We start from the raw sequence: 144,179 nt of genomic DNA, 5'->3' as shown, positions 1-144,179 counted from the left end.
GGGGAACAAAAGAAACCCCCTTCAGCCTGGTATATGGGTCAGAAGCAATTTTACCAACGGAGCTTTAGGTCTCCACCTGCAGGGTGTCCAACATGGAGATGGAGAAAAATAATGAGAATCTCCGAATAAACCTCGATATCCTGGATGAAAGAAGGGAAATAGCAGTGATCAGAACAGCTTCCTTCCGACAAAAAGTAGAGAACTACTACAATAAAAGGGTACGGAAGTCAACCTTCAAGCCAGGAGATTATGTGCTCAGACTAAATAGTCAGAGCGGAGAGGAAGAAAAAGGAAAACTCGGCCACACATGGGAAGGGCCATACAAGGTAGCCCAGGCCTACAGAAACAGGGCATACGACTTGGTCGACATGGAAGACAATTCAGTCGGAAGACCATGGAACGCAGTAAACCTTTGCCGTTTCTACCACTAAGGACAAAGCTCCAAAAAACATGTACCAACTAATTTGGAACAAGTCTTTTAATAAAAATAAAAAATTTTAAGCAAACAGGGTCGCAACCTTTCGCAAATAATAATTATGAGTACGTACATGTAATTAAAAAATATCTGAATGTTGGAGTAAGATGACGCTCGTTAAATCCAACATAACCATAACACAAATCTATATATATAAGTATAAGAAAAGCTTGGTTAAAACTCAAGCACACAGATATAAGTCTTCAAACAAAGATATAAATCAAAATGTGCAGAGAGTATAACAAGTAGAAGTATTAATGTTTACAAACATTGATCAAGATGAGGAACGGGGTTTCTTTTGGAGCAACTCTTCGACTGAGGCAGAATCACTGGCGGCGATATCTCTCACAAAAGAGAAATCTGCACAGGCAAGGGCATCTTCAGCTGCTAGCACTCTTTCTGTAGACTGATCAGCAAAATCCGGTGCTAGGGAAACTAGCCCATCCTTGGCTAACTGGGTTAGGACTGACGTTCTCTCCTGAGCTCGGTTGGCATTCACCACCTCTGCCAACAACATACCGGCCTCCTCACTCCTGATCAGCTCAGTACAGACATACGGGATCACCTCAGATATAACCCTTTTTGACTTTAAATCTGCAACAGCAGCCCTTTGGTTAGCCCCAGCCAGCTGGCCCTCAAGATCAACGATACGGGCGTCCCTCTCATCTATAGCCTTCTTACTTGATTCACAGTAAGTCCCCATGTGATTGACCTTCGCCTGAGCAGTCTGCAGCTGTTTCACAAGTGTGGCGCATTGATCTCGTTGTTCAGCCAATTGCCTCTTCAGATAAAGTTGCTCATTCTGCAAACGAGCAATAAAAAACTGCTCCCTATGGCAAGAATCACAAATGGAAGAACCCTCCTCATGACCACGCTTTCTCAGGTTCGCCAATCGCCCCTCCATATCTTCTCGTTGTTCAGCCAACAAACAAAGGCGAGCACCTACAACCGTCCCCACCAAAGTACTCATATACACAAGTTGGTTGTGAGAAGCCTGCAAGTTCCCTGCATCCATGCCCATGAGTTCCCGAATCCAATCTTCTGGAACAAAGTGAAGCAAAGCATTCTCCACCACATCAGGCTCAGGAACATCTGTGATACGTAAAAGTATTAGCAATAAACAAACCCCGAAGAAAGGAAGATAATAATAAAGGAATACTTACTGAGAGTCAACTCACCAGGCTGAAGTTCACCTAGCAGCATTGTATCGAAAATAGACTGTGGTTTCGCCCTTTCCTTTGCAGCCTTAGAAGACGACCTTGATGAAACCTTCCTCTTCTTGAAAGGAATAGCGGCAGGAGGGACCTCTCTCTCAACATCCATAATCTCGTGATCAATAGGCTCCACATATGACAAATTCGCAGCAATCACAGAAACCCTAGGGTGACACTCCAACAATGGACCCTTAACAAACTCAGCCAGCGTAAACTCTACAAAAAAAAAAAGAGAGAAGAAGACAAAAGAGACATGATAAGAAAGGTGAATCCGAGATTAAATAAGTAAAGGGGAAAGTAAATAGAAAACTACCGGTGCCTCTAACGTAAATTCTGGAATCAACTCCCTCGGGCCATTGCTTCAGAATACTAGCCCGATGCAGAACAACGTCAGGATAGCGATCCAACTTGACAGGATTCTGCAGAAGACGATGGTACAGAGGTAACTCAAGGGCATGGGGGGAGCGGCCTCCTTAAACTTAGTTGGCTTTTCACCAGCAATAAAAGGTTTATAAGCCTCGGGAATCACGGAACACTCAATAAACAAAAACTCATTTTTCCACCCACGTACATCAGTGCTACCAGAAAGGAATATTTCAACCTTAGGTTTCTTTTGAATTATAACCCAATCACCAGCGTCACATAAATCAAAACAGGCAGAAAACAGATCCACGGTCGGTTCACCATCAAGAACGCGACAAAGGATCTCAAAACCAATAATACGGGCAACGCCGTTGGGATGCATATAAGAAAACGGACAGTTATAGTGGCTAAGGACATCGAGAAAAAAAGGGGACAACGGGAATCTCATGTTTCCCCGGCTCACGTGGGCAACATACAAACCCACATAACCCTGCGGTGGGTCTGCAACAGTCTGACAAGACGACGGTAACTGAACCGTTTTATCACAATCAGACAAATAGGTGATGCAAAACCACCGTAATCCCTCAGGGGTAATAACGGGAAAGATCACTACGCCCCACCTTTGCCATGATGATTCGAAAGAAAAAGCACAAAAGAAGATTCAAGTTACCTGGAGATGGCGAAAGCAATTAGGGCAGAGAGATTGAGGTGATTGGGGAAATGACGGATCGGATTCGCAGGTAAATGAAAGGTATTTTCCCTTGGCTATCCTAATTTTTCATTTTAGACCCACGAGATATTTTGAAGTCTAACAAAACAGCCAGTCAATGCCTTTTTCCTTAGACTGGGGGGCTTGATGATATACCTATACGGAGCTCTAGCTCCGTATCCGAAGCAGAAGTAGAGAACGAAGTTATCTTCGTACAGGTAAACCATAACGGAGCTCCGCCTCCGCTAAACATAATCATCCCGGAGCTCCAAAGGTAATAAATACCGAGCTCCGATGAGATATACAATAAATATCGGATATGGATCTATTCCGTAAAACAACCTATTAAATATATATCGAGGCTCCGATATATTCGGACACAACTTGGTAACAAGATTACCACAAATCTCCTCAAGAAGGAAACAAGATATTTACAAAAGAGGAAGATATCTTCCTTAATTCTCTTATCATCCTCTCCAAGTTATCTACCCTCTATATAAATAGAGGAGGAGCCTCACGGCACAAGGATCATACGGATTCACAAATACAAACTAAAAACCCCAACACACGGTTTATTCGACCTCCGAATAAACGCTAAATAAAACCCTAACTCGAACAAATCGACTTAGCCACAAAAACCATCCGGCGTAAAGCGGTTATCTAGACCCTCTGACCTTAACGGAATCGCCGTTCAACACCCACAACCCAACTCACACCTCCGGTTGAGCCATAGTGCGATTATTTGATCAAACATGTACCTTAACGAAAGTCTTTAGAGCTTCGTGTAACAAAATCCATAATTTATTATAAGTAATAGAAGTGGAAAAAATTGAGGAAAAAAATTGAGAAAAAGATCTATCAAATAATGTCTTAACGTGTTTTGTATCTATATAAGGCAAGAGTTACAGGTTAATTATAAGTTTAATTAGAGAATTGAACTATATACAATTTAAAAAAATAATTCAATAGAATAAATAAATTAAAAGGACTCGTGCCGATCAAGGATTTATTGGCAAATAAGTAAAAATTATTATTTAATTAGTATACATGTATATGAATATTTCTTTATTTATTTAATATATAATTATAACTATTATCTACAAATTTACCAACATTCTTAGATTCATTCATGTACGAAAATCAACTATCAATATAAACTTTTAAAAAGAAATTTACATACATCGGAATTTTTAATTATTAGGTTATAGAATTAAAAATAACTAAAGATGGCACATGTAGCTTAAAGGTTGTGAAACATGTCTTTTTAAGAATACCTTAATCCTGTTTTAGTTTATTAGTAAATGTTTATAGCATATCATTGACTCGTTGTATTGAAGATCATTCTAGCAATATAATAAAACAAGGTTAAAGTCTTTTCCTATAATTACTAACACGTACTCTTCGTTTTATTAAAGGCAATTGTCCTTTTAATTTATGAGTCAAATCTATTAATTCAATTTGATGTTATAGTTATAAATAACTTTAGTTATAATATACAAAATATAATTTAAAGAACCCCTCAAGACTAAGAACAAAGTTGTTGAAAGTTATTTATACGGAGAAAGAGTTGTACTCTACTTCGCAACACTTTAATTGAACACATTTAGAACCTCGAGAAAAATTATAGTGGGCGTTGACATATTTTATTTGTGTAATATTTAATTTTATTTAAATGTATTTTTTTTTATTTAATGCAATAATATTTTACTTAACTTTTGATTTTTAAATAAATAAAAACGATGCGACAATGATTAGGAACTTTTATTTAAATGTCATTGGAAAGTTTTTATTCCCTACAAACACATATTCCATTAACTCATTCGACATGCAACATATTAGGAACTTTTTAAGTCAAGTCATATTGTTGAGTCTTATCTATAATCTATAATCCCTTATAAAGAGAATAGGAATTAAGACATTAAGCATTTTTTTTCTTCCAAAAATATTCTTACTTAAAAATAAAGCTAATCTTTTTCCCCCATTTCTGACTAATCGTAACACACACCCGACCCTTCCAGCACCGCCTTCCATCTCCCCCCTAAGACTACTGCCGGCACCACCGCCTTCCTGTGACAACCCTCATTTTCCGACTAAGACAACGTACTTATGTTTATCTAGGTATCTATCCCTAGAGGTTTGTTAGGGAAATTGACCTTCTAGACATTTAGGCATATTGACAATTGCCCTCTAGTACGGTGAAATGCCTTAGAAATGTCATAAACAATAACTAGAATCATTCGAGATAATCTCAAGCAATAAACTAGTTTTAAATGAACTTCATAAAATACCTTTGAACAAAAATTTTTATTGTTAACCAATTAAGTTATATAAACAATAATGTAAGACTCACAAGTTGAGATAACAATCCAAATTTCCTATAAATTGTCCAACAAATTAAACACCAAACCAAATTTAAGTAAATATGGCCATGAAAATAAAAATTTTCATCTCGAAAATATTTGTAAGTTATATGTACATAAAGTGCTTAAATAATGAGTAAGTATATATATATGCTTAAAAATAAATACAAGTTTACAACTAATAGCTTATGTAACCAACTAAAAATACAAGAATATATCCATACATACATATATACATGACACATACATACACTTATATATTTTTTAACCAAAACAACTAATTACCTACATTTAACTAACATAACACTTACAAAATAAATACCCACTTAACCTATACTTACACTACAAATATATACACTATTTTATACAAAAAAATAAGAAAATCCCTTCAAAACCCCCTTGATGGCCAGCCCTCCCCACTCCCCATATAACACCTCCAATCAAAATTCATCCTCCCTTATACTCCCCATACAATTAACACTTCAACACTTATTCTTCCAACACACACACAAACACATTCTTACACTCAAACAACTACTTTCTCTCCTCTCTTTCTCTCTTCATTTTTGGCAGCCCTCAAGGAAGATAAAGGAAGAAAAATCCATCTAAACACATATTAATAATAAGGGTTATAGGCTAGATTAACAAAGGATTAATTCAAGCATAGTTTAAGGGTTATATTAAGGTTGAAACAAGGGTTGTTGGAGGCATTAAGGGTCACGAAAATCTGCATATTCTCATCATCAAAAAGTGTTCTTCAAGGGTATAATCTTCCCTCCTTTCACTAGATTAAATCTTGCTTATGTTTATGCTTAAAGGTTTTATCAAAAACTCATGTTTTCTTTATGAATCTTCAAGTTTTCTTTTGAATATACACTTGATGAGGGCAAGTTGATAGAATCTTTTCTTTCATGATATTGCATGTCAAGATCTAAAGAAAAGATTCAAGGATTCAACAAGTTTAAGACCCAAAAGTGTTGTTATAGATTAAATAACTTTTAAAGTGATTTTTCCTTTGAAATATGGTCATATTTTTATATATCTTGATGAATATATTTCTGGAGTTTTTCATAAAAATATGTTTTTAAGTTGTTGAATTGAAGTTGGATAAAGATTTGTTGTTAAAATGATGAGATGATTACATGCATGCTTGGATTTGCACTAGTTTAAGTTGTTTTGATTTGAGATTTGAGATGGGTATTTAATTGATGATTTCATATATATAATTTGATGATTAAATACATGTTAATAATCTGGGATTTATGAAGTTAGTATAAGAAATAAGGATTTTATAAGAATTCAAGACCAAACAATGCATAAAAGTCACTAACCGAAATCACAAGAACACAAATATAAATTCATCACCTTCATCACATGATTTGTCCATAAAATATGAAATAAAATCTGGAGAAAACACTAATGAAAGATGAATAGATGAATTAGGATGAACAAAATGTATTGGGTTTGCCAAAATAAGTATTGGGTGAAGCCATAAAGTAAAGGCATGCATTGGGCAAACAAAGTAAGCTGACAGAATCCATCTTCTGTCTTTGAACGGGAAAACTGAGCATGTGAGGGCCTTTTCAAGAAAGACTATCAAAATAAAAGTTGTACACAAATAAGTTAAGATTAACCTCCAACTGGAATTACTCAAAAATACTGAACCAAACAATAGATATGATTTTTCTATTGAAACTGGTCAAAACTGTAATTTTGTATGAATATTTTATAAACTTTAACAATATTTATCTCCTAATACATAAAGTTCCAGGAAGTCATACTTGGTGGAAAGTAATTTCAATGTGTTTTGAACTTAAAATAAAATCATGGGATTTTTCTAACAATCAGAACATCAAGAACTTTTATAAAACTTCTGATGTCGCAAGCAGTGCCCATTCAGGACAGTTCGTGTTTGGATAATTTTTACGGATACCAAACATCATCTAAAAATTCACCAAAAATTCACAAAAATACTAGATACATATAAGTCACTGTGTAAAAATCATGAAGGTCCAAATAATTCGTCTTGACCCCAAAATAGTAGCTAACATTTCTTAAAAATAAAGTATAAAACAGAAAATTTGTAAGTAATCTTATAAATGGCATAATGGGCTATGTAATGAACTAAGAACCATAATGGGCTAACCCGGACCAAATAATGAACCCATAAGGAACAAAAATCAGTAGGACCACTTGGCCCAATAAGCCTTAAAGCCCAATAACCACTATGACCCATTATGCACCTAACCCAAATAAGGTAAAGCCCAATAACTAATGTAAGCCCAAAACATTTAAAAGCCCATGACACCTAAGGCCCAATTGATAATGGCTCATAACACTTAAACGAATTTCATGAGATAAGTGTAATCAAAATAAAACAAAGATAATTAAGTGAGATTGACATAAGTAATTATGTTAACCAAGCTATATATTGATATCACAAATGTTAATTCACGCTAAAATCGATTACACAACAAATGATGAACAAGGATAACATAACTTAATATGATATTTCTACATGATGACCTAAGATGCCAAGTGAAACCACAAATGAAGCCAAGTTACCAAAAATCTAACAACTTATAACTACGCATGTAATTAAAGTAACATTTTACACCATCAATCGCTACAACCAAAACAATGCGAATGTTGGCAATATACTTGGATTCCACAATTGATAGCAATATAATGAAAGTGGCATTTCTAAGTGATTGCTTAAGATAGGAACTTACATGTATTAGTCCTATCGTAGGGATAGTCTTGGCTTTCAAATGTGATTGAGAAACGTGACGGGTGTATGATGGAGCGATTGATGGGAAGTACCCATTTTGGATAAGTGAATATAATATGCGGCATATCAAGGTGAGTCATAGCCCCCTTTCAAACTATTTTATGTATTTAACTTTCGGGGTGAAAAGCATGATAAGTAAAGTTATTTTATATATATATATATATATGAAGTGTTTTTTGAAAGAAAGTTTGATATATGAAATGACTCTTGATAAGTATGATTATGATATGAAGTTATAACGTATGTTCCAAGTGATAATTGTTATATGATGAACTTGAGTTCTGTCAACCCGTTTTCTTTTCGGTACACTACTATTTACTCCTAAGGGAGGCCTGTAGTTAGATAGTTGCGCAACTAGGAGTCGTCCACCCATCCAGAGTGTAACGGTGGAAGGTTGGTTGCCTTCGTGATGACCATCACTTCCAGTCCGACCATTAGGGTGTTCTAGCTACGTAAGTTTAATCGGTCGTCCTCATGACACGACCCCAAGTATAAGTAAGGCACTTGATTGACAGCACTTGATTGACAGCTTGTGCAAAGATAAGAAGTATTATAAAGCTTGGACTTTAAAATGGTAGTAGTAGTGGCTCAAGTATTTATTCATCAAAAAGCTATTTAAGTTTTGCCCTCGTGGTTAAAAGAAATTAAAGTTGAAATGATTGGATATTAAGATTTGAGTATTAAGATTTGAACTTACGTTTTTGAAAAAGAATATTCATAAAGATATTTGAAGGTCCTTCTTGGTGGTTCTTTATTTTTGGTCATAATTGGAAATTGTTTGGACACACGGATTGGGTATCGTCCCTCATATGATATCTTGAAAGACGTTAAAATTGGTGATATTGAAATGATTTTGGTAATCGAATGATTTTGGTATGATATACGATTAATCGATTCATATACTTTTTCTCTCATGATGATTTGACAAATGAGAACCTGGAATTTTACAATAGATTCTCCAAGTCTTGATATGACATTATGGTATTTGGAAACTTGATAACATGATATGAAAATTTTGTCGATCATATGGTTTGGATCAGTTTTTCTAAGTATTAAAACGGTGATGTACCAAGATTTATATAAAAACCTATGCACTCACCAACTACGTTTTCGTAGTTGACACTTTTTCTACATGCTTTTCAGGAAATAAGCTTAAGCATTGAGGATTTATATGCTTCATGAATATTTGCATTGCCCTTTGGAGTCAAAGATCAAACCTTGTGATAGGCAATGGAATCCGCCTTGATCATTGTAGTACACTACTTCAGGTGTTTGTTATTTGTTTCGTGAACTTAATATTCAAGTACGGTGGACGCATTTGTACTTGGAAATTGGTTCACATGCTTGTACAATTGTAAATTCTTTTATCAAATGAAACTATGGTGAATGTTATTTATAATCCTTTGTTTTGGATACTCGACTTTCTGTACATCTCATTGTTCCGCCTTAGTTGGGGTGTTACACTTCCATCTCCAACGCCGCCCTCCATCTCTACCGCCACAATCAACGCCATCAACACCGTTTATCACCGCTGCAATGTGCGGGCACCAAGATAGTTGTCTACTTGTCTTAAACAAACAAACTCTTGGTGACTTATATAAATGCATTATCATAAATCACCTAAATGTCATTAATTGTACAAATTATGAAAGTATAATGTGGAACAAGTCCATATATTAGTCATGCCCACTCAACACAAACATGTCTTGTGTGATAACCGTTACCTGAGCGTTCGTTTGATTATACTATTCCATTTGTAGAAGGTCATTAACTATCAATTTAAGTCTTTAGACGTGTGGCTATATGGATTAGAGTATGAATAAGACAAGACATGTTTATTGAGTACTAGTGCCTTTAACTTTTTAAGACTTGGAGCAAATGATTGAGGAAGACTAGTTGTCTCATAGAAATGCCAAATAAAGTTAAAATGAACCTTCAAAACATTAAGCGAATCAACGGATAGCATTTACCTTTGCCGTATATGGCGTCGTTTTAATTAATTAAACGAATCGACAACAGAAAAACGTATTGATTTTGTTTTGGTCATAGCTTTCAAACCGTAACTCCGTTTTTGACGATTCAAGCGGCCACGTTTTTGTAAAAGAGTCTAGTTTACAGATATGGGTCGAGCTCGATCTGGTTGAGGTCGACTTGGTCGAGTTAGACCTGGTTGAGTTCGACTATGGTTGAATTCAACCATATACATGCCTATATAAACTTGATCTTTCATTCCATCAAATGGTTTACACACATAAGATTTCTCTCTAAGGTTTTCTTTGAAAAACACCCTTTCTTCACAAAAAATTCAGATTTCATAGACAAGAAGAGAAAAGAGTTTGTCTTTCAAATCCTCTCTTAAATCATTCTCTCGATTTCGGTTCCAAACGCTTTCAATCAATCAAGGCTTCGATCTTTTATCAAGAAACAAGTGAATATTATCATTCTCTTCATCAAAAACTTGTGTAAGTCCTGTTTTTAATCTCTCCAATTCGTTTTTATATGTATATATATGTTTACTCTTTCGGTTCTTATAAAAAGCTAAGCGAATCATGTCTTTGATTGTTGATTGTGCAATTTCGGTTACATTTGTGTGTAAGAAATGAATTGAACCTTGATTAAGGATTTGATTTGATACATTATGCACTCATGTAATTTGGATTTTGTGCAACTACAAGAACTGAAGATATCATTTATTTGGCTAAAAGACTCTAAAACTAGTCGATTTCGTATCCAAGATTAAGGTTGTGCAATTGTCGATCACATGATGTATGGAATCGGTCGAACTTCACCCTTTTTGTACTGATTTGTGACACTTTTTTGCAATCAAGACTCATGGGTATGAATTGGCTAGCCTTAGATCTCGTTATTTTAACAAAATCGCGTCAAAATCGTTCGTTTTTGCTTAAATCGCGTATGAATCCGACCCCGGCCAGGCCTATCTCGACCTAGGCTGATCTAACTCGACCTAGGCAGGTCAAGCTCGACCTCTACCTGGTCTAGCTCGACCTCTGGTGGTCTAGGTTGACCCTCTGTTGACTTTTTTCGCTTAAACGGCTCGTAAGGTTCCTAGTTTGACCCGAAATGACTTGTTTTAACTCTCGGACCTTTAAGACTTGGAATAAACTCATTTTGACCTCTGTCCAGATTGAACTAGACCTTCCATGGTCGAGTTCAACCACTTCCCTACTCATATTGTCGATTTCATTAGCCTATCGTGTCCATACGTGCTTATTCGGTTCTTAAATTTGACTAGTTTTCTCAAAAGGTGTAGTTTTGGTCCAATTGGCTAACACATGAATAAAATATTTTAAAATAACATATTTGGGCTTTAGTTGGTCGAGTTCAACCATTAGGTTGAGCTCAACCTCAACTCGTTTCGGTTTCGTAAGTTTTTCGGTTAAAATCTCCGATTTTGTCTAGTTTTCAGTAAATTCGAGTAAAACTTATTTTGAACTATAAAATGATTTCAAATGAGGTTGTATTGATATAATAATGTGTTTGAACTTAATAAAGGACTTTGTTGTCAAATCCAGACTCTTGTTCGGTTTATTCGAATTTTGTCAAACGTCGTTTTAGAAGTTAAATAAAGACATGTGCACTTAAAGGCATTTCTAATAGGCTAAGACTTAAGACCAAAGACTTTCATTATGACTTGTCATGTATTATTGGTAGGTGTTGATTGTCGTGGACTTTGATTGTGCTTGTCGTGCTCGTCCGTTATACTTTCATAACACTTTTCAAGTGAGTTTCGTAGCCCCTCTTTTTACAAGTTTTGGGGTGGAAAGTATACTTATTTTTCAAACAGTTTTGTCGATTCATGTTTATGTTCAATACGGAGCCTGTGCGTATAGAGTTACTTGTGTCATTTGATGTGCTTGATTTTGTTTATATGTGTTGTGTTTATTGTTGTGATTTATGGTTTGGACATGCTTATTGTATGAGTTTGAGACTTGGACATGAGATTTGAGACTTGGACTAAGGCAGGTACCGTAAGGCCGGACTTTGAGACATTGAGACTTTGAGACATTGAGTCTTCGAGACATTGAGTCTTTGAGACATTGAGACTTTGAGACATGAGACATGAGGCATGAGACTTGAGACTTTGGACATATTATGGCGTAACTCTGCTCATTATGTATTGAACTAATACTTGTTTAGACTTTAATGAATCGACAAAAGACTTATTTCTTTGACTAAGACTTTTTGACTAAAACCTACGAACTCATCAACCTTTGTGTTGACACGTTTTAGTATACTTTTCAGGTACTCAGGCTAATCAGGGGTAAAGACTGCTATGCTAGGCTTGGACTTCGGAGATTAGTGTTCCTCTATTTATTTTCAGACTTTAAGGCTACATGCCTTGGAATATTTCTTTTTGGACTTGGTTGTAATAAGCTATTTTAGCACTGTTATGACTTTGAACTCATGTATTTGGGAATATATTTATTATATTCTATTTTATTTAGCAGTATCTATGTAATTCCATGTCGTGTTGTATTTTTCATGACACCTCATGTTTCCGCCAACGGTGGGGTGTTACATCTTGTGACCAACAACCGTGATTAAATCAGACGGATCCAATTATTTAATCCGACCAAACTTGAAAGAATAGAAGTCCTTGTATTCCACTCCTCCTATCAGAGAGTCTCAGAGACCATGGTTGGAGACTTGGATCCCTTCGCCATCATCAACATCATCAAGTGAGTTTAATTATTTCTGATATTAGTTTAATTCAATTTTTGACTTAGGGTGGAAGGAGTACAAAAAAGTTACCCAATTCTTACTCTAATCAAAACTCTCCAACTCACAACTATCCAATTTTACCCAATTCTTACTCAAATCATTGGCAATACATACCCAATTCTGACCCAATTTCATTTTCTTTTTCATTTAACTTTAATACATATAAACTAAAAACCATATAGAACTAATTTCATTAAACTAAAAACCACAATACATAATATGGAAAATGATTAAATACGACTAAAAAACACTTAAATAGAACTAAAACACTTAAATAAAACTAAAATACTTAAATAAAACTTAAACTAAGCCTTGGAATAATCCGAGTCAACAGCGCTATCACCATCATTACGGTGAATGTAGCGGTAGCGCTCAGGAGACTCGATGGCCACGCCTAGTAGAGGAGAAACGTACTCCTCCCCCGGGTCAGAGTAGTAAGGTACATCCTGACCACCACCCACATTGGCTTGCGAGAATACCCCGTGATCTAGCGTCTGGGTCAATGTTGAAGAATCGGCGTTTAACTGAAAAATAACTTGATTCAGCCAGTCGATCTTCTGTCGAAGATATACAAGATGCTCATTCTCCGCGATGTTACATGCATAACCCGGGGCAGTAAGTCGGTTGATTGCGGCTTCGTAAGCCTCTTTGTTCTCAGAAACGCCCTGAATGACGTTATTCACATCTGAGAGGCGTTTGGAGTCGTGATTTAGGTGAGTTTGGATAGCCATTTTACAATCACAAAGGTCCATTGTAGTGATTTTGGTTGAAAGGAAGTTGTGGAGTAAATGGAAATTGGGTGAAAATGAAAGTTGTGGTGTAAAAATTGGAAGACGAATAGGGTTTTTATGGGTGAAAAGGTAGAAAAGTTGATTAAAAATTTTTTTTTTTTTTAAATTAGATCTAGCCATTGGGGGGGGGGGGGGACCCACTAGCTTCCAACGTTCAAAACTTCTTACCCAAACTCGGTTTCAATACTCGAATTACTACCGGATCGGGCCTTAACCGACGCTTACCCGAACACCCTCCATGGTGTAGCCGATCAGGTTTGGGCTACCCGATGAGTACCCGACTCCCACTCCCTCCTACCTAATCTTCATTTCTATATTTTATTTTATTTTGTAGGTGACTATTATTTATTAGTTTTACAATCAATAGTTAATGCAAATATTAACCCAACTGTTTTTAACTTAGATGGAAGGAGAGTCGAGATATGATTTTTTTAACAAAAACAAAACTAAAAAAAGGAAAATGATAAATCCTCCTAAACAATCTTCCTAAAAATTCTCCTAATATATCAACTTGTTAACACATGGAATCCACTAATTCTCTTTCCTAATCTCACCCCCTAATTTTATGCATGTCACAATCTAATTAATTAGGATAATTTTTAAGCTAACAATTTAGGAGGATTGATTATTACCAATAAAAAAGTAATGTTATTTGAGGTACAGTAGTATTTTCAAGAATAGAATACTCAACTCAACCATCTTTTTATAATGTCGAATTTTCTATGCATAGAAAATACCCTTCTAATATTTTATCGTTATTTAATACGAGTAAAGCTTTAACTAAATGTCAATCAAAGAAGCTCAAACAAACTCAAACCCAAACTCCGTACCAGTTTCCGTGTTGGCTTTAAGTCACACCTCAACAATTTTCTTCATTATACGGAGTATATGCTATTAAGTGTAATGTCCAAAAACTTTACTTGAATTTAATTTGATTCAACATATGAAGATGATCAGTTTGAGTTAAAAGGTAGCACGTACTTTAACATTTTATGTTGTACTGATCTCAATTAGCTAGTGTCATTAGTTAGAATGCCTCAATTTAGCAACACTCTGAACAATGTTTGTTTCAACCTTAATAAGCTGATTGTGGGTAATGTGTGTAATTCTTCTTGGCACATACACTTGGTGGTTGGTGCTAAATCTTTAGTCCATAGTTCTCTTGCTCATATATCATTTATTGACTACTTTACCATGTGAGCTGTCAACCTAGTTAACATTTTGTCCCTAATAATGAAAATGGTTGCCCAAAGACAGGTGCTCATGGTGTGAAATTAATCCTTGAAGAAGTGTCAATTGGGTCTGTAAAATTTCTCAATGTAATGCATGGATCACAACCAATAGAATATTATCGATCAAGATTTCTTTGATATGTTCTTTGAGTCTGTAAAATTTATCAATGCAAAAAAAGTAACATCTGTGGAATCATATTTTACATATCTATTGATCAAAATTACTACAGTACAAGTTAAGGTAGTTTCATCTAAGCTTACTAGAAAGCCTAACACAACCCGGGTGCCCAGCCAAACCCAATCAAAGGTTGGTAAATGGAGTAGGTGTGTTGTGAGGCTCAATATGTGTGAATGGTGCATGTTATCATTCTACTATGCAACAAGAAGCCCACCAAGCCAGTTGCTCGAGCCTTGGAGCGCAATCACAAATTTATTATATGGTTGATGGTTCCATGGTAAGGTTGATTTGATGATTAAAAGTTTTTAGTTATATGACTTAACTTTCCCTAATCACTTTTTGTAAAACCTCTTGGTTAACCGACATATTCAAATCTGTGTAACAGGTAATTCGTCGTACCACAAAGATTACTAATTACTACTAAATACTAGTAAGTTTTACTATGGAGAATGAAAGAGGAAAATAATTATGTATTCCACATGGAGTTGAATTCTACTTTTTATATTTGTAATGTCATATTATTAAAGAAGGGTAGACTATTGGGAGGGGACAGGGTTGGAGAGTCCCGAGATACATCATATACATTCGTGTGAGATAGGAGTAGAAGTAAAATAGTATACCGTAATACAAGAGTACGAGTAAAATAGTTTACTATTAAAAAAATTTATACAAATGTATTGAATAAAATAGTAAAAATTTTGTATGCAACAGATAACATAATCTGTTTTTATATATAACACTCCAATGAAAGGTATGTTCTGGTTGAAAAACCGGACCACATTGATATCAAGACATTATTATTAAATTCACGACATTATAGTTAAACCAACTAAGGTCTCGTTTTTGGGTAAGTGTGAATGAAATCTTCACTTTTTTTTTTTTTTTAAAAATAAGGTCTCGTTTTTTTTCTTACTTAATAAATTTAATAACTAAAAACTTAATATTTGTTTTTTGACTTAATAAAGAAAATACCCGTCAATCATCTATTTTTTTTAGTTTATAGACATTATTTAATGAGTTAATTACACTTTTTGTCCTTAAAGTTAGCACTATTTTCACTTAAACTTTAAAAATTACAATTTTGACCCTAAAGTTGGTCAATTTTTTCAATAATCGTCATTTGGCCTTACGGCGTTAAAAAATAGTCGTTAACGTACGCAAGTGCTAGACACCTGAGGGCAGGTAATGTCATTTCACCTTACACCGAGGGACGAAAAGTGAAAAAATAGCTACTTGAGGGACGAAAAGTGAAAAATAGCTACTTGAGGGACGTAAAGTAAAAAATAGCTAATTGAGAGACGAAAAATAAAAATTATACAAATAAATTTATTCTTCCATTCTTTCTTTTCTGATCATCTTTACGATCGTCTTTTCCAATAGAATTTTCCGACTAGACATTTATTTCCCCTTTATCCCCAAGCCTCTCCAATCACCACCACCTAATAACCACCAACAACAGTCGCCGCTACCAGCCACCGCCGTCTGTAACCAACACCAGCCACCACCTTCTATAACCACCACGAGCCACTGCCACCCACCACCACCTCCGGCCACCCCCGCCTATAATTACCAACACCCACCGCCACTACAATCAACAACCACCACCGTCTACAATCACCACCAGCCACCACTGCCTACAATTACCACCAAACACCGCCATCTACAATCACCTCCAACCACCGCCGTCTACATTCACCACCAACTAACCGTCGCCGACTAGAATCACCACCAACCACCGCCGCCACCTAGAATCACCACCATCCACCGTCCCCCTTTCAATTAAAGTCAAATTTTAGGAAAAAAAAAAGATGACTGACATGTTTGAACTATAACTTGTTTTATTGTTGTGTTTTGAATGTCATGAATTTGAGTAAATGATTTTGTTTGTGGTTTAGATTTGGATTCAAAGTCGAGTTTTTATTAGGTATCATTAAAAAATAAATGTCTAGTCGGAAAATTACATCGATAAAAATGATCGGAGAAGATGATCGGAAAAGAAACTATGGAAGAATAAATTTATTTGTATGATTTTCATTTTTCGTCCCTCAAGTAGCTATTTTTTCACTTTTAGTCCCTTAAGTAGTTATTTTTTCACTTTTCGTCCCTCGGTGTAAGGTGAAATGACATTAGTGCCCTCACGTGTCTAGCACGTGCGTACGTTAACCGCCATTTTTTAACACCGTAAGGCCAAAGGACGATTATTGAAAAAATTAGCCAACTTTAGGGTCAAAACGTAATTTTTAAAGTTTAGAAATCAAAAGTGAAAAACGTGCCAACTTCAGGGACGAAAAGTGTAATTTACTCTTATTTATATATTGAGTTAATTAAGAGTTAATTAATATTTTTATAACTTAATGACTAAAAAAACCTTAAACCTAAAAGTTGATTTAGAATGTTTAACATTTAAATGTTTAACGCCTTCAGTTAAAATCCCTTTATGAATTTGAGTCCGGGTAAAAAGTTAGCTGGTTTGAGACATGTTTCCTTCCCATTATTCAGTTAATTGGGTACGCCCAAATTAAATAAATTTTTTCCAAGAAAAATATATCATATTCGATCGTGGTTATATCTCGTCACTTTATTCATTTATTAGGGATTGTGATGTGATCTTCACTTTTAACCTCTGTACTTTCAAATAATATCTAATTCCAAATTTTGCAGATATATTATTTTGAATGAATTATAAATTCCGTCTCAACAAAAACAATGGAAGTAGCCTCTTCTAATGGCGTCGCCACCACCACAAATATTTGCAGTCACTGGTAATCTTACTTCTTAGGGTTTATTATATTTTGTGTATGTAATTTTTTAGGGTTTATTGCCGTTTGTTGGTTTCAGGCCATCGAACATTTTTTTTGGTGCATTTCGGTCATTCATGAAAGTCTAAGTAGTTATGAAATTTGGTTGCCTGATCATGTCTATAAAAGGAATGTTTACAAGTTTTTTAAACAAATGAAACCAAATTGATACAGGGGTGGCCCGAAATGTTATGTTGAATTTCAGTGGCTTTCAGTGGTCTAGGCATGCATTATCCTCACTGAAATTTAAACAAATAGTAATGCTCATGCTTAACGGTGAGGAGACAGTGTTTGTGATCTTCAAAATGACAGATGTACTCTTTACAGAAGGTATCACCATGCCTTAATTTGTTTACCTTCCAACTTTTACTGTAAACGGTAGGTAGTAGCCTGCATTCCTTTTTAGAGAGTTATGGCGAACTATGGCTCTAGAGGTTGATATAGAGGATCGCAACGGATCTGCTCATCTAGACATTCACAAACAAATAGGTACAGTTACCTTTAGCTGAACACCATACATTTGATTAGTAAACTGCGTCTTTCAAAACCTCAAGCATACCTCATTAGGGCCTCTCCGTTAAACCTCATATTGTCCTATGCTGATTGAACCACGTGAGCCACCAAGTAACATGGGAAACTAAGTCAAAATGGGAAAACTAGCCTACATGTTGTATTACGGTACTTGGTTGGTTGTTGATAGGCTTTCAAATCAGTCAAGCCAACAGAAACCAATTATGTCTCTAACATGGTTTTGATTTGTAATAGACCATGATTGAAGTTGTAAAGTTCAGATTAGTGAACCACAGTTACATATGTGCTTCTCAATAGGTGTTTGACAAGATGAATCCATATGATTCTATGTCAAAAAAAAAAACAACCCTCAACACCTATTGATCAACATGCTTGCAATTGCAATGAATGGTCCAAATGCAACTCATCAACTTAAGAAAAAGCTTCTTGACACATTTCCGGCTATCTAGGCAAGCAAAGTTCATCATAGGTCGACCCACCTATCTCCTCTTGATTTCTGATATCCCCGGGATTCATTGGTTGAAATGTACAGTGTCTTCCACAGAAGTTAATCCCTTTTAATGTTCTTCTAGACTACAACCTATTCACTCTGATTATTTAATCTCTTTCTTTCTTTCTTATATATTATCTATTGGTCCCTTTCCTGCTAATAACTATACATCCTATTCACTACTTTGATTCTTAGATACCTCTATCTTTCTCTCCCGTCTCTCATATAACATCTAGCGGTCCTTTTCCCGCTAATAAGTATACATCAGAATGTTGCACGAGTTATTTCCAATCATGATATGTTAAAATTCTCTTTTCTTATAAGAAAAGTTGGGGTGTCACATTTGTGCCTCACGTTTTTGCTGCACTAATCTAATGCATAGGTTTGCTCTTGCTGGCTGAAAGTAAGTTCGAGCCTTTAGCTATATACCATTAACATGTCCTTATCAACCTTACTTGGCCTTATGTTGTAAATACAAAGTCTAATCATTAACCTGATGGGTCTCAGTGTGACCTTATCGGTAATATGAAAGCTGCCTATTGATGGTCTATCTTATCCACCCCCTTTTTAACTTTGTGATTTTTTCACTATCTCGTTCGTTTGTACCCACTTTATCTTGGAACAGAATTATCCTAAAAGAGTAAACTATCTTTTTTTGCTTGCTGTCTGTTCTTGAAATTATTAAGGATTTTGAGGAGGCTTTGTCGTCCGGCTCCTCATAAATGATGTTAGGATGGGCCGGCCCATCCTCGGAATCCTAAAAAAAAAAGAGGGAACAGAATCACTTTCTTTTAGGTTTAAGATTGGCGTTGGTTGCTTCTTATAACTGGGATTTGAGGTTATTTTGTTGCTAGATGAATCCTTAAATTGCATTTCTGTTGATTAGGTATCCACTAGGGGTTTGTTAAATGCAGAAGGATCTGTGATAGTTTACTTGCTACTTTCATAACCAACTGAACTTCATTTTCCCCTCTGAATTGCTTGTAATTGTTAAGAAAACATTGTTTTGCTTACTCATCTTATTGTTACTTGGTATAACTATATTTTAATTCGAGTATTGTTTCGTTAACGTTTTGAATTTTGTTGCTGTCTTATCTAATCTTGCGGTATAGCTGTCCTTGTTTAATAATTTTTTTGCTATTTTTCTGTATAAGAGCTTTTTGTTTATTACATAAAGTTATGTATGTTCTGGATAACCATAGTAAAGTGCTGAAAAGCTTCAATGTCATCTGCAGTGACAGAGAAATTCCGTCTTTAAACATCGATCTGCATTATGCTCACTGTTCCCGCAATTTAGAAAAATGTAAAACCTGTGATGATATGATACCCAAAAAGCACGCGGAAGAACATTACTTGAGCACCCATGCTTCGGTATGTCCAGCCTCTAAAAGCATCGTCAATTAGTTAACTATATTAGTATATTCGTATGTGTACTGAAGTGTTTCTGTAGTCAATCAAAATTAAACATATTAATAGCTGCTATATTTGATGGTGTAATTGTTGTTGGGACAGGTATCTTGTTCATTGTGCGGTGAGACAATGGAGCTTCGGGACCTAGCTGTACACGAAGGTGAAAAATGTCCTTTAAGAACCGTTACTTGTGATTATTGTGAATTTCCTTTGCCTGCAATCGACCTGCTTGAGCATCAGGTAATTCCCAAAAGTCCCTTTGCATACCAACCCAACCGTTCTGCATGTATCTAAAATATGCTGTATACTGTTATTAAAATATCAGGAAGTTTGTGGAAATAGGACTGAAGTTTGTCAACTCTGCAACCGATATATCAGACTACGTGATAGAATTGCACATGAAGTTGCGTGTGATGTTCCAGAAAATACTGCAGAAACCTCCAGGTTTAAAATCCTCAACAAAAATAGAAAATCTTTATGGCAGAGTTCTATTTGTTTATTTTCTACATCTCTGGGAAATCTATGTTTGTTGGTTTCAATTTTGCTTTCATGTTTATGAAGGGCAAGGGAAGCTAATAGAGAGCGTGATGCTAGAAGGCCGGCACCACAAGACTTTCCTACAAGAAAACTTGTATTCACCATAGCTATAACTGGCATTGCCGTTGTTTTAGGGTCCCTTATTTTTCAGAGAAAATCACATAACAGTGAGCTGCGTTAACCAAGAGGCGTACAACCTATGCATGAGCATACTTTAAAATTGTTTTGCACTGTTTTGTAGGGTAACATAATGGAATATTCTAAGTTTTGTTATGTAATGCATCCCGTAGAAAGATTTGAATATGAAATCCTTTTTGTTAAAGGTGTGCACGAAGCATGTACAAGTATTAACCCAGTAATCTATACATTGTATGACTAGATTGAGTTTGGCGATTATGGAAATTTTTCATGCTTACATATCATGCTCAAATCTATGTACATCTGATATGGTTTTGCTTCTTATATATTTTTGCTGCCTTTTGAGTCTACTAGCAATGTCACCAAGATGCAAATCGAACAAATTTTTTGTTACAATACTTGATAAGAAAGGTGTCCGGGTGTCAGGATTTGTTGGTAATGTTACTCCATGTGCCTAAACTAGGTCGCACGTTTTGAATCATGGTAACGCCGCTATATTTATAAGCATACAAGTTATGGTTGTATTCATAGATGTTAGCTTTGATGATTTGGCAGAGCAGCTTTTAAGTACGTCAGTTTATGGTTAAAGTCAACCTTTGTTGTGTTTGGTTAACGGTTGATGATTGCAAGTCAAGTCATAATCGACTAAGTTAGTTTTTATTTACTTGTTACACTTGATATTGATCGAACAAGTTATTTCTTAGAAATCTGGTTCATGAAGAAAACCATTTTACAAATTCATCTTGCATAATTTGATGTTTGTAGTGAATGGGTTAGCTTGATTAAAACAAGTACTAGCTTATCCACCTATGAGCTGAACTAGTTCTATCAAAGCACATTCACAGTGCCTTCTAAATAACAGGTTATTTAGCACAAATAACCTATTAAGCCATAGTTTTTTGGATACTCAATTATGTGTATTTCATTTAGAGGATGTTTGGGAGTTTGCAAAAAAAAAAAAAAAAAGAAAAAAAAGAAATAATAATAATAATAATATTGACCCGGCTTAAAAACATATGTGGGTTTTCCTCTTAAGATAAGTGCATTTCGGCGTTCTAAATATTTAATAAACTATACACACGAAATATACCCAAACCCCCTCTTAGGTAACGCTATAACTAAACGGAAAGTCAAACAACCTCTAAACCCCACATACATTCCATTTCCTCAAATTACATTAAACTTTACAAATTTCAACATAAATAACAAAATGGCCATAGAAAAAACACATATGTCAACATAACAACACACAAAAATACAAAAAGTTCATAAAATTCACCTAAAAAAGGAAGGGTGCATTTAGTTGGAAAAACACCCCTTGTTTTCCATTTTTGTTTTTAAAAAAAATATAGAAAACAAAAAACGCGTTCAAATCATATTTTTTTAAAAATATTTTCCATGAAAACAGAAAACACTGTTTTCCATTTTTTTATGAGAAATTAGAAAACACTTTTTTATTGTTTTCTATTTTTCATTTTTCATTTTCTAAATTTTGAAAACCTCAAAGTGTTTTCCATTTTTTAGTTTTGAACGCGTTTTCAAAATTTCCACTTGTTTTTTAGAAATGAAAAACTCAAATTATTTTCTATAAAATTAAAAATGGAAAACTAGAAAACATTTTTCACAACTAACATGCCCTAGTTAATTGGGGCTAAACCAAAAATAAAACATTATTAATCTTAATCAACAGTTGAAATCTCTTCCATTCCCATCCTAAAACACGACCTTAATCCAAAGATTCCAAACTTGTCTACGGTCTACTCATGATCTGCACATCAATAAAATAAATAAACGAACATTGTAACTTATTTATTCATGTTGTACAGTTACTTTTATAACCTAAATAATTATCTAATACAAGTTTTGTAAAAAAAATTTATTAATAAAAAAACTTTATTAAATCATACTTTTTTTTCTCCCCATTCAAACTAATTAATAGGTCGCCTCAAAGTGTATTATATAAATATAATATAATGTAGGGTAACACTCTGGTGAGAACACTCTTAAAATAAGAACGGTGAGAACACTTTAAAAACATCATTTTGATGCATTAAAAGTCCATAAAACTAACATAGTGCAGAACTAGTTATCTTTATTTAAGTGTTTAACAACACATTCATCCGTCAAAATCGAAATAATCATGTTTTTTGTTTTGTGCATCCATCTTAGATGCATAATCATCAAAATGATGCATCCAACAAAAAACGTGATTTTTTCGATTTTAATGAATCAATGTGTTGTTAAACACTTAAATAATGATAATTAGTTATGCACTATGTCAGTTTTATAGACTTTTAATGCATCAAAATGATGTTCTTAAGGTGTTCTCACCGTTCTTATTCTAAAACTGATCTTATTTGATTGCTCCCCATATAATATATATATAGAGAGAGAGAGAGAGAGAAGTTATTGCAAGAACTAAAAAAATGTCAAGAACTACGAGAACTAATCATAACCATTAGATTAATTAAATCAAAGGCTAAAAAACATCCATGGTAATTTTGTAAATAAAATCACCTAATTTAACACATGAGACAATTAAGAGGGAAGGAATACTAAAAAAGAGATACTTATTCAAACTTTAAAAAAAAATTTGACGGCAACCACCTCTCAAAAATCATGGACTTATATCAATTAAAATTTATTTCCTTTTTTTTTCATTCACTTTAACAGTATTATGGTTTATTGACTCGTATGTATAGTTGATTATAAGTATACGTTTTATATTATAGTGATTACAAGTATATATTTATGGTGTGCATATGTGGACACATATGTAGTTCGGTGTACACGTGTTTTCATCTGTGTGCAAATGTGTTCGTATATTTCATATGTGATAACGGGATATGGACACATGTGTCGTTTGGTATACACATATTTCTATCAATCATATCAGTTGTGTTATTTACACAAATATGCTTTCTAAATTGTTATTTACATATTCTAACACTTTTCCAAACACATATTGTCATATTGATATAAAAAAAATACGTTTCACACTATAAAAATGTATAGAAAATTGTCTTTCACTTCATGGGTATGGTGGAGACAATTAATATTACAATCCATTTCTAAATGTAATTTGATTAATAAACAAAAATTGAAAAATGTTTTAAAGGAAAAAAAATGTTTTTTACGTATAAGTGACAATTAATGCCCCAAATTCATCTCAAATTTATGTAACTCCTAATTTGGTTGTAACTGACGAGAAATTCAAGGAGCATTTTCATTTTAATTGTTGATTTAAACTAACTTTATAAATTTACAATACTATCCTTAAATATTAAATTTCTCATAGTTCTCGACAAATTTTTGGTTCTCATTTTATCTTTTTACTATATATATATATACACTAGGTTTTTGACCCGCGCGATGCGCGATATTTTAAAAATTGATGTATTAGTTTAGTTGTCTTACAAATTTAGTTAATGAAAAAATATATATAAATAACATAAAATTTGATGATCCATACGTATGAAAATGGTAAAAATGAAGTATGTATCCGTGTGTTACGTCAGTTGATTATTATAAAATATTGTTGAAACAAACAGTAATAAAAAAAATTAGATATAGCTATTGATGATTAGTAAAATGTGTTTTATTATTTTTAAATCACTTCATTTATAATATTATCTTTACATTTCATATTGATGTTCTACATATTGTCAAGTATAAACTCTATGTATTATAAATTTTGAATGTTTCTTCTGTAATTTGTTTTATGTGAAGACATAATACCATTTTTTTTATCTGTTGCAGAATTCAAACTACACATGTCTGCGTAGGTCCTTAAAACCATCCTCTAACAATCCACACATACAAATGAAAGTGAAAAAGTCTAAGACCATATTAATGAATCACCAATCTATTGGCTAAAAAAATATATTATTCTAGTTTTTGTAAATCAAAGAAAGAAGATATAAAATACTTTTTACATAGACTAAAAAAAATAATATTATTTTTTTACATAAAAAATATTATTTTTTTCATACATACATTTAAGATTTGATTCGATAAATATGAGAATAATTTTATTTTTATTTTTTTGGTAATTATATTGTAAAAAGTTATGACAATGACACATAGGATAAAACCTATGTGGCAATTTTTAAGGATAGTTAAATTGATGTGAATGCCTTTAAAATATCAGGATAACTATCGTTTTATAAGATGTATAGATATAAGTGAAAAGTTATTTTGAGAACCTTTTTTTGCGAGAACTTTTGAGAACTTTTCAAATCAAGCCCAATCAATGATTGTTCTTTATATGAAAATTGTTTTTTTGATTGTTTTCTGAATAACTTATGTGTAATTTTGAAGTTTATAATTATGTGGAACATGGATTATCATTCGTTATACAATTATGTGGAGACTTGGATTCCTGATCACATCTGCACGAATATTGCTATGATCACATCATAGCAATATTCGTGCAGATGTGATCAGGAATCTAAATCTCCACATAATTGTATAACGGATGATAATCCATGCCTCCACACAATTATAAACTTCAATATTATACATAACTTATTCAAAAAACAATCAAAAAACAATTTTCATGTAAAGAATAATCATCGGTTGGGCTTGATTCGAAAAGTTCTCAAAAGTTCTCGCAAAAAAAAGGGTTCTCAAAATAACTTTACCCTATATATATATATATATATACTATATTATAAAGCAGATTCCTTCCAGATTTTCAACATTGAATTGAAATTTTCAATATTGATTTTAAGTACATCCCCAAAATACCCCTCTCATCTATTCTATATTTATCTAAAATAACCATAATACCCTTTATCTCTCCTCAAATCTCAACCAATCATCTTTTTTTTCTCTCCTCCATATATCATTTATTACTCCAATTCATTCAAAATCTTATATCTCAAAAATCATACGTCGATAAATTATAAAAATTGTATGGGTGTTCTTAAAATTTCATGCTCTTTCATTAGAGATGTCATTCAATATACTTTTGACAAATTTTTAAATCCGAGGGCGGAGGGCGTAGGCATTTAACTATCACACTCTTTGACCTAGCTATCACCCCCACCATCTCACCGCCGCAATGCGCGGGTACTTACTCTTGTATATATATATATATATATATATATGGAAAGTAATTTGTAAAAAAAAGATAAATACAACCGGTTAAAAAAAGTCCACATCAACATCAACCGATCACAATCCCACAAAAGTCATTTTAACCGGTTTTGATCCCTCTAATAGAACTTTTTTTAGTTGGAACCTTCAAAAAACAAAAGTGTCAAAGTTGGAGCACTTTGCAAACAATTAGTCATTGGTCCGACGTGGCCGAAATCGGATTTTCCAAACTCGGTTTTACCCCCTATTTATGTTGTACATTTGTCCCCGGTCATGTCTACAGCTGTAAGTGAACCGAATAATTTTTGAACCATTCGACAGAAAGTTCGTTTGTGTTCGTTCTAAGTAAACGAACGAACACGAACACAACTTCCGTTCGTTCTGAACGTTCGAAAACATGTTCGTGAACATCCGTGTTTTTATATTGAGCATTCATTCGTTTATGTTTGTGAACATTGTATCTGCTATATATACTAATATTAATATTAACATTAGTATCTAACGAGATATGTCACCCGGGCGTTGCCCCGGGAGATATGACGTTTGTGGATGTCTTTCTTTTTAAGAAAAATTATCTAAATTTATTAAGAAAATGGTATTGGGAGAAATGACGAAATATGATACATAAACGACGCTCTTATAAGAATGACAAAATGTGTTGCGATCATAATACAAATAATAATAGAAAAAAAATGACTTTGATATATTAATTTCTTTCTACCATTTTCTAATCAAAATATTACATGTTCCCTTAAAAAGTTTGTGTGGAAATAAAAAAGTTTTAATGGATGCCTACAATTTAAAATAAAATCCTTAGTACAAAATGTAAGAGATCAAAGTTTTTGGTGTAAATGTATTTTTAAAAAATAAAATTAAAAAAAATTTACAAAGATAATAAATGTATAATGAGGAAAAAAATGTTAAGCATGTAAAAAATGTAAGTTAAAAGTAATAAGTAGAAAATAATGGACATTTGGGGCCTACAAAAAACATAAAAGAAAAAGTTACTATTTTTTGCACAAATCCTAATACTCCTGGGCGTTGGCCCGGGAGACATTACGTATGTGGATGTTTTAAAAAAAAAATTACTTAAATTTATTAAGATAATTGTATCAGGAGAAATAACGAAATAAGTCTATAAATAAATATATTAATACCGAGACGACGCTCTTAAAAAAATGGCAAAATGTGTTACGAACATAATACAAACAATAATAGAAAAATATGACATTTTTTACATATATATCCAAAGTTTTGAATTAACTTGACTACTTATATGTCAGCACAAAGCCCAAAATTAAATATAAATAAGTAGCCGAAAAGTTTGAATATGGAATAGCAAAGCCCATTAACGATAACTATATTAATACCGATAACGACATTCTTAGAATATTGGTATAATATTAAAAACAATAATAGAAAAAATGACAATAAAAATATATTTAATATTATACGATAAGTTTATGTTTTACAAATAATTATAGGTTCATAAGCCGGAAGTTAAAAGACACAATTTTTTTATGGAGAACATGTAGTATTCATCTGGTGATTAAAAAAACAAATGGTAAAAATAAATGAAGGTGGCATGCCCATGTGAAAAAGGGAAAATTAAAACTTTTGTGTGAAAGTGAAACCTGTACAGTTTAAAATGAAATCCTTACTATAAAATTGTAATAGATTAAATCTTTTTCGTATAAAATGATTTTAAAAGAAAATAAAAATAAAAAACGTTAAAAAAAGTTAAATAAATTTATAGTGAAAAGAAGTTAACCATTTTTTTAAAAAGGGTAAAAATTACTTTTGTGTGAAAATGAAACTCATACAGTTTAAATGAAATCCTTAGTGTAAAATTGTAAGAGATCAAAGCTTTTGGTGTAATATAATTTTCAAAGAAATAAAATAAAATAAAAAGGTTTGAAAAAGTTACATAAATTTGTGGTGATAAAATTTTAACCGTTTTAATAGAAAAAGGTAAAAAATAATAGTATAAAAAGTAATTAATATATGGACCCCATCAAAATAAAATAATAAAAAAACAAAGTTACTATTTTTTTGCACGGATTACGAGATTTTGTTTTTAATATATATATATATATATATATAATAACTTATACACTTAAGAAGAAAATTAAATATAAATTATAAAGATAAAACTTATATTATATCAAGTCGTAAGATATTTTCACTTTCTAAAGTAGAAAAGTTTCGTAAAATTTTTAGTTGATCAATAATTTGTAACCTTGAATATGAAGTCTAATATTTCTAGTTATATGTTTGTTCATTAATGTTTGTTTGTGTTCGTTCGTTTGTGTTCGTGAACATTCGTTCATAAACACAAATGAACGAACATGAACAAGCTATTATGTTCGTGAACTGTTCGTTAAGCTAAACGAACGAACATGAATAAGCTCTCGTTCGTGTTCGTTCGATTCATTTTTAGCCCTAGTCTTTAGAAAAAATTTGAATATCTATCATATACCGTTGTTAAATATATATATTGCTAGAAACAGTTTTCATTTTTCTTTTATGATAAAGAGGTAACATTTTTACCCAATTTTAATGACGTGAAACTTTTAAAAAAATGGTTCTTTTAATAGACAAAAACTAAATAGGTTCTCTTATTATAAAGTTTAAATAAAAAGGTTAATTTTTATGGATTTTTCCACAAAAGACTTTTATATTTTACTACTAAGACTAATCATTTAAATTCTCTTTAAACCAGCTATAAATAAAAATTTGGTTAGTTAACTTCTTGAGGAACTAACCACTTACATATCAACCTAATGATAGATGCGTTGTATCTTTACAAGCAAAATAAGCAACATGAATAGAAGCAACGTATAAAGACTTTATATTATATTATCATTTAATGATTTAACAAACACCATAAATTACATCAATCCGACTCGAACATCACATACATATATCCGAAGTAGTTCATAAATACATATAAAGAAGAAAATACAAACATATTCACAAAATTCGTATGCACTTTTTCTAGACATATATATTCCAAATAATCATGCATATAGACATATAGTTTAAATTTTTAATTTTAATGTTAGTTAAAAAAAAACAATTTATCCGAAACCTAATTAACCACTGAAAGTATTAATTTTCCAGGCGACCACTTATTTTTATAGCAATTGATCTACACTAGATATGACTCCATACATCTCACCACCCCATCTTGGATTGAGTCTTGTTATTGTTAGTTTGTTACATAAATTTTAACTTTTCTATCTATAAACTTTATACATCTTATTAATTTATCAAAAATTTGACTGGTCTATCTTAATTTATTTTATATAAATAAAAATAAGATTAAATATAATATTAATACAAACAATTCTAATTTACTTAACTCTAAAATATCACCTGATGGTGAAAAACATTGAAATTTACGGATCTATTTATTTTTATAACAGCGAGTTAGTAGTTAGTAGTTAACAGTTAACATTTGAGACACCACAATGACATCCAATTAAGCAGTATGTGGAGATCGAACCACAAATTTAAGAAATGGAGTTCGAACTCTGATGGATCTCTCCAAGATCAAACCAATAACCATCAACCCATAGGTAATGTGCGGATCTATATATATGCATGTCTAAAGTCATTACGAATAAAAAAAAGCTGTAAGAATTTCGTTAACATCCTTTATTACACTGCTAAAATCTATGTATAGAACATTAGAACATATATAGCTAGATAAGGCTATTGATTAAAAGAACATGTACATAGACAATGCACCAAATACCAAATCATGTCGTGGCTTTCAAGTTCATTATATTTAACCCGGCCATTAAGTAAAGACAGCATAACTCATATTCAATTTTTGGATATACTAATATATAAACTATAGCATGCTTATTCTCCAATTAAAGAAATCCCAAAACATGTATATAAGGAAAGAAGCATGTATCTATCTTCAATGTGGCTTACTTCACATAATTTCTGATTTCATTTTTCTATTTATCTTCCATCTATTTATAAATCAAGGTAACATTTGCATACAATTTTATGATATGTCACCTAAACATCACTTAAGGAGTTATATCATTGATTCATTTCGATCATTGTACGAATATGATAGGGAGTATAACTATTTTGGTATTGCTCATAAGCGATACTTGATATTAGTGATACAGTAACTCATATGTAGAAGACTTCTTATATGTATTGTCCTAGGTGATCATCAAAGGGACTTGGAACAATGTCGCCTATAGGTGTACGATTGCAAATTGAAGACCGTCATGTAAGTTTTTGTTGCTCATTTCTCAATATATATATATATATATATATATATATATATTTGAGCACAATTTTTAGTGAACTAGTCAATGTTTTTTCGTCTAGTGTATATAATAATTATATATGATACTATCATCTTAGAATAAAATATATGAAGATATATATTTTGTGTTATCATATAGTATATTAGACAAGTATATATAATGTTGATTAATTAGTTATTGATTATGTACACTAAACATATATTAGCTTAAACATAGTTCAAAATAAAATCGTTTAGAATTAACCAATCATATTGTTTGAATATAGGTGGTGATTGATAATGGCATAGTGCAAGTAACATTATCAAACCCCGAGGGTATTGTCACGGGTGTACGATACAATGGACTCGATAATGTGCTTGAGGTTCTTAACAACGAAAGCGATCGAGGGTATATTTGCATAATCAAACAACCTATATATTTTATGTTTCATGAAATTGTATCTAGCACTTAATAAGAGATAATTTCATCTTCATATAATTACTCATCTTCTTGTACAAATGTAGGTATTGGGATGTTGTTTGGAGTGCTTTGGATGGCTCGGGAAAAACAGGAATTTTTGAAGTGTATGTTTTCGACCTTCATGTACTTATATAATTTCATTGCAAATTTAAAGACAATATGTTGGAGTTATAATTCGTAAATATTGACATGTAGAGGTTCTTTTGTGATCATTAGAAGTCTTGAGAATTGGGTATTCAATCTTGGACTATAGATTGTCTATTTGTCTGATCCGCGTGATGTGACATCCGGATTTTGTGGGATTTTTCTTGAAACTGGGCTCTGTACCATTGGGTTGGGCTAACTATGTGATGGCCTTTCGTCGTTAAGTCCACCTTTGTATTTTGGGCTATAACATTTATTGACAAAATATGAAAATAAAAATGATTACGGCACGTGACTATACATATGCTCAATATAACGAAACATCTTCTGCATTTACATTTTGTTTTAACGGTTCGTATTGGTCATTTGATTTAAAAATGTGTTTACTTATGTTAAAGGGATAAACCCCCATTTTTGTCTTATTGACAAGCATCCAACAAGAAGAGTATAAAAATAGTTACTTAATAGTTAACACATATAAATTTTTCAAATGATATAAAAATAAAATCACAAAGTGATAAAACATTTGTTAATTAAATCGTAAATGTTAACAGGATCAAAGCAACAAATTTCACGGTAGTTGTGGAAAGTGAGGAACTAGTTGAGGTTTCGTTTTCTAGGCCATGGGATCCTTCCCTTAAAGGGAAGTTTGTTCCTTTAAACATAGACAAAAGGTTAGTTTGTTTTTCCTTTTTAAACATATATATTTATTTAAGAAAAACCAACTGGGTTGGATCAGTGGTTGGAGCTTATGCCTCTGAAAACAGAGGTCATGGGTTCGATCCTCATGCCCAGCAAGGCTGGAGGTCCTATTCTACCTATGGTAGAACCTGGAAGCAGCCTCTCTACCTTTGGTAAGAGTAAGGCTGTCTACATATCAACCTCCCCCATACACCGTCGAAGACGGTATTGGGACCCAAAACCCGTAAAAGACGGTATTGAGAGTTACTTTTTTTATATATTTATTTAAGCTTAGCCAAAAAATAAATTGTTTATTAAAAATTTCTTCTAAGTTCTAACATATATATTTCCAACCTTATGGTCGTAACTTACTATATTAGGTTCATTTTGCTTCGTGGTTGCTCCGGTTTCTACACTTACGCAATTTACGAACACTTGGGTTCACAAGAATGGCAAGCGTTTAGCCTTGCTGAAACGCGGGTCGCGTTCAAGCTTAGGAAAGACAAGTAAGCATTAGCTTAATACCAATACACTCTGAGCGACGATGTCGTTATATGTAGCATATGTCATTTCGTCTCATCTTTCTCGTCGCTACAGCCTCGTCTCCTAATGTAATGTGTGACGACATTTTGCGACGATGTCTTTTGGGGCCGGACACTTATTTAAAAAAAATGGAAACGAAGATACAAAAGTCGCTAAATAATATTTTCCGCTAGCTTCTAAATAATAAAGAATATATATATCTTTCAATTACTCTTTAGTGACTCTTCGCTATTTCATTTTTAATAAAATATTCAATTAAATAAATAATAGAATGCTACAGCTAGCGTAGACAATGTTGACGAATATAGTATGTGATCACATTACTACTGTATACTTTCGTTTCAAATCAATGTATCACAAATAAACTAAAGTTTAAACGTATTGGGACATTCCAATTAATGTATTGGTAAACAAATCTGAAAAATGTCGAAGAAATGGGATTTTTTGACAGAAATTGGTAGAAAGGAAGTCAAGAAAACGTTTTATAAAACCGGTATGTCCGGGATTCCTAAACCCGGATACCAACCCATAGCATGTTCTACATATATCTTTCATTTAAACCTCAATTTGTTTTTTTTTAAGGCATAAAAGGTAACTGACTCACATTTTGGTTTTGGTGCGTCCATCTCATGTTCGACTTTTAGTTATGTCTTATGAGGTTTGCTTTCCCAATCTTAGTGGGTATAACATAACTAAAGCCCCTTCACCAAATTTACATTTAACATGATTCAAAATATCACCTATAGAAAACACTTAGGTCGCATTTGGTTCACAAAATGTTTTCTGAAAGAATGAAATTTTATGGAATGAAATTTAATGGAATCGAATTTAATTCCGTTAGTGTGTTTGGTAAGCAAACTTTTTTTAAGGAATCATAAACCATATATTAGGAAATGACAAAAGTAACCCTCTAATTAAAAAATGTAAAATGCATATGCCTAACCCTCTTAGCTTTTGCTTTTATGACATTTCCTGTTTTCCAAAAGGAAATGAAGTCGCTAATGAAAAACTCACTGACTATTGGGTTAAGACCTAATGGCTTCATAAAAACCTAAATTGTTTAAAAAAGTTTTACAATACATCAAACATGGAGTATGATACTTATCAAATACATTAATTGCAGTTAACTTTGCTGAGTAATCTAGGAAATAGCTAGTTCATATCGCTGTATTGTTAAAAAGTTTTTGTTATATTTAAACATAGTTGTTTGAATAACTTATCGACTAATTATAACTTTTGATTTCTTTAATTTGACTTTTGTTTTCAATCTTGACTTTAAATTACATTTTTTTGTATTACATCACAAATTTACATTTTTTAAACCACTAATTCTAATATAATAAATATAAAATATTACTAAAATACATCCAATATAATAATAGTTAACATATATTCAATAAAAATAATAGCTAATATATATCTTAATAGTACATTCTATCATACAAATATAAAATTTAATGTAAGTATATTAAATTTTTTAAAAGTAATTGTATTATTATATATTTTTTTTGAAATTCTTTTCAGTAATTATCATGACACATATAAAAAAACAAAACATGTAAAAATATAATCTTTATTGGAAACACATATAACAATGTCATTTATATTTTAATTGAAATATTTATGATACATTTATCTAAAACTAAGATATTATTTCTAATAGTGTAAAATAAAATGTAATACACCATGTGTGATAGTGCCATATTATGATTTTCATATTTAAATATTGTTAAGTATGTCATAATTTACAACTTTGATAAACATATTTTTTAAAAAAATATTTTAATATAAAACTAAAAGTTATGATATATACATATCCATTTTTTATTACTTAAAATAGTAAATTAAATTTTAATCATAATACATTAACATCTAATATTGATAACGTAATAAGCTCCGTGTATTAGGCACATCCCTAAAATCTAGTAAGAATCTATAATCCACATATTCTCACTTTAATTTGGCGAGGGTCGACTTTTGACGACGTCTCAATGTCGTCACTAAAAGAGCACTTAATTGACAAATTATACTTGCCTTTTGACTTTGGTAGTCAAATTTCCATTTCTCAACAACCTTAGGCGTCACCAAAAGTCTTTTTTTTTTTGTAGTGTAATACGTTATTGATGTTTAGAGAAGGATACTCATATGATGCACATCTTGTGTATTAAACTTGCATATATAGGTTTCACTATATGGCGGTGTCCGATGATAGGAAAAGATACATGCCACTACCGGATGACCGGCAATCTGGAAGAGGCCAACCACTTGCGTATCCAGAAGCAGTTTTGTTGGTCAATCCAGTCGAATCAGAGTTCAAAGGAGAGGTAATATATAGATATAGAGAGTAGTCGATACTCCACAAGAATTCTAAAAATAATTGTATAGAAATATTGTCCTTAACTCTTCATCTTGTTACAATATGTATAGGTGGATGACAAATATCAGTATACTTGCGAGAATAGGAATCTAATGGTACATGGTTGGATTTCAAATGATCCTTCGATAGGCTTTTGGCAAATTACACCTAGCGACGAGTTTCGAACAGGTGGGCCACTCAAACAGAATCTTTGTTCTCATGTCGGGCCAACTTGTCTAGCTGTAAGTTATTTGATGTCATTATAACCATTATATTACTGTAACATCTACTATATAAATAAACAAAAATTAGGATTACATAAGATTTTTGAAATATTATGTACTCCTACTGGCCTACACATCCTTTTAACTTAATTATAACATCATTATACTTCGCTAATTTAAAATTTAAAATCCTTCATTTTTTAAATATATATATATATATAATTAATATAGACTTTTATTAAATACTCACATTATTATGTAAAATTTAAATCACTTTAATTTATTTTTTTTATAATAGGTTGAAAATTATGGTGTCTTTTATGATAAGTTTTACTTTTTTGTTTTTATCACCCATATGTGTTTCAACGTGTTTACACAAAGTTTTGTTTCCGTTTAGTTTCGTTATTTACATAATAACTTACCACAAATTTTCAATTTATTTAACGTTGTTATTATACAATTATAACATGACAACATATTTTAAAGCTATTCGGATATAATTCGATTTATTTATAAAATATTTATAAGTTAACCCGAGTTGATTAACTCGTTTTAATGAAAATAAGACAACTTGTTTTTTTTAGAACGGAAAAATAAGACAACTTGTGTATGCATATGTGATATGTGTGATCTTGATCTATCTTGTTCTTAAGGGTCAATGAAATGAAATAACAACCTATTATTTCTAAATGATGGAGAGCTATAAACCTTACCAAATTTACGGTACTAAGCACGTCATTACACATCAGCATTTTATAAACAAACTATATTTTTTATAAGTTTACATCTTTACTCATATAAACTTCTATTAACTTTGAAAAATGATTAATGTACCTAACATATAAGCCTAAAAGTATATCTAATAAAGAAAGATTGACAAATGTCAAGTTCAATGGTAAAGATTATGAAAAATAAAATGTGAAATTCAAGTGTCAAAATGTGAATGTATTATATATATTTTTAGGCATATTTAGTAGGTGCATTTATCATTATCCACATTAACTTTATAGTTAGGCCTTATTTACTCTTTAATAAACTGTATTTACTTAATGTTAAATAAAATAAAATAAAGTGTATTTACTTATAAAGTTATTTACTTTCATGCAAATAAATTACAGTATATAAAATGGGCCAAAGTACATGTAGGCACTAGGCACCCAATCACATTATCTTTCACAAGTCCTTATCCATGGACTTTGTGGTGTAATGGAGTTATCCATAAAGTTGGAGATATGTCATATCCGTATCAAACTATCAACGCTAATTATGCTCACGTGCCAATTGGCATGTGATGTTGCATGTGACTTGAAATTAAAAAATTTAAAATATTTTTAAGAGACTTTAAAAATATTTTTTCGAAAACATGGACATCAATACATTGTCTAGTCAATTGCCAAGTACTGTAAGTTGGTATGTTAGCAAAATTGTGATTTCAATTTTCAACCGCCCAAATAGTTTTGAAAGTCAAACAACGTGTCAATGAAAACAATAAGGCCAATATCGGTTGGGTTTTTATGAAACAAAAAAGTAAGTCGCTATTTTATGAAATGTATCCTATTTTTTATTTATGCGACTAGGTTTTTGTTGGTGCTCATTACGCGGGGGACGATTTAGTTCCAAAATTTGGTCAAGGAGAACCATGGAAGAAGGTGTTTGGACCGGTTTTTATCTATTTGAACTCTGTGATGGATGGACAAGACCCTCTTACGCTATGGGACGATGCAAAAGTACAGGTATGAGGTGACAAAAAATTAACATACTTATAAATGTACCACATTATAATGATAATATATATATATATACACTTGTATGATCAAATTATAAGCATGCTAATTTTTTTGTATTTTACGTTTGAATGGGAATAAGACCATGGTTGAAGCGAGTGGTTGGCCGTACAGTTTTCCATCGTCAGAGGATTTCCCAAAATCAAATCAGCGAGGCAAGGTTTATGGAAAATTACTAGTTCGTGATAGGTAAACCATATACCAAATTCAAAGATGGCATGTATTTTCGCAAAATATTTTTGTCTCATATTTTTCATTTCAGATTTATTCAAAGTAAGGATATGCCAACTAATGGTGCTTATGTCGGCTTAGCTCTACCGGGAGAACCTGGATCGTGGCAAAGAGAATGCAAAGTGATTCTTTAATTTATCACACCCCATTTTTTCTTATAAAGAAGTTATAGTTTGATAATTGTCAAAGATAGAATTTGGTCAATCAATGTGACCGCACAAGACAAACTATATCTCTTTAATTACCATAATCAATGAAAGAACTACTCATATGTGTCAATCACCAGTCTAAGGGGGTGTTTGGTATGATGGAATGGAAGTGGTTGAAGTGAGCTATTCAATGATTTTAATAATGAGGATGTTAGGTTCGAGCCCCACATGGAACAAAAACAATATCATTTTACATGCTGAAAAGTAGCTTTAATTTTCTATATATGTACTCACCTATGACGAGTTACCTCCTAGGGTGTTGGATTATGATCTGGTGGTACCACCGATGCCACGATGATACTCTATTAGTTCGTTAGTGATCCAATTTAATTTGTCGTACAAAAAAATAAAGATATTGAACAAGTTTTAATTTTTGTTTGGTCGTGTAGGATTACCAGTTTTGGACAAAAACGAATGAGGATGGAGTGTTTTCTATTAATAACATCAGAACCGGAAGCTACAATTTATATGCTTGGGTCCCTGGATTCCTTGGTGACTATCGAAATGATGTTGTTATATCCATCACCCCAGGTAGAGTATAAATATACAATATTGTTATGAATATTGAGATCTTTTGAGATTAAGAGTTCGATTGCCCAATAAAAGAACACATCTTCTTTCAAAGGGCAAATTTACACAAATAATTTACTTTCATATGCAATATAATTAACAGGTTGCAGCATAAATGTTGGCACTCTCATTTTCGAGCCTCCACGAAATGGTCCTACACTATGGGAGATAGGGATCCCAGATCGTTCAGCTGCAGAATTTTACGTTCCAGATCCTAATCCATTATACGTGAACAAGCTTTTTCTCAATCAACCTCACAAGTTAGTATTTGTAGAACAGTGTGATTATTTGCATATGATGCATACCTTTGAAAGGCTTAGTTTCATTAAACCACTTTTTTAGTTAGGTGATTAATTTGTCTTCAGATAAATTATTAACTCTATAGACATGAAACAATTTTACGATTATTTAGGTGATTTTTCTTAATTTTTAGCTAGAATTGTTCATTATGTATTAGGAATTGTGAAAATTTTAATTCATATCCTAAAGCTACCTTTGATTTTGTTGGTTTTAATTTCTCAGTAAATATAGGCAATATGGCTTATGGGAAAGGTATGGGGAGATATACCCCCAAGGAGACTTGGTATACACAGTCGGAGAAAGTGAATATTGCAAAGACTGGTTTTATGCTCAAGTTCCACGGTAAAAAACTAAAAATTGTGTTTGATTCATTTACTAGTTATTTTTTATTAATTTTTTTTTTAATGAAAAATGAGATATACGTGACTAATTTTATAGGCTTGCACTATATATGTTTAAAAGTATAACTAATAGACAACAACAACAAAAACAATACCCAATCCCTGAGCGGGGTATGGGAGAGGTGCGCTGTAGAGAGACTGCTTCCATAAGGACCTCCGGCCAATCAACTAAGAGAGTACTCTCACTACTTTTACCACTTACTTTATAATCACAATGCAAAACTTGTACTTCTTGCGTTAGAAATTAATGTACAGTTTCGGAGAAAAAAACATATAAATTGATAATGATATAAATATCAAGCTGGGCCTTACACAAATACGTGTATGGGCCTCACCTGGATCCATCATTTAACTGTTTTCCAAACTCAATACATATTTGGGCCAGTAGTTTGAGGCCACATGACTAGAGAACAAATCAACAGATTCAAGTATTCAACCCTCCATAATTTATCTTGAGAACAAATCAACAGATTCAAGTATTCAACCCTCCATAATTTATCTTGAGAACAAATCAACAGATTCAAGTATTCAACCCTCCATAATGTATCGCTGAGCGTCGGTTACACACTACTATAAATCTATAATCATTAAACTTTCTCTCTATAGATCGGATAATTATTTGAGCTCATGGATGGGTTAGAAATGGTAACTAATACGTAGTTTTAAGATATATGTGAATACTAACAAAACATTCTTCATGATCATTAGGAAAAAAGAAGACAACTCGTACGAGGGAACAACTTGGCAGATTAAGTTCAAGCTAGAAAATGTCCAAAAGGCTGCAATATATAAGTTACGAATAGCATTGGCTGGTGCATCTCTCGCCGAACTACAGGTACATCCAAACCTCAATAGCATACATAATTTCAACTACGGGTTTTTGTCACCAATTTTTCATATTATAGTTCTCGATAAAAACCTACTAATGTTAAGCTTTTATTTGTAGGTTCGTATAAACGATCCAAATAAACCTCGTCCACTGTTTACAACAGGACTAATAGGACGCGATAATGCCGTTCCAAGACATGGGATTCATGGTCTATATTGGTTGTACAATATAGACGTTTTGGGTTCTTTACTCGTTGAAGGGGAGAACACATTTTATTTCACACAACCACGATCTCAAAGTCCATTTCAAGCTATTATGTACGATTATATACGGTTGGAAGGTCCTAATATGGAGACCGTGCTCTAAACCAACGGCGGACTTACATGTGCTTTTAGGAGATCATTGGTCCACCCTAAATAAATAAATAACAAAAGAGAGATTTTCCTAGATAAAAAATGGTAAAGAGCGCATGAGGAAATTTTATGAACCCTTTGGAATAATTGGTTGAATCCTTTGAGTTTCAGATTAATAATAAAAATAAAAAAAAATCATAAGTAAAATAAACCCAAAATAAACTTATCCCCTCTTCAATGTATCTGTTGTTTTTCTTTTTCTTTGATATGTGTTGCTTTTTTCTAAAATTTGATGCCTTTTATACAGTTGTTTTTTTTCTTTAATATTGTAATACTGAAAATCATTGGTAGGTGTTGATGGTGTAATGGATTAATTTGTATACCTATATCAATTTATGGGAAAAATACATAAAAAGGTAAATTATTTATATAAAATTCCTAAAAAGAGAAACCTATTTAGTTTTAGTCTATTTAAAGGATCCAATTTTCATAAATTTTCTACTAAAGGAAACATCGTTAGTTTTTGACATCAAACCTCCATTAAGTGCCACATCACTCTTCTTTTTGAACCCCCCGAACTTCTGAACCCCTTCATGTTCCTCTCTTGCTGGAAAATGCAACAACCACGCCGGAAAAACTTTGACCTCCGATTACTCCCTCGTTCTTACGAATCAGGACTTGAAATCGGTTGCAACATGTTCAGAAATGAATTCCGAACAAAACCTGACCAAAAGTAAGTTCAATCTCCTTCGCCGGAAAACTAGACAACTCACCGGATAATTTCAAATCGTGATTACTCTTTCGTCTTTTCGAATCAAAACACGAAACCTGTTGCAATCTACTCTAAATTCAATCTTGAACAAATCCTAACAAATTTTACATTCCAAAAACGCTGCCAGAAATTTCGACAGCTCCCCGAAAAAACGAAAAACACACTAATACTCGATTTCGAGGTCTGAAAATCAAAATAATGCTTTCTGGTCACAAAATCACAACGAATTCAGATTCAATTTATCGATTTATGCACTTAATCCCTCGAAAACAAAGGTGATAGAGTGGAATAAGATGGAGATAGTGATGTAGTGCTGCCTGCCGGCAATTTTCCGGCGATTCCTCGGCAACGGCCGGTGGTGGTGTGGCACTTAACAGAGGTCCGGTGTCAAAAATTAACGATGTTCCCTTTATTAGGAAATTTTTGAAAACTAGATTATTTAAATAGACGAAAACTAAATAACCCTTTTTAGGAATTTTAGGTAAATAGGTTACCTTTTTATGTATTTTTCTCTAAATCTATTTGTATTAGATATTACATTACAATAAGCACTACCAATCGAATTTGTTTGCACGTGTGACCCAACTGTTCGACCCAACACATTTTAAATTTTAGGGGAGGGGTTCTTTAAAGTTATCACAGCCAAGTTGGGAAGATCTTGACCTTTGGATAAAAATCAAGGATCAAGATTTAAAACTTATCTTTAAATGTTGTATCCTTGATTTTCATCCAAGAGTCAAGATTATTTCAACTTGACTAGTCAAGTTAGGATAACTTTAGGACTTTCTCTAAATTTTATATATTAAGCTTTGGTCATCAACTCAAAGTATCAAGGATCCTCTTGAAAATCTTGGGAAAAATCAATAAAAAGTAATCTTTTTATACAAATATTTTTATTAAAGGAAACCTATTTAATTTTTGTCTATTTAAAGGATCCATTTTCTAAAAAATTCACAATAAAAAAACGTCGTTAGATTTTAACGCCAATATTTTGTTAAGTGCCATGTCAACAAGGGTCAAGATGTTTTTGCCACGCCTTTGAATATAACTGAGAATAGATATATATATATATGTTTTTATACACAAAATAAAAACTATCAAATTGTGAAATTTTCAGTCAACATTTCCTTTTATACATAAAAGTACATATATATGTATTTGAAAAAACACAAAAACACATCCAAAATTACATTTTATACGCATAACCCCCCGTATATGTATTTTCAATCAAAGTCAAAGGTCACGTAAGCAATTTTGATGATGTGGCATTTGTGACATGACACTTAACGGGGGACTGATGTTAAAAACTGACGACGTTCCCTTTATTGCGAATTTTTTGGAGATGAGATTTTTTTAAATAGACGAAAATCAAATAGGTAGATTCTCTTTTATAAGAAACTAGATTATTGTCCCGCGTAATACGCGAGTAAATATAATGTTATACTTAAATATATGAACAATACAATTTTCTTAAGTAATTATTAACAAATTTACATGTCCAATTTTACTTTATTAACATATGTTCTTTCGACCTTGATAATTTCACAAACACTTATTGTGTTGCTCACTTAAGTCTTATTGATTCAACAAATTATTCAATGTCAAAAGTTATTAATTATCTATGCCTTCATAGATAGTTCGATGTCATTCCGATATCCATGTCATATCATCAAAAATATCATACATGACACACTTTAGACTGTGACAAGACATACAACTATTAAAATCGAGTTGCGAGATTGCCAACATCAAACCAATGATCATTCCAAAATCTTGTCTTATTTTCATTCTCAATTGTTCTTTAATAACATGTTAAGGGGCTAGCATTAGAGTGCGCCTCGAATAATGAGAAACATATATTTGCCCATATATTATTACCATTTGTTTTACACGGGAACACAGACTCAGAACCACGTTACACATGGATGATTTTAACTCTAAAGACATCCAGATTTTGAACCACATGTCATATCCATTTGTACATCAATTCTAAATTAAGAGCATCCAAACCACCAACCTGAGCCACTCACTTTTTTACCTGACAATCGCCTTCCCGTCGATCCATTACATTTCATTTTCTGACTGACCCCCCCCCCCCCTCCCCTCCCCCTTCCCCTTCCACCTTAAAAATAAAATAAGTTGTGATCTTTATCAACCGAAATAGAGAAATATAATACATCCTAAATACTTTAAGGAATTTTTTTTCTTGAATTGTCGAGTTAGAATCTACCATAGGCAAAGCATTAGTATTGATTTAAATTTTATCTATAACAACTTTTCAAAATTTATAAAATATAATCATGGATGGAGCTCCCACTCCAATTTTGGTACAATGTAAATTTTAAGGGGTATATTTGTAATTTTGTTCCTAAAAAATATTAACAAATAAAGAATATATACAAACGTTGTTTTTATTGTCGTAAACCTCTTCTTTGTAAGTACATCCTAGTGTTGGAAACATTAGTTTTGAAATAAACCCCTCTGTTGGTAGTGTAAAAATCTATTATTCTTGATTTCTTATATTGGAATTATTGGATATAAAATATAGATTTATGATAAAAAAAAAAATTAAAGTAAATTCATGTCAGAATTGAAAACAAAAATAAACTTGAGGAAATTGATAATTATGATTGGGTGATAAGTTATTAAAACAATTATGTTTTAATATATTATAATATCAATGTGAATAAAATAATGATAATAATAATAATAATTTGAGTCTCCTAAGATAAGTAATCATATATCATGCATAAACAATCTTAATTAATTTAATTTAAAATAATTAACAATAGTTTCCTTTGATTTGTAAAGTTGTTGTGTGTCCTCTACGTCTTTTATTATATAGATTTATTATTATTTAAGGTTTATGATTTAAAGGGGGTATTTTGTCTAATTATATAAAGTGAAAGTATTAATATCGTCATTTAATAAAGATGAAATAATTAAATTTGATCTAATGGTTATAAATTAAAGATGGAATCCATCAAAAGGTTTTTGTTTGTTTAGGAATGAATTTAGCATCTTGTTATATATATATTGGTAGATTTATGTAAAAAAAATTATTATTTTTTTTGGATTTTGATATATCATTGGTCAACAATATATTCTATGAAGATTATAACCTACCATATAAATTTTTGCCTGTAGTATTTAAATTATTGGTTTGACCAAGATTTGGAAAACTCAATCTATACTCCATATATAAATAAACTATCTCACTCCAAATTAAATATTCTACCTTTAAATTTCCTATTTTACTCTTTTAATTTACACTACCATCAAACACTTTAATCCTGAAATATCAAAAATGCCCTTAAGAAAACCTTACACCCGATTTGTCTCTTTCCCTTCCCCTAAAGCTGGTCACATATTATACAAAAAACACATCCATACATCCCTAGAACAAAACACACACATACATTCCCTCGGAACCGCCTTTCTCTAAACCACATGTAGCCACCGCCCCCCAAAACTGTCGTCGCCTGCGCCGTCTAAAACACACATAGCCATAGGTACGGTGATCCGGTAATTACGCAGGTACCGCTAATTAACTAACGTTTTTTTCCTATGTTCCGCCGCATCGCGCGGGTAGAAAGCTAGTTTGCTAATAAGTAATACGGAGTATATGATTAGTCAAGTTGATAATGTTCTTGCTTTATTAACGATAATAACTTAGAAGATAAATTTAAACGGTAGACGGCCATTATGCGATATTAAATTCTAAATATACGACAAACAAATACAATTTTATTATGAATATAAGTATGGTATGAATATCTATATCTATTGGAGATCTTATAATTATATTAGCAGATTGCTTTCTTGGAAAATACTCCAATACTGTATGTATATAAACAGTTGTTTATGAGATTAATAATTCATAGTTCTCTTTTGTCGTTTTATAACACGTTATCAGCACGCTCTAAAACCGCAAAAGAATAATTATTCGGCCGACCAAAGTTGTCCAAAATTTTCATCCAGTAAGGCATTGTTTTGATGAAATATCATTAAAAGTTGTCTTTATTTCTCATTCGACTTTTATGTTTTAACACCAGTTTGTTAAATTTTTGTGTCTAAATCTTCGGTGGTCAACAAAAATTTATCGCGTGACTTCTATTATTATATAATATTTGCTATACAATCTTTGTTTCAACTAAATTGATATGTTTTTTCAAAATCTTTTGATTTTTACCATTGAAATTTTCAAAGTTCAAGGACAACTTTATTTTTAATTGATTAAGATAATCACTATCCATCTCCGAAAAGTGCGATTATCTAACTCGGTCATGTTATTATCACGGGTGTTAACCAGCTAATTAAATATATACTTTTAGATCTGGCGCCGTAAAATTTTCGGTTTTCGAAGTTAATTGTATCGGTGGTAAAAGTTGTACTTTTACTTATAGGAAAATGTTAAGTACAGCCATAAGGGCTGTATTTAACGTGCATAAAAAAACTTGTACCTTCTATATTAAAAGCTCGTCCCCTGATTTTCATGGCAAATGTACAAACAATTTATACACCTTAAACACAGTCTTAAGGGTTGTATTTAGCAAACCCCTTACTTATATTATTATATATCTATATATATCAAGACATACAAAAGATGAGACTATGGAGTATTGATCGGCTATAGATCTTGACTCTTGAACTAGATCCATTATGGTTAATTTGTATCGGCCGAGGTAATTTCTTAACGCAAACATATGGTTACTTGTTGATAGATTATTCATGTACGTACAGTTATTTTATGTAAATTGGTTACAAGTTTGAAATTTTTGGATTTATATTCACCTACATGCATGGATCACCTTTATATATTTAACTAATTTATAACTTATATTGTTATTAAAAGTTTTGTTTCGATATACTTACGAGTAACTTTCAAAACCCATAAAATTTAATAGTCTATAGAAAGACTTTACACTCACAATCTTGGAAAGTTGTTACTATACTTATGTGTTAGACTTTACTATATGAGTAATGCTTATATTCGTAAATCGTAATTGAACCTAAGCACATGCATAACCCTTGTATAATTAGCTATTTAGTTATTAATAAAACTAACCTGTTCCGATTGCATAAATAGATGCATTCTGTTGATTGAACTTTTGCTAGATTTTAAATGAGTTAACTTTTATCACATTATATTGAGATTATTTTTTTAAGACAGGGTAATAATAATTACTCTTACATGCTATACCTAAATAGTTTTATAGTTAAAATTGTTTATATACATTAAAGAATCAATGTGATAATTTAATTAATGTTGTTTTTGAGATGGCTTGATTCTTATAAAATATAATAAAATAAAAAAAATCATATACAAAAGAATTTGGATGTGTCATAAAAGGCATGGTATAAATATATAGAAACTATATATTCTCCTCAATCTTTGAATTTGTTAAACCTACCTTTAGCAGTCGGTAATAAGTTCAATAACCATATTGTCAAGTTTTTGCATTTTTTTGATTAAACTTGAAAGTATGAAAAACAAATTTAAAGAATGAAAGAAAATAATGTTTTCATTCCTTTTTATGCCTACACTTTGCGTTCAATATATATTATGAACATGTATATATTAATTACTTAGATATATAAAATTGGTGATTAATTAATGTAGTTGGATAATCAAATTGATATTTGTGGCTAAATATTTTTAAATTGGTCATGATGATATGAAATAAACTTATGATTTTTATTTGATTAGATACGTCATAATCTTTGTGAAATATACGATTGATTTTTTTAAACTGTACTAAGTTGTTTATGATTATAAGCTTTATAGAAAGTTTGTATTCAAAGGGAACCAAAGTTTGGTAAGCAGCGGTCGTATATATGTTTTTTTCCTGTAAGTTTTCATTTTAGTACTTGTTAATTGTATAAGAAATGGAGTTTGAGATAGTCTAATGTGTTTCCCATTTGAATAAATCTGATGAAACTTAGACAATAATTTGAAAGGCTGGGTAAGATAAAAGAATATATGACAGATATATATATTTGGAATTTTATTTATATAAGTAATTTTTTTATAAAGAAATATTGGATGGATTAAATAAGATGCTTTATATGCATTTGACTATATGATATCGCAAAGATTATTTTTTTTCATATGATCTATGAATTTTATGTTTGTGATATTTTATTAATGGAATGCACATTAGTAAAAGTGCCGATTAAATTTGTTTCAATGTGTATTTGATATTTGCATGGAAAATATGCATTCTAATTTTTGATTGATCTATAGCGGATATTATTTATATGTATCATGGCAAGATGTTGATCGGATTAATTTATCAATGAAATATATGTAAGATGAGTTATATGCATTTGGTTGAGATATTGCGAAGTTGTTTTATACCGACTCGTTTGGATAAAAATGTTTTGAGATTTGATAATGCATGTGGCTTGTATTAAAGCATATGTGAGTCTAAACAAAAGTTTATAGACATTGATTGGTTGATTAATTGGCATGACCGGTTGGACCATCTCGAGTCAATGATGATGCGAAATATGTAAAAGAACATTCTTCAAAATAATTATTTAAATTGAGGTCATTTGCTTTATAAGAAAGTATATGCCAAGAAAGATAAGGATTAAATCCTTTTAATTTAATGGAACATATGCAAAGGAGATGTAAGTAAGCCTATACATTGTCCATATTGACCATTTAGTGTTTTTAAATCAATGCATCGTCTAAATGGGTCATCAAAGTCGCAACATGTTGTTTGCGTAATTAATTGCTCATCTTGTGAGATTGGGACCATGTTCCATATTGTATTGGCAATAATGATTAATTTGGTAATGATTATTTAGAGCAAAATGAATATGATTTGGGGCCATGTTATTTAACATGTAATAATATGAACTCGCATCATGTCAATAGTGTTCCTTCCCCATGGAATTGGTTTATGGTCAGAATCCACATATATCTCTTAAGAGTTTTGAATGTGCAATACATGATTAAGTTGTTCCACCACAATGCACAAATATGAGACTTTAAAGAATGTTGGAAATAATGTTGGGAAAATAGGGGTGCCTTGGAAGTGTGTAGGCTTATGCTTTGATTCAGTTCGAAACTGTCTGATTACACTAGACATTAGTATGGTTGTTTTGGGTATGAGTTGGAACATGAAAGAGGTGTACGTATTCAATAAAGCCATCATTAAAAGATTTGTTTATGGCTAAAGTTTCTCATTGACATGATTTAATTTTTTCAATATTAGGGGGGAAGTTCCCAACATTAGGGAAGATGGAAAGCAGCTGAAAAGAGTAAAAATGAATTATCAAAGATCCTCACACCAATGAATATAAGCTTAAAGTTTGTGAGATAATTCATTCAGAATATTTAGTAATTGCCAGCAATGTTAACTGACCAGAAAGTTGCTTATGCTCCGTTTGATAATGAGTCTACGCACATTTGAAAGTGGTAGAGAAAAAAAAAGTCGATTCCAAATAAAAAGCCTTGAATGAAAAGGAGCATAAAATTATGATGGTCAAAGACGAGGTACAAAGACCCCAAAAGAGATTGATGATGAGAAACTAGACATGGAGGTGTGTGAGAGACTTCGGGTACCTAAAAATAATGATATCTCAATGATATGTGACATGTCTAGAGACTTATGGAATCGAAAATAAAAACGACGTCGAGATTGATTGAATATGATAGCGCTAAGAGTTTGAATAATTTGAGAATCTTGAAAGCATGCATGCACATAAATTGATATGATATGGATAATTGGCCAAAGATGAAAAGACGCTAGTAGTTTGAGACATGAAGTCCAAGCACTTGAAATTGAAGAAATTATATGGTGGAAGCAACTAATTTAAAACTTAAAAGTCTGGCAAAATGAGAAAGTTTTGATTCGTGTCTAAAGAATATGAAAAGAGCTAATTTGATATTGAGATTCCATAAGGGAGATAAAATGCACGAAGCATGTCTCGTGATTAAAAATGATTGAATCACGTGTGAAAATTCTCGAGAATATTGTTAGTCGTTGAAATTATTATGGTTGAAATTTATAAAGAAATCCGGATTTGAATATGATATAAATTTCATTCAACTTTGATGATTTGAATATCGATGGAACTCTGAGGGGGTGTCAAATGGTGATTGAATTAATGAATTGGAGATGAAAGACAGGTTTGTCTTGATTTATGAATCGATGTGCATCATGACAAATAAGAGAGAAAGATGATAAATATACTTGATATTGATAATAAATGACGCTCATGATTATGAGGTCACATTATGCTTAAAATGCCCTTTTCATGACTGTTTAGATAATGATCACATTATAGGTTTATAAGTGTCATTGAAACACTAATTATTCCCGCAGTTCAAACATGGATTATACATTATTTACTTTGAGTTTATTGGCAATGTGTAACTTGTGAAGTACGAGGATGTACTTAAAATTAGATGCATGATGTATATGAAGAGAATAATATTTGAGGATTTCATTTGTACGAGAAGCAATAAAATTTATATTGTAAAGACACTTCATATGTCATGCATTGTAAGCATTTGGTAATAATGAGAATTTTTAAGTGATGTTATCATGAGGGGGAGAAGATATGCATTGCACTCTTTTTCCCTTGAGCAAGGCTTTATCCCATTGGGTTTTCCTGTCAAGGTTTTTAATGAGGTAACATCCCCAAGCGTATCGAAAGAATTATGTACTATTTTCCCTTCATTAGATTTTTGTCCCATTGGGTTTTTTCTAGTAAGGTTTTAACGAGGCATAATGTCTTTATTTGATGGACATCCATTGGGGAGTATTATGAATAAGTATGGTATGAATGTCCATATCTATTGGAGATCTTATAATTATATTAGCAGATTGTTTTCTTAGAGAATACTCCAATATTGTATGTATATAAACAGTTGTTCATGAGATTAATAATACACAATTCTCCTTTGTCTCTATTTTCTTCTCTTATTTACCGTTTTATAACAAATCTAGATTACTCGCAGGGCCTGCTTTTCACTGCGAATTTTTTTTATATGGTCTCATCCAAAGCCCGAGAAAAATAAAAATATACATACACACTAAAAGAATAGATCAAACAACAATCTCTTGTCCAAAACGTGAACCGTCACCGCACAAAGTACCAAATATATTGAAGGGTTATATTGTGCGCATATATTTTGTCATCTAGTTGAAAGTACATCTCTGTTCATGAGATGTTGTGTTCAAGTTTTGATATGGACATAAAAAGTTTCTCTATGAGAGTTTGGTTGGAGTATATTTAGGTTCAAATATCAGGGGTCAGAGTTTATCTATATTAATCGTCATTTATTCGGACAGATTAGTATGAGTTTTTCTCCTATCGAGTATTTGAAATAGGCAATTCTACTTTGAGAGAGTTTTTTAGCACAAACCCGGTTAAAAAAACATATACAAAACCTCCCGCTGTCGAATCGCGACATAAAATTTAAATCTAAATTTCCATATATATTAAATAAAAGAATGAAAAAATCAAATAGCCAAGCTATGGAGTATATTATGAATAAAAAAACTGTTAAAAATAGTTGGTACTGACAAGTTGTTATATGTTTTTAATTTATTGTTAGTTTAGTTTATTATTAACTAGTACGTTATTTGCTCAGTGCATCAGTGGTTATGGCGATGACGATGTGGTGGTGAGGACGATTGTTGTAAAAACAACTACTGTAAATGGTTATTAAAAATATTTTAAAAGATTAAAGATTAATTATATAATTTAATTATTAAGGATAGATGATCCATAATTAGGGATGACAAAATTATCCGTACCCGATGAGGAACCCGATACCTACACCTGATTTGACCGGGGAATCCCCAAGTTGACCGGGGATAGGGACGAGTATGGATTTGTAAATCTAATCCCCGATGGGGATGGGAACAGGGATGGAAAACTGTAAATCCCCGATCCCCATACCCGGACCTGAAAATACTATATATATCTATTAAAATCACTTTAAGTTTTTATCTAATATTCTATAATCAAAATTAAGTTTAGAGCTTTTATTTATTACCTTTTATGTATTATACTTTTTTAATCATTTACATAACATATATATTAGTTTATACATAAAAAATTGTTGAAAATATACATTTTTCTACATATCTTCTATCAAGATAAATTCATGTTCATTCAAAAAAGGTATCCCCGATACCCGACTGGGATCCCCGATACCCGATGGGAACGGGTATGAGGATGTAATTTAATTCTTCGACGGGGATGAGAACAAGGATGGGGATTACAAGTTAAAATCGGGGACGGAAATAGAGATTAAGATCCCCGATAATCCCCGCTCCATTGTCATCCCTACCCATAAGTTTCAACAAAAAGTTTTTTTTTTTTCATAATAAAATATGGCACTATGGATGAAACTTAAGTCACAATCTCACATGTCACGACATTGATAATCATGCCTACTTCACCCATAGTTGTCCCAAGTGGAATCTAAATCATTAGTTGGACCGCTACCATTTAGGGGTGGTTCGACACATCCCAATTTGGTATTGGAAACATAGTAATCTACCCTCTAAGCCTCTACCAACCAGCTTTATCCCATTTGAAATATGGTTTATAATTAATTGAGTTTTTATGCTATCATATTCTTTCTTACTCTGTTCTATTATCCTTAATTACGATCGTAAAAAAAATATACGTGATACCATAAAGAATCACCAAATACCATAGAATTAAAATCAAAAAAGTTACCAATGATCATAGATCAACTGGTATCGTCACCATGTAACCACATGGCCTACAAGATGAAGACTGGGGTCACATGTTCAAATCTTGCCAAAGACAAGTGGAGAAATATATATGTTGTGCTTCATGTGTGAGAAAATGGTGTTTAATCAGACTATGAGTTTTATACGAAATGCGCTCCGAGTATCAAGATGATACATAAGACTAGAGAGTTCCCAACTATTTACCTTTTAAATAAAAAAAGTTTCAAGATTTATTTATCTCACTGCATGACGCGAGTATATGGTTAGTTTACAAAGAAAACACGCATGAAGAGTTTACAAAAAAAAAAAAAACAAAAACGCAATGAGGAGTGTGAATTTTTTTTTTGGTTTCTGGTCATGTGATGGTCCATAAAAAAAAGGTTGGAAAGAGGGCATTGTTTCATCATCAAAGATTATTTCTAAAAGGGAATTGATATTCGTACCACAATAATTAATAAATTTATCACAAATCTGCTTTACTGACTTGTAAAGTATGTTATTAAAGTTGTACATTGTGGTAAATAAATCAACTTTTGTGATACGAATATCACTTGCTTTTTAAAAATACACACTCTGGTTTTTATTATGTACTTTTAATGTCTATACATAATAATAACCAAAAAGGACTAGAAGACCTAGCTTCAAGATTGATGTTATCTCACCCGGAGGGGTACCTAACTACCTGGCGAGGGTGAAGCGACGTTATGGTTATGAGATGTAAAGTAATTAATATTGAAGGTAATGTTGGTTAAGATATTTTAAAGATTATAAGTTAAGTGAAAATTATATGAACATAAGTAATTTGAAGTATAACTTAATTTATTCATATGCATGTGAGCGAATTTGTTTACATATATCATTCACAATGGGTATAAAGAAATTATCTATACTTCTTATTAAAGAATATACCCCCATGTTGAAAGTTACATGGGAAAATTATCTAAAATGCCTTCTCATGTAACATTTTCATCTATCACCCTGTAAAAAAATTTCACATATACTATTTTCTTAACATTAATAATTAAATTACACTATCAATCATTTACCTTTTAAAATATCTACATTAACCCTTTAAATCACATACATTACTTTTGTATGAAATATCTACACCACTCGACGTCGTCTCCACCACCAACACTCGCTGCCACCACCACACCGTCGCCGCCACCACCACCGCCGCATTGCGCGGATAGAGTGCTAGTAATTATAATGGTATAAATATATAAACAATGGGAAAGGCTTATGTGAGAACTATTCACATATGAATATAGGTAATTTCAAGTATAACTTAATCTATTATATGCATGTGAACGAATTTATTCACATATATCATTCACATGTAAACATCAAGTTATAATTTAAAAAAACTCATAGTTTTTTCAATTCAAATAGTTCTTATACGAACCTTTTCTTTAAAAAATATCCCAAAAAAAAAAAAAAACCAAAAATGGATGTACTTTTATTTACATGACAATAGTATTTGTAACCGATTGATTACGAAATAAAAAAAAATTGGAAAACTATGGTTATCTATCTAATTTTATATCTATCTGGAGACTTGAGAGTATAAAGAAAAAGGGGGCTCTTTAGTTTACTCATAGTTAAACACATGCAAGAAGAGCCTCATGTATTCTCGCTTCCTTTTTCTCTTTGCTTTGAGCTTCTTCTACATTCTTTCAACAGGTTAACTTAATTAAGTTTGTATTTGTTTAATTAATTTATAAAATTCGATCAATGATTAATTATTGTTTTCTTCAATTCCTGCTTTTGGAACTTTTATGAATTGAAAATGTTACTCATAAAATTTTATTTTGGATTTTAATGTAGATACAATATATGTAACAAGAGCTCAAACATCCCCCATGACTGCCATTGGGGTGAACCTAAGTTTTCAAGAGAATCATGTGAGTAATTTGCCCATACTTTTTTTCTTTTTAATTATTATCGTATTTATGTATATATGCGGTCTGAACCAATCAGAAAGTAGTATCATTGACTATATAAGTTGAGTAGTTTACTAAAACTCATGTGTTCTGAGATGAGCTTTATCCGTGTTTTTGTATGATACATATGACAAATGATAAGATATGATTTTTGAGACGACAAATGATGTATGAACCCATTCAATAATTTATTATTATTATTTTTAATTTACATTTGAACGGCAAACCCATTCAATAATGACTTAACGATATAGTTGCTCTTGTAAATTGCAGACAATTTTTTTTAATTAATTTTATTTTTAATTATAAAGGATTCTCTAAAGTTAAATGTCAAAATGGGTCGCACCTTGGTTTGGTTTCATTAACTTAATTTTTTAATTAGCTTTAGCTACCTACTTATTGTTTTGAAATCATAATAGGTAGTGATCCACTAGTCCTCAATGTTTAAAAGTATCTAAAAGTATATCTTGACCTTTAGATGAAAATCAATGGCCAAGATTCAATAATATCTGATATTTAAATCTTGACCATTGATTTTCATTCAAGGAGTCTTCTCAACTTGACTCAAGTTAAAGTATCAACTTGATGGAATCTTCACCCTTAGTTTAAACAAAACAATGCTAATTATCGTAAAGTTTGTTTTTCTAATAACAAATCTACTCTATTCTAAAAAAATCCATTGAACCATGATTTCTTCTCAATGGGTTGATCCGATATTGACAAATTTTTATATCGTATCCTTAATCCCCTGAGACTCGTCACTTTCTAATTATATAGTATAGATTTAATTAAATTTACCATATGTTTTATTAGTTCATATAATGGCCGAGCGTTTGGTACACCAATTTTCAAGTAGTGTACGAGTGTTTAGCCTACGATATAATGAACCCATTTTACCAAATTTTGTAACCCCATTATTTGATTGTTATCGATGAATTCACATTAAAACTATGTACGCACACAGAAAATGTCATCAATCTCTACGCATTTAAGAAAGATTGTAAAAATAGTAAGATTTTGCCATATCTAAAAATGGGAATAACAAAATGTTAGATATTTAAGGCTACATTTCGTGCATAAACAAATTGTATATTTTAAATTAAATGTTCACATTTTCAATTTTATGATAAATATAAAACTATTTTATGTATTTATATACATAGCGCGCATTAGTATTATATATGTTTATAGCAAGCTGTATAAAACTATTTGTCAATTAACGTGTAAAACTATGTCCACTAAAAGCTTCATACTTATAAGTTATCTAAATAATTTTTATAGTATGGTACCCGTACAATGAGACGGTGGAGGAGACTGTTGGTTGTATACATAATTGATAGTGGACTAGTGGTTGATGTTAAGGAATGGATATATTTCAAAAAATATCGAAATAAAAATCAACTTTATAACATAACACTTCATTACATGAACGTACTTCTAGTGATTAAAAAAGTGATGAATCGACGACCTATATTTTTATGTAGTGGAGTAGTGATGGTAAAACTTCGTTGCTTTTGTAATTGTGAAATGGTAGGCGTCACACCTTTATCATGCACGTAAAATATGTCTCATGAAGGGAAGGGATCACATTATCCACACAGTTTGCTCCAACAAAGGTGTCAAATGCTAAAAATAGTTGGTTACAAATTAAGTATTGCACTCTCAAAAGCTAGTATCATAATTAAAAATAATTGCTCCAACAAAAATAAATTTCTACAAGTTGTCATGAACTTCGTTTTCAATAAGCAAGAATACACCTATGTAATGACTATGTCCACTATACAGTTACCATCAATTAAACATCAACTATTAAATATAAATTGCAACATTGTTTATATATTAAGTAGCGTAACACTTACACAATGTAACGTGATAAACGCAATGTAATGTGAGCCTAGTTAAATTTACTCTTAAAAAGAAGATTAAAAGCTTGCCGTAATATTTTAAGAAAAGTTTGTATTAGGTGTTATATATGTTTTATATATAATTAATTTGACATTTCAAATTTTTAAAAGTAAAAATACTATTAAAAATAAAAGTTTATGAATAGAAAATTTCGAATAATGCCAATATTCAAGGCACCTTGAAATGACAAAGGCCAAAAGGTTGTACAAAGATTCACGAGATTGCCTTTTGTGTGATTAAAATTCTTTCAATAGCGACAAAACTGCAAAAGTATACCAGTAAGCTTTTATATGAAAAGGACACGTTTTTAAGTTGCCAAATTATATCCTTACAAATTCTTATACATCTTTACAAGTCTTTCAAATCTGATAATTTTATCTCCAACTATACAAACATCCTTATATATCCTTTTACCTCCACTAAAAACAAAAATATATTAGGTAAGGACATCCTTAAAAAAATCCTTAGTTTTAGACAACCTTCAACGGTAAAGGATATCCAAGGGTACTTAAGGGCACCCCCATCGGAGATAGCCTAAGCTTTTATATGAATATCTAAAAAAAAGTATATTCAAATTCTAAAATTCTACCTAAATCATAGTATATGTAACTGTTACTAGCACAGTATCCGGCACAATATGGCAGGATTGTAGCGGCTAGCTGGCAGGGGCGACTGTTGGGGGCAGAGGCGGCTCGAGTGGTGTAACTGTGTAAGTAATTGATGTAAATGGTTAATAAAGATACTTTTATAGATAAAGGATCGATAGTGTAACTTAATCATTAGTGCTAAGAGGTAGTATAGGTCAAAATATTTTAAGAGGTGTTAAGTGAAAATATTACACAACTTTTCAACACTAAAAAAATAAAGCGTTATTCTTTTTATTAGATAGTATAAAGTTCATTCATACGAAAATACAATAACCATTGAGAGAAAAATAAAGAGTACTATCAATAATGAAAAGCTTTAGTTAAGTTAGAATATTTAAGGATTACTAGTATGGTACTCGTGCAATGCGGCGACGGTGATGCTAACGGCAGTTTAGTGGAGTCGATGACGAGTGGTGATGACATCGACAATTGGTGTCGAGTGGTGTAACCGTCTAAGTTGATGTAATGGTGATAGTTGAAATATTTTAAAAAATAAGGACTTAGAGTGTAAATTAGCAAGATCAAGTTTTAAAGTGTAAATTTAATTCATTAAGGACAAAATTGATAATCTTTAATAACCTTTTCATAGGGGGTGCTTATTAAGGGTAATTTAGTACCTTGCATCTAACCATTTTCTAACACTTTCTAAAATAGGGGGTTGATAATTATTATAAAGGAGTACTAACATTGTACCCGCGCAATGCGGCGGCGGTGACGACGACGGTGGTTTAGTGGTGTTGGTAACGGTTGGTGATCAATGACATCGATAATTGGTGTCGAGTGGTCTAACCGTGTAAGTTAATACAATGGTGATAGTGATATTTTAGAAGATAAGGGTTTAAAGTGTAATTAATTTATTAAGGGTAATTTTAGTAATATCTAATAACCCTTTCCTTAAGGGTTGTTTATTAAGGGCAATCTAGTAATTTTCCATCTAACTATTTTCTAACTCAATCTTAAAATAGGGGGTGAATACATTATAAAGGAGTAGTAGATATATGAACTAAAAGTAAAAGGTATTTCTTAGTTAAACTTATTTAAATTATTAGAAGTCTTCTTTATATGATTTAACTAGATTTTAGACTCGTATCTAACACGATATTATCAATATTAGATCTTCATACATTTAAGTCATAAAAACTTATAATTTTGAAGATATACGTTCTAAGTGTTATATTTTGCAAGTTGTAGTACAATAATTATAGGTTCGTCACTGATATTATTAACTGAGACATATTGATGAAATTGTTTGCCATAATTATTACACAAGGCACATGCTATAATAATTTATCTATTATAGAACTTTTTTAAACTAGTTGTACTCATAATGTAATATTATTATGAAAGATAATTAATAATTAAAATATAAACATACTTGTGATCCTGTACTTGACACTCAAATAAATATATTTGGTCATGATACGAACCCATAACACGCATAAGTTTATTTTCAATCACCTGTCTTATAATAATTAGATAATAATTAGGATTGTTTTCATATTCTTTGATAACAATTAGGATTCTTGATTTAAGTGACAATTGTAACTTTAAACATTAATCGCAAAACTAACAATACAAAAGGAGAAATCATGTATCTTTTTGGTTGAGAGATATAATGAATCTTGAATGGAGTTTATTTTGATTAAGATTTAGTATTCAAGTAACCCTTTCTTGTAAATCGTGCTTTGTTTTGTGATCATCCCATGTTCCTATTGTGTTTAGGATAAGGATGTTGTATCTCGTCATCTGATATTATGTTTGAGATATGTATCTAGAGTTCAAATTGTGTTTATATTAAATCTTAAACTAAATATTAAGTTGATGGCTAAAAATAAATATATATTAAGTATTCAGGGCAGGGCTAAAAGTGTTAATTATTGATGGAAAACAAAAAAGTATAAATTAATGAAACTTTTTTTACAAATTAATATAAATATTAATATAATAATAATATTTAGATAATGATTATTAGGATTTTTAATCTATAGTTAATCTAAATGATGACATAAGTGAGACTCAATTTGATAAAATTGAGCGATTTGATTGGTTAATAAATCATTAGTTCAACTGTCTTATAGTATACTAGTGCTCAGGCTTGTCCAATGGACGAGTAGTCTAAAAATATATTAATTAAAGCTGAAAAATTGGAATTCAAGTATATTAAATAGATACAGAATAAAATTAAGATACCTACAATTTAGTTATTACATACTTTTGACACATAATAAACATCCATAGAAAACAGTTGCTTGAATAAAAAAAAAGATGCACCACTTAGAAGATTTAAAAATTTACACAATAACAATATGATTTGAGCAAACATCAATATGACCAATATCACAACCCAATCAATACGAAAGCTATAGAAGAAATATATGAAAATTAACTGTATATAAATATTGATTTCAGTTTACCCTTTTTTTTCAACTTTAGTAAATTAAAATTTTGCGGTTTGTTATATCTAAATTTACTACAAACACAAACAACAATTTTAGACTAAACAATTTGGAGTTAAGCTTAACAAAAAGAAGAAACAAAAAGAGAAACAAAAAGTGCATAGTATATATTATTTAAAATACATACCAATTCATCAACAAAGACCATCTCGAACATTTTGATTTTCTTCGGGTTGTTCCACTCCGAAACAGTCCATACATATACAACACGGAGTCGTAGATGATGGTTAATATATGTTGGCTTAAGATCTTTTAGATGAGCTAATGTGGTCTTATTTTTTGTTGTTGAAGAAGAAACCATAACGAACCTATAGTGGACAACAAACTATATTAAAAGAGATAATAATAACAATAACATAAGAATTAAACGTTAAATAATAATAATACTAATGATTAAATTTGAACAAAGTATATTAATTAAAAACACTTTTGGTAGTCGATCGTAGACTTTTTTTTTTGCCGTAGTTTTTTTTTTTTTTTTTTTTTTTTTTTTTTGAGAATATGTGAGGGTGGGTTTTTTTCAGGTTGTATATAGATTATAATTTTTGAGAGACTTTTAAAGATAAAAAGAGTTTTTAATTAATAATAAGGTCGACCATTAGTTAAATAAAATATTAAAAAAGTAGAGGATTAATAAGGTGGGAGGATTAGGCTCAAAGAGGGGAATTAAGAGTGCCAAGTGTACCCCAACCTCCTATATTATAGAGTTAATTAATGAAATTGTCCCTGTCGTGGTACCCAGCTTGCAGGTTTCATCCCTAACTTTCAAAAATTAAAGTTTTAGTCCAAAAAACTTTGCTCCGTCAACAGTTTTAGTCCTGGCTATAATCGTCCGTTCAAAACCAAGTCACGTGATTCACACGTGATGGGTAATCTCGTAAATTGGCTTAATAATACCTAGAGTTAATTACAGAAATTTTCCCTGTTGTAGACGGTCACTTGCAACTTTTATCCCTAACTTTCAAAAAATTACTGTTTTGGTCCAAAAGTTTTATTCTCAGTCTATATGAAAAGAAACATTTACACACACACACAAAAAAAATCCTAATTATCCAACTTCTTTTATTTCTATCACATATAAATTCACAAATAATCTTAACTCACACCCTACTCTCTTTTTGAAAACTAGAGATCCAGACTCTCTTGGATTTAAGTGTTTATGGGTTTTAAGTAATTGATATTTTTTTTTACTTAGTTTCATTTTTGTTTTGAGAACTTATAAAAACAGAGGAAGAGCTAAGAATAATAAAGATGGTAAGATTTTTCTAAGATTTTTTTGTTTATGAGTTAATTGTATATAATGAATAGATCTAATATATATAATTATATATTATGTTTGTATACAGATCATGTATTGATATGAAAGTAATGAAATTAGAGTTTCATTAAATTTTGCATTAAATTTGTGTTTGATTTTGGATCTGGGATTCTATCTGTGATATATGTTATCATGGGCGGATCCAATGTGTAAGGGGTGGGGGAGACCGATCCCAACGACTTATAGCACGATAACGGGATATTGATGCATTTTACACTAGATTTTGGCTCAAATCGCAAAAAGAACCCACTCTTACAAAGAATAAAAGAATCATTCGATGAAAAAACAAATTTAGCCCCCACTTGACGAAATGTCTGGATCCGCCACTGTATGTTATGCATTAGAAATACAAATAATTTTGTGTTTAATTTTATTTTGGATTTTGGACCAAAATTGTAATTTTTTGAAAGTTAGGGATGAAAGTTGCAAGTGACTGCCCACAACAGGGACGATTCTTGTAATTAACTCTGGGTATTATTAAGCCAGTTTACGAGATTACCCATCACGTGCGAATCACGTGACCTGATTTTAAACGGACGTTTATGGTCAGGACTAAAACTGTTGACGGAGCAAAGTTTTTTGGACTAAAACTGTAATTTTTGAAAGTTAAGGATGAAACCTGCAAACTGGGTACCACGACATGGACGATTTCTGTAATTAACTCTATATTATATTTTATAGATATTAAGATAAGATTAAGATTTGGTGTCTTAGCCAATAGTCATGCCTTTATATAATTTTTTTTTTAAAATATAAATCAATTGATTATTGTAGGTGGTATTGAGTAATGGCATAGTCCAAATCATTCTATCAAATCCAGAGGGACATCTCACGAGCATACAATATAATGGAATTGACAATCTGCTAGAAGTAAGGAATGACGAAACTGGTCGAGGGTAAACCTATCATTTTCCTTTCATCTAACCGCGTAAAATATTATGTTATTGACGTTGTAACAACGGTAGCATTATGTCGAATGTAGATATTACAAAGAGAAAGATAAGTTTAAAATTAAGTATAACATATGTACCTTAATTACTGAATGGTCCAAATTTAAGGAATTTTATACAAATTATCAAGAGGTCTAAGTGTTTGTTAGAATATGTTGAATGTCCATGTCAACTATATCTAACTTTGACATGGATAGAGTATGAAAGAGGTGAGGTGTATATATCGAGTTTTGACATTATTTGCTTATAGGTATTGGGACCTTGTTTGGAGTCCACCTGGAAGTCCTGGCACGACTGGTACTTCCGAAAGGTACATACTACTTCCGCCCACTTTAATGTCTTGTTTTGAATTTTTGAGTCTTTATTTTCAAATTTGACTTTACACATATATGTTTGTATCATATAAATACTTGATGCCCTTGACGTGACGGAACTGTAGATAGACTAGACTGACTTCTGCTAACTACGTTTTATATAGACTGGAAGCTAGAGAGAGACTTTTAAGCGATATATACTCATACACTCTTATTTGTGTTAAACAACTTGAGAATACTACAACTTACTATTTACATCATGCTCTTAATAACAAGATAATCACTTTAAAATAGGATTGTAGGAACAAGTTGTGAAGTTATAGTAGAAACAGAGGATCAAGTTGAAATCTCATTTTCAAGAACATGGGATTCCTCCCAGGAGGGAAAGCATGCCCCATTGAAGATAGACAAAAGGTGATATCTTATTATTTGTAACTATTGTGAAGCCAATTTGTATAATTTCAATGATAATAGTGAGAAGCTATAACATAATAGGTTTGTTTTGCTTCGTGGTTCTGCGGGCTTCTACTCATATGCAATTTACGAGCATTTGGAGGGATGGCCTGGTTTCAATCTTCCCGAAACCAGAATAGTGTTCAAGCTTCGGAAAGACAAGTAAAGACCTTTCCATAACTTACATTTAATTACTAAATTTGAATGGTAGGACTAATAAATATTGATTGATGATGATGAATTTGTTATTGCTATAGGTTTCACTATATGGCCATGTCTGATGACAGACAAAGGTATATGCCTTTGCCCGATGATCGGTCACCCAAAAGAGGAAAACCATTGTCTTTTCCTGAGGCGGTACATCTTCTTAACCCAGTGGAACCTGAGTTCAAAGGAGAGGTAATCATATATAGGTTAATGTCCTTGGCACAAGCCGGCCCAAAAAATACTAGTGCGTATACTAGTAGTTTGTTTGCCTCACTCATTTTCTTTTCCTCCCTAACGAGTTATGATTTTCTGTTTTTGGTGTATAGGTAGACGATAAATATCAATATTCGTGTGAAACCAAGGATCTAAAGGTCCATGGATGGATATCTACGGAGCCCCTTGTTGGGTTTTGGCAGATAACGCCAAGTAATGAGTTTCGAACTGGTGGACCCCGAAAACAAGAGCTTACTTCACATGTTGGACCCGTAAATCTTGCTGTAAGAATAGCTTACAGTATTGACGCCATCAACAATTTTCTTTACGACAATGTATAACTTTTTAAGATATACTGTAGTTTATGTTTTAACCATCAGTTTTGATAAATGCAGATGTTTGTAAGTGCTCACTATGGGGGAAGCGATTTAGTTATCAAGTTCGAGGAAGGTGAGATGTGGAAGAAAGTTTTTGGTCCGGTTTTCATGTATGTAAATTCGAACTCTACTGGAGAAGATCCTCATATGCTTTGGAAAGATGCCAAGAATCGGGTATATATGTGCAAACACTGCATGTTTCGTGAGGCTGTCATTCTTTGCTTTACTTTTACTATCATCAAAATTGATATTAACTTCGATATAATGATTTCCAGATGTTAAAGGAAGTTGAAAAATGGCCTTACAGTTTTCCAGCTTCAACAGATTTCCAGAAAGCTCATCAAAGGGGTAAAATAAGTGGTAGATTAATGGTATACGATAGGTACGAGATTTCACCTTTCTCACTAAATTTGAAAAGAGCAATACACGTACGGTTTGCATCAAATATATTTTTGATTTCGTTTAGGTTCATAACTGACAAACACACACCAGCAAATGGTGCTTACATTGGACTAGCTCCACCAGGAGACCTCGGATCATGGCAACGTGAAAATAAGGTGAGCTTCAGATGCGACCAACCATTGAATTAGAATCATTTTATACATACATACATTGTCTTCAACAGGGTTATCAATTTTGGACTAATACGAATGATGAAGGAGACTTTTCGATTAAAAATATACTGGCTGGCACATATAATGTGTATGCTTGGGTCCATGGATACATTGGCGACTACAAAAACGTTAGCGCCATCACCATCACACCAGGTCTCTATTCTAAACTGCTTGAGGTACTGAAAACCAATAAGAAAATTAAACGTACATTTATGAATCGACGTTTGATATATTTTGAGCAGGTTGTGACATCAGACTTGGTGATCTTGTTTTCGAGCCCCCAAGAGAGGGTCCAACGTTATGGGAGATTGGCATACCTGATCGATCTGCAGCTGAATTCTACATTCCTGAATCTGACCCAATGTATACAAACCAATTTCTTGACAATGATCTTAACAGGTTAGTATTATTCAAATTGGTCATTACAGTTAAAAGTGATAAAAATAGATCTAAAATACATCATTTAGCAGGTTTAGGCAATACGGATTATGGGAAAGATACCCAAAGTTATATCCTGATAGTGATTTGGTTTTCACGGTTGGTCAAAGTGATTACAAAAAAGATTGGTTCTTTGCACATGTAAACAGGTAATTATTTATGTAAGTCTTCATTCATGAATCTATGACTTGTCTCATACGAACTTATCTTTATTGATTATTATAGGCAGAAATTTGACGTTATGTACGACAAAACAATATGGACTATCAAGTTCAAGCTTCACGAAATGATCAAGAATGGAACTTATACACTGAGATTGGCTCTAGCATCAGCACAATTTTCCGATTTGCAGGTATATATTTAGAACTGGTTAGAAAGATCTGCATTCAGATTTCAACAAAACTTAATATCAGTGTTCTACATTTACTTCAAATTTAAATTAGATGAGAGTTGCATAAATAGACTAAATATACAGTTACAAGTGATAAAAGTGATATTGAGATCGTCACTACATTTTTCATCTTTAGGTTCGAGTTAACAACCAAAATACGGATGTGCCGCTATTTTCAACTGGAGTAATTGGTGGTGACAATGCAGTTTCAAGGCATGGAATACATGGATTGTACTGGTTATATAACATAGCTGTATCGTCAAAGTTTCTAAAGACCGGGCAGAATGCCATTTATTTGACAAGAATCAACGAAGGAATCTTGTTTCCCGGAGGGATAATGTACGACTACATTCGTTTAGAAGGACCCCTTCCTAAATGAGAAAAAGAAGTCCCTGTGATTATATTGAAACTGACCCGAATTTGTGTCTTTTTTCTTTAACAAGTCTATACACTATATCATCGAAGCTCAAAGCCCAAAGTTGCAGCCCGTAACCTACTTATCATGAGCCCGTGAGCACGAGGCCATAAATTGCTTCGTTAACCTCAACCGAAAAATACATTAAGATAACATTTCCACATTTAAAAAACACACATGGCGAGTTAGTTTGAATGTCTTATAATTATCAGTTGGATTTTTTGGTAATCATCGTTAGTTTCTCCATATCTAATGATTTACTACTATTAGAGAAAACCAAAAATAAAACATAAAAGTTAGGTTATATTCTCGTGGCCCAGGCCCGATTGTGTGGGCCAGGCTAGTGTATCATGGTCCCAAGGAAATTACGCAGTTAAGTTATATTTGAAATGCTTTTTTTCTAAGAGAACAAAAATAAAATTAATAATAGTGCGTAACTTTTTGTAAGGGTCATTATCGGAATAAGAATAAAAGAAAAATAGATTTATAAAAATTAAACGGGCAGCATTTCATAATTAGGTCTATATTTAGGTTATTTTAAGTAGGTCTCTTTATCATTTCTTATTCAGGAGCGGCCTTGGGAGAGGCGAACCCGACCTCGTTCTGGGACATTTCATTTTAGGGGCATAAAATTTTTTTAAAAATTATAATGTTAGCTGTCATTTATAAAAACTTTGTTTATATATTTGAATTCGGTAAAAGCAATGAGGTTTATTTTTTTCCCAACTCGTCCTGGGCACTTAAAACCTCACGGCCACCAATACCAATTGGAAATTCCACACTCTAACAAATCTGGAAGGATATGCTACAGGTCTAAACTACCATAATCTTGACAATGTGCTTGAGCCATAACGATGAATCTGATAGAGGGTAACAAATATATACTTCCAATGCTAGTTACAAGTTTCACCGTAAACACTTCCCTTAGTGATAAGTTTCAAAAGTGTTGTTAATACTATTGCTGTGAGTAACATAAAACGGCATATATCCATTTAGTGATCTTTAGTCCCTTCATGTTAATGTGAATCTCGTTACTTAGATTTATCTTTTTTATGAGCATTTTGAATGCTGGCCTGGTTCGATCCTCCAGAAACCAGGATAGCCTTTCAAGTATACACTTAATTGATTATCCACTTGTTCATTTGGGAGTTGATTCAAATACTTATCAAATGAATAGATTAATAATAGACATATGTTATCTTGGTAGCCTTCATTACATGGTATAGAACCGAAGTTCAAAGAACATGTAATTATATGTTACTAATAATTAGCAATGAACAGATTACCGCAGATGGTACTTAAATTGGGGACTAGCTCTAACTGGATATTCTCCGGATCCTGGGAACTAGAAAACAAGCTAAGTTTCAAATATCATCAATGCATTACAAAATAGACACAATCTTTCAACTCAAATACAAAATCATTTACAAAAGATTACACCAAAATTCACAAAAGTCGAAAGCGGATGGTACAAGTACATGACAACTTAACTCTGGTGTGAACAGTAAATTACTTTAGCGTTATAATCACCTCCTAACTCAATATTATTTACACAAAACAAGCATTCCAAGATTACATTAGGTAATACATGATTTAGTCAAGAGACTCAAGAACCCAAGATTTCAGTTGGAGCTCTTTTTTCATCTCTTTGACAGTGAAATACTTTTTCAAGTGGAACAATTTGAGAATATCCCGAGTATTGTTTCCATTTCTACACACGTGGTTAACAATATGATTACTCGTGAGGTCCAAGAGACTTTTGATCTGTAGCTTGCATGCAGCCTAAAAACGGAAACACAAAACAATGACAATGGAATTTTTTTTTTTAATAAACATTAAGAATACAACTTTGTATGTATTTTTTAGGAAAGGTAAAACAAATACTAACAACAAGCGATAGGACATTAATTCAGAGATTTTCCTTTACAACTAGAATGAATAGTACTAAAAATGAGAACAGTTATGGACACAACCAGTAGGCGTGTTCGAAAGATACGAATCCGAGATATCCGAGGGATTTTCAGATGAAGTTTAAAAAAAAAAACAGATAATCTGGTAATCCGGAAATTAAACATACTTATATACATATAAACCTGTGTTGGGCATGGGCTAGGCTTAGGCTGAGGTATGATAAGCTAATATCCATTATATTTTAGTACTAAATATACATTATACTTCCTTGGCGATCAAAATCATCACCAATAAGCACTGTTTTAAGAACCGGACCCCCCGGTGGGACCGTGAACAGACAGGGTGCCTGGTTTTTTAAGAGCGGCCCAGTCTCTTTGATCATAAAATGTTTAAAATCTTTTCAGACAGCAAGAATCGATCTTTGGACCTTGAGCGCATTACCCGCACATCTCACCAGTATTATGTTAGTTTTAGCGACCAAGTGTTATATAACCCTTAACAGTTAAGACAATTGGACCAGACCAGTTGAAATTTCATAAATCCAAAAATTAAAAAAAAATCCATAAATTAGGGCTCAAAATCCATCAGTAAGCAGTTTCTCAATCCAATCCTATCCTAGTCGGGTAGATATATATATATATATATAAGGGTTAACGTGAGAACCAACATATATGGTGAGAACCGTGAGAACCTTTCTCTTTTTTTGTGTGGTTTTTTATTTTTTTCATTTTTATTTTTCATTTTTTGAAACTTTTTTTTGTTTTTTATTTTCATTTAACAAAAACCCATTCCAGAAAAAAATAAAATAAATTTAAAAAAAAAAATCATATGTGTGACGTGTTAAGAAAACGTATGAATACCGTACGGGCGTTGCCCTACATCCGTTCTAAAGGGGTTGTCACCGGACGCATATGAGAATGGTATGGATTTGATGGGCGGCGATCCACGAGATGGTGACGGTTGTTACGGTACGGGCGCAACCCTTAATGCTTTGGGAATGGTATGGATTTGGGAATGGTGGAATGGTTCTCACCATATATGTTGGTTCTCACTTAATCCCTTCACTAAAAACTTACTCGAAGAAATTTGGCAAGATTGGGCAAGGATTTGGAGTGTTTTGAGAGAAATTCCTTATCGAAGGCATTCAAGAGATCCTGCTTATACTCTTCATCATGATCCGACACTTGATATTTGCACGACGCTGACAGAAAATCAAAACTTCTTCAAGGATTGGAGCTTCGATTTGTGTGCGATTTACACGAATCGTACGCTCAAACAGATTAATTATGTGAGTAGATTCCAATCAACATGTATAATGCGCCTTAAAATGCACCAGATCTCCATCCATCAGTTTGTGACGTCCATTCTCTACACCATCGTTAGCAGCTAAAGCGACGTACTCATACTCCCAATTCCTTTCCCCGAAGCCATCTTTTCCCTTTGTCATGATTTTTTGGGGAAAAAAAAAATTAATAAGAAACCCTAATTTTTGGAAGAAAAACAACTTCTTGGGGATTAGGTAAATTGCTACTTATGAAACAAGACTTTCCAAAATACTCTTGCTAATTTGCTACCTGACCCAATCGTTTGGAAGATTTTACAACGGTTAAAACTTTAAAAAATAAATAAATAAATAAATAAAAAATTGTCACTCAAAATGTATTTAAAGAGCAAGTTTGCCACTTATTTTTTTTTACGAGGGAAAATTTGTCGTTCAAAATACATATAAAAAACAAATTGGCTACTCATTTCATTATAAAACTTTATTTGCCACTAAATTAGATACTTTGTTCTTAAATGATATTTATTTGTTAAAATAATCAGACACGTTTCATAATTTTTGACATTTGGTCATCTAAAAATCTATTTTCTATATTAGTTGTTAATGACGATAAAGTTATTAAGAAAATATGTAAGAATTAGTTTTTGGTTTTTTTTTCTTTGCGGGTTCAAGTCTGGAGACGATTTTAAATGCAAACTCGTATACTTGAAACCTGACCTGATCGAACACGACCCATATATATTATGTTATTTAATAATATCACTATTTGAGTATTTTCCAATGGGTATTAGAAGAGTATGAAACTTTAATTGAGCTCAATCGCTACTACTCAAAGAAAATTATATAAATATTTGTAATGCGTAGATTTCAAAAAAAAAAGATAAGCTTTGATCTCCCATCACTCCATAAGAAAATGTTTTAACCGAAAACTAATAATTAAACGGCAACCCATCACGCTCACGTTTGGTGCGAGGATTTTTTATCAAGTCTAGGTTCGGGATCACCTAAAGCCGGATGCACTTGATCTATTGTCATTCTTAATAATAAAACCCTATATTCTTAATCAGCAACACAATCATCAACTTGATAAGAAAAAATGGCAAAATTGCACCTTAGTACCAATTTAAGTGCAAAATTTGCCCTTTACACGCACTTTTAGTGGAAACTAATAAATAAATAAGTGACAAATTTGCCCTTATAAAATAATAAGTGGCAAATTTGCTCTTTACATGAATATTGAGTGGCAAATTTGCCCTTTTAACCTTTTATAGAATCATATTTTTTTTTAATATTTTTTTCTTTCTTTAATGTTTTGGCTTTTACTTTATAATACGAAATACTATCTATTATCTTTTAATAAAATATATCATGATCCCAACATTATAACATTATTAATTTATAAAAATTTTACTGTAAGTAACTTCTTTTACATAAATTTTAAGCAATGGGTCTTAGATTTGAATCATACGTTGCATTTGGCCTTCATGACGGCGTTTAAAGGTATTGTAATGGTGACATATTTATGTATTTGAAAAGCTAGGACGACAGAAAATTTTTAAATGCTAGTGTCTACATCTAGAACATTTTACAAAATACTAAATCCTTGGTTTTTCTTTGTTATAGGAATAGACAAAAGAATAAGAACATTAGTTGTATTCGATTTATCGTAATTCTTGTATGTAAGCGGTAAAGGATTTGTATCATCATTTTGGTGTATACATTTGTGAATACAAATTACCTTTCCAAAAATAAAAAATAAAAATATGATGTTCGATAAATATTAATCTTATATTTTATACATATCTCCTTATCTCCCTATACTACTAAAAGAGATCGGCTCTAGCATTAGCTTAATTTTCCAATTTGCAGGTATATATCTAGAACTAGTTATTATGTTAGTCTAGCAAGATTTGCATTAAGATTGAAACAAAACTTAATATTGGTGTTCTACATATCTATACTTCAAATTTTAATTAGATTAAAGGTGCAGTGGTGGATAAATGTACAAATTGGACAAACGAATAAAAATGGGTGTGCACTCTAACTACTTATTTATCGTAACTACTATTTGATCTTTAGGTTCGAGTTAACAATCAAAATACGGATGTGCCACTATTTCCAACTGAAGTAATTGGTGGAGACAATGCAGTTTCTGTTGGGTTATATAACTATTATCAAATCAAATCAAATTACAAAGCACGCAACGGAAATTAATTAACCAAAGTATAGAATATGTACCTTATAATGGAGAGATTAAAGCGAGAAAAAGGTTTAAATTAACCTCTCTACGATTGCACACACAACATTGGAATGTATGTATGCTAGTATTTGATCACGAACTTACAAACCCGTTGTAACTATCCCTCTTAGTCGAAATCCCATGATCCGAAACCACTAGAAGTCAACTAATGAAACCATATCATAATTAATGTACATATTAATTATACATATATATGGTTCTATGGTGAATTTCGTACGACACAAAACAAATAAAATCCATTTGGTTTGGTTGTGTTCGACCGAAAGAAAAAGAGAGAGAAAAGGAGATTTTTTTTTTGTGTGAATGAATAATAAAACCCTTAGATTTAAGGCTTTATTTATAGAGAGATATTAGGGCATAATGACTTGGTGATCAAGTCAAATTAAGGCCTCTAATTGAGCCTTCAAAACCGCCCCCCATATGGATTTAGAGCCCAACTCTAATTTCCGTATTTCACATTTTAATCCTCCTAATTAATTTAAATACAATTAACCATTTAACTTATTTAAAGTAATCATTTCGTGATCTAATTAATTAATAAATTACATTTAATATATGAATTAATTATAATTACATTCACGTTGAGGTGTGACCCCGTAGGCTTAAATACTTTTCGGACATACGTTTATTTTACGTGATCATATTCCAACAGTTTCAAGCATGGGACACATGGATTGTACTGGATTAAACATAGATATATCGTCAAAGTTTCTAAAGACCGGGTAGAATGCCATTAATTATGTGACAAGAATCAACGAAGGAATCTTGTTTCCCGGAGGAATAATGTACGACTACATTCGTTTAGAAGGACCCCTTTTTCTTCGTGTTCCATTAATAATAGATGCATTTGACATTATTGCATTTTTGGACCGATGTTTAAATCTTTAATCTATACTCAAATATATAATCGTTATGTGTAAACTTGCATACCACAAATCACCATTCAGTGTCCGTTCAAATTAAATGAGTATGGGAACTCCCTTGATTATATTGAAATTGACTCCTAATTTGTGTCTAATAATTTTTCCTAAATCCTAAACGGTCTAGTCTATAATCTATATCATTACATTATCATTATAGCTCATAGCCCAAAGATGCAGCCCATCAACCTACTTATCATGAGCCCATCAATACGTGCCTATAACATGCTTCGTAGCACAACGAAAATAAAACCCTCACAATAACTACAAAAATACTACGAGTCATATTAAACTTCAAGATTGTCTATCATGTGTATTTTTAGCATGCCCGTCAATCTTGGGATTTAAACAAAAAATATTTCATATATCTAGCAACACTCAAAACAAGGTTATAAAGCCCAATTAGTTGATTACTCAATATGATTTCCAAGAGATTTCATTATGTTTTCTTTAAAGTATAAACCTGAACTAGTACAAAAATACTAGGATGTATGTGTGTGTTTAGTTATCTTAGGCATTATTCAGAAAAAAAGAGATATATTTGCGATATATCTAAAATTATAAATTATAAAGGTGATATATAATTTATATTAGCAATATTAAAGGTGGAGATATATTCATGATATATGTTTTGTGTATAAGTATATCGGATTATTTCCTTTTTCAACTCCATCCTTCTTGTCTTTTAAAGATGGTCAACTACCGAGTGACCACCAACTATATTCATAACTTTGATATTAAAGTTTCGTTTATAAACATCATATATATGGTTGAGCTATTATGCATGAAACATTTGAGCGGTAAGTGTCAAGAATGGAAACTGAAGGGCTATAAATGTAAGATTCTTAGACATCAATATTTGAAGTGTTAAACAAATGAAGATAGAGGGGCAAGAAGATTAATTATATATATCTTGTACTAATCCTTTTATTAGGGTAATATAATCCAACAAATTTGCTGTCTTCGCCGTTCACTTCGTTGAGCTGAAAATCACACAAAACATATAAATCCTTAATTTAATTCCGCCCACCCCCCTTTTTTTAATCAAATCATCACTTATTTCTTATCTCTACAACTCTATGTGGGTATCTTGCATTTTATTTTATTTTATGAATAAAGATTCAAGGTTTATGAAATATATGTATATAAGTTGAATCTTTTTTTGCAGTGTAGAAGAGTGCTTATGGCTGAAAATCGAGGATCAATGTTGCCGTCGGAATTACGGAAGCTTATATCCGAAGGGCATATGGGTCCTAAGATAAAACTCGATTCTGATCCTGTAAGTAGTTTTTTTTTTTTTTTTTTTAAGTATTTTTCCTTACCATTTTCTTATGTACGTTGTTTGGGTTTTTTCGTGTGTTGAATTTGGTTTATTGATGTGGTGTAAAAATATGATGCTACATATATTACAAGTGATGGCTGTTTTATACTCTGCATTTTTTTTTTCGATGCTTTAAATATTACAAGTTATTGCTGTTTTGCTCTAGTCCATTTCCTTTTCTTGTTTTTTTTTTTCTTCCTTCTTTTTTTAAATGGCGGACAATTTGTTACACCTAAAAAGTAAGTAACTGCTCAGTGCCGCCTTCCGCGGGTTTTGAGCCCATCTCCAAGTTATAGCTGCTTCCAGTTTCTACCTAAATGGTAGAAAACGCCCTCCAACCTTTGCATGGGATGAGGATCGAACCCATGACCTCTGTTTCCAGAGGCAAAGGTGTTTACCACTGATCCACAATTTGTTACACCTATTCCCCCTAATTGGGTTTTGCTAACTTTACACCCCTTAGGGCAGTAATCATATGCATTAATTACACGCAGAGTTGCCTTTTTACAGCAAGTTTCAGTGTAGTTAATTCATATGATTCTTCTTATCGTTGTCATTAGCAAAACCCTTAACCCTTACTTACATTTGGTACGGTGTAGCAATTCGAATACATCTTGTAACTTGTCTGGTGTCAGGTAAAAAGAGGAAAGTGACCAGTTTTCCTTCCTTTACCCTTGTATAGATAGGTGGCTCATTATGGGGTATCTAATGAAAAGAAGGATGTTGTGTTAGTCAGCATTAGGAATTACTGTTACATTGTTGCAAATGTTTTGAATGTCTTAGAAACATTACTAGTGAAAACTTGGACATAAAGATGTGTATATGACTTCATATCTCCAATGATATATTTAATTTAATGCATCAACTACAGGATAGTTGTAAGCATTGGTAGATGTTATCTGATGTAGGAAAGTAGAGCAGAATGATGTTTATGACATGATGATATTGTTGTATTTCTTCTAATTGGTGAAAAATACTTAAGAAAAAAACATTAATTTCGTTACATGTTTGTACAGCCCCCGAAAGTGAAGGCTTTCATTGACAAGGTGATTGAGTATCCATTGGAAGATTTAGCAATCCCTCTTTCAGAGTTCCACTGGGAGTACAACAAGGTAATAAGATCATACTTCTGCCAATATTTGAGTTATTTACTGCATGTGAAGTGCTAAAATTTTGCATTGTTTTCAGGGTAACTTTTATCATTGGAGGCCTCTGTTCCTTCATTTTAAAACATATTTCAAGACATACTTGTCTAGCAGGAAGGATCTCCTTCTGGAAGATACTCTAGAAGATGATACTCCTTTTCCTAAGCAATCTGTTCTCCAGATCCTCCGCGTGATGCAAGTGATCTTAGAGAATTGCCACAACAAAAGTTCTTTTGATGGTCTAGAGGTAAGATGAAAGTGGTGTCACAATAATATTCCTACATGGTGTCTTTGTATATTAGCCGTAGATATTTTCAACCCATTGAAATCTGAACCAGCCGATTGGGGGATGTCTTTCATCTCATATATGTGAAATATAGTTCCTATAGTTAAAGAAGGGGGCGGCTGGGTTGATAGCTGTCCGAAGTCTATTTTAAAGTGCATTTACTATCTCGTAAAATGCATTTAAAAGGCTCTCTTTTTCATATAGACAACATTGAATTTTACTATGTAAACATCTAGATGTTTATTTTAGTTATGATGCCATCCGTGTCATACATTTTATATAGCAGTTCTGGTAAGTAGCGTGTTTTCAGTTTTGGGGATATTTTAGAAACCAATACATATTGCAATTATAGCAAATTAAAACCACAAAGCTTTGGCTTTTGAAAGGTTGGTAGGCTGCTTGCCTTTGGGTTTTTAGCCCGGTTCAAATTCCACCAGCAACAAGTTTTTGTTTTCTATTTGTAATATGGACTTCACTGCTTGCCTTTTCTTTTCCTACCTTAACCAAGCCCAACAATCCACATTGCCCACTCCTTTTCTTTTATTTGTTAGTTTGGTGTTGCCCAATACCCTTCACTCTATAATAAATAGGCATGTGAGCGCGCGATGTGACGGTACGGTGGTGGTGGAGACGGGTGGTGGCGGCGCCGGCGTGGTGATGGCGGCGATGGCGGAGACGGGTGGGGGTGGCGGCGGCGCTATGGTATTAATGTAAAAGTAATCGTTTAAAAGGGTAGTGTAATTATGTTAATGCTTGAAGGATATATGTCTTAAATAATTTCATTAAGGTTATTATAAGTATATTAGGTAAAGTTATTTAAAATAATGAATGAAATAGTGGAGTTGTGTGAGTTTATAAGTTTTTTTGAGAAATTTGGAGAGAGTAAATCGTTTATAAGGTAAAGGTAGTATAGATGTAGATACAAATATAGATATAGATTATTTATACGTTTGAATACCAACCTCGAACACATGACCTTTGACAACGAGTATTATCGTGTTTACCAAATGGACTAAGTGGAAGCTAGTAGATATAGATTATTTGTAGGAGAGTGATTTTTTGTGTGTATCCTTAGCTAGTAGCTACAGTAATATTTTTATGCTTTTTCGTGGTCTGAGATGTATATTAATTGGCGTCAGGTTCTGCTGACCATATCAAATTAATATTTCGTCATCTTACTATAGTTATCTAACCATATAAATTGTTTGTCCTAAAACGGCTGACATAAAAAATGTTCCCCATTGGCTGTAATTCAACAATCTTCTCATATTATGGTGAACATTTTGTATTTTTCCTTTTTTACTTACTTGTACGGGCTCGGTAATTGTGTTAAACTGTTAATACTAGGTAATCAACCTGGGTTTAACCCAGACATTTTAAATAATATTTTAAATGAAAATAAAATATATATGTAATTTTTGTTATTTAATACATTATAAGTTTATAACTTAATTTAGAAATATTAAACTGACTAATATAATATAATATTTATATATAAATACTTATTGCATTAATAAAACATAATAAGACATTTCCAATCAAAAATAGAAATTTAAAATATTTATATATAAATACTTATTGGAGTAAGACATTTCCAATCAAAAATAAAAATTTAAAATAAGTATTTAATGGGTTATTTATCTTTAAAAATGTTTAATATTAAATATGACATCATAAATAAAATAAAATCTTTTAAAAAGAAATATAGACATGCCACATAATACTTTTTCTAAAAATAACTTTAGAAGACAATTCTTTTCTATTATATATATATATAATATATATAGATATAGATATAGATATAGATATAGATATTACATTAAGTGGAGGTAATGAGCTTAGCTTTAACTAACAAACCCAAATCCTGTGTAGTTGTTAGTTGACTTGTTATCTAACGATTCCACTTTTCACATAAGGATCATATTATTATGGGAAATGGTATATCCAATTAATAAATAATCTAATAAATTTTTTAAATTTAGTGTAAGTTTTCTTTCTTATCCTTTGATTCTACAAAATATCATGATCTCATAATTAGGAAGATTTTTAGGAGGATTGATCGGTGGGATTTATCATTTTCCTTTTTATTATTATTTTGTTAAGATGATCCTAACTTTACCTATAAAATTACTATAACTTTAATGAATCTCAATCGTATTTTATTATGATTATATACTTGTATAGTATATCTCTAGGTAGGGAAATGATATACTCTTTTAATGAATAGCCTAATAATCTTTATAAAACTTTCAAAACATGACAAGTATAATCCACTCAGAAAATGGGGTTGTGGGAGAGCAATACAAGCGTCATGCTACTAGGCGAATTCTCTTTTCTAGTCTTATTTTTTTATTCTATCAAATGTTATGATTGTATAGTTAGGCCAATTTTAAAAAAGAGTTATCATTTTCTATGGTTATGTCAACATATATATATTTTTTTTGGGATGTTCTATATTTTTTTTGAAAGGTATATTTTGACTTAGACATGGTTGGAGACAATTTTAACCAACAATCGTTGGACCTCACGAGATGCTGAGCATACGCTGCAGTCTTTCAACCCCCTCCTTGTGGAAAATTCCTAGATGGAAAACCCAAGGATTGTGTCAGCCGAGGCTCGAACCCACAACCTTGGGAGAAAACCCACCGGGGCCCCACATAGTGGAAAATATAAACGCCCCTGACCACTGGGGTTTAACTATATAATTCCACCAGCTATGACCTAAATCTAAGATTTTGAAATATAATATATGTCAGATCTGAATTAGATTATGCCTAATGTATGTGTAAACAACACAACATTTTAGCTTTTTAAAACATAGAGTAGTCCAGTGGCATTTTGTTATCCATTTTCGGCTATAGTGTATTCGATAAATATTAATTTGGTTAAATAATTTGTCATTTTGTTGTTAACACAAAATACACATGTAAAAAGCGTAACAAAGTGTGTGTTATATTTTTAAATTATATTTTATTTTATATATATATATATGTTAATATTATAATTTTACTTTATAAAAATTTTAGGCCATCTCATTTTAGAAAACTAGACGGATGCCTGTCCTATAAGACGGTGATGACGATAACAGCGGTGGTGTGGTGGCGTTGGCGATGGATTGTGGCACTGACGATAATGTGGTTATTATATAAAAGAAAATGATATATAAGAAAGTAGTAGTGTGTTTATTTTAGGATTTGGAAAGAAAAATACTAAGATATTTCATCATCATGTGTATTTAGGTATATGAGCTAATTATTGAAAGAAATTTTTAAAAAAAGATATTATGGGTATTCTAAAAATAGATGGTTGATAAGGGAGAAAAAAAAGGGGTTGGACCGGGGGGGGGGGGGGGGGGTTGTTAATGTGTTACTCGTATATACTATTAGGGGTGTTGATTGCTCGAGTTATTCGAGTTTTGAAGAATAATTAGTTAACCCATAACCCAAGCCGAATAACATTCGGGTTATTTGGGTTTGGATAATTCAGGTTTGGGTTGTTTGGGTCGGGTTTTGGGTAACCCAAATAAGAAATATGTTGACTTTGAAGCATGTTAAACTTAAAAAAGAAATTTGGTTAATTATATTTCAATATAGTTTTAATTTCAAAAACCTAGAAAATCATATTTCGTTGGATAATATAGAACACAAATATTGTTTTAGTAAACTATTGAAGTAAACTTTAACTAAGTTATTGTTATATGAATTTTTAATACAAAAATTATATATTATAACTATTGTACTCGTAATATAGTAATTTTCGATTTTGGAACGAAAGAAACAATTTATTAATATAGTAATATTTTTGTATAATACTAACAAAAGACAAAACGATATGTTTGATTTTTGTATACCATAATACTTACAATACAAAATAACCGAGCAGAAATCATATTTGATAAGTTATGAATAAAAGCATAAAGATTGAATCACAACTATATAATGCTCCTATAAATATTACATAGATTTTATATGGGTTATTCGGGTTAACACAAATAAAATAAATGTCACTCATAACCCAAACCAATTAAATTTATATGAGTTTGGTTAACCGAATAACGAACCCGAAACTTGAATAACCCAACCTTATATTATTAATATGAACTCTAACTCCACATCTTCTAACATATTTCAAATTACACCACTAGACACTGCTACCGCCACAAATAGTTGGCACCATCAACCCCTGTTGTCAGAGCACCACCACTATATTACACAAGTACTATGCTAATATTATATTATTGGAATAAGTATCTTGTAATGTAACAAACTTTGAATGAATGTCTATAGTAGAAATAACTAAAGTTGTGTGTATTGTATGTAAATAACTCGAAAATAATGTTTATTATATGTAAGAAAATGTATTCAACCAATTAAAATCAGACAAATGACACCTCTATATGGTTGCCACGTATGTTTTCTTACATACAATAAACATTTTTTAAAGTTATTTACATACAATACACAAAACTTTAGTTATTTCCTACTATAGACATTCGTCCAAAGTTTATTACATTACAGGATACTTATCCCTATATTATTTGGCAACTACTTCCCATTCACATATTATCCCTATTAATTTGTTTAATCTTTTTTACAACTTTCTGTACCATTAGACCGGTTGACAATATAAACGCAATTTTTCTGAAGACTTTTGATCCCACATTTAGCAATTACTTTTCACTCACATATTGTTGTTTACCCTTTTTCACTTTAAATAATTGGGTTTTTCTTTGACATTACGTGGTTCTAATTATCGTGATTGTGTTTGTAATTAACGTGGTTTCGTTAGGCTAGTTTACCATTAAAGCTATAATTGCCAGCTAATACAATTAAAGGTTTTTACAAATCAAGCTCAAATGTTTACAATATAGGATGTCTAAAGTTACTCTCTTAACTTGAGTCAAGTTAGAGAAATCGTGGCCTTTGAATTGAAATTAAAGGTCAAGATAATCATAGTCTTTGATTATAATCCAATGGTCATGATTTTTTTAACTTGACCCCTCAAGTTGTTTCCAATCTCCATCCTATAATATATAAAGAGAGAGAATATAAAAAAAGATGTGAGTTTTCAAAAAATTATTTAAGTTATATATATATATATATATATATATATAGAGAGAGAGAGAGAGAGAGAAAGGGTTATATAAGAACCCATAAATAAAAAAGAACTCAAAAACCATTCTGAACCACACATTATTTCTCTCTTTTCAATTAAATAATAAAATTCACCCAAATCATTCAAAATGCTTTATCTCACAAACCGTAAATCGTTAGACGAAACAAAAAGCATGGATAGTTTTAAAAGTCAATGGCGGAACCATAGCGGCTAAGGGCAGAATCCGTTAGGTAGATCACCCCATCACCGGTCACCCCCTATGACCCATCACCCTCTAGGACCTATCACCCCCACCAGCTTTGGTTTATGAATATCCTTAAGGGCGAAGTCCGCTATGAATCATAATTTTTGTTCAACCTACACATGTGTAAGTTATGTGTAAGTACATAAAAGAAAACGAAAATTAAAAAGTCGTCAAAAGTATATCGAATTGGATCTCTAATGAAAAAGGATGAAATTTTAATACTATCCATACTTTTTGTTTCGTCTAACGATTTACGGTTTGTGAGATAAAGTATTTTGAATGATTTGGGTGAATTTTATTATTTAATTGAAGAAAGAGAAAAAGAGAAAGAATGTGTAGTACAGAATGGTTTTTGAATTCTTTATTTTTTCATGATTTCTCAAAATAACTCATATATATATATATACTTTAGATATATACAAATCTTTACATATGTGTAGAATTTTAAAAATTAAGGTTAAAAAAGAAAATTATGATGGTAAATCTGGTGATGCGAACATGAAGATGAATGAACTAAATATTGAAGACTTGGTGGGCCACACGTTTACCATCATTGGCCATCTGCCTGCAACTACAACCACAAAAAAGGTGATACTGAAAAAAAAAGTACAATCATGCCTTGCTGCAATAGGTGACTCACTTCCAAACTTCAAAGTTGAGGCAACTCATACATACATACATTAATTAATTTAATTAATTTACGCACAACATTAATACAATATGTACATACATTACATACAATATTTTCAAAATGGAAGTTTTTAGATGACAGAAATAGAGATGGCATGCAAAGTGGTGTTATACAAGGTGGCTTAGGTGTTTTTTTCTTTGAAAATGTATGAATTGCTTATAAATATCGGGAGATTTAGTATACGTTTTTTTTAACGAGGTCTGCATTAGAGAATCCTTTCGCATAATACAACTACTTCTAAATCTCTTCAAAGGAAATTCACATCACACAGATCTGGTGGAAAAAAACTTACTAAGGCTCATCGTAAGAGTAAATCAAATACATGCAACCACCCCAATATATGCTTGACTCAAACTTAAAACCTCTTGCGATGAAACAACATTTGATGACAGTTGATGGTTTGGGTCTAACAAGTAGAACGGGTGAAGAGATGACTAAAAAATGAGAGAGATATGGGTAGGGGCATGTGATGTCTTGTTTTAATGAAATTCAATTTATAGAAGCAAGTTATTATATGCTATAAAGGAAAGGGAAATGGTATCCATATCATAATAATAAATAGATCTACCAAATATAAATATTACTTTCTTGTATTGTATATTAAAATTTTATGTATTGTGGTAAATTAATAAAAAAAATAATGGTTTCATTATCATTTCGCATACTAAGAATGTGTTCACATAATACACGGAGTTCCTTCCTTCGTAGTAAAATCTGATTATAGTTGAATAAACTCTTTTATGCTAGTGGAATTGGGAAGCATGAGAAGTCTGTAAGATATATTAGATGGAGTATATTGTTGTTATGTTACAAAAATGATATTTTATTGTCATTATCTTTTTAATTATTCAAATTTATATTTTTTTGATCGGAAATATTTACTGTAATATTAACTTTCTGTTTTTATTAACTTAAATTTGTTTTGACTAATTATTATCATTGTTTGTTTACACTTAAAACATTTCTATAACTTTCTATATATATATATATATATATATATCTTTGTGTGTATAATGTATATTTGTGTTAAAGTTTAATTAATGCATTAGTTATATCTATTTATTCATTCTAAACACTTACACGTACATGCATGTTTATTAATTATATCTATCTACGAGCATGGTATCCACGCAATGCGGCGGCGATGGTGTAGAAGACGGTCTAGTGTTGGCGGTGATGGTATTGTTGGTAGTGGTGGCGGTAAGTGGTGTAGGTTGATGTAATTGTGATAGTGAAAAGTTTTAGAAGATAAGGGTTTAAAGTGTTAAGTATTAAAATAAGAGTTTATGGTGTAAATTAATTAATTAAGGGCAAAGTTGGTAATTTATAAAACACTTTCCATAGTGGGTTTTTATTAAAGAGCAATTTGGTAAATTCCCCTGTGACATTTGAGTAACTATTTTTAAAAATGGAATGGGTGATAATTTTTATATAGGAGTATAGATATTTGAAGTAATTTGCTTTGTTTGTTCAGTATTTCAAGCTCTTGCTTGCATCAACAGACCCTGAGGTTCTGATTGCAACCTTGGAGACCCTTTCAGCACTCGTGAAAATAAATCCTTCAAAACTTCATGCAAGCGGGAAACAGGTTGGATGCGGGTCGTCGATAAACGACTGCCTATTGTCATTAGCTAAACTATTGGGAGCCAAGAAAGATGGTCTGAGCTTATACTCATATATCATGATGGACGAAGAACCACAAATTAAGCTCCCCTCTGATATACAAACGGTTCAAAACCTTGCACGTGCTTCCCTGTCTCTCACGCGGGACCGTGCAAACCTTCAAAGCATGAATGTTCTACACACTGTGGAACTTGATCTAACCAAGGTGGATGATTTGTCATGGACGAAGTTACTTATTAAGCAGTCGAATGTTCCTCCTGAGGGTCGTTTTTCGTTGTTGACAAGAGTTAGATATGCTAATGCGTTTTGTTCTTTAAAAAGACGCAGACAGTACAGCAAAGTTTGTCTACTTGCGTTTATGGTTCTTGTTCAAGCAAGTGATTCTCATGATGAACTGGTGTCTTTTTTTGATAGCGAGCCAGAATATACAAACCAGTTAATCAAACTAGTTAAATCTAAAAAGGCAGTACCTGGAAAAATTCGTACGCTTGCAATGCATGCTCTTGGATCTCAACTTGCTGCATACTCATCATCTGATCAGAGGGCACAATTTCTAAGTGGGTCAAGAATCAGTTTTGCCGATGAAAATCACATGATTTTTTTTGAAGTCCTGCAAGAGGAAATCTCGTCTTTAAACAAGGATGATTCCGATCGATCTGTTGCATTTGTTGAAGCCCTTCTTCAGTTTTATTTGCTTTACGTGATATCTGCGTCAATAACTGAGAGGGTTATACAGGGATCAAGGATGATTCCGACCTTGTTATCCTTTCTAAGAAATTCAGATCCTTCACACATGCATCTTGTATGTTTGGCTGTGAAGACACTGCAAAAACTCATGGACTACAGCTATTCAGATGTCACTCTTTTTAATGACTTGAGAGGAGTTGACCTTTTGACCGACAGACTGCTGATAGAAGTCGTTCAGGTGATTGATTCCTCCGATGAAAACCTTAACATTGATTCACAGAAACGTCTCATTAGGGTTCTGTTGAAGGCACTTGGTTCTGCTACTTACGCCCCAGCAAATTCAACCCGACCTCGGGAGGGTCATGATGTTTCTTTACCAGTCACTCTCTCTATGATCATTGCAAATGTGAATGACTTCGGAGGGGATGTGTATTCAGCAGCTGTTACTGTTATGAGTGAAGTCATTCACAAAAATCCCACTTGTTATGCTTCGTTGGATGAATTGGGTCTTCCCAATGCTTTTCTAGAATCAGTAATAGCGGGGGTTCTTCCTTCTTCCAAAGCTCTTACATGTGTTCCTATTGGCATTGCTGCTATTTGTATCAACCCAAAGGGGTTAGAAGCAGTTAATAAAACCTCAGCATTAGGGTTTCTGGTTGATGTTTTAACTGATAAGAAATATGTGATTCCAATAAATGATGGAATTGTGCCATTGGCAGATGCTGTTAAGGAGCTCTTACGTCATGTGTCCTCGTTAATGGGTACTGGTATGGATGTGATTATCCAGATTGTTAATGAAGTTGCTTCAATAGAGGATGATAAGCGTAAAACTGGAAAAGTTAACGAGGGTAATGCTATGGATATGGACACTGAAGGCAAAGAAAATGTAGTCCCGTGCCTATTTGGTTCTACGATACCAGGGCCGGAAGGAATATGTGATGAGCAGTTTATTCAGTTATGCATCTTTCATGTGATAGTGTTACTTCACCGAACAATGGTGAACGCTGAAACACGCAGGTTGTTTGTTGAAAAAGAGGGAATTGAAGCTTTGTTGAAGCTTGTATTAAGACCAAGTATAACTCAATCATCCAAAGGGATGTCTATTGCTTTGCATAGTACCTTAATTTTTGAAAGCTTTACTCAAGATCACTCTGCTCGTTTAGCACGTGCCTTTTGTTCAACTCTTAAGGAATATCTGAAGTCAACTTTGGATAATTTTGGTGTTCGGTCTGGATTGTTTGTGCTGGACGCGAAAGCAACTCAACATTCTGAAGTATTTTCTTCACTTTTCCTTGTCGAGTTCCTTTTGTTTCTTGCTGCTTCAGAAGACAACAGGTCGGTCACAGCATTACTTCAAGAATTCGGAAATGATAGCAAGGGTGTTCTAGAATCTATTGGAAAACTTCATCGGGAAATATTATGGCAGATTGCAATACTTGAAGATTTCAAGTCTGAAAATGAGGACGATAATGATGGCTCTGGTTCCAGTGATGGGTCTCTCTACTCTGAAACTAATACTTCAGAATCAGAGAAGCAAAGATTCGATTCTTTTAGAAAGTGTCTCAATCAGTTATTGAGGAGACAGATGTCGGGATGGAGTTTTGAGTCACAGTTTTTTGATCTGATTACTCATACTTCTGGTCTTCCACATCATCTTGGTGGCAACAGCCACCAATCATTGCCTTCCGGGACTTCTGATGGTTCTAGTAGTGATGGTCCACGGAAAGCCGAAAAACGAAGGTCATGTTATGCTTCTTGTTGTAATATGATGAGGTCACTCTCATTGCATATTACTGAGTTGTTTCAAGAGCTAGGAAGACGGGTTGATACGATGATGGTTACCCCTGCTTCCAAATCTGTGGCTTCTACATTTGCCGCCATCATGTTTGACCACATGAACTTTAAAGGTCATGTTAAGCCTTTTGGATCTGTGGCATCGTGGTCACCAAAGTGTCGGTATCTTGGTAAGGTTGTAGATTTTATTGATGGAATCTTACTAGAAAAACCCGACACCTGCAACCCCGTTTTGCTGAAGTGTTTATATGATAGCGGAGTAATTCAGTTGGTTCTGACCACTTTTGAAGCTACCCGTGAGTTGCTTTTCACAGTCAACAGGACTCCTGCATCTCCAGTGGAGACAGATGAAGGAACTCCAAAACCCTACTCAGAAGAAACTGTTTGGTCATGGATAGATGGTCCATTAGCCAGTTATGGTAAACTTATGGATCATCTAGTGACATCATCTTTTATCTTGTCATCATTCACAAAGCATTTTCTTGCACAACCGCTTGTAACCAGAGACAATGCATTTCCGCGTGATGTCGAAGTATTTGGGAAGGCACGTCAATCTTCAATTTTGAAAGCTGTGCTTCCTGTATGGTCACATCCACGGTTTGCAGATTGTAGTGATGATTTCATTACTACTGTTATTTCTATAGTTGGTCATGTATTTTCTGGGGTTGAAGTGAGGAGTTTAAGTAACACGGGACCACATCCTGCGGGCCTTCCTTCAGACGTAACTACTATGTCTCTTGGTAATTCTGGAACCGATGTAAAAGATAATATTGTTACAACTGAATGTAGTCAACCGATTGAAGAGGAAACTGTGCAGCTACCACCTGTAGACGACTTGTTGTCTACCTGCAAGAAGCTTTTAGAAATGAAAGATTCTCTAGCTCTCCCAGTTGGGGGTCTTTTATTAACCATTTGCTCTCAAGATGATGGACGATACCGATCAAATGTTATATTGTTTGTACTAGAACAACTGAAGCTTTGCAGTGCTAATTCTGATGGTGGAAAGAACAACATGCTGTCATCCCTTTTTCATGTTCTTCCCTTGAAGCTTAACGAGGATAAGGATACACTAGAAGTTGCTACTAAAATGGGTCTTGTCAAAGTTGCAGCTGATCTTTTATCTGACTGGAATCCCTGTTCACATGAAGACGGGACAGTGCTTGTTCCCAAATGGGTGACAGCAGCTTTTCTTGCTATTGACCGTCTTGCTCAGGTTGACCAAAAGTTGAATGCTGATATTTCAGAACTGTTAAAGAAATTTGATGGTGGTGACCAGAATTCAGGAATATCTTCCAAGCATATTGATGTCGATGATCGGAAGAGATTTATTGAGATATCGTGCGGGTTGTTAAGAAAACTGCTTCCTGCTGAAACAATTCGTGCTGTTCTACAATTATGTTCAACACTAACAAGAACTCATTCTGTTGCTGTCAATTTCTTAAATGCTGGCGGTTTGCCTTTACTGCTATCTTTGCCTACAAGTAGCCTATCTGTCGGTAATGTTGCAGCAACTATTATTCGCCATATACTTGAAGATCCCCAAACTCTCCAAGAAACTTCAACTGATGGTCAGGTCACTTCCGGTAGTATCACGAAACTTCACGAGACAAATACCAAGAATGAAAAAGCTCATCGAGAGCCGCCTCAGAGTTTTACTACTGTAATTGAGCTACTTTTGGAGTCGGTGACTACTTTTGTGCCTGCTTCAGAAGAAAAGTCAGCCACGAGGGAGAACTCTTCAGTAATGGATATGGATATTGATGTTAATTTTAGTAAAGATAAAGGTAAAGCTATTGCATCAGGGTCTGACAGGAATGAAGAAAGTGGGCAGGAGTCATCTGCATCTTTGGCTAAAGTTGTTTTCGTTTTGGAGCTCTTAAAGAAGATTCTTATGATGTATGGTCCATCTGTTGATGTTCTCCTACAAAAAGATGCTGAACAAAGTGGAATATTTCACCATGTTCTTTTTAGTTTCCTTCCTCATTTGAGAAGTTCAAAACATGAAAAAAAGGACGCAGACTGGAGGCACAAGTTAGCAGTTCGGGCCAGCCAGTTCTTAGTGGCTTCTTGTGTGCGTTCTACAGAGGCAATAAAAAGAGTTTTGTTGGAAATCAACAATGCGTTTGTTGATTATTGTAGTGGCAATCGACCTCCTGGAAGTCATATTCAAGCTTTTGTTTATCTACTTGGAAGTGTACTGGCTGCACAGTTGCCTACTGATGTTTCAATTTCAAGAGAAGTTTCAGATACATTTAAAGATGTTGGTCTTGTGACGTCGCTAACACAAACTTTTCATATATTGGATTTGGATCATGCTGATTCACTAAAGATTGTAACTGGGATTCTGGAGGTGCTGACTACGGTCGCTAAAGAGCTTGTTCATGCTGAACCTTCGGATCAGGGTCAACATGGAGAAACAGAGAATACTGGTGATATATCCGGGTCTAATGAAAGTGTATCTTTACCTAATGCTAGTCCTGCACCTACTAGTGATATGTCAGGTGATGAAGTCGATGAAGATGAAGATGAAGATGAAGATGGAGATAACAATGGGCATAATGATCTCGAAGACGATGATCAAGGTGACGAGGATGATGATGGGGGAGTTATATTTAGATTAAGCGAGGTAATGAGTGGGATAGATATGTTGGGCCATAGATCTAACAATGACCATGTGATGCCTGTTGAAGTTTTTGGTTCCAGCCGTCAAGGTCAAACAGGTAAGTCTATTTTTTGAGAATCTATATCCTTGTTTAGTCAATTCAACATGTTTCACTAAGGTTAGTCAATGGGTCAGAAGGGTATAATCAAAACATGTTTTCTGATTTCTGTGGGTGCCTTGGCCTGGTTGGATTGACCCATTTAGTTATAAGTTATGTTTCTAGGAAAAATGCAAATGAAGTTTTTTGGTAAAATATTTACTTTTTGTAAAATATTTATTTAGAGTAACATGACTTTGTTGATCAAGAATATATCATGTCTACGTTAAGAACTTCTGAACTTTAAGTAAATTTAAGATCAGGAATCGATGTCAACTATTCATTTTCGAAATTGATTTGAGTCACTACTTCTTAACATTAAAACAACTGTTTATTTATCAATAACTTTCAAAAATTTCTCCTTCAACGTTTTCATTTCTCTTCGAAGCCCCCATCTCTCTCCATCTTGCAACGAACATCATCCGAGGGTAATAATGACGAAGAACGTAATTTTTGACATATTTGACCTGCTATACATGTAACAGGACCCAAATCATAATTTATATATAACTGGGCTGAAATCGTCATTATCAACTTTTGTATTATTTTGTTCTCCCAGATAATGCTCGTGAAGGGTACCTTGAAAATAATTTGGAGCAATTGAAATCATTTCTCCAATCCTTGAGAAACGGTCGTCATGGACAGCCTCAATATGTTGATATGCAATTTGGCTCACGCGATTCTGGAAGTTTACCAACAGCTGATGAGCCCCAAAGGGTTAACGCTGCAGATGCACCCGTTGGTCAATCGCAATCTGTTGATATGCAACTTGACCAAAATGATGTTGTCTCACGTGATGTTAAATCTGTGCCTGTGATCCAAGAAAGTAGTGGCAGTGTGACTACATCACGTGTTCAGGTCGAAGGTTCATTCGACCTGAAACAAGGGGTTGACAGGGAAGCGCTTAATATATCAATAACTGCTTCATTACTGTCTGAACAACAGGAAAAAGTATGTTTTTTTTTTGGTACAATTCTCTATCTTTTTGTTGATGTTTCATAATTTTTTTATTTTTTATTTTGTACACTTCAGGTTCTTGATGTTCTCCCATGTAGTCTAGTTAAGGAGGGGCATAGGTGGGTAGAGTGGTTTGCCAGTCAACACAATCCAACACTGGTTGAATCATCAAGAAGAGGTGAAGGAAATGGATCTAGCATGGATAGAGCTGTTGGAATCACTGCTCGTAGGTCAGGAAGTAAGCCTGTTGAGACTAATGGAGATTCTTTAGTTGACAAAGAGGATCTTAAAGCCATGATTCGGTTGCTTTATGTAGATCAGGTGATATTTTGGTTTACTGGTTTCTTGAGATGACAATTAAACCCACCACCTATATAACGACTCGTTTGGGTTACATACTTACATTTTATCTGTAATGGGTTAAACAGGTTAAGCCAAACAATTTATGTAGAAAAGTTAAGGGTCATCTGGGTCAAACATAGAGCATTCTAATGCATTAAAACCTTGAAATTTTTTTTTTTTTTTTTGATAAACCTAATATAATACAAGTACATAATTGTACTTTCTTAGTGTGCAATGGGTCAGCCCGGCATGATGTGTTATGACCTGTTACCCAACCTTCTATACTCCTGCCTCCACTGAATTTCTTGCATAGGAGGTCATAATTTCTCATCATTGTGTTACTTTTTTCTGTTTGTGTACACTATACAGCAGCCACAAGTTACAACGCGACTCCAGGAACTGCTCTTGAAATTATGTGCTCATGATAAAACGTGTTCATCTGTAGTACATTTAATGATGGATCTGCTGATGCTTGAAATGAGAAAGTCTGACATTAGTTTGAGTGCCTCCAATTATAGACTTTATGAGTTTCAGCATGATGTTACATATGCTCATCCTCAATCCTTTAATGGTAAGGCTGGTCAGGATTATGCAGCTATTTACATTGCAAGCCATAGCTTTCTATGTATGTTAAGTGTCCCTCCATTGATGTCACTGCGTGTTCTAGAGACTTTGATATATCTAGCCCAGAGAAATAGATTAGTTGCAAAACTTTTGCTTCAGTTCAGATTACCTCTATTGGACTCTCAGAGTCCAAAGCAATCTCGTGGAAAAGCCATCATGGGTATTCAAGATTGTGAAATTGAAGAGCAACAAAAGGACCAACCAGCCATAAGCATGCTATTGAGTCTCTTAAGGCATCCACTTTATTTGAGAAGTATTGCCCATCTTGAGCAGGTAGTTTCCTGGAAGAAATCCATTTTTTCTTTTTCAAATATGCTAATGTTTAAAATAGGACTGATTGGTGTTAATGCATGTTTCAGCTGCTGAACTTATTATGTGTGATCCTCGATAATCCTGATGATGACTCTGACACTATTTTACTGAATTTGCCACTAGCAGAACTGCGCCATCTCAGCTCATTGCTTGCTCGTGAAAGGTATGGAATATCAATTTCATTTGCATTTGATTATCAATAGGATAATGATATGTTCTCCAATAACTTTAGCCTACTAATTCCCTAATTTTACATGCGAGTAGTTCTTTGGTAACAACTGATTTGATCTGAAGCATTTGTTGCTCAAACTTTTTATCGTTAGCAACCTTAAAGTGTATAAATTGAAGTAATCATCCGAGTATTTGAATAAAAGGTTTTAGGAAGTTCTACATATACTTCAAAGTTTCTTTCTGGGGGATTTCATCCTCTTTGATCGATTCCCACATATTAATGTTAAGATATTATTATATATTTCATCTGTAACTTTCGGGTACGAGTTACGTTGATCTGAAAAACTTTTTGTTTAAATGTGGCGGTCTCCGTAATATATTATCAAAAGTTATTCACTATTGCCAATGTGGATTTAGCCTACTTGTTGAGGCTTTGCCCAAGAGTGTGGAGGTCTAAAGTTCAAACCCTGAGCATGCAGGTAGAAGGTTCTATGTATTTGAATAAAATGACTTAGAAGGTTCTATGCATCAAAGCTACCTTTTAGGGTAGTTCAACCTATTTTACCATTTCTTGTAAAGCTAGTTTTCTTATTTTACATAATGACCTCTTGAAAATAAGTCTTGACCCCTTGCTAATTGTTGCTAAATCGAAACTAAATCTCAACATGCGCTAATATATATATATATATATTCTATTTTCAGTTTGTCAGATAATGTATGTGCTCTCGTGGCAGAAGTATTGAAGAAATTGGTGACCATTGCACCCTGTCACTGTCAATTATTCATAATAGAGCTAAAGTTTGCTATGTTCAAGCTTACAGACTCAGCCATTGATGAATTATGCCGATTCAGTGTAATTGAAAAGGATATTACTACTACTGCTTCTGTTGGAGCAGCAATATTAAGGGTCATGCAAGCACTGAGCTCACTTGTTACTGAAAATGATCAAACCGCTACTCTTGATCTTGTTGCTGACATATACTCGGAATTAGAATTGTTGTGGACAGAATTAAGCAAATGCATAGGAAAAATTGAGATCTATACCAAAACGTCACATAATGTAACTGACTCATCAATGGTCTCCTCAGGACCCTCTGGTGCTATGCCTCCACTGCCAGCTGGCACTCAGAACATTATATCATACATAGAATCTTTCTTTGTTGTGTGTGAGATTTTGTACCCTCTAAAATCAGGCGTCAAACAAAACTTCTTGGAGTTTTTAAAAAAGCATAAGAAGTTACTTAATGTGTTTATACGACAAAACCCCGGATTACTTGATTCATCATTCTCAGTTATGCTCAAGTTCCGAAGTTTTATTGAGTTTGATAATAAGCGGTCGCATTTTAAATCTAAAATCAAGCGTCAAGATGATCACCATCGTAGTCGTCTGAAGATCTCTGTAGCACGAACAGATATACTTGGAGATTCATGCAGTCAATTGATGGAGAAGTCCACACATGATTTGAAGGGTAGTTTGACTATTCATTTTAAGGGGGAAGAAGGTATTGACGCAGGTGGCCTTACAAGGGAATGGTATCAGCTTTTACCGAGGGTTATATTTGATAAAAGAGCTCTGCTTTTTACAACTTTTGGCAACGATGCAGCCTTCCAGCCAAATCCGAATTCTGTTGAAGAGCCAGAACATCTCGTATACTTCAAATTTGTTGGAAGAGTTGTGAGTAACTTCATTTTCTTGTAATGGACGTTTAACTTGTGTTGGGGCCATGATGGGTCAATATTTGGGGATGGGCTGAAAGGGGATGGGTTTGATACAAGTCTGCCAAAGTAAACTGTATTTTCGGGTGGATGAATCATTTTTTATAGTTTTTTTTATATTATTATACTTGTTACACATTGGTTGTAGAATATAACCTGAATTAACCCATTATTGTCAATTTGTCACCTCTACATTGATCCGTGGATCCAGATTTACGCTTTTCTTTCTCTTCTTTATGTAATTTATGTTTCTTCTGTTTTTTAGGCTGGAAAAGCACTATTTGATGATCAATTGCTTGATGTTCATTTTACAAGATCGTTCTACAAGCATATCCTCGGTGCTAAGGTGACATATCGTGATTTCAAATCGATTGATCCGGATTACTTTAAGAACTTGAAATTGATGCTTGAGGTGTGTTCAAAGTCGTTTTGGTAACTCTTTGTGAAGTTTTGGTAATGTTTTGGGATAACTTCTGGATCTAATGTCATTTTGTTTATTTGGAATTCTTTGGCAGAATGATGGTTGTGACAATCTGTTTCTAACATTTAGTATCGAGGCTGATGAACAGAAGAAGATCTTGAGAGAAAAATCAGAGGTAAAGCTTATGTGAATATGTGATTCCAGTTTTAGAATTCATTACACTTTTTTAATGTTCATTTTATATATGTTTTTAGACAGGTAACATAATATCCAAAATATATTTAAAAAAGATAATACAAAATTTCCTTATTGAGGAACCAGATTTTGGTTTTTGAAAAATGTACTATTACCTTTTCTTTTTTTTTGCCAATTTATGAACTTATGCTCCTATTTGTTCACAAATTATTTACATTTTTCTTATTAGAAAGTTTATGTAATTTTTTTGCCCTTCTATTTATGGAATTATGATTCTCAAGATGGTACCAGAAGGTTCTCACCCACTTATCTTTTTTGATTCTCATAATGTAGGTAACTGACTATGAACTGATCCCGGGAGGAAGAAATATGCTAGTGACAGACGAAAACAAGAAAGAATATGTTGATTTAATTGCCGAGTATCGGCTAACGACTGCTATACGTCCTCAAATAGATGCTTTCTTGGAAGGGTTTTATGAATTGATTTCACGTGATCAGATATCTATCTTTAATGTTAAGGAATTAGAACTGTTGATAAGTGGGCTTCCGGATATTGACTGTGAGTTTCTTCTCTATAATGTTGACTGTTGTTCTTTTTTCTTTCGATCTTCTGAAAATGGTTATATATGGTTCGCTATTGTCAGTGGGTGACATGAAGGCGAATACGGAGTACTCTGGTTATAGTGCCGAGTCTCCTGTTATCCAATTGTTTTGGGAGGTTGTTCAAGACTTCAGTAAAGAAGACAAGGCCCGTTTGTTGCAATTTGTGACTGGAATATCCAAGGTATCTTGTTTTACTTCAAGATTTATTTACTTTCTATTTTGGAAGGAATTTTTTCATTCCTATATAACAAGTGTTGGTGAATGTTTTCTTACAGGTGCCTTTAGAAGGATTCAGTGCTTTGGAAGGCAGCTCAGGGGTTCAAAAGTTTCAAATTCACAAAACACATGTAGCGTCCGACCATTTGCCCTCAGCCCGCACATGGTAACATTTCAGTTCGACTATTGACTTGTTAATGTACTCGTATTTCAGTTACTTGGTCAGATGATCAAATGTTATTATACATAATATTTTTGGTTGACAAGAATTACAATTGTTTTCTAAATATTATTTGGACTAATGGGATATATCGATTGGATGCAGTTTCAATCAGTTGATTTTACCAGAATATCCGTCAAAGGAGCACCTGAAAGAGAGACTTCTGCTTGCAATTCGTAAAGCCAACGAAGGGTTCGGTTTTGGTTAAACGAGCTGGCATGAAGGTAATGAGAGCACATAAATTTTATCATGTTGAGCAAGATGATAATCCGTTTTCAGATTTTAGTCGGAGTGATACATGTGTCGATATACTGCAGTTTCAGTTTGTCAAAATTGAATGTCTTGTCCTTTTTTTTCTATTCCAGTTTTCTTTGTTGCAGGCTCTCTTAGAAAACATATTGCTTTGGCAACAGTTTACTAACTGAATGTGCGTACTTCTTAATGTGTATCGGCGATATTGCAAATATTCTTGAGCTGCTCCTGTAGGAATAGTTATTGCATGATCTATCAAAGCAGTATTTTTTGTATTTGGGTGGTACATCGTACATCCTCATCGAGCAGGGTAAACTTTATAATTTTTTTTTCACTCCCAAGACTACTCTGATTGGTGATATAGTCCAATTGTTAGGGGGGGGGGGGGGGGGGGGGGGGGGAGTGGTTTCCCCTAACCCCAAACTTCCCCAAATATTCATATTACCATCTTTCAATAAAAACTTTCCACCTCAAACTTCTCCAATTCACCCCAAATCAACCTAAAATGGTGGTGCCACTTACCCCAACCCCAATTCGCCCTTTTCCTGCACGTGTCCAGCCCTCATTTACCCTTTTCTTGCACGTGTCCAACCCTCATTTGCCCTTTTCCTGCACACGGTCCCCACCTCCTCTTCTCTCTCCTCGGACTCACTACACCAATTCCCTTCCAATTTACCCCACCCCAAACCCCTGGCGGCGGTGTGCCCGCGCGGGGCCGGGGTTCCCCGCACTCCTCCCCGCATCCACTCCCACCCCTCCTATATAAATCCACATTGGTTGCCCATACATGAAATTGTATAATGAAATTGTTGTTGAAGTTATATTATGCTAGATTTATTAGGCATCAAATATTTGGCATATAAGATCATTTAGAAGTAATATAAAAGCTAATGATGAAAAAAAATATAAAAAAAAATAAAAAAGTCTCGCAGCTTTAATCTCGGTTGGTGTGAGGAAGACAAAGGCAATATAATGCCTTCTTTCTTTAAATTTTCATTTACAACCCTATATTATTTAATGTATCAAGCCTAACCCTTCACATTTAAAAGTTTTTCCAACATAACCTCAAAATTATATGTTTCAATATGTTCTTAAAATAACTTATGTCATCTATTCTTTATATAAACAAAAACATGTTTCTAGAAATTTAAATTTATAAAAGAATAAATTATATTTGAATAAGTACTAATCATAAAATAAAATGAAAATATCACGTTTAAACACAATACAAATATAATACTACACATATCATATTTTCCAATTAACTCTATAAATTCATTTTAAATTTTTATATAACAAAATATTCACATTCAAAAATATATTATATACACATATAAATCATAATAATAATAATAATAAAATTTACATTTATATTTATATATAAGTCGTCCTCCTTGCATTGTGCTTTCTAGTTATTAAGACATATATACAAAACTTTTGTGAGAACCTTTAAAAATAATGTAAAACATTACATTTTTGTTAAATAAAAAATCAATAACAGATTAAGAAAATGATATGTAAATATGTTATTGTGTTATTTTAGAGTTTGATATTGTGTAAGATAGTGTGTATCGAATAAATATTCAAATTTATGTTTGTGGTTATAACTTGACCGAATCATCGACTCATTTTGGATTTTATTTTGTTATGGGCATATTTTGCTTATCTTGTCCTAAGCATTTTATTTTGGTATAAGCATATTTTGTTTATTTTGTCCTGAGCATTAGATAATTCAGGACCGGCTTTTGATGCCTCCCTTTTAGGTGTATGCAATTCTTAAAAGCCACTTTCCACTAAACAAATGATGGCTGTTAAGTAAAGGGAAATATCACAGTCATTCTTGTTTGGACTTTGGAGCAACTTATTAACAGGGATTACATTGGTCATTTAAAAATAAAATATAGTATAAAAGATTTTGATATCAATTGGACATTTTACGCACAAGAGTGTTATTCTACGGAATTGCTTAAGATAAAATGTGATGGATATTACGAAAAGTACTACGATATATAACCAAGTTTGGAACGTTAGCATATCATGAATGAACATACAAGAGTTACCAATATGTGTCGAACAGTGACGCATGAATGACTTATTGATGCCATAATGGAATGCCATATTAAATACCACGTCAACACATTCGAGGGTAAGTTTACAATTCCCTTATATACAATATCATAAGGAAAGGAAATGTAAATGAAAATAATGAAAAAAAGAATAAGTATTTAAAAAAAGAATAGATTATATTGTTTGGTACAAAATACAAAATTTGAATTAATAATTAAAATTTGACACATATAACATCGTCAAAATAAAAACAATTTTTCCCCATGCTCTACGATTTGTAGAGATAGAGAGATGGAACCATTCCCACTTTTCCACTCTCAATTTCATTCTCTCGTGCAATCAAATAAGAGAAGTCATTCTCATTCTCTTCCTGTCCTTTCCATTCCATCGAACCTCACGCCCACAGTTTAGGAATATTTCTATTGTACTTTCTTACATTAATAAACCTAGCTAGTTAAACATAAAATATAAAGAAATAGTAAGAAAGGCAAAATGCTTAAGAAACCTCTGTCATAGCTTAAAGCAAACTGCTTATGCATTTACCTAATGCATCTTTTGCTTTTTACCAACTCTAAATAACTAAATACTTACTCCTTGGATTATACGGTGTATTTAAGCTAACAACTCGTATAAGATTTTGGTAAGAACTTACATATAAACGATAGTGCTGGAAACGGGTCACATGACAACCAAGGGAGTCAAGTTGCATTTCCGGAAACATCATGTATGTCATTGACAGTTGAAATTAGAACAGCTTAGTACATTAGAGCGTACGAATATATTTGACAATGTCTGGAATTTGAAAGCATTAATATTTTAATTGTAGGCGGTTGTCGATAATGGCATTGTTCAACTTACTCTAACAAATCCGGGAGGATATGTTACAGGCGTAAAGTACAATAATCTTGACAACGTGCTTGAAAGCCATAACGATGAATCTGATAGAGGGTAACAAATATATACTTCTAGAGCTAGTTACTAGCAATAATTATTTTATAAATAAATCATTACTTGGGTTTCTTTTGTATAGGTATTGGGACCTCGTTTGGAGTCCGCCTGGAAGTCCTGGGACGACTGGTACTTTTGAAAGGTACTTTCTCGATCCAGATTCAGTTACCTTTACCTTGGTAAAATAGCTACAAGTTTTAGTAACCTGTAACCCTCACGTACCGTACATCAGAATTGAAGGAACAAGTTGTGAGGTTATAGTGGAAACAGATGATCAAGTAGAGCTCTCTTTTTCAAGAACATGGGATTCCTCTCAACAGGGAAAGCATGCTCCTTTGAAGATAGACAAAAGGTAATATATACGAGTATCTTTTAATTCTAGTCTGTAATAAGGCATAAAAGGATAATGATAATAATGATAGAAACTGAATACAGGTTTATCTTGCTTCGTGGTTTGTCGGGCTTCTACTCATATGCAATATATGAACATTTGGAAGGCTGGCCTGGTTTCAATCTTCCTGAAACCAGGATAGTATTCAAGCTCAGGAAAGACAAGTATGCACTCATCGATATATTAATATAATCCACTCGTTCATTTGGCAGTTGATTTAAAAGATTTGAATGGATGGACAAATAATTATCAACTAAATGGATTAATGGACATATGTTATCTTGGTAGGTTTCACTATATGGCGATGTCTGATGACAGACAAAGATACATGCCTTTGCCTGATGATCGATTACTTGACAGAGGTAAACCTTTGGCTTATCCCGAGGCAGTACTTCTAGTTAATCCAGTAGAACCCGAGTTCAAAGGACAGGTAATTATAGGTTTGATTCTGTTCTGGTACTACTTACATATATAGGTGTAAGCCTAAGCATTAATTGGTTAGCCAAAATGTATCAATACTTGTTTCAATATTCTTTTGTTCATATGATGCTATATGGTATGCAGGTAGACGACAAATATCAGTATTCGTGTGAAACCAAGGATCTAAAGGTCCATGGATGGATATCTACAGACCCACCCGTTGGATTCTGGCAAATTACACCAAGCAATGAGTTCCGAACAGGCGGACCTACCAAACAAGAGCTTACTTCTCATGTTGGTCCAGTTAATCTAGCTGTAAGAGTAGCTGCAGTTTTCATATCAGCAACTTTCTTCACTCCATATTAAGTTTTAAGAATGTAGCTCACATATATGTTCCTTTAATTTGATAATGTGTAGATGTTTGTAAGTGCTCATTATGCTGGAAATGATTTGGTTATGAAGTTTGGAGAAGGGGAGCAATGGAAAAAAGTCTTTGGGCCAGTTTTTATGTATTTGAATTCAACCCCTGCAGGACAAGATCCTCTTATGCTTTGGGAAGATGCAAAGAATCAGGTATCCGCAGATTTGTTTTTTATGTGTTCATCTTTGTTTGTTTGACTTAATTTACCTCTGTTATATTAGAAGAAAAAAAGATCATTGTTGATTTTTGGTCATTTTCAGATGCTAGATGAAATTGGAAAATGGCCTTATGTTTTTCCAGCTTCAAAGGATTTTAAACAAGCACACGAAAGGGGAACAATTAAAGGTAGATTTTTGGTTTATGACAGGTATGATCTCTTTTCACAACAAACTGAAAAATGTACAGAGATAATTGCAGGAAGTTTGATTATATATGTGTAATTGTGTAGGTTCATTAGTGATGAACAGATTACTGCAGATGGTGCTTACGTAGGACTAGCTCTCCCAGGAGAAGCCGGATCCTGGGAACAAGAAAATAAGGTGAGCTTCATATATCATCAATGCATTAGAAATTAGACACAATCTTTCAATACCAATGTTATAAACGAAGAACGCGTTGTCTTGTCAGAGCTATCAATTTTGGAGTACAACGAACGAAGAAGGCCATTTTTTGATTGAAAACATTTTGCCTGGCACATATAATATATATGCTTGGGTGCATGGGTTCATTGGCGACTACAAGAACTCTACGACCCTCATGATCACAGCAGGTTCTCCATCTAAATTTCATAGCTGGTAAAATGGATGGCAGTCCAAACGGGTTGGGCCAGGTTTGCTTAACTGGATAAAATCTATTTGGTTATAAGCAATATAAAATAAATAGGTCAAGATTGTTTTAGCAACTTAAAACCAACAAAAAATTTAACTAACAATTTGATATGTTTTGACAAGGTTGTGATATAGATGTTGGTGATCTTGTTTTCGAGCCTCCAAGAGATGGTCCAACATTATGGGAGATTGGAGTACCTGATCGTACTGCAGCAGAATTTCACATCCCTGATCCAGACCCTGTTTTTACCAACCCGTTTCTCATCAACGATCCGAACAGGTTAATTAAAACTAAAACTTGCATTAATATCAGAAATGAAGAAAAGATACTAAGATAATTGATTTAAATTATTTGAGCAGGTTTAGGCAGTATGGATTATGGGAGAGATATGCTATTGAATACCCTAGTTCAGATTTGGTATTCACAATTGGCGAAAGTGACTACCAAAAAGATTGGTTCTTCGCTCAAGTAACTAGGTAGGCATATATGTTTGCCTCTATAGTTCATAAATAGGAGAAGCATATAAACTGATCATGTTTATCTTCACTTTGTAGAAAGAAAGATGACGGCACATATGAGAAAACGACATGGTCAATTAAGTTCAAGCTTAACGATGTGAATGAAAATGATACTTATATGCTAAGACTTGCTTTAGCATCAGCACATGGATCGGATCTGCAGGTAATTATAGCTTAATTACTTGGTTAACTTAGCAGCTTTTGCTATGCGTGTGCTAATATTGATGTTCAAAATATCCTACAGATACATGATTTTTGGAAATACAATCAGCATACATAGACTTACAGTTTATTATCAACTATGAAAGTTTTTACTGTAAACCAAAAATAATAATAGGGGTCAACAACTGCAGACCTTACTTTCTTTTGTTGATTTTATGCAGCATACAGATTTCATATACATATTTAAAAAGTTTATAATGGCATTAAATCGACACAAATTTCTGTTTATATTCACTTATTCAGAATCTATATAGGTCCTGGTTCAGATAAAACAAGTATTAAAATAATGTGAATAAAACAATCCCTTTTTCTTTGCTGAAAATAATTGTGCATCATAAAAATCTTACTGTATGAAGATCTTATCTTATTAGTTTTACTTTAATGTTTGTTTTATGATAACCAGCCCCTATATACATTTACAACCTTATTTTTTTTACACATGTACTTAAAGTAGTTCAGTTTCAAACAAATGTGAATTTTCCAAGTCATAGAGTCCCAATTACCGGAAACATGTAACAAAAATTTTACTTTAGGTACGAGTTAACAATCCAAAGACGGAGCTACCGCTATTTTCAACAGGAATCATTGGGGGAGACAATGCAATTGCAAGACATGGGATACACGGGTTATATCGATTATTCAATGTAGGCATATCAGGATCAGATTTGAATTCAAATGAGGAGAACATCATTTATCTGACACAAGACAATGGAGGAACACCATTTCATGGAGTAATGTACGACTACATTCGTTTAGAAGGGCCGCCGCCTCCTTCGTCGATTTAAGTGTATCGCCTTGTAACTTAACCACCAACAATGGTATGTATAAAACCTAAAGTGTACACTCTCATTCATTTAACCTCAACTAAGAAACATAGCATTATTGATCGCCCAAAGTTTGTTATTTAAAATATCTTGGTCACTAGGTTGAGATTAATAACTAGATTTCAGGATCCAAAAACTACGGAGGGAAGTTTAGATAAGCAATGACGTATATGATACAATTGACCTCTAAGACGTCATGTAGAACTCTTTCACTAATAACTAAAGAAAATATACTAAAAGCGACATGTTTCATAAAAGTATTCGTTAAAATTTAATAATACTTTTCATATTAGTTATAGTATCATTTAATCTAGATTCATTATGATGAAATATATATGATTTATGATGAAATACTATGATCAAAATTGTGAAATGCTAAGTGGCAATCCACAATATGAACGGTTTCTATAAATTAACTAACTCCATTTTTTACTTTTTTTTTTTTTCTATTTAATTTCATGTTTAACTGCAATAATGGTCTTAAAGTTTTGACATTTTTGCAAAAATAGTCCTCGTAGTTTCTCAACTTTTGCAAGTTAATTTGTTTTTCAAATTGACTAGCATTGATAATCCTTAAATTTGAAGCTTTAATAACTTTTAGCCTTTTAGGTTATACTGATATAAAGTCAAATGTTTTGTTGTACCATCAAAACCAAGAGTCAAACAACTGTCTGAGCTTGTATGAGGTATTCTTTAGATTATTCCATTTGTTAATTGTTATATTCTTTTAAATAAAATTGTCGTTTTCATTCATTTTTTGTTATACAATTTATTGATAAAGTTAATATGTTGTCGGGGTTTATATATGTCCTTTAATTTCTACGATAAATCGTATGTCGTTTTCATTTTTTTTCTGTGTGTTCTACGCATAATAGTATATTGTTATTACGTTTTAGTTTATTTCTTTTTTACGTTTTGTAACGTTTTCATTTAATTTTTACTTTTTGCAATTAATTATATATAGTTTTACATGTTATTGCATAAAATAAATGTAATAATTCCAACGCGACACTCGACTAACTTTTCGTTTTAACTACACGATATTAATAGAACACTAGAGAAATGTGCCGGCTCTATGATCATTTTACGAATATTCTATATACATACTAGCTAAATTAGTATCATCTCAATTAATTCAACCAATTTGAGTATCATTTCAACTAATTCAACCAATTTGCACATACTATGACTTAATTAATCTATCAAACTTCATTTTTTTTCAACAACACATTTATTTATAATTAATTTATTACACCAAATATTTCAACTATCCTAATTAAATATAAAAGTGCATGAACTTAAAAACTCTAATTTTGCCAATGATGGTCAGCTTAGCTGGTCAGAGACACTCCCGATTTATTCAAGGTCTTGAGTTCGATCTTCATGGATGGATGGTAAGTCTTGAGGTTCTTCCCTCTGAATACTTGTAACATCTCATGGTCAATATCTCTTTGTCTAGAATACGTGCAAGGCTTCACCATTGTACTGTGAGATTTCTTGATGTTGTGTACCTACCGAATGTCAAACGTTAAGGGGAATCGAAGGCCGGGGAAAGCCTCTACCATAGTAACCCCACACTAGTATCATACTTTATCTAACATGACCAATTAACTTTGTTTATTGAATTAATCAAACATTTCCAACAAACTAATTTAACCAATCTCAACAACTCCCGGTGCATGCTTAATATATATTCCCTAAAAGAAACAAAATGTCATAACGAACAAAAGAATTAAAAATTTATAAATGCAAGAACATATACAAATAATATTAAAGTCTGCATATAGCCTGCACACTGGAAGAAACATTAATAAGCAAGAAGAGGGAGGAAACTAACTAATATACTTCAAACTTGAAAGAAACACATATTGATTAATCAAAAGATTACATATATAAGGAATAACACATATGGTATTGGATTTATTGATTTAAAATTTATACACATTGGAGCCGTAGAAAAAAGGTTCATGTGAGAACCATTTGAATTAGAATAACCATGAAAACTTTTAAATTACAACTTGATGTTCATATCTAATTAATGATATATGTGAAGAAATTCGTGCATATATGAATATATCAAGTTATAACTAATATTACTCATGTAGTTGATATGTCAATACTTTTCACATAAACCTTAACCTGGAGTCGTATAATAAAGACATAAATGTTGGGTAAAAGTAATTAGAATATAAAATATGATATTATTTTAATATTTGATACAATACATTTTTGAATTATACTAGAATGGTACCTACGCGATGTGGCAGTGTAATGGTGGTGGTCGCGGTGACAGGTAATGGTGGCATGCGACGGTAGCGATGGCGGTGGTGGTGGCGGCAAAGGCGAGTAGTGTAGGTTATTGATATAATGTAGTTTTGATAAATTGTTGAAATTTCATTACTGAATGGAAACTTCAAATTTAACAAAACCTTCATTTATTTTATAATATAATGATAGAAAATGCCCGCGCGTTGCGACGGTGGGATGTTGGCGTGATTGGTCATAGAGTGTGATAGGTCATAGGAGGTGATAGGCCATAGAGTGTAATAGTCAAATGCCTTAGCCGTACGGGCTTCGCCCTCGGATTTAAAAATTCATTAAAAGTATATCGAATGACATCTCTAATGAAAGAGCATGAAAGTTTAAGCACCCATATAATTTTTATAATTTATCAATGTACGATTTTTGAGATAAAAGATTTTGAATGAATTAGAGAAATAAAATGACTTGTGGATGAGATAGGAAAAAAATGAGTTGTTAAAATTTGAGGAAAAGATGAAAATATGAAAGTTGAAAGTTAGGGGAAATTGATGTATGATACATTATGCTTTATTATGTATACATGAAATTAAAAGTTGAAACCTTATTTATTTTATAATATAATATACATATAGACGTAGATATAAGATATTGTGATATGGTAAAACTTTTGGAACGATTTTTGTCATATTCGGGGACGACTTTTGCTGTAGTCAAACCTCACTTTTGTTGCAGTGTATTTACAAGTTACAACCCAGCCTTTTAATTTATTTGAGATCAAGTATTTTACGGTTTTTCAAGAGTCTTAATTAAATCTGTTTGAGGATTACAGTTTTGAAACTCCTTTCGGACCGGTGATAAGGGGTATGGGTGTAGTCGGTTGGTTTTATCGGCAAAAAGCAACGGCTAGAATCGGCAGTTTGGCAATCCGATAGCACATGCATCGGCTTGTATCGACAGGTTTAATCGGTAAGTTTTGGCAAGATACATCGGCTAGTTTTGGACGATGAAAGTGAACGTTGGGCAAGGACACGTGGCAAGTTTGGCTGCCAAAAATGCATATGGGAGTGTGCTTATTTTTTATATTTTTTTATACTTTCCCCTCTCAAGTTTTTTTTTTTGCCAAAAAATCGGCAAATTTACCATTACACCATGCCTTTTGGTTAGTTTTGGCTAAAATTTGGCTAATCCACATGTCACTTTTCTATTGGCTCTAAACTTGCCAAAACTTGCCAATTTGCCAAGACATTGGCATTACACCTTTGCCCCTAAGAACCAAACTGGTTTCGCTTTAATGTTAGGGAAGTCTCCATGTGAATCTCAATTCTCAAATTTTGTGTTATGATGGCTTTTCTTTCTCCGTTTCACAACTAATTACTAAAGAGAGCTTCTAACGGTTAAGTCGGCTCACCGATGAGGGTTGTGGCCTTGTGGGTTTTTTTAAAAATTTTTTTACAAATGGTTGAATAATAATTAAGAAAATTAAAGAGACGAGAAAGTAATGATGTATTGTTGGTAGTGTGAGTTGAAAACAACTTTAAAAATGATGAGGTAGATCTTATATGGTAAATTTGATGAAAAATGACATATATCACCATTAGAAGCCTTTTCGTACATTACATTCGCAAATTAAGTTACATGAGAACAAACGGTGAATTGAATGAGATACCTAAGCCGTTCATATGATATAGACTAAACAAATAGCAATATAAATGAGTGCAATGATTCATTTGAACACAATGTGATCTCCCCGATGTAGTTTGTCGCTAATTTGATCTCTCGGATTTGGTTTTTTGTAGTTTAACGTACTATTCTCTTTTCTTCTATATATAGTTATATATATATATATATATATATAATATACAATAAGATATTTTAATTCACCTTCTAGGACTATATATATGGTACGTGTAGGCAAGTTGATGAACTTCTCATGTATTAAGAATATTCAAGAGATGACCTTTATCTATTATCGTCTCCTATCTCTCTCAGTTTTGAGTTTCTACATATTTTTTTCTACAGGTTAATTTATATATACTTTCATTCGATCACTTTAATTAATGTTATACAATCGTTTAGTATTTTTATTTCTAATTTTTCAATCCTTAATTTAAGTTTTTGATAATTTAAGTTTTTTTTTTCCAGAGACGGTAATGGCTGCTCCAGGAGTAAGCCTAAGTTTTCAAAAAAACCATGTATGTGAATTGTATTGATCATATTTCATTTCATTCATTTCTTATATATAATTTAAAGACCTCACAGAATCACGATATATACGTACATTATATATCTAAATAAGTCTGATGAGCTTGACAATCTTTAGCGTAGGGTACATTATATATATTCTATTTAGTAGTATTTGGCAACCATGAATTTGTATAAGCTTACGGTTTCTCAAACTTTTTTTTTATAGTCTAATTAGTTTCAATTCAGACGTGCTAGAGACAATTTTAACTAGCGATTTGCTGGACCTCGAACCAGAAATATCTTGAGATGAGGAACCCAAGATTTGAACCCGAAACCTTGTGAAAAACTCACATCCGCGATTCACATAGTAGATTTAGAATATACATCTGACCAACCCATCTAAGTCGAGTTGGTTCCCTAATTAATTATCTTTAAATTGGTGTGATTCCCTAATTTAAGTGGATGTTCAAATGTGTGATAGGTGTTTATGATTATTACGACTTTTTGTTGAATAACATATGTACCTTTGACACCTTTGTGTTTTGGTGCTAAAAAATACTACAAAGCTTAGGATGGCGGTAAAAGGTTAAAAACGATTTGGACCGCGTGTATATATATATATATATATATATATGCGAGTATATAGCTGGGGGGGGGGGGGGGGGACATTCTCCAATAACCCAAACAACAACTAAAAAACATCATACACTTTCAATAAAATAATACTAAATTAACAATACTTATATATATATACCCATGGGTTATTTATCTCAATTAAATAATTTGCTCTCTGGCGGTATAGTTGGGAGTTTCTCCTACTATTAGGTATTGAGGGTGAGAGGACTCTCTAGCACAGATCTGGTTAAGACAACGGAAGTTAGATCCCCTATTACAAGCAAATGATCCACGCCTTTAAACATATATATAGATATAAGAATAAATATATAATATTTGTTTTTGGCGAACAAAAATAATTTTGATAACAAGCCTTTAGCAAGAAGTTAACTAATCATTTTAATCACTTTCTATAATGTCTGTTTTGGAAAAAGAAAAGAAATCTTTGTGATGTATATGCTTATAGGTTTTGAAAAAATTACACTTATCATATCTACTAACTTAATAACTTGTGTCATATGCGGATAAATTAAAAAAATCAATTTAATATACCAAAAAATATATATGTCATGTAATGTGATGGTAGAATAATATATATGAATAGTTATGAAGTAATATTTAAAATTTTTAAAAATAAAATAATTTCTGATAGAGTAATATAAAAAATAAGAGTTTAATTAAATATGATCTCATAAGTTAATTAAATAAAATACAAATGATTAATAAATTTTTTTTTTTTGTCTAATTCATCTTTTTGATACTACGGTTTACGCTCATTGTTCGATAGGGGATCAACTTTTATCTCTTGATTCCTATTTCACGTATGGATCTAATTCATGTATATGGATGAATGTTGTATTTAAATATGGCTTTTATGTTTTGTTTGGGATAATTTATTGTAATATAATGAATTTATATTTTGTTTTTTCTTTTAACAATTAGTAATTGGTAATTAGTAGTTAGCATTCGACACAACATAAATCCACAATGATATTCAATTGGACAGTATGCAAAGCTCGAACCACATATGTCTGGGATGAAAATCAGGATTTTTCGAAAACCCCTCACTAATCCTCTCCTACATGGCGAGTTACTATCAGTCCAAGTAGCATCTCAAAATATTATTCGAATTTTATCAAAATCGCATCCTTTCTGATCTTTCTATTACGGATTACTTATTAGTTTTCTGCGCACTCTTTTTCCTTTTGGGTTCTCAAACTATTGCAACTTTTTTATGTCATATCTCGTATCATTACCATTATTCAAATTTTGTCACATCACCACCCCGTTCAGGCTTTTTATTACATGTTACCCATTGGTTTTTTTTTCATACTTTTTTTCCATTTAAGTTTCCAAACAGTTTATTGCAACTTTTTTATGGTCATATCTTGTACCGTTATGTACCTTTATTTGGTTTTTGCAAACTTTCTTTTTTTGGGTTTCAACTAATATAATGAAAATTTTCATTTAACTATTTTTTTTCTTTCATTTGTATATTTTTGGTTTATTGTGCATATTATATATATATATATAATATGTGAGAAAAGTGAGTATGAGGCTGTCATGCATTCAACTTGGGTTAAAAATCCCCTCACATACCAATATTTTAATTTTTTGAATTAATGTTTAACCCCCATGATTTTTAGGGTTTAAAAAAAGGTATGTGAGAAGTTTTTCACCCAACTTAGGTGCCTAACATCCTCATATTCCCTTCCCTCATAATATATATATATATATATGTATGTATTCGATACTAAAAACTTTTAATTGCGTTTGTGATATTGTTTTAATTTAATATATATTTCATATTGTTTAAGTAATAAGTTAATGTATATAACAACACATCATAAGTAACAAAATGTAGTCATAATAATTGAAACACCACAAAACTCAGACGGAAACTAATGTTAATTTGCCATTAAAAAGTATATATATATATATATATTTTGAAAAGTTATTTTGAGAACTCTTTTTTTTGCGAGAACTTTTGAGAATTTTTCTAATCAAGCCCAACCGATGATTATTCTTTACATGAAAATTGTTTTTTTTTATCGTTTTCTGAATAACTTATGTGTAATTTTGAAGTTTATAATTGTGTGGAGGCATGAATTAGCATCCGTTATACAAATTATGTGGAGATTTGGATTCTTGATTACATGTGCACGAATATTGCTATGATTACATGTGATCGACTTGTATACATGTGATCATAGCAATATTTATGCACATGTGATCAAGAATCTAAATCTCCACATAATTGTATAACGGATGATAATTCATGCTCCACACAAGTATAAACTTCAAAATTACACATAAGTTATTCATAAAACAATTTTCATGTAAAGAACAATCATCGGTTGGGTTTGATTTGAAAAGTTCTCAAAGGTTCTCGCAATAAAAAGGGTTCTCAAAATAACTTTACCCTATATATATATATATATACATATAGGTTCTAGGTAAAATAAAACAACTATTAAAGTAAAACAAATAAAACAATAGGTTTCTCTTTACTGAAAATCACCGTGCATCATGAAAATCATCGTGTATCAATTGTTTCGTGAATCTTCGTGCATCAATCTAACCATGATCTAAGGGTCAAGATCTTGTCTTATTTGTTTTACATTAATACTTGTTTTACAATACCCAACCCTTATATATATATATATATGAAACAAATTATCAATTGCTCGTACAAGATAATTTTTAATTAGGTGGTTGGAGATTCAACACAAGTACTATAAAATAACACAACTATTTCAAAACGAAAATTGAGGGAAATTATACTAGTTGTATACAATCTTAAAAATACTTTGGTGTTTCACAAATTATATCCTTTACACAAGTCTCTAAGTGATGCAAAATTTAGGTTCGAGTTTTGTTGAGGGCACAAGATTTTATCCTAATTAAACTTTGTGTCTTTAGATAGTTTAATTAAGCATTTTTACTCCTAAATGTATTGAGGATGAAGGGACTCTCTAGTATGAATCCGGTTAAAATAACGTAAACTAGATCCTTTGTTGCGAGTAATTGATCCACACATTTTGATAAAAAAATAAAAGCCCTTTATATAAATGTGGAGAGCCAGTGACATGTGAATAAAAAAATATTGCTAATTTATTTCTTTTTCTAAAGAGTTAATAATTAATTAGGTTTTAGTTTAAATAAATCAAATACTAAAATAAAATAAATAACAAATATTTCTTCTTTGTGATTGTATAACAGATCCTTCTTGTAGGTTGTAATGAGTAATGGCATAGTGCAAATCGCTATATCAAATCCAGGAGGACATCTCACAGGCATACAATACAACAAAATCGACAATTTGTTGGAAGTAATGAATGAGGAAAGTGATCGAGGGTAAAACTATTATTCGAATTTTTTTTTTTTTAGGCAATTATTATTATTATTATTATTATTATTATTATTATTATTATTATTATTATTATTATTATCTAACTTGACTCATAGCACTATTTGAATACTAAACTTAACTTTAATATAAACCAATATTTTGATTTTCTTTTTTTTTATTTTCTCTTTTTATTTTATTGGTCCACATAACATTATTTGTAAACATTTGTTTGTAACTCTAATAATACTCTTTCGGTATTTATTGATAAAATATTATAAAGAATAAGATATTTAAATAAAATAAGTATTAAATAAATCCTTTTTCCGGTTCGTAATGAAAAAATAATAATATTGTAAAATCCATCTAGTGGTTATTTCAACGTTTTTGTTTTTACCTATCTCACTAGTGTTGTTTTTGCACCAACTGGCAATAAAGGGTTCGTTTCTTTTTTTAGTCATTAATTGCTGAGTGTATTAAGTGACTGAATACATTAAGTATGTCTGTATGTATTAAGTAAAATATATGTAGTTAACGGTTATTTTTGTTTATTAAGTCAAAAAAGAAACATGAAATTTGACTGAATGGTTAAGTTCTTAACTATTAAGTTTATTAAGTTAAAAAAAAAAAGCAGGGTATTATTCTAGCCAAAAAGTTTCAAATTCTCCCCGCAAAATTTCCCCCAAACTTTCTTTCATTTTTACGGTTCATTTGGTTAGCCAAATAAATTCAAAAAACAGTAAAAATTTTATTAAAAAAAGGTAGAATGAACTCTTATCACTATATAAAAATATAAAATAATATTAATAACTTAATATTTTAAATTAATTCACTTAACAAAAATAAAAAGAAAAGTATGAGCTATAAACTATAAAGAGAGAAAACATACGACCCCCACAAAAATATGTAAACCCATTAATAGTTAGGAGGTTTCAATCTGTGGTGGTTGTTTGACAACTACTCCGTATTTTTCTATTCTTTAAACATAAAAAATTTCTTTCATTTTCAAACCCGTATTCGGAATCCACGAAATAGAGACATCCTTAACAATGTTTAGTTTTATTCATTTGTTTTTATCTATTTCTCTCTTCTTAGTGGAGGATCCAAAGTCCGAAAGATCAAATAAAAAAAGTATATATGTTATATCCATCTTTTTGAATTGGAAGTGTATAAGTTACATAATATAAAAAAAATATCAAAAAAAATATGGTTAACGGAAATCATTAGGGATAGGCATTAAATTGGTACTGTCTCCTAAGATTATTCGTAACCGTTCACTCTTTCACCTACACTTTTTCATGTCATCTCAGCATCACCTTTTCATTTCTTTCACTTTCTACTTTTTCCTTTAACCATTCACCTATCATTTAGTCCCCACTTTTATTTTATACCTCACAAGTAGCCAATCAAAATAGAATAAAATAGCACAAATAATATAAATAAATTAAAGTGACCACATCTATCCTTTCACCTAGGTTAAACCATTCACCTATCTCCTTTTTATCTTCTCCTATCACCTATGTGCCTTAACAATTCACCAATATATTATCTTCTTTCACCTGTAGTCTTCACCTCCCCTTTAAAAATGGTCTAACGTGTAATACTAACCCTATTAGATTCAAAAATCACCAAAACATGGTATCGATTTTAATTAATTTAGAATTCATTATCAATATTGGGTGCCATGTCCAGATCGCAACAGTACACATTGTGCACTGACAACCAACAAAAGTGGAAACCAGTCCCGATTCCACTAAAATTTGTTACTACTTTTCTATACCCGAATTAAAACGTTATCGGTTTGAACCGAGAGCCGGGAATGATGTTCACCCTAACACATCTCAATCACCGAGTGGAAGCTAATTACTCTCGTCTATTTCCTCGGCACTATTTAGAATCCGGTGTTTTACTTTTATTTTACTTAATTTTCCTATAGAGAGTTTGTCTAAAATTGTTAATTACTTTCTCGATAATAACATAATGATCCATATACAAATTGCACTAGACAACAAGTTGAACTTAGTCTAGTGAAGTAATTAGGGTAACTATTCTTAGATCCTTAAGTACTCTTTCGTTCATTTTGCTATCCTGATTAGAATAATCATTAATAGACATACGGAGATCAAACAGATATATAATTTTAGATTTGAGTTTTAGTATTAAAGAATTTCATTTAAACAGACATACATGCCAATATACTGATTCCCCCAACCTTAGAAGAATTCGGACATGTTGTAAACTCTTTTAGAAATTACTACAACAAAGAGAAACATGTGATTTCAAGGAATACATTTATGAAATTATAACTTTGTAGGCTAAAATGTGAACATCATGTTTACATGTATTTTGCCAATTGTTAACAAAATAATCTATAAAAAAACTCTCAAATTTTTACCAAATAATCTAAAGCTTCAATGTTTACCCAAACCTTCCAAAAAGGGTTCGAGTTTTAATCATGGGGTTGGGTCTAGAGGACATTCTCTCATATAGTTTAGGAATAAAAACTTTAATATGTGTGCAACATTTTAAATCCAAGTCACAATATGCATATAGGTACTGGGATCTTGTTTGGAGCCCATTTGGAGATCTTAATACCACCGGTACTTTTGACAGGTAATTAGATCTTTTGATCGACAAGTACGTTTTAATTGCTTAAAAAAGCCGTCACATTCAATAAGTAACGATCGCAACATATCTCAGAATAAACGGAACAAGCTGTAGAGTTATAATGAAAACAGAGGATCAAGTTGAGGTTTCATTCACAAGAACATGGGATCCGTCTCTTGAGAGAACGTACGCTCCATTGAAGATAGACAAAAGGTACCATAATTTGGTTGGTTGAAGTTAACATTTTTTTTTAAAAATGCTATTAATTACAGCTGACCATTAATAGGTATGTATTGCTTCGTGGTTCTTCGGGATTTTACTCGTATGCAATATATGAGCATATGGATGGATGGCCTGGTTTTAATCTTGATGAAACGAGGATAGCATTTAAGCTCAGGAAAGACAAGTAATTACAAAACTTTCTATATCTTAATTACATGTTCATATATATATAGGACTCGTAGTTTGGATCAGTGGTAAATACGCTGACCTCTGGAGAAAGTGGTCAGAGGTTTGATCCTCATCCCATGCAAAGGTCAGAGGTCTTTTTCTATCATTTAGGTAGTTAATGGAAGCATCATCTCTACCTAGGTAGGGGTAATGTCTGTCTAGCTACATCCTAAGGTATTGGGACCCAAAACCCGTAGAAGACAACAGTGTGTAGTTCTTTTCCTTTCTTTATTAATGAAACTAGATTATTAACCCGCGTAATACGCGGGTAAACATATATAATTAATAACATGTCATTTTTCATACACGGGTATCAAATATTGACATTAGATTAAAAAAAAATTGTTACAATTAATGATGTTATCATTATTTTTAAAAATATTGTATTCACTATATATAAATAATTAGTTTTATATATTAAAATAACCTAACATATTAACGGTATCGACAAAATGCATAAAACAAAAAATTATTATTTGATACCATAAACGTTCTATATAAAATTCAGTTTTAGTAATAACGTATTCAATATTTAATTTCTAACAAAATTAAATGTGTGTATTATATTTGTTTAGTTACATAACTTATTACGTTTTGTAAAAAAAAAAAGGTATGCTTTACGCTTAAATATCAGGAGGTCTGACATAGATTGTCTTAATTTCATGTGTAACTAATATGATACATTGGTTAACCTTTAAAATGATATTATAATAATGAAAGAACTTGAGACCTATTCCTAGCCACATTTTTTCCTTCATGTCTTCTCATTCACTTACATATATGAAAGTTACACGATGACATTTTTGTATGCAGTGACTCCTTTTATTTACTTACACATGTGTAAACAAGTGTATCTGATTTTCAATAATAATGTTCTGCACATGTGTAATAACATTACACATGCGTAGAATGTATATTTTCGACAATATATAGGCGTCGGTTTCACATGTGTAAGCTATGCGGTAGTAAGTATAAAAAGTCAATCTTTACGAAAATGTCACTGTATAACTTTCACATGTGTAGTGCTATTGTACAGGAAAAAAAGGAAAGAAAAATGTATGCATGAGTATGGTTATCGCGTTATTTTTTCATAAGGGTTTTTTAATAACTCTTCTTTTAATTGACATATAATTAGTTTGTATCACCATATTAATCATTTGTTTAAAGTGCAAATATAAGATGATAAACAATCCACAAATTTTATACTTTTCACATTATGATATTTGTAAACTTTTGTTAGATCATATACATTTTCAAATAAAACCCAAGATATTAAAATTAAATAATGTCGTGTGTAAAAAAGAAATATAATAGTCTAAATTGTAAAACAAAAATGTTTATTTTTAGCACAATATGAAACCTTTAATTAAAAAAAAAATAGATTAACCATCATAGTATCACATATCACTATGTAATTCTCAATTAATATTAATGATATTTAATGACATAATATATCCATATTCATCCTAATATATTGCGCGAGTTTTAAAAATTATAAACTTTCTCATGCAGTATAAACATTTGAACTTGCGATCATTACTTTTGTAGACAATGTGTAAACCAACTTTTTTTTGAGGGGAGTCGGTAAAAAAAAGTTAAATTTAAAATTCATGTTGATAAAAATTATAAAATTCATACCTTTATCAATTTAAAACCCAAGCTATTGAAATTAAATAATGTCTTCTGTAAATTATAAAACAAAAACACTTTTAGCACAATATCAATCTTAACACTAAAAAAGGAAAAAAAAATAAAATAATCATCATAATATCACATATCACTATGTATTTCTTAACCAATATTAACAATTTTTTATGACATAATATATTCTTCTCAATATATTGCATGAGTTTGTCGGTTATAAAAGTTGTAAACTTTCATATGCAGTAAGAAGATTCGAACTTGTGACCATGACTTTTACCAACTTTTCTTAAAAGAAGTTGGTAAATCAAAAAAATAGATCAAAAATTCGTATTAATAAAAATTTCAAACTTAAATTCATACATTATCAAATTAAAAATCAATATATATTTGAAATTAAATAAGTACGAACCAAATCCATATTTTTAACAAAAATAAAATACAAATAGTGATTTGAAACATAATTTAAAATATAACATTTCATAATAAAAGGTAATATACCATTGGTTGAAAACTAATATCAAAAAGTTAAATAAAAATCAATCAACTAAGAAGGAAGAAAAGAAAATATACCAATTGTAATACTATTTAAACTTAGAAAACATAACAGCGAAAACAAAACTAAAATAAAATAAAAAAACCAATCATAACCAAGATAACTTGTTATAAATTTAAAATATTATAATAATAATAAATTTTGAATATGAAAAAAAATAATAAAAAGTAACGTGAATCAACTTTTTTCACTAGGTACTGATTACAAACAACTATGGTATTAAATAGAGTAGTTTATTTTAATTAAGTATTTGGTTTACTTTTATTATGAGTAGTTAACTTCTAAAATTTATTAATGTAGTAAAATTTTAAATAAGAAATATGAAGTCATCAAAACAATCCAATGATTATAATTTAGTTTTGCTTTTCATACAATGGGTATGATTTTTTAAAAAAAAATTTAGGGTCCTCTTTTATTATTATTGTTAGATGAAGATAACAAAACGTTATCTCTATAGGTTTCACTACATGGCAATGTCTAATGATAGAAAAAGGTATATGCCATTGCCTGATGACCGGTCGGCCAATAGAAGTAAACCATTGGCTTACCCCGAGGCAGTACTTCTGGTTAATCCAGTGGAACCAGAGTTCAAAGGAGAGGTACGTAATTAGGGATAATTTCTTGATTATTACACATATTTTCCCTTAATTAGAGGTGTAAGTTTAAGTCTTATGATGTATAGTACGAATATGAAGCAAGTAGAAATTGGTAGGTTTGGGCATGCTATCAACGTAATATTTGGTTATATGGCTTTGGTACCTTTCATGTAGGTAGACGATAAATATCAGTATTCATGTGAAAATAAGGATTTAAAGGTTCATGGATGGATATCTATAGACCCGCCTATCGGATTTTGGCAAATTACACCAAGTAATGAGTTTCGAACCGGTGGACCAACAAAACAAGAACTTACCTCTCATGTTGGCCCGGTTAATTTAGCTGTAAGAGTAGCTACATGTCACATTTGCATTTTTTTCTTGACACTTAACGAATTAAAAAATGTAATTCATCAGTGCCATTTTGTTTCATGAACTGAAGATGTTTATTAGTGCTCACTATGGTGGAAACGATTTAGTTCTCAAGCTTAAAAAAGGCGAGCACTGGAAAAAAGTGTTTGGCCCAGTTTTTATGTATCTCAACTCAAAAACTACAAGAGAAGACCCTCTTACGCTTTGGGATGATGCCAAGAACCAGGTTATTGCAAACTAGTTTTTATTTACTGAACTACATCTTGGATGGTGTTTTACGAATAATGATCTCATATTTAATTAATTATCGATTAAAATGCCCATATTTAGATGCTGGATGAAGTAGAAAAATGGCCTTACACTTTTCCAGTTTCTAAGGACTTTCACCAAGCTCACGAACGCGGTTCTATTAGTGGTAGATTATTTGTATACGATAGGTACGTATAGTCTCTCTGTCGATAAGTTGAAAAAAGGACTACTTGTGAAATGTATGAAATTTGAGTTTATGCTTACAAGTTAAGGTTCATTAGCAAGAATCACAAGCCCGCAAATGGTGCTTTTGTTGGATTAGCTCTACCAGGAGATCCTGGATCATGGGAACGCGAAAACAAGGTTTGGTTCAAATTTTAACATTGAAAAAAAAAGAGCAAATTTGCAGTATTTTGACTCCAAAAGTAATTGAGAAGCATATTGTCATGAACAGGGTTATCAATTTTGGAATAAAACGAACGTTGATGGCCATTTTTATATCAAAAACATATTGGCAGGCACGTATAATGTATATGCTTGGATTTATGGATTTATTGGCGACTACAAAAACTCAGCCACCATCACCATAACACAAGGTCTTCTATCTAAATACTGTATCTTATATGTACATCGTGATTTTTAAAGAGGTACCATCGTAGTGCAAATCCATTTTGGCTATTTAAAAAGTAAATCCTTAGATATACTAATTCATTTTTAATTTTTTTTTTCCCCCAAAACAACAAATCAATCTCCTAAAAATTGGTACGAATTTCCATATTTTCTAAGAGCCAACAAAGTTTAATGTCGGGTGTCTAAATCCATATCTCGCCAAATAACTCTATCCATGTATATAAGTTTGTAGGCTACTCTCAACCTCATTGGGCTTATATCGGGCTTAATGACTAGGGCTGAAATGGTCTCAACAACTGGTATGAGAGCTATGGTTGCAGACTTGCAGCCCTTGATATTTGGTAGGTCATAGGCGGACATCATTGAAAGAGAGGCCCAATGCGGAATACGGGTTTGAGGGGAGTACTGTTGGGCGTAACCCATATCCCACATTGGATTTAAAAGAACTCTATATTATTTTGGTGGAGACGGTCCTAACATTTTATATAATGAGCAGGTTGTAACATTGAACTTGGCGATCTTGTTTTCGAGCCCCCAAGAAATGGTCCGACGTTATGGGAGATTGGCATACCCGATCGCTCTGCATCAGAATTCTATATTCCTGATCCTAACCCACTGTATACAAACAAATTCCTTAAGGACGATCTTAATAGGTAAAAAATATTCCAATTTTATCATGAAATTTAAAATTCACATACATTAATTAGAGAGTTTAGAACTATATGTATGCAACAGATTTAGACAATATGGATTATGGGAAAGATATGCAACTCTATACCCGAACAATGATTTAGTTTTCACAGTTGGCAAAAGTGATTACAGAAAAGATTGGTTCTATGCACAAGTGACGAGGTATGTATGTATGTATATATACATATATATGCATGCATAAATGGCATACAAAATTACGGTGATGATAAATTTACAACATTATTTCCCCTTATACAACATCTACAGCATGTTATTCCAAAAATATTAACAATAAAACCTCTATAAATTAATAATGTTAGGACTGATATATTTTATTAATGTAGTGAGTTGTTGATTTTTCTAGTGTTAATTTATGATACTTCCATTAAGTGGGACTACACAAATTATTAAATTTATCAACGTATTAATTCATAGAGACTCCAACTATGTAAAGCAGTGGTTTATTGGTGTATATCACAGAAAATTTATTACTGTTATAAATTTATAATCACCCATAAACTTATGCTTATGTTCCTTTAATATATAGGAAGAAATATGACAACATATACGAGAACACAACATGGACAATCAAGTTCATGCTTAATGACGTGATTAGGAATGCAACATATAAACTGAGACTGGCTCTAGCATCCGCACAAGTGTCCGATCTACAGGTATTTAGAAGTTTAAACTGCTACTCATCAAAATTGTTAATGAAGAGAATGAGAAACATAATTCAAACTTGCGTTTGAATAATATTTTTCTTAATAATTATATAGTGATAGTGATTTGGCGATTCTTTAATCCTCAAATGCATTGTGTTTAGAGAATCGAAACATAAGTCACAAGATAATCCAAGTTGTGTCACATAACGCTAATAAGGTAAATGATGTCACATCGTATATCGTGACAAGGTTGCCGTTTAATTGAAATTTTGGTTTACAAGTTGATTAAAATAAAACAAACTTCAAAGTTTTATGACTTAAACAAAATTTGATTAGAGTATCATTAACGTTTAAGCGTTCATACGGAGTATATACTATTTTAACGCCCCGGTTATAACTTGTTCACACCATTTTTATAACAATGATTCACCAAATTTGTAATTACAAGGCGGATTTATCAATGATTTAACAAAGTTTGTTAATAAGAGTCTTAAGAAATACGTACGTAATGCATTTAAATTTAATTTCATGTACGAGCTTAATAATATATGATACATTACTTTATAGTTTTTATACCATATATTATAATATAATTCAGATTATAGAAATAATTCGGATGTGCCAATAAAATAATACGTCTCAACTTTGCAAGTATCGATCAAATTGTTAACCATAGCTAATCATTGTATTTAACACTAATATTAATATAAAATGCAACAAATTAAACTACTATGTATGTTTAATTAGAAGGTGTTTGAGATTGCGTTATAAAGTGATTATCTGATTATTACGTTTGTAAAACGCAAATAATCTAAAAAGGTGTTTGTATGAAAAAGTGATTATTAACTATGAAAACACAGTTTTAGAGAAGCATGTACCTACATGCTTTTTCAAAACGCAGTTTTAAAAACGCATAATCTATTTTGAAAACGCGGATTTTGTTTTGTAATCGCAATACCAAACACCCCCTTAGTTTTCCATTCAAAACCACATTTAAAAATCATATTTCTCTTAAATAATTTCAAGAAACACTTATAATTTTTTACAAACAAATGTACCTTGGCTTATTGTTTCCAACTAACAAACATTCTCTACAATCAAAAATTTGTTAACATAATTGGCATATTTTAAACATGTATGCACTTACATTATTACCCTAACAAATTATTCGTAATACATTTTGACTTTTTAGGTTCGAGTCAATGACCCCAACAAGTATTTTCCATTATTTTCAACTGGAATAATTGGAGGAGACAATGCAATTGCAAGACATGGAATACACGGATTGTATTGGTTATTCAGCATTGACATATCATATTCATATTTGCTCTCTAATAAGATGAATGCCATTTATTTGACTCAAGCGATTGGAGGAACCCCATTTCGAGGAGTAATGTATGACTATATTCGTTTAGAAGGACCAACTTCTATGTAGTCCGTCAGTTAATTATGTATGCTATATATAATTTGATTTAATTTTAATTTTATTGTAAGATCTAAAAGAGGTGTGTTACGCTTATACCTCAAGATGAAATACTTATGCCCATGTTAAAACTTAAAAAATATATAGTCATGATTGTTCAAAATATACTCGTATGAAGATGATAATTATGCAGTATATAAAATTATATATGTTAATGGCTACCACAATTAAGAGAAAAAGATAATTTTAACTATTGATCTAAACCATTGAAATTCATAATCAAAACAATCTTAACCTTTAAAATTAAAAGTCAACTTAGTTATTTTATATATGGTAACCATTTAAATACTATTTAATCTACACTTTTTGAATCATGGATACTATATACAAATAAGTTACTTACCTACGTACAATTAGCAAATTTTTATGTTTTATATTTTTATATAGAACGACACGTACAAATTACCAATGGATTGAAAATATTTTGAAGTTCAACAGTTTAGAGTGAGTCGAGCACTTTAAAATATTGCAAACAATCTTAATGTGTGATATGTATGGTGAACATTTGAGTTTCATGCTAACCGAGAGATTATATGTATTATACGAGTGGTGTACCCTTACAATGCAGCGGTGGTGGTAGCGATGGGTGGTGGTGACAGTAACGTGTGGTTATTAATGTAAAAGTAATTGATGTAAAAGGAGGTAGTGTATTTATTTTAAGGATTAAAGTAAAAGAATGTATATTGTAAATAAATTTCATTAAGAATACTATAGGTATATTAACTGAAAATATATTTAAATTAGTGGGAAAAAAAAGGTAGTTTGGATCGATAGGGTTGAAAATTATTTTAGAGATTTTTTAGGTTAGATGTAGTGTGTGAGTTAAGAATGTGTTGAAAATTAAGGGTAGCTTAAATATTTTAAAGATTGAAAGTTAAAAAAAAAGAACAAAAAAGGAAGAGGGCAATTTGTTTTATAAAGGAAAAAAAATAATTATATAATACAGATTGTCCATATTTCAAAAAGAAAAAAAGTTATAAAAATATGTATGGTAAACATTTGGAATTCTTAATTGCTAAACTAGAGATTATATGTATTATACGAGTGGCGTACTGGCGCAATGCGGCAGCGGTGGAGGTGGCAACGATGGTGACGATAACGTACAGTAATTATTGTACAAATAATTGATGTAAAATAAGGTAGTGTAGTTATTTTAAGGGTTAAAAAATGTATATTGTAAATAAATTTCATTAAAAATACTATAGGTATATTAGTTGAAAATATATTTAAATTAGTGAAAAAAGATCGAGATAGTTTGGATTGATAGGATTAGAAAATATTTTAGAGATGTTTTAGGTAGATGTAGTGTCAGTTGAGAATATGTCAAAAATTGATGGTATTTTAAGTATTTTAAAGATAGAAATTTAAAAAAAAAAAGAAAAAAAAAAAGAGAAGTATTAGTTTGTTTTATAAAAGATTTTATTTACAAACTCAAATATGATTATTGGTTAACACAAAAGTTATTTGTCAACAATCCATGGTATGTGTTTCAATTTAAATTACAACATAATTTAATGTGTAACGAATATATTTACAACCTAAAATCGTACACCCGTAATGCGTAAGATGGTGAATGGTTTATCAAAATATTTTAATTTAGGCTTAAATCAAATATTAAAAATATACTTAATAAACTTTTATCCATGAAAAGGGTGAAGGTGACAACAATTGACTTCACCGGTTGCCGTTTTTAAAAGTTCTAAATGTAAATAACTTCGCCGACCCTTTTTCTCTCAGTTTTTTATTTATTTTAACTATGAGGTTGATTGTAATAGGTTTTTGGATGATGTTAAGTTAGTAGACAATAACATCACTAAGATAAATGAGCAAGTATGTATTTAGAAGTATTATATATTTATTTGAAAATCTAGAACTTTTGATTTCAGGAATCTTATGTTTGGGTGTTTAATGTTTTATGTTATCCGTCACTAATAAAAGTAGGATATGTGTACTTTTGTTATTATTACATACTAGCATGGTGTCCGCGTAAATGCGACGTTGGTGATGAAAATGCGGTGGTGACTGGTGTCGGCGGCGACTAATAGTGGGGACAACAAGTAATGTAGGCTATTGATATAATTAATATAGTGGTTAGTGAAGTTATTTTAAAAGTTGAAGGACAGACGGTGTAATTTATTTCATTAAGGGTATTTTAAGTATATTAGTGGAGATAATTAAATTAATGAATAAATAGAGGATGATTTAGAAGAAGAGTAAGGGGTATTATTGTCATATTGCATAGAGTAATTTCAACACTTGCATAAATAAAAGAGACTTTTTATATGTAGATATAGATATAGATAGAGTTTAACATGTTTCGTGTACATTTAACTATATATGTATGTGTGTGTGTGTGTGTGTGTTGGAGACTCTTATTTTGAGAACCAATATTTTTGTAAGAACCGTGAGAAATCTTAAATTTCATATTGAATCACATGTTTTTTTTTGTTCATTCACATGTGAAACATTATAAAAATATATGTTGTAGAAGAATTTTTTTTTCAAAACCTCATATATAGCCGTTTGTCACATGTGAACAAAAAACGTGAACCAATTCATTCACAGGCTCACAAAAGGCTACTTTGAAGGTTTCTTAAAAAAGTTTATTTTACAACATAAATTTATATAGCATTTCACATGTGAATGAACAAAAAATTCATGTGAACAAGTAATTATTTATGAGTTCTCATGCTTAAAAAAAACGGTTCTCAGAATAAGAAGTGAAAAGTTACATATGTACTATAAAAAGTACATGTACTACAAATAACCCATCCATATGTGTATATATATATATATATATAGTGAAAAGTTATTTTGGGAGCCCAACCGATGATTATTCTTTACATGAAAATTGTTTTTTGATTGTTTTCTGAATAACTTATGTGTAATTTTGAAGTTTATAATTGTGCGGAGCATTGATTATCATCCGTTATACAATTATGTGGAGATTTGGATTATTGATCACATATGCACGAATATTGCTATGATCACATGTATGCAAGTCAATCACATGTATTATAAAAAGTACATGTACTACAAATGGAAGGAAAAAGGAAGAAGAAGTGTGTAAGTTAACTTACACATGTACTACAAAAAGTACATGTACTACAAATAACTTTCATATATATATATATGGGGGAAGGAATATGGGTTGTTATGCACCCAACTTGGGTGAAAAACCCCTCACATACCAATATTTTAATATTTTGAATAAATGTTTGGCCCCCCATGATTTTTAATATTTAAAAAAATTTCTTCTACAACATACTTTTTTATATCATTTCACATGTGAATGGACAAAAAAAAACATATAATCTAATACATAATTTGAGATATCTCATGGTTCTTACAAAAAAAAAGGTTTTCAAATAAGGAAAATTATATATATATATATATATATATAGTAAAGGGATCAGGAGCAAACTCCAACACCCGAGCGAATAGTGAGAACCTGTATTTTCTCCCCTCCTCATTGCTCTTGCTTTTCATCACCTCTCCCTCGCATTGTCTACCGTTAAATCCATCTACCCGTCTCCGTTAACTCCAAAAACTACTATAAATATGGATTATTCTTTCTTTAAATCATTTTTTCCCCAATTTCAAACCCTAAATCTCTCGTTCTCATGGCGATCATTCTAAACTCAAATTCTATTCAACAAAATTCAGAAATTAATCATCAAAATAATGCCTTTACCTCTACTGATAGCTCAATTTTCGATTCATATCCAGATAATACGGAATTAACGATTTCAGATGGAGAAAGTAAGTCTCTTTTTTATTTTTATTTTTCTAATTTCTATTGATTTTATTGCTTGTTCATTTTATTACAAGTAAATGTAATTATTTTTCATATCAAATATAAATTATTTTTGTTAATTTCATTAATGTTTCTGTAAAATCATATTTAATTTTGAATATTGATTTTGTTTTTAATTTATTTGTAGCGGTTGAGTATATTCCAAGGAAATATACAGTTGGGAAGGAGATTAAGATTGAATTTGGTTCAAAATGGATTCCAGAGTGTGCTGATGAGATTAAACCTTCATTAGGAATGGAATTTGGTTGTATTGATGAAGCATTCAACTTTTATAGTCAATATGCACTATCAAGTGGTTTTGAACCTAGGAGGTTTTCACATAGGACCGCTAAAGATGATTTTGGTGTTGAATTTGTAAAATATAAGTGGATTGTTTGTAGTAGGGAAGGTTCCAAACGAAAAAGAAGAAGTGATTCTAAGCAGAGTAGAAATAGACCAACTCAAAGGACTAGTTGTGAAGCTTGTATTCGTATAGTTTTTAATGTTGAAGGTAGATATTCCATTTATCATTTTGAGGAGATGCATAATCACTTTCTTGTGCATCCAGATTTTCGTAAGCATCTTAAGTCTTGTAGAAGTTTGGATTATTCAAAACAAGTCTTTTTGCATCATTTGACAGAGGCTAGTATAGGACCTAGTGTCGGGTATAGAATACTAACTAAGATTCATGGTGGACATGAAGCAGTAGGTGCTTCAAAGACTGACTGTAAGGAAGTACAATTCATATATTGGTGAAGCCGATTCTCAGATGATGGTTAACATGTTGAAGCAAAAAAAAGAATTTTTAGAAGATTTTAGCTTTGAATATTTCACTGTGAATGATGGGGAGTTGGCAGGTCTCTTTTGGGCAGATGAAGTTTCTAAGTTGAATTACTATGCATTTGGGGATGTTGTATCTTTCGATGCAACTTACCGTACTAACAAGTAAGCAACTCAGTTATACATTTTGAAATATTACTCACTTTATATTCACTTTGAAATGTTTTAATTGAATTATTTACATAGATTCTTCAGTTTGAATAATCAATTTGAATGCTATGCTTGAAAATTTATATAGAACTTTCAGTTTGAATAATCAGTTTAATTTAATACTTCTTTTATTTATTTTAGCATACTTTTGTTTTGTAGGTACGATATGGTATTCATTCCATTCACGAGAATTGATAATCACAAAAAGTGTGTTACATTTGGAGGTGGAATGCTTGCTAAAGAGGATATTTCTTCCTATAAATGGCTCCTGGATGAATTCAAGAATGCATTTCCTCGTGAACCTAAGGTTGTATTGACAGATCAAGATCCATCAATGAAAGTGGCTGTTTCTGATGTTTTTAAAACGGCTAGACATAGATTATGTATGTGGCATATCATGGAGAAGGTGTCTGTAAAGGTAAAAAACTAAATTTGTTTTTTTTTCCATTATAAAATTCATATATATTCATTTTCAACTGTTATAGTAATTAATTATTTGATAGCTATTCTTTAATCTGTTATTGTATGTTATCTGCTTTTTACTATATTAACAATTGTATATTCATTTTGAATATTTGTTATTGCATAGGTTTCTCACAGTATTCTTAAGTCTGGATTAAGAGGTGACCTTTCGAAAATTGTGTGGACCGATAAGATTAATAAAGAAGAGTTTGACAAACAATGGCTTCATGTTCTTACAAAGTATGATGCTGATGAAAATAAGTGGTTGAATGACATGTATAAGCTTAGGTATAACTGGATTCCAGCATATTTTCAAGACTGGGAAATGTCGGGACTTATGAGGACATCATCTAGGTGTGAAAGTGAAAATCACATGTTTCAGAAACTGATGAATTCGTCTTCCACTTTGATTGAGTTTTATACTCATTTTGATACTGCTATGCAAAGTCAAAGATGGGTTCAATCTGAAAATGATCAAAAATCGATGTATACCACTCTTGATCTGGCAACTGAATATGCATTGGAAAGACACGCTCATACGTTGTTTACGCACGATGTTATTTTGGATATCCAGAAAGAAATGTGTGAGGCCTTCAAACATTGCCTTTGTTTCAATGTTTCTTATTTGACTGATGGTTCGAAGACTTTTTCAATAACTGATACAAGTGTCAAATCATATGATATTGATGACTCTATTGACAGAGATGCAAATCCTAATATTTTGATGAACTTGTTCATCGTCATAGCCAGGCATGTTATATCTTCATTTGTATATAAGTTACTATGCTTTAGAAATAATCCTGATTAGATAATTGTGTTTATATCTTTTTGTCCATCGTCAGGTTACTTTCAATTCTGAAGATAAAGTAGTAACGTGTTCGTGCAAAAAATTTGAAAGATGTGGGCTTTTTTGCAAACATATTTACTATGTTTTGAGATTATGTGGAGTGGAAGAAATACCAGATGAGTATATAACAAAGAGATGGATGAAGTGTGTTGTACCTGGAGGAAGAGTTGGCAAACTGAATTTGTTTCCGAATCAAAAGAATGAATTGAAGCCTATTTTACTTGATATTTTCCGAAATGTAGATGCTTGTGTAAATAGGTATTTGGCTGACCCAGCAAATCTTGTTTAATTTAGAGACACTTTGGAAGAGTTGAAAAAGAAAGCTGGTGATGATATTGGCTCTTAGCCTCCAATAGGTTTAAAAGAATTTATGGCTGCAATGACTGGACTGCCTCAACCTTCTTCAAATGAAATAACTAATCCACAAAATATACGAAATAAAGGTTGTGGAACTAAAAGAAGGCTCAAGAGTGACCGAGAAAAGGCTATTTTGAAAGAAAAGAATTGGAGAAATTGTGCATATTGCAAATCTCTACAGCAACATGATATTCGAACTTGTCCGATCAGAATTGAGGCTGAGAAGTTAGAAAATGAGAAACTAAGAAAAAAATGAAATGTTTCATTTTAGAAATGCATATAGATACTTTCATTCCTATTGGTTTGTTTCAATTTGAAATGTCCCCAAATAAACTCATTTCATATTTCTGCAATCATTTAGATTTGGAATTCAAATAAGCTTTTTTCAGTTTCTGTATTCATCTTTTTTGTGTGTGTTTAGTATTCAATCACAGTATTATACAAGATTCAAATTATTAGGTGGCAACATAGACAATTTGGGTTGGTTGGGTTATATGTTTGTATGGTTTCTTTTAAAGCTTGGTAATTATTTGTATATAAAGCCAAAAATAATATGGAGGAAACTGGCAAAATATATTATTTTACAATAATTCAATATTCAAACTCAATATTCAGATTATATAGAACTAATGCTAAAATAATAAAAGAAAGTCATAAACAATAATCTGGACAAAAAGTAAAATATATTGTCATTGAAATCTAACTCAAACATTCATGTTATCCTGTACAAACAAGATTAATATCAGATTAATAGCCATCAATTAGAAATTACAAAACACAACTCATAAAAGTTAAGAACATAAAGTACAAAAGAAATTGTAATATTTATTTCATTCAAGCACATTCTTCCCTTCTTCTATCCTTTTCTCGATATCTTCTAAAGCTTTTGCTTTCAAACCTTTTTTAGTCTCTTCGGGCAATGCTTCATAAGTTTCAACTTCATCATAAACCTTGCATCTTAATGTGTTGAATTCAGATAACAAAGTTGTGTTGAGATATGTTATCCTCAAACAGTTTAATTGTTTTTGTTGAAATTCTCCCTCCCTCTTAAATCCGCACTTCAAACCTTTGAGTCCATTACCCATAAAACATTCCATGTGTCTCATCATGAAAATTCCACAATCTTTTCCATTATTGGATGTTTGCCATATCATGCTTAACCTTTCTACTTTAGGAAATGCAACATCTTGTAGGTGAGGATGTTTCTTGTACTTGAGATAGTCAACCAACAATTCTCCCTGAAATGTAAAATTGATAATAATTACTTGGTATGTCTTTGTAACATAAATGACTAAATATATTATTTAGTTTATCTAATAATCTTACCAACAAAAAAATAGTTTCCTAGTATTTGTCAATCGAATCGTCTTCTGCTTTGATATTGTCAATGGCATAACCTTTGTTTGTTTTGAGATCGAAACAAAGAAGATAACAATGTCTATTCTCACAAATAGGAAATAACAGCCGAAAAATTTAAAATTTAAAACACAATTAGTTTTAGTAATATATGAATATTAAAACCTGACTTATAGTTTTAGGTAACTATTTGAAGTGAACAAAACCTGACTTAAGACAATGACTCCACTACTTTGACTACATGACCTAGGATGACCTAACATCCATTTAACCTCAAAATCAACCCATTTAACCTGCAACCAAGCCGCCAACATGTCTCACCGGACTAGGTCAAATGGGTCACGTGCAGGTTAATAAGATTCAGGTTAGGGTTTAAAATTCCAACCTAAATTTCCAATCAGGTCAAGTTCTAGTCGGGTAATATCAACCCCATCTACCTAAAACCCTATCTATGAGATAATGACTCCACCACTTTGACTACAATCAATCTTTAGTGTCATTGGTGTATTTCACAAATGCATAGAGTAACACTGTGCTAGCAACAATAGTTATTGTCCTAAGAAAAAAAATATTCCTGAAAATACCTTCTCCTAAAAATAAACTTTTTCTAACACTTTAGGTACTAAGTTAACAATCCTAGTTAATACCTAACTTGCAATCATTGAAATATATACGATTAAAGATATTCGTCTTGCATATTAAAAAAAAAATAAGTTATAAAAACTTACCAAACAGGGATCTCTTAACCTTTGCTTCATCGTTGATATATGTAAATCCATGTTTTCCTTGAATCTTTCCAAAGCTATGTTATAATCATCCTGAGTATCAATGTTTGTTTTCCCCTGCAAAATTAAAGATTACATCAAAGATTTTATTATGATAAACATTAAATTCAATAACTTTGATGTTTTTGCTTGAATTACCATAATATTGGTAGGTAGAAATATCCTAGTGATTGATTCTGAGCTTTTAAATTCTTCCATATAATTCAAATAACATGCCCATGTGTCAATCACTCCATAATGGACCATTGCTCCCGGAATCAAACTTTCGAAGACAAATTTATCAACATAAAGATCGTTCCTCGAAAACATAATATCACTTCAATGAAAAGACAAAAATCAATTAATAACCACAGTGAATATATATTCGATTCAAATATTACTCGGATATTCAAATCATAAATACCTATATTCAAATACATATATTCAAATCTTAGATATATCAATGTTCAAATTCCACAAATACCAATATTCAAATAACAAAACATATATTCAAATCCCTACCACCACCAAATAAGTAAAATTAAGGTGTTCATCATCAAAGGGGATATACATATGTTAAAACATAAACAGATACATTTGAAGTGAGCATTATTTTGCAGTAAATCCCTTAAATATATTGGTATTTTCTATACCTAGAGGATTAGACATTTTATAATTTGTTAAACCAACCTATGTCTACAAATCGGCAGGCAATTCTTAAATGCGTAATGAGATAATTCCACAGAGGCAAGGTAATTCCATAGTCTATAATCAATAACAAAAAAAAATCTAAAAGCTTATTCAAATCCAATCACAAATTATAGGATAACCTATATTCAAATGCCTTAAACACCTATATTCAAATCTTAGAGATACCAATATTCAAATTACACAATTATCAATAATCAAATATCAGATTTACCAATATTCAAATTCAACAAATACTACCAATATTCAAATACCAAAACCTATATTCAAATCTAAGAGATAGCAATATTCAAATCCCTAGAATACCTATATTCAGATACCTATATTCAAACCTCAGAGATATAAATATTCAAATATGAAAATACATATTCAAATCTCACAGAAGAAATATGTAAATCGCAAGACACATATTAAAATACTTACTATAGTGGTGTAAATCCATTAAAATATGCATCTGAAAGCCTAAGTTCTTCTTTTGTTGACTCTGTTTTGATATCAACAACTCTTTTGTTCCATGGTGATTTCTTCACAAAAGATGGCTTTTTCTCCCGTTTACCTTTTCCAACATCATCTTTATTGACATCTGAATCTCGTGGAAGTTGCAACTTCTTCAAAGTTTTTCTTCCAATTGATGAAATCTTTGGAGTTTCAACTTCTTTTACCAAATTAGGAATTTTAGTTTCCATTTTTGTAGATTCATCTTTATTGACATCTGAATCTCGTGGAAGTTGCAACTTCTTCAAAGTTTTTCTTCCAATTGATGAAATCTTTGGAGTTTCAACTTCTTTTACCAAATTAGGAATTTTAGTTTCCATTTTTGTTGATTCGGGCTCTTCAGAGGCATCATCCATTGCACATTCTTTCCATTTAACTTTTGGAGTTCGCTTCACAGATTCTTCTTTTCTTTCAAGTTGCTTCACATTTCCGATGCATATGTTGAAAAGTTGTTCAATTGATGATTTCAAACCTTTTAAACTTTCTAGCTCTCCGTCAACAGCTAACAATGGTAAATTCTTCCATATATCTTGGAATTCTTGAGAAATACTAAGTTTTAGTTCACGAAGATTGATGTCCTCATAAGTCGGCATATCTTCATCTGCCGAAAAAACCAAACTTAATTCCTTTCTTATTCTAGCAATTTCCAAAGATGTCTTTTCCAAATTATCAAGCAACACAGGATCTTGACGGATTTGACTCCATGTTTGTGAGTTGTTAATTTGATCTTCATCTTTATTCTCAAGATTAGATCTCAACCTCTTCAACTGTTCAGAAGCCCATTCAAAAATTTTCAACATTTGAGAATCTGTTAGTGAATCTTGAGATTTGTTATAATTAACATAATCCACCCAAGTTGTAGCATTTTCAAGCCTTGCTTCTGTAGAATTATCCTCATTCAAACTTTGATTATTGTGATTGTTTTCAACCACCATCCTTTCAACAGCCTCATCCAATCTTTCGTTGTCGTCAACCTCATTCAAACTTTCATTCTTGTCATTTTTTTCAACCACCATATCTTCCAGAACCTCATCACAATTGAAGTCTTTGTTTGGAGTATTCTCCCCTTGGTTGAATTCAAACGAGTCTTTGTCAAGATCCACCGAACCATGATCTTCATTTTCAGACATTTTTGCATTATCATCTCCATCATCAACTGCAAATGCATGTTCTAATCTTTGTTTTTGAACATTAAGATACTGAAGCCATTTTTTCTTTACTTTATTAACTTTTTTAAGTACATCTGGATCACCAGGAAAGTCATTCCATACCATTTGCATTAAATCAAATAACTCCTCATTCCATCCACAAGTAGAATGATATGCTTCGCCAATTCCCATACAAAAAACCTATATTGTAAAAATATTTAAATGTTACTATCAATAACACATATTTTTTGAAATATATTAATCTTATTGGCAAATGTGAATATTAATCTTACCATCTTCTTCACTCTAGGGTCTTTTGCTCTGCAATAGTCTTTTTTAATATTCAATTTTGCCCCATATGTTACTTCATTTTCTTCTGGATCTCTATAATCAAATTCTTCTTCATGAGTCTCATTGGTATTATTGTTACATACAGGAATGTCTTCTTTTTCACCTATATCATTTAATATACAAAATGATTATTCAAACTCAGTACTATAGTTTCAATTTTTTTTTTTTTTTGAGTAAACATATAATCCAAATCGAGTATTTAAACTCATATTCATATAAACCTTAAGAAAAAACTAAACTTTTATTTAGGACTTTTGGCTAGTTCTTCCTATCCTTTTCTCCTTTTCTTTCTGTTAATCACTAACTAGAACAAAATACTCTAAGCTTATTCTTAAATTCATACTCAAAAAGATTTTACCAACTTTTTATGTTGCCACTTTATAGTTGTCATTACACAAATAAAGTGAAATTTTATACAAACCTGTGCGATGAATACAATCAGAATAATCAACATTGAGTGGATAATAAGTATAATTTTCTGCATTCTGTTCTTCTGCATTCTCTTGTTCTTCATTCTGTTCTTATGCATTCTCTTGTTCTGCATTCCGTTTTTCCGCAGTCTCTTGTTCTTCATTCAGTTCTTCTGCATTCTCTTGTTCTGCATTCTTTTTGGCAGCTAATTCTGTTGTTTCAATAAGTTTCAGTTCATCAGAAGTCCAATGTAAACTTGCTGGACTTTGTTTTTGAGGCCTGGTAATTTGTTGTGCATACTATATCTATAGTAAAATGTAAATAATTAGTTCATTATCATTTAAAATGAAAAGAAAATTTTTAACTTGTTATACAAAATTAAAACATACCACTAAGAAGATAAGGGGACCCATATACGATGTGTTTGGGTTATCCTTTTTCCGTTTCTTCTTTGATCTTTTCAAACATTCAATCAAGTATTCACACCAATCCAACTTTCTTATATTATCTTCACTATCTATTGAACCCAAAACTCTCTGATTCACTGTTCCACAACTTATTCCTTCACACATTATACTAATAATTGACAATAATATGTCAATTTTGTAATTCCAACCTCCTTGTGGTTGATTTTCGATCATTTCTCTAACCCCAGTCACCTGAATATATTTAGGATTTGGGTATCTCATTTTCCATGTCAAAACTAACGTATTAGTCCCCATTCCAGCCCTTTTAAAATCTTTCACTTTCACTGTTCCCATTTGAAAACCTAAAATATCATGAACATCTTGTTTTGTAATTTTCAACAACTTACCATCAACCATCATTTCACAATTCTCAGCATCTAATCTGTCAACTAATTCTTGTGCTAATTTCATCGGTAAGTACTTGATCTTAAAATCTACCAAACTTCCAAATCCTATTTCAGTCAACTGTTGTTTTTGTATAGTGGTTAAACTACTTAAAATAGCAACAAGTTGAAAAGGAACCATTCTAGATGTTAAAACACCTGTAATATTATTCTTAACTTTTTCCTTATTCTTTGTCTTTTTAGCAGTTTTCCTAGGTTTCTTCTTCTTTGAACTTCCTTCTTTAAGATTAATCTTGAAACTAACACTTGTCACTCTCCCTTTTTTTCCTTGCTTTCTTTTGTTTTCTATTCCTTCTGTCAACCATATGAGATGGAGTATCTTCCACAAAATCAGTATCTGAGTCACTCTTTGTTTCGGTTGTTGCTGCAAGGAAAGAATGAAATTCAAAATGAAACATCAAAATTCAAACTTAATATTCAAACTGATTATTCATACTCAAAACTAATTCAAACTGAATAAATACCAAAAAATTAGCTGGAAAAAGTGTATGAATGTAAAACTAATATTCTCAAAGAATATTCAAACTGAATAAATACCCAATCTGAAAGCAAAACTAATATTTCAGCCAGTTATACTTAGAATCGAGTATGTTGTTGTTAGCGACTAAAGAATTTCGATTACTCTATGTTGTACTTAGTGGTGGTGGTGATAGAATTGTGTTCGGGTTGATGATGGAGATGAAACTTCATTTGATCTAGCATGTTCAGAAGTGACTTAGAAGCCCATTGTGATCATATAAAGCCCATTGTGATCATATAAAGAATATTTCAGCATGAGCATATATATAGTACAATACAAATGTGTTTAAAGTGGACTTAGAAACACATTTACAAAGTTGTACCACCACTTGAAAATCTCAGCCCACTATACTATCGAAACTAACACACGGGATTTTGTTCCAATAAAAAATGCATACGACATATAATTAAATTCACAAAAATAAGATCTTAACTCTATATTCAGACTACTACCAAGTCCACTTTAAAGAACATTGGTCCATGATAACATACACCAATACAAAAAATGTCCCTTAAATTTCTCATCGTGTGCAGAGTTATTAAACAGTGATTAAGCACGTACTTTGTAGAAAAGAAGTTCATCGATCAGACCTTTCTGTTGTTGGGTCTTATATAGAACTTCTCAGGACTCTGTCGAATTGGTTTGGAATTGAAAGGTTTGATGATTTTTAACTTAATTTGTGTGCTTTATAAAGATTCAGCACGTAGCTAGCTAGGTGATAACGTACCGTTTCAGTGAGTAATTTGTGAAGAAAGCAAAAAGGCTGAATATAATTTGTTGTATGCATAACTTTTGTGGCAACTAGTCAGACAGGGGCTACTACATAGTATATTCGCTTAGAAACTTCAAGTTGTATGCATCAAGTTTGATCACAAATCAAAAAAGGAGCTCGGTACGTACAAAGATAAATAAACATTCAATAGCTTAAAAATATAGACTAGCTAGTCTTGAATGGTATGACTGCACTTTATCACTTTAATCTTTACCTTGCAAAATGGAATAATTAAAAACGAATAATGGATTTTGACTTATTAAGCAAAAGTATAACTGGCAGCAACAACCACCACTAAATCAAATGAATATTTCAGCCAGTTATACTTAGAAGCCCATTGTGATCATATAAAGCAAGAACTTAATTATATGATCTGAACTTGAACATTACTTCGAATAAGCATGAGCATATATATAGTACAGTACAAATGTTAATCTAAATGAATACTAGCAGTACTACTCTAATACAATATGGTTTTTGTAATCATAATTAGCCCTTTGTTATTTATTGAAGTTTGAATGACAGACAAAAAAGTGTTACTCGGCAAACCCAATTTCACCTAGCCCATTTCAACCCGACCCGTTATAACATGTTACCCAATTCACAGGACCTGCCCAACTTTGCACCTCTAAAGTTTATTTAACATCCGTGCTTTAAGTTGTTTCGGTATTTCTGATAGCTTTGGTGGTGTTTCAGGGAAAATTATGTTTGGTCCAAAGAAGAGTGAGCTGAGGATTGGTCAGTCTTTGGCTTTCTTTACATATGTCAAATCTAGCATGTTCAGAAGTGCAAAGCACGGGGGAACCATTACTGTTAATGAATCTATGACCCCGGTATTAGGCAACAATCTAAATTTAGGTGGCGGGCGAGTGGATAATATAACTATAGATAAAATAACCATCAATCTAACTGATGAAAGTACTACTCAGTATGTACATGTTGAGGAAAAAGTTAGTTCCTTCGGTGAACAAAAGGTCAGGGCTCAAGGGTATGATTACATTCAAGCTCACGAAAACATTCATAGCAATCACAGCTTCCCTGATTCAGTTTCTGTAGACAAATCGTCTATTTCCCCATTAGCACCAGAGGCAGAAACACAAGATTCAGGAAATAACCATCATCAGGATATTTCGGGTTATAATGCATATTCTGCTTATCCTTATTATCCTTCTGGACCAATGAATCATTTTATGATAAACATGAATCATCTCCGACTTAACAGCCAAAACCAACAGAAAGCAGAGCACTAGGACTAGGACTTGGAAGTACAAATGGACCCTGGAATAAAATGCATACAGATAGCAAGCCACTAGCATTCAAAGCATTTACTTCTTATATATTACGAGTATAACAATTATACAGCTCTACGCGATCTATGTTTATGAAAGTGTATGCATATCATTCGATCTTATATTATGTTCGAGATTAGGGGATAAACTAACCTACAACTATTTTTATAAATTCAAACTTCAAACTTCGTATCCAAACAAAATATAAATTCAAACTTCATATGCAATTATTTTTAAATTTATATGTATATGCAATAAAATTTTACAATTGATTCAAATTCATTATTCAAATAAAAATTTGTAGTCAAACTTTGAATTATATAAATAAATATGTATAGAAATTACCAGATCCAACTTCGTATCTGACATTCCCTTTTACTTCTTGTTCTTCCAATGATTCCGTATCTTCACTTCCCAACGATATAACATCATCATCATCATCACTTGAATCGATTTTACTGTTTAATCGAGGACTTTTACCTATTTTAATATATAAATTATATTAGAAATCAGAATATTAAGAATAAATAAAACGATATTGAAATCTATTAAAAAATAACTATACTTATGGGTAATTGTATTACAAAAATTTTAAACAAATCAACAAAACGATTACTTACGAGATTTTGTATTTGAAATTTTGGATTTCCTTTTCTTCATTGATGAACAGGATCTGCGGTTACTCCGGTGGAGGTTATCGATTTGAGTTTAATGGCGATTTGGTGGTCGTGATTTTGAACTTGTGCCAGAGAAAGGGGATTTGTGTGTTTGAAAGTAATTTTTATTTTGGGAAAGGGGATTTTTGTGTTTGGTAGATACGTTTATCACTTAAACGGTGTTAGTTTTCTTAAATTTTCAATTTCAGTCCCTCCGTGATTTTTCTTTAGTTCTCACGGTTCTCACACTATTTTTTGTTCTCACATTAACCCCTTCCTATATATATATATATATATATATATATGTTATTTCTAACCTGGTCAACGACCGGGTATAGGTCTAGTTATAAATTGTTTATGAGTCATGCCGAATATAACTATATAACTATGATAGGGCCTTACTTCAAAAGGATATGGTGATAAAAAGAGTAGCCCATAATCTTATGAGCTATTTCCAATAAGAGATATGAGTTCATATCCAAAAACCCCACTCTCAAGCCCAAATTCTTACTTGGGCCTTCCTTTTAATGTTGATACTGTACCATAAGAATGAACTTAATTATTTTCAGGCATTTTAGAGACCAGGCGATCATTGGGACCATAACCGGATGCCAAAGATTTCGTCTACATTAACAACTTAACAGCGCGATATATAGCTATGATGCACTTTTTAAGTTCCAATCTAAAACCATAAGTGATAATGAGAAACCTAAAAGCTTATATATATGCTTAACGTTTTTTCAACATCCATTGTGGGATATATGTTTACAATCAATTACCAACATCTGCAATAATCATATATCATAGATACATATACTGTATAAGTTAACAATTACTCGTCTTCATAAATTCTATCTGATCCATGTAAAGTAGATTATTTACTTAAAAGTTTTCTTGTGTATGTGATCGGCTGATGGTACGTATAAGAGAACCACAATGTGCGAAGATGAACCTGATTTCTGATATATGCCATAGCCTAGCCTAAAATTAAATTATAATGTGGCTAAAAGTTTTCAGAGGCATATCCAAATATAGTCATACGAAGAAAAATGAGAAGGGGGGGAGGGGAGAAGAAAACGAAGATTGAACATAAGAATATAAAAAAATAACGTCAGACAAACCATAACATCAGGAGACATTAGAAGAGGTTGTAAAATAGTTTTTTTAAAAAAATATTATGTTAAATATAGATAACTGATCCATAAGAAAAAGCCCCACCAACAAAAGTTTAACTATCGGTTTTACTTCGTGGTGGTGTTGTTGCAACCCAAACAAGTTATGTGAAAAAGAAAAAGAAACTTGATTGTTTTTATGTAGTGAAAGCAAAATATAATTTTATATATGTTAGAGTAGGTGTCCAAGTGAAACTAACTACTGCTTTCAAATGACTTCTATTAGACGTATATGAAAATTCATTGTTCATAGAATAAGTGATTTTCAAGTAAAGATACTGACATTCTTTCTTTGATTAAAAGAGAACTCTAGCCAACTCATTTAATAAATTATAATTTACACATTATTTTATATTATACTACTCATATATATATATATATATATATATTGCAGAAAAACCTTTTACACCAGTTCGAAAATACCGTGGTTAGTTGAACTGGTCGAGACTTTGGTGCCCGATTGAACTAGCCGGTTCATATTGGTTTTTTAAACATTGGTTAATTGTTAAAAGATACCAATATATTACAGTCGAGTTTCTGCTTAAATTTTAGATTTCAATTCGTTTTATGTTTTCTCCCATTACAGATCACTTATCTTTACTCCTATATAAAGATTAGAGTTAATTATTGAAATGGTACCTTGCGTTTGCGCCATATTACTGGTTTCATACCTTTCCTTTCGAAATTACGCTGATCATACCCAACGTATGCAAATCTCCACTCGGACCATACTGGATGCTAACGCCGTCAGCTGGCCGTTAAAACCTCCCCCACGTGACTTGCACGTGAGGGGTAAATATGTAATATCGCGTTTCCTAATTACTGAAATGGTACCTAACGTTTGCACGATATTTCTGGTTTCATACCTATATGTTTCTTAATTACTTAAATGGCACCTAATGTTTAGTTATTAATTTATTTATTTATTTATATTTTTTTAAATTTGTTTTATTTTTCTTTTATAAAAATTCTCCAAAACTTGTTACAATTTAAAGAAAATAGTCAGAATACACTTATAATCCACCCAAAAATAATACCAAATAGCTATTTCTTAACAAAATATAAGTTTTAAAGTTCACGAATAACCAAAAATAGCAATAAAGTATCATAAAACAATTTTTAAAAAATTTGCGAGGAAATTTTTTTTTTTTGAAAAAATTCCGGAAATACCGCAATGGTAATACCAGAAATACAAGTCAGTGTTTACTGCGACACGAAACTTAAAGCAATGTTTTAAATACCCGTAAATACCGGCTAATATTTCTGGTATTTCTGGATATTTCTGGTATTACCGTTGCGGTATTTCCGAAATTTTTAAAAAAGAAAATTTTATTTTTTTAAAAAATTGTTTTTATGATACTATATTACTATTTTTGGTTATTCGTGAACTTTAAAACTTATATTTTTTCTTATGAAATAACTATTTGGTATTATTTTTTAGTGGATTATATGTGCATTTTGACTATTTTCATTAAGTTATAACAAGTTTTGGAGAATTTTTATAAAAGAAAAATAAAACAAATTAAAAAAAATATAAAAAAATTAATAACTAAACATTATGTACCATTTAAGTAATTAAGAAACATATAGGTATGAAACCAGCAATATCATGCAAACGTTAGGTACCATTTCAGTAATTAGGAAACGCGATATTACATATTTACCCCTCACGTGCAAGTCACATGGGGGAGGTTTTAACGGCCAGCTAACGGCGTTAGTGTAACACCCCAAGATTTTAAGGTAAAAGAAATTAACCCCTTTTTATAGCTTTGGCATTAAATTAATTTCCTAGTATTTTATTTTTAGTTATGAGGTTAATTTAGTTGGAACTTTAGCGGATAGCGGGTATAATACCCACATTTTTAGAGATGGGTCGTGGCACCCATAGAAAATGTCAGCCACATCTCCTTTTTCCACCTTTACACTTCATTTTGTTCTTCCAAAAATTTCTTCATGCAACCTTCTTCCATTCCTTTCAAAATCAAGGGTTAATTCTTCAATTCAAAGGAAAGGTTATCCATAATAATCATTATCATCATCAATTTCTATCAAGTAAATTTAAAAGCTAGGGTTTGGGTGGTGAAGGGTGGTGGCCGAAAATTGAGAAGAAAAAGGGAAGGATTTGTGGATTTAAAATCTCAAGTAATTGTCTTCCATTGTTGAGGTAATAAATTTCCCCGATCTAGCTTTGTCAATTCTCTTGAAAATTAGGGTTCATGAGTGAACCAATTTGGGGGTTTTACTAGAAAAATGATTTATGGTTAATTTTTCCCCAATTCCTTAGTTAACCTAGTTGTCATTGAGTTATATGATATGTTTGATTATGAAAATAATGGGTGCATGTGATAAATTTGAGTTCTTAAGAAAATATGAGTTTTGACTAGTCATGGAATTGTTGATGAAAATGTTAGATTGAACTACCTAGTGTGTTTGTTAAAGAAAATGAAGCTCAATGACAAATGGGTTGGGTTTTGGGTTTAGAAAGGCTAGTGATTGAGTATGACTAGGTTGAACTAGTCAAGTTGTGAATGTAAGCTTATGCATTTTATGTGATGATCATAGGTTGAAGCTTGTTGTGCATAATCGTTTTAGCTTTATTTTCCAAGTTGCGGAGGAAGTGAGTATTCTTGCATACCTTTATGTATACGTTGGGCCAATTACCATGAGATGTGAATGTTCTAAGCATGGTAATTGGTTCGGCGTAAGCCCATGTGGGGCATTGTTTATGAGGCCTAAGAACCTCCGGGGCCTAAGAACCTCCGGGGCCTAAGAATCCCGATAGTTGATGTAACATGAGGCCTAAGAACCTCCGGGGCCTAAGAATCTCGATAGATATGATTTGTTATGATTGTTTGGCTTATATGGATCCATATATGTGTTGTTAGTGTGCAAGGTGAATATGTAAATGTGACATGACGATGCCATAGGTTACATGTGAAAGTCCTTGTACTTTGCCCTCCTTCGTATCCATAGATGTATGCAAGTATATTCACTAAGCCTTTGCTTATATTTTAGTTGTTTACCCTTTTTATAGGTAGTTCCGAAAGAGGGAACTAGGATTGTTGATTTGAAAGTGTTGATTTAGAGCTTGAAGTGGTTGAAGTAAAGATTTGCAAGAGTTGAAGGTATTTAGGTTATTCATAGATGAATGACAAGCTTTTGGGTTTAGAGGCTTAGTTATCCCTCTCCTTTTGGCTCTTGGTACATTTCGGGTTGATGGTCATATTTTGTTATATTATGTAAAAGATCAGGTGTAAAGCTTTTTAGAAAAGATGTAAAGTTGCACTTTGGGCGAAAATGGTGTCAAAATGGGTAAGATGACCCGTTTACTTGTAGAAACTTGGTTTGTATAAATGGATGGTATGGAGACTTTTGGAAATGTAGTGTTAGTTGATTTATGTCAAAACTAAGTTGCTAATCAGTTGTCGGAAGCTCGGTTTTGAGAAAAAGGGGTCGAAAGTTGTTCAATGTGTCATAAGTACGAAACCTGAGGAGGATGGCCTTTGTGCAGAGGACGGCTCTTGTGGACGGCCTCTGCAGGACACAAGAGTCGTGCTCCTTTGTAATTTTTACACTTTTTCTACCGAGGCTTCGTTTGATCTTTCCGGGACCTGAAACTCATACAATAGACTTATAATAACATTCTAAGAAGGTTCAATTTGTCATTTTTCAAATTTGAGAACTTTGAATTTTGGCGAAAATTGGCCGTATTTTTTTCTAAGTATAATTTAACTAATTTGCGTTTCTTTTCTTTGATGTTCATACTTTTAGGGATTAAATTGAGTTGAGGCGTTTCAGTTAGCCTCCAGTATGGTCCGAGTGGAGATTTGCATACGTTAGGTATGATCAGCGTAATTTCGAAAGGAAAGGTATGAAACCAGTAATATGACGCAAATGTGAGGTACCATTTCAGTAATTAACTCTAAAGATTATGCACCCCCTCAATATAGAAATAGTTACTCATATGTCATATACGAAATTAATAAATTGCCCCTTAATAAAAACTTACTATGGAAAGCGTTTTATAAATTACCAACTTTGCCCTTAATGAATTAATTTACACCATAAACCCTTATTTTAATTCTTAATACTTTAAGCCCTTATCTTCTAATACTTTCACTATCACAATTACATCAACCTACACCACTTGACACCGCCACCACTACCAACAGTACCATCACCGCCGCCACTAGACCGTCTTCTACATCATGGCCGCCGCATTGCGCGGGTACCATACTCGTTAGAGAAAATAAGAATCCTTAGTTTTTGATAGGTAAAAAATTCATGTAGGCAGACCCAGTCATGAGAATATTGGGAGAAAAGTTGATTTTGTTGTTGTCAACTCTTAGTTTTTGGCCCATATTTTTTCTAAGTTCTAACCGGTGGTATTAAGTTGTATTAATTTACGTTTGTGTATTTTTCTATCCTAGAGGTTGTTATATTAGGGGCAGGGGCAAGGGTGTAGTGCCAATTTGCCAAAATTTTGGCAAGTTTTTAACCAATAAAATTGTGCCATGTGGATTTATCAATAACTAGCCAAAACTTGTCAATAAATTGCCAATGGTTGTGGTATAGTATGTCAAGTTTGCCAATTTTTGCCACAAAAAATACAAGACAAAAAAAGACAAAAATAAAAAGAATTTTATACTATGTATTACTTGCCAATCATTTCCACAATCGGCCAAAACCTGTCGATGTCACTTGCCAAACTTGCCAATTAAAGTTGTCAATTCACATGCTATAGTCTTGTCAATTTGTCAAAACTTGCCAATAAAATTTGCCGATGGTTTTTGCCAACTTCACCCTTACCCCTTAGGTTGATTCTTCAAAAAGATATAAACTACTTTAAATCATAGGTAGTGTGAACCTTTAAACAAAACATGCGGGTTTTTTTAACATATGCTTATAAGACACATGTTTAAAATCATTAAATAAACTAAAAACTATAAATAAAAATAATAAATACATTCAATAAGCATGAATGAAGTACAAAACTTATTATTTTAAAGATGAAGTTTTTCGTATTTTGAAAAAGGGAGATGACTTCTACACAACATGTTTTTTGCTATACACAACAATGTATGTATTATATGATTGTACTGTACAACTATATAATGCATACAGTGTTATGTAGGGCTAAAAATGGTTGTGTAGAGATCATTTCCCTTTGAAAAATATCAACTTCAATTAATGCTCTTAGACATGTGACCGTTTGGGTACATTTTAGTGGGGGCAAGATTAGGAAAGAGAATTAGTGGAATCCACATGTCAAATTCTTAAGGTTTTAGGCATATCTTTAGGCACATCAATTAGGTTGATTAATTATTTTCCGAAAAGGATAATGATAAATCAACCTACTTGGTGTGCCTAAAGATGTGCCTAATTGTAAGATGATGACATGTAGAAAAATCAAGGGGCAAGATTAGGAAAGAGAATTAGTGAAATCCACATGTCAAATTCTTAAGGTTTTAGGCATATCTTTAGGCACACCAATTAAGTTGATTAATATTTTCCTTTAGAAAAACCTTATTACTATAATTTCTTTTTATCACTCTCAGACAGAGTCTCAGTTGTTTAAACTACTTTTCGAACCACATTCAATTTTGACCGATGATATCCGTGAAAAGGAAAGGATTGATGCGAGAAGGAAAGGATTGATGCAAATTCCTAACTTTTCTACCAAGGCATTAGACATCAAAAAAAAAAATTATAATAATAATAATAATTTTGATGGTATGCTTCCGTGATATGGCAGGTGATGTAATTAATCATTGAGGCGCCGTATTATATATTGAGAAGTGTCAAATGTATGCCGGCTTAAGAAAACCCATTACTGTATACATTCCATGTATATGGAATTTGAAAACATACGATATTAATTTTGTCCAAAATTTATATGTTAAATAATATGATTAATACCATATTGATCTCTTGATGGCTATCTCCAATGGTCTAATGATGCCGGCGTGTTGTCAAACTGAAGCCCAGTTTAATCTATTTGCATTAAAGATTCAGTGTTCTCAATTTGTTTGGTCGTGGACAAATTGAGCAGAAACAATGTTGTGGGCCCTTATTTGTTTTATTTACTAAATGAAAACAGAGAAGCGATATATCTACAACAGCTATTAGTGATCTACTCATCTACAACAAACGTACACGTTTTATAGCACAGTTTACAACTACGTAAAACTTACATTGTTTTGGATGACAAATAATTGTTTTGAGAGTTAATTTCAAAAATCGTCCTTGTGGTCTTACCAAAAAATCACGTTTCATCCTTTAAACTTCAAAATGACACTAGTAGTCCTTTATACGCGGATAATGGTCACGTTTCGTCCTCTAATCTAACGGATGATGGTCACGTTTCGTCCTTTATATGGTCGACTAAAGGACGAAACGTGATCATTATCCGCGTATAAAGGACTACCAGTGTCATTTTGAAGTTTAAAGAATGAAACGTGATTTTTTGGTAAAACCAGAAGGACGATTTTTGAAATTAACTCTTGTTTTGAAGATATATAATGTAAATGCATTGAGCGTTCTATTCTATGATCACTTGCTTTATTTTCTCTCTTTATTTTTTTATTTTAAAAAATTGATATTAGAGATATTTATTTAACTTATTGAATGACCTTTAAGTTTTACAAAACTTTTGAAAAAGTTTTGAAAATATCCATATGCTCCCAAACAGTTATTTTTATGAACGTTTATAATTATATAAGCGCGTTATTAAATATGTTTTAATGTATTGGTAAATATTTTCAAATACTAGTACTTTTTAAGTATAATGTTTTTTTAGTTTTTTTGAAAGGTAAATTTTGCTGAAAAATTCGTGTCACGACTTGACAACGGGGGTCTAGCATACACTGTCTTAACTGGGTTCGTGCTAGAGAGTTTCCTCGAAGTAGAAATGTCTATTTCAAATACCCGATAGGGAGAAAACTCACTATTAATCCGCCCAAAGGCACGACGACTGATAGGGGTAAACCCTGTCCCTTCAAACTTGAACCTGAGTATACCTAAGTCAAGCTCTCATAAAGGGTCTTAATTCCTATGTCCTTCCCAAGGTTTGAACACAAGACCTCATGCAAAAGAGATTGTCTTTTAACCATTGAGCTAAAACTCAATGACTAATATTTTTTTAGTTAATGTTGTGTTTTTAATTTAAGGGGTTTGCTAAATACAGCCCTTAGGGCTGTGTTTAAGCTGCATAAATTGTTTGTACATTTACCATGAAAATCAGGGGGCGGACTTTTAATATGGAATGTACAAATTTTTTTATGCACGTTAAATGCAGCCCTTAAGGCTGTATTTAGCATTTCCCTTAATATAATATGAATGTTGATATGGCTAGACAAACTGAAATTCAGTGTGTTGGGTTTAAACTTAGAAGCAAAATGAGTTCAGTTTGTTAGTCTAATGTGTAGAAACAATTTACTGATATGTTGGTTAAGTAACCGATTTGTTTGAGCAAACTGGTAATACCATTCAAGATATCCTTAGGCATAGGATGGAATCCTTTGCCTTTTTGTGAGTCTTGCTTTTAAATTCGGACAATGAAGTTTAATTAATAACTTCTTCGTGGATAACTAAATACGAAGTAACAACTAATTAAGGCGCCTGGTGACCCGACCAGTTTTTTAGTAAAATGACCACACTTTTTGCAGCGAGGGTCGCTGCAAAAAGTCCATCGTACGTAACTGTACACTGTGGACCATTAAGTCCACAGTGTATGGTTAAGTTCTATAAATATAAACTATATGAGCGTCATTTTCGTTGTATCTTTCAGTATTAGTTTATCGTTCTTCTATCTATCTTTCGTTCTATCTTTCGTATTATTACTATCTTTCAGTGTTATTTATCTTTCAGTATTATTACTATCGTTCTTCTATCTTTCAGTATTATCTTTTAGTAATATAAATTGTAGATCTTTAGTATTATTATTATAGTTTATCATTATTTCAGATGGATTTTGAAAGTATATGGGGCGAAATGGGTGCGGAAGGTTTTGAGCTTCACTTAGAAGAACCTGATGAAGAATTTGAGATACCAGAGGCGGCCCCTCATTTTGACTACGACGCTAGGGTTTTCCACACCGATCAGGTATCCTTGTTAACTTTAAAAAAAACTAATTTAGGCAAATATCATTATTAGTTTATATTTTAGTAGTATTTAATTTGTGTTTTGTTGTTAAATTTATTGCATATTTAAAATGTTAGATATTTATTAGTATACAAATTAATGATAATTTGGGTTACCAAAAAAGTGGTCGGGTTACCAGACGCCTTTTTAAAAAAAAACTAATTTAGGCAAATATCATTAAAATATTTATATTTTAATACTATTTAATTTGTGTTTCGTTGTTAAATTTATTGCAATTTTAAAATGTTAGATATTGCATATTTAAAATGTTAGATATTTATTAGTATACAAATTAATGATAATTTTTTTAAAAAAAAACTAATTTATGCAAATATCATTAAAATATTTATATTTTAGTACTATTTAATTTGTGTTTCGTTGTTAAATTTATTGCAATTTTAAAATGTTAGATATTTATAAGTATACAAATTAATGATAATTTTTAAAAAAAAAACTAATTTAGGCAAATATCATTAAAATATTTATATTTTAGTACTATTTAATTTGTGTTTCGTTGTTATATTTATTGCATATTTAAAATGTTAGATATTTATAAGTATACAAATTAATGATAATTTTTTAAAAAAAACTAATTTAGGTGTTCGATTCACACGAAGAATTGTTCAACTGGGCCAAAAGTACAGGATTGCAGCTTGGTTATGTGTTAATCAAACGACGAACAAATTCCAACTTAGCTGGTGTAAAAAATAAAGTGACGATAGTCTGTAATCTTTCTGGGAAAATGGATGATAGGATAGGCGGGCTCGTTAAAAAGACACTTAAATGTCAGTGCCCCTTTAGATTAATCGGTCATTTGACTGATGATGGTTGGAGGATAACCGTTGTAGACGACACACATAATCACTATCCAGCTGAGAATCTAGAGGGTTACGCGTACGCAAGAAGGTTGACTGAAGAGGAGAGATTATTTCTGGAAGAAGAATATCATCGCGGTACTACGCCCCGTGAGATGTTAAAGCTATTGAAAGAAAATTTTCCAGGAAACTTGACCCACAGTGATGACATTTACAATTTCCAAAAAGCTATGCGGAAGAAGGCGGCCGAAAAACATGGGAACACTCCAATGCAGGTATATTATATCAAATTTACATATCTTTTATTTATTTACTATGATAGAGTATCTGAAAAAGACATATGTACGCCATATTGTTCAAACGAAATAGGTTATGTTCAGTTTGCTTAAGGAGCATAATTACTTGTATTATCATACAACAAACAGTGTATCTGGTCGGTTGGAGAATCTGTTTTTTATACATCCGACATCATTTAAGTTGTGGCGTGCATTTCCATATGTTATCCAAATAGACGCCACGTACAAAACTAATATGTACAACATGCCGTTGGTCGAGATCGTTGGTGTCACTCCAACAAACAGGACCTTTAGCATATCATATGCGTTTATCATAAGCGAACAAGAGCATAATTATAGATGGGTGTTGGAGTGTTTGAAGTCGACGTTAGGTGAAGGCTTTGTTGTGCGCGTGGTACTCACGGACCGGGATCTGGCGCTAATGAAAGCATGCAAAACCGTTATGCCTAAAGCATACCATTTACTGTGTAGAGTGCACATATGGAGGAACATAGACAAATTTAGCATGCCATCGTTAAAAGGGGAAGGGAAATGGGGGCCTTTTTACGGATGGTGGAAAAAACTTTACGAGTCCCGCACACTAGAAGAGTACACCAATAATTTATCATATTTAAAAGAGAAGTTGGGTCCCCGTTTAGACAGTAAGTGAAGTGTTTTTGAAGTTTTTTATTTTCTAATTTTTGGTAAATCACATATACCCACACAAGCTAATCAAATGTTAAATTGACAGAGGTTTACAAGTACCTGCAGGAGTGGCTTTCCCCGTACAAGGAAAAGTTTGTGTCCTTTTGGGTCGATCAGCACCTCAACTACCGTAACTACACTACCAACAGAGTTGAGGCTGAGCATTCACTCCTCAAGTCCGAGTTGCAGGGGAGATGTACATTTCAAAGAATAATTCAATGTGTTAATGATATCCTCCTCGGACAAGATACAGAAATCAAGGGCCAACTGGAGGAAAGCAGGATTTATAGAGCTGGTAAACACAACTACCCCATGTTTGAAAGACCTGCTTTGTGTTGTATCTGTGACAGCTCTTGATATACTGGTCGATGAAATTAAACGATTAAAAAATGAGATCGGAAAAGACTTGAGAAAGTGCGGGTGTAAGGTGTGGATTAGTTGTGGCCTTCTATGTGCCTGCTGTCTAGCTGCGTACATGCATTGCAGTAAGTTTATTGAAATATAGGCAATTGATTATTTTTTTTTGGTAAATGCACAAATATTGTAATTATTTTTCGTCAAAAATGTAGACAAACGTTATGAGGTGCATAACATAAATGACTTTTGGAGAAAGCTAGACCTGACACCGTCGACATGCCTTCCGGACAACGATCATCGAAAAGACTCTGACGATGACGAAGCTATTGACCAATTAGTAGAGGATGTTAAAGTCCAGTTTAAGGATCAACCGAAGTCAAATCGCAAAAACTGGATTTCTAAATTAAAAGACATCGTCTATCCGGGGAGAACGAAAATCAAGGACCCTTCTGTTATTAAAAATAAACGTGGAAGACCAAT

The 144,179-nt window shown here is 32.1% G+C and overlaps 8 protein-coding genes across 9 annotated transcripts; all 8 read left to right on the top strand.

Moving 5' to 3' along the window:
- Positions 1-17,316: 17,316 nt before the first annotated feature.
- LOC122608144 (TRAF-type zinc finger domain-containing protein 1-like) lies at positions 17,317-21,037 on the top strand. The gene is made up of 6 exons (XM_043781236.1): positions 17,317-17,363; positions 17,518-17,618; positions 19,911-20,046; positions 20,188-20,325; positions 20,411-20,529; positions 20,647-21,037. The coding sequence occupies exons 2-6, from the start codon at positions 17,563-17,565 to the stop codon at positions 20,801-20,803; spliced, it is 606 nt and encodes a 201-aa protein (XP_043637171.1). The 5' UTR covers positions 17,317-17,363; positions 17,518-17,562; the 3' UTR covers positions 20,804-21,037.
- An 8,995-nt stretch (positions 21,038-30,032) lies between these two features.
- On the top strand, positions 30,033-39,484 carry LOC122607442 (rhamnogalacturonate lyase-like). The gene is made up of 15 exons (XM_043780414.1): positions 30,033-30,118; positions 30,424-30,545; positions 30,662-30,721; positions 31,316-31,435; positions 31,823-31,948; positions 34,168-34,309; positions 34,413-34,583; positions 36,143-36,298; positions 36,432-36,538; positions 36,612-36,702; positions 37,179-37,320; positions 37,463-37,619; positions 37,882-38,001; positions 38,769-38,895; positions 39,007-39,484. Exons 1-15 carry the CDS (start codon positions 30,077-30,079, stop codon positions 39,253-39,255), a joined length of 1,932 nt encoding a protein of 643 aa, XP_043636349.1. The 5' UTR covers positions 30,033-30,076; the 3' UTR covers positions 39,256-39,484.
- A 12,833-nt stretch (positions 39,485-52,317) lies between these two features.
- LOC122606942 (probable rhamnogalacturonate lyase B) lies at positions 52,318-63,371 on the top strand. 2 transcript variants are annotated; one of them, XM_043779839.1, is made up of 16 exons: positions 52,318-52,427; positions 52,572-52,648; positions 59,788-59,909; positions 60,214-60,273; positions 60,572-60,691; positions 60,773-60,892; positions 60,988-61,129; positions 61,264-61,434; positions 61,546-61,701; positions 61,803-61,909; positions 61,994-62,084; positions 62,153-62,294; positions 62,384-62,540; positions 62,612-62,728; positions 62,805-62,931; positions 63,107-63,371. In XM_043779839.1, the coding sequence occupies exons 1-16, from the start codon at positions 52,370-52,372 to the stop codon at positions 63,347-63,349; spliced, it is 2,010 nt and encodes a 669-aa protein (XP_043635774.1). In that variant the 5' UTR covers positions 52,318-52,369; the 3' UTR covers positions 63,350-63,371. The 2 variants fall into 2 exon arrangements, with proteins under 2 accessions (XP_043635774.1, XP_043635775.1); XM_043779840.1 differs by lacking the exons at positions 52,318-52,427; positions 59,788-59,909 and having other exon boundaries at positions 52,632-52,648.
- A 7,296-nt stretch (positions 63,372-70,667) lies between these two features.
- LOC122609144 (E3 ubiquitin-protein ligase UPL2-like) lies at positions 70,668-91,648 on the top strand. Its single transcript, XM_043782202.1, has 16 exons — positions 70,668-70,839; positions 70,927-71,037; positions 72,096-72,191; positions 72,268-72,471; positions 80,035-85,384; positions 85,983-86,374; positions 86,456-86,701; positions 87,092-87,619; positions 87,706-87,821; positions 88,532-89,504; positions 89,811-89,957; positions 90,061-90,141; positions 90,495-90,720; positions 90,806-90,945; positions 91,040-91,146; positions 91,306-91,648. Exons 2-16 carry the CDS (start codon positions 70,942-70,944, stop codon positions 91,406-91,408), a joined length of 8,805 nt encoding a protein of 2,934 aa, XP_043638137.1. The 5' UTR covers positions 70,668-70,839; positions 70,927-70,941; the 3' UTR covers positions 91,409-91,648.
- A 2,553-nt stretch (positions 91,649-94,201) lies between these two features.
- Positions 94,202-98,153, top strand: LOC122609143 (probable rhamnogalacturonate lyase B). The gene is made up of 15 exons (XM_043782201.1): positions 94,202-94,243; positions 94,346-94,467; positions 94,550-94,609; positions 94,700-94,819; positions 94,903-95,022; positions 95,147-95,288; positions 95,423-95,593; positions 95,696-95,851; positions 95,960-96,066; positions 96,148-96,238; positions 96,327-96,468; positions 96,650-96,806; positions 96,887-97,003; positions 97,082-97,208; positions 97,801-98,153. Exons 1-15 carry the CDS (start codon positions 94,202-94,204, stop codon positions 98,050-98,052), a joined length of 1,926 nt encoding a protein of 641 aa, XP_043638136.1. The 3' UTR covers positions 98,053-98,153.
- An 11,044-nt stretch (positions 98,154-109,197) lies between these two features.
- On the top strand, positions 109,198-116,406 carry LOC122607773 (rhamnogalacturonate lyase-like). The gene is made up of 12 exons (XM_043780812.1): positions 109,198-109,321; positions 109,395-109,514; positions 112,213-112,354; positions 112,526-112,696; positions 112,794-112,949; positions 113,054-113,160; positions 113,245-113,335; positions 113,427-113,568; positions 114,099-114,255; positions 114,338-114,454; positions 114,840-114,966; positions 116,150-116,406. The coding sequence occupies exons 1-12, from the start codon at positions 109,230-109,232 to the stop codon at positions 116,390-116,392; spliced, it is 1,665 nt and encodes a 554-aa protein (XP_043636747.1). The 5' UTR covers positions 109,198-109,229; the 3' UTR covers positions 116,393-116,406.
- Positions 116,407-120,063: 3,657 nt separating this feature from the next.
- LOC122609142 (protein FAR1-RELATED SEQUENCE 5-like) lies at positions 120,064-122,496 on the top strand. Its single transcript, XM_043782200.1, has 5 exons — positions 120,064-120,202; positions 120,385-120,963; positions 121,094-121,181; positions 121,386-121,644; positions 121,816-122,496. Exons 1-5 carry the CDS (start codon positions 120,064-120,066, stop codon positions 122,494-122,496), a joined length of 1,746 nt encoding a protein of 581 aa, XP_043638135.1.
- Positions 122,497-130,992: 8,496 nt separating this feature from the next.
- On the top strand, positions 130,993-131,538 carry LOC122609141. The gene has a single exon (XM_043782198.1). The coding sequence runs from the start codon at positions 130,993-130,995 to the stop codon at positions 131,536-131,538; it is 546 nt and encodes a 181-aa protein (XP_043638133.1).
- The last annotated feature ends 12,641 nt before the right edge of the window (positions 131,539-144,179 follow it).

This window comes from Erigeron canadensis, chromosome 7 (assembly GCF_010389155.1).
Source record: "Erigeron canadensis isolate Cc75 chromosome 7, C_canadensis_v1, whole genome shotgun sequence".
Classification (NCBI taxonomy): domain Eukaryota; kingdom Viridiplantae; phylum Streptophyta; class Magnoliopsida; order Asterales; family Asteraceae; genus Erigeron; species Erigeron canadensis.
Note: the sequence above shows the minus strand (reverse complement) of the source record. Positions and strands in the feature narration are given on the sequence as shown.

Excerpts from the sequence above, each read along its gene's own strand:
- LOC122608144 (XM_043781236.1), top strand. The coding sequence starts at position 17,563 with ATGGAAGTAGCCTCTTCTAATGGCGTCGCCACCACCACAAATATTTGC. Across the intron at positions 17,619-19,910 it reads ACAAATATTTGCAGTCACTG|TGACAGAGAAATTCCGTCTT; the intron begins GTAATCTTACTT and ends TGTCATCTGCAG. Across the intron at positions 20,326-20,410 it reads TCGACCTGCTTGAGCATCAG|GAAGTTTGTGGAAATAGGAC; the intron begins GTAATTCCCAAA and ends TTAAAATATCAG.
- LOC122607442 (XM_043780414.1), top strand. The coding sequence starts at position 30,077 with ATGTCGCCTATAGGTGTACGATTGCAAATTGAAGACCGTCAT. Across the intron at positions 31,949-34,167 it reads TTCAAGCTTAGGAAAGACAA|GTTTCACTATATGGCGGTGT; the intron begins GTAAGCATTAGC and ends TTGCATATATAG. Across the intron at positions 36,703-37,178 it reads CGTGGCAAAGAGAATGCAAA|GATTACCAGTTTTGGACAAA; the intron begins GTGATTCTTTAA and ends TTGGTCGTGTAG.
- LOC122606942 (XM_043779839.1), top strand. The coding sequence starts at position 52,370 with ATGTATTCTCGCTTCCTTTTTCTCTTTGCTTTGAGCTTCTTCTACATT. Across the intron at positions 60,692-60,772 it reads CCATTGAAGATAGACAAAAG|GTTTGTTTTGCTTCGTGGTT; the intron begins GTGATATCTTAT and ends ATAACATAATAG. Across the intron at positions 62,541-62,611 it reads CTTGACAATGATCTTAACAG|GTTTAGGCAATACGGATTAT; the intron begins GTTAGTATTATT and ends ATCATTTAGCAG.
- LOC122609144 (XM_043782202.1), top strand. The coding sequence starts at position 70,942 with ATGGCTGAAAATCGAGGATCAATGTTGCCGTCGGAATTACGGAAGCTT. Across the intron at positions 89,505-89,810 it reads TCAAATTTGTTGGAAGAGTT|GCTGGAAAAGCACTATTTGA; the intron begins GTGAGTAACTTC and ends TCTGTTTTTTAG. Across the intron at positions 90,142-90,494 it reads TCTTGAGAGAAAAATCAGAG|GTAACTGACTATGAACTGAT; the intron begins GTAAAGCTTATG and ends CTCATAATGTAG.
- LOC122609143 (XM_043782201.1), top strand. The coding sequence starts at position 94,202 with ATGACAACCAAGGGAGTCAAGTTGCATTTCCGGAAACATCAT. Across the intron at positions 96,469-96,649 it reads GACCCTCATGATCACAGCAG|GTTGTGATATAGATGTTGGT; the intron begins GTTCTCCATCTA and ends TGTTTTGACAAG. Across the intron at positions 97,004-97,081 it reads TTCTTCGCTCAAGTAACTAG|AAAGAAAGATGACGGCACAT; the intron begins GTAGGCATATAT and ends TTCACTTTGTAG.
- LOC122607773 (XM_043780812.1), top strand. The coding sequence starts at position 109,230 with ATGAAAACAGAGGATCAAGTTGAGGTTTCATTCACAAGAACATGGGAT. Across the intron at positions 113,336-113,426 it reads CATGGGAACGCGAAAACAAG|GGTTATCAATTTTGGAATAA; the intron begins GTTTGGTTCAAA and ends TGTCATGAACAG. Across the intron at positions 114,455-114,839 it reads TTCTATGCACAAGTGACGAG|GAAGAAATATGACAACATAT; the intron begins GTATGTATGTAT and ends TTTAATATATAG.
- LOC122609142 (XM_043782200.1), top strand. The coding sequence starts at position 120,064 with ATGGCGATCATTCTAAACTCAAATTCTATTCAACAAAATTCAGAAATT. Across the intron at positions 120,203-120,384 it reads AACGATTTCAGATGGAGAAA|CGGTTGAGTATATTCCAAGG; the intron begins GTAAGTCTCTTT and ends ATTTATTTGTAG. Across the intron at positions 121,182-121,385 it reads GCAACTTACCGTACTAACAA|GTACGATATGGTATTCATTC; the intron begins GTAAGCAACTCA and ends TTTGTTTTGTAG.
- LOC122609141 (XM_043782198.1), top strand. The coding sequence starts at position 130,993 with ATGTTTGGTCCAAAGAAGAGTGAGCTGAGGATTGGTCAGTCTTTGGCT.